A 142748-nucleotide genomic window follows, 5' to 3' on the forward strand; every position below is an offset into this window, starting at 1 on the left:
ACATCTGACCTCTGTGATTGCTAACAATGGTTTTTCCACCAAGTCATGTTTTGCAGAGGGGTCAAATACTTATTTCACTCATTAAAATGCAAATCAATTCATAACATTTTTGACATTTTTTTTTGTGTTATTCTGTCTCTCACTGTTCAAATAAACCTACCACTAAAAATATAGATTGATAATTTCATTGTCAGTGGGTAAACATACAAAATCAGCAGGGGATCAAATAATCACCCCCCCCCCCCCCCCACTGTAGATAATTGACAGGCATCTCAACGTATAGACTATTACAACAAGCAGCCTACTTTATGTTTTCATCAAGTGTGCCTTTCTTACCCTTTTTTAAAAAACACAGACCAGCCAGTGACAAATTTGGGATCTCTTGTGAAGAGAAGAACAGCAAACAGTACAAAAAAGAAAGAGACCGCTCCCTCTGCAAAGCTGAAATTAAGCATGTAAAGCGAAAGTCAGTAATGAGCTCAGTGATAAAAATGTACATATTCACCTGTATTGCACGAGATTTGAAGACATACACAAGTCCTCACTTTATGGGGCCTAGTTTTCTGTAATCTTCCTCTATTAGAGCCTTTGCTTTGACCTCTGCCTGGGCTCTTTGGTCATATTTCTTGAAGCACAATCTGCATAAAATAAAAACACAGCATGTGACAAATAAGAACATTACTCCACAAAGAGAAACAAAAATGGTAATTCTGATGGACAATTAACGGCGTTTTCCATCATGTGAAAATAAAACCACCATGACATTTGGCCTAGAAATTAAGATATCAGTACATCATATATCATATGATGCAGGAGCAACTGCCTGACACCACATTACCGTGTATTCAATCCCCCGTAGAGAAACGCAATCCAAATCCATCCCAAAAACAGGAAGAGAAGCATGAGCGGGAAAGCGAACGCAAACCAAGAGCCAAAATTGATAAGGTCGCAGTCTGGAAAGTAGCTGTATAAAGCAAAGAAATCGTTGTAAAATTGCTGCACAAGGATTGTTTTTGTGATGCAAAGTTTTCACTTTTGCACAAAATACAAAAATAACCTTTTCAGCTGTCCAATCAGGATGAGGTTGGGTGCGGTGCCTGTCAGCGTGGCAGTCCCTCCGATGCTGGCTGCATAAGGAATACAGATCAAGAATCCTTTCCACACCTTCATCTGATACTGCGACTCCAATCGTATCTCCTCAGATGTCCTCATGTCACTCTGCTCCATCCCTTCCGTCCTTTTGAAGTTTTAAGAGACATTACTACCTTAAATAAACAGTGGATAAGTACATGAACCTCACCAGGAGATTGTTTACATCAAAAGAGTTTAGCACGAGATTGTGTTAACCAGAAAAACATTTTGGACAAATATGCTTCTTCACTTTCATGCTGAGCGTTAGATGAGAAGATTGACACCCATCTCATGTCTGTACAATAAATATGGAAGTTAGCTTAGCTTAGCGCAAAGATAAAACAGGGGCAAACTGCTCTGACCAAAGCTCACGAAATGGTGAAGGAGTGTGTCAAATTATCTCATTGTTTTTCTTACCCATCTATTGACAGCATTTGTTTTTCCGAGGGCATTGAGGGCAGTGAATGCAGGTTTACAGTAGACCGATCTAAAAGAAAGTGAAGCAAAGAGTTTTCTCCGTGTATTATGAATAGAGTCACGATGAGTTTCAGCTCTCTTGGGGGGGGGGGGCTGTACTTCTGATATATTTAATATATGACAATAGGTCCATCCAGCATCATCAATCAATTACCACTTGAATATTGACTAACTAGTATCTGCGGACTCCGTGTATTGGGAAAACAGTACAAAGTTCACATCATAGATTACACATTAAAGTCTCATGAGGACGAGGTTAAAACAATCCAACAACCATCTTCGTTGTCTGTGAACACATTTTTGTAAGGTGTGTCTGAAAAATTATTTTTAAATAGCTTTTTGTCATTTTGGGTCACCAGAAAAAGCTCTGACATATAACAGTTATATTATAACAGTTGCTTATTTGAACAAATACAGCAAATATGGAGCAACATTATCATTAATTTGAAGTCGTGTTTCTGGTCACCTCACTTATGTAAGTTCAAACTTCACTGTCTTTTAGCTCAGATTTTGGGTGCCGCCAACTCTTGTGAAAAATATCTGGCTCCTAGCAGCTAATTGCTCCACTATGTTTTCAGTGAGAATAAACCATAACAGTAAAATTGCGGGCTGTAAAACTGAAACGATGAGCTGAAAGACCCTAAAAGTTGTTGATAGTTTTCTGTCGGTTTATCACAACGCCTTTCTCACATAATAGTTATTTCATTCATTGTTAAAACAAGATCAGGTATACAATGTACCATTTATTATATCAACCTCAGGATCATCTGAGGACTTGCACTTCTCTTTCAAGGTCTCCAGGTCTCCAAACAGACTCTCCAGGATGGCATTAGCAATAGGGAGCATCATGGCTGTTGTGGCAGTGTTGCTGAGCCACATAGACAGGAAGGACGAGGTCATCATCATTCCCAGTATGAGCCTAGGAAAAAAATTAAAGCCACAAGCTCAAATCAGTAACATCGTTATCAATGCTGCTGGCTTGGAAGATGCTCTTTTTGGAATAAGGATCACTCTCAATTACAGGATACAGTTATATTTATTTACTATAAAAATATATTCTATATTTTTATTATTGCCAGTAAATCCAAAACCCACAATCTATTTCTTAACACTTTCTGACTTCCCCTTGCTGTGTGTGGCTCTCAGCCACAAGAGTGAAGATGTAACTCTTTAAAATGGGTCACAAATATATTGTTTTCTTTTTTATATACATATCCTAGAACAGCAGTACACTACAGTTTTTAGCAAATCTTAGTGAAACAAGAGTAAATTGTGTATTTTTTGGGGATGTTCTAGTGTGTATTATCGGCAGCAGGAAGGTGTATGTGGGATAATAAAAGAACTTATCACCCAGTGTGATTTTTTATAATAGTTTTTGGGACAACAGTGGAGCTCAGTGGCACAGAGGACTAAGATGTGTCAGGCATCAGCTACACAGACAATACCTGCTAGTAGGCTCAAGTTTTTGAGTTTTCAGATTAGTTGAAAATTATAAAAATATAGAATATCACCAGACCTATCTTTAAATCGGCTTTCCTGTAAAGTTTTCTCACCAAGCTGGCTTTACTCCGACAATAGTAAGGACCTTCAGGGCTATCCTGCGATGCAGGCCCCACTCCTCGATGGATGAGGCCATCACAAGACCGCTGAGGAAGAGAAAAATGGTTTCGAGGAAGTACTGAGGGCAGACTTTCTTGGCTGGAAGAATTCCCAGTGTTGGGAAGAGGCAGACTGGAAGCATTGCAGTGACGGCCAGAGGAAGGGCCTCTGTGCACCAAAACATTGCCATCAGCACTACCACGTAAAGACATTTTCCCTCCTAAAAGATAAGCAACATGTGGTCGTTAACATTCAACCAAGTTCTTTCACAGATAATGAACAATACGGTATGTTCCTGGGAATGTCAGTGATTACAGCATTACCATAAAAAATAAAATTATAATGTAAGGTACGAGGATAGGTGTATTGTGTGACATAAATGTAATTGCAAATTAATACTTGACTGATGAGACAAGGGCTGCAACTAATGATTATTTATATTATTGTTTGATCCGCCAATTATGTAGTTATTTAATTGATTAATCGTTTAGCTTGTCAAATGTCAATCACAACTTCCCAGACCCCAAGGTGCCTTTTTCTATGTATCTTGTTTTGTTCAACCAAAAGTCCAAAACTCAATGTTATTCAGCTTATGATGATAAATGAAAAACAGAAAATTAATTGACTAATTGTTTGAGCTCTAACTAAGACATTTCTTAATGTTCCTTTTCAAATGGTACAGTGTAATCAAACAATGAACATTTGAATTTTATGTGTTTAGTCAATCTCGGACAAAAGACTGAATATTTTGACCAATGCTAATTAGTGGATATAGCTCATGAATAATAAAAACAAATACTGACATGATGGAAAATGGAGAATTAATCTTCTTTTAGACATATAGAGATCATGCTTGTACTCTTTTCATGTATTCATAACAGGCAGGACAGTTGTGTTTAACCTCCATGTGATGAATTTCACAATTCATTATTCATTCAAAATGCTGGAAATGACTGCACATGTGAAAAGTGAGCATGAGTCTAAAATCGCTTACCTTTTCCGGTAGAGTAAAAAGTAAAGGCAGAAACAGAAGTGGAGTAAGCAGTAGAACCAGCTGTTTGTGGACGCTCCACAGCTTCTTGGACACAACAGATATTTTCATCTCCAGAATGAAGTTTGCTCTGTTCAGGGAAAAGGAGCTCCAGACTGGCTGAGAGGAAGTTGGGCAGCAGGTTGAAGCCACTGGCTGAGCACAGAGAAGATTAACTACAGACCCTGACACAGTTTAACTCCTCGTAGGGTGTTGACAAATAGTTAAGAGGGATAGTCAGTATTCCGGCCACTGGGCCTCTCCCACATAGACAAGAGAAATGAAATGGGGGGGGGAGGGGCATGTCTATTGCGTCACTGTATTGGCCTTATTGGGTCTGCAGTTGTCCAAACTTTTTTGCACCATTGTTTTCTCAGTGGAGGTAAACAAAAGTGTAGCCAAACCCTTTAATGGTTCTGTCTTACTAAACAGTAACTAAACAGATGTCCATTTACAACAAGTGCACTTTCAAAAATCTGCTTTTTGTGCAAAGCAGTGAAATGAAAGTTTTAACTAAGTTAAGTTTAATCTAAAAATCTTTTCTGATCTGATCTGTGTGTTAAACCTGAGAAATTAAACATGTTGCATAACATAAACATGTAAACTGTTTTATAAGATAAATAAATAAAATCAAATATTTACTATGGTCATATAACAGACTAGTCTACAGCTATGCAAGTAGCTACAGTATGTGAGGCTGGCACACTGGTGCTTTGAGCAAAATTCTAACATCAGCATGCTAAAATGCTCACAATGTAAAAATATCTGGTAATGTTCACCATGTTCACCATATTAAGTGAGCTTGATGCTCGTTTATATGCTAACATTTGCTAATTAGCACTAAAGTCCATCTTAGGTTGATGGGAATGTTATTAGTTATAGGTATTTGGGTCGTAAACCAAATTATTGGACAAATCAAAATTCTGACCTGATTGAAGTTATTAAAGTTCATCCTCTGGGGACCATGAATGTCAATATCAAATTTGGTGCTAATACATCAGTTAAATCATGAGATACTTCACACGATAAGTTAAAACTTTGACCTGCTGGTGGAACTAGAGGAAAGGTCAGGGGATCACAGGGGATGATTCTTCCACTGGGCAGCATAAATTCAGAATTTCATGACAATCCATCCATCCATGCCGAATTGCATTTAAAAACAAGAAAATATTGCCTCTACACAAGTGCTTAAATGTGGCTTTGCTAAATAATCTAAAAATGTCAGAAAAATCACACTGCTATAAATTAAACACATTTACATTGGAATAACATTAGATTTATCACATTTTCATTTATCACAGAAAATGGAAATTAAAATTAAAATGTCAACAGAGCTTTTTAATCATACAGTTAAATTACAAATTGAATGTATAACAAGAAAGTCACTTGTAAGGTATGCAGTGCTTGAATAAGAAAACGATTGCAAAAGACAGATACAGATACAGATTTGAACAGTATGTGCTACATTTAGTTAAAACATGCAGATCAGATAAAGACTTCTTGCAGTGGTGAGGTGTGAAATATCTACTTGTCAATATTTTGTCCAATGTGTGGTAACTTCTTCACAACCCTGTCATCCAAAGTCCCAAAACCAAAATAATTGTCTCTTTCAGGAATCCATGAAAGCTACAGATGCTTTCTACTAGTGGAAAGACATTACACTAAAGGTCCAGCCTTTGAAGATCTTTGTACATTAAAGCCCTAATGACAATGAGAATCTGTAAAGGTCAGGACGAGCTGAAAACAGCAGTGCTTGTAAAAGCTAAATGATTGTCAAAGGCTCTGAAGTGGTTGAGACATTATAAACTGCCCAGCCTTTCCTTCTTATCTTTGAGGTCACAACACCAATGGTTTAAATAATCCCGCATACATTGGGATTTAATATTTTAGCTGCACAAAAGATGGGTCTGATATCTCACAATGCATATACAAGAAGATACAAGATTTAGGTCAGTTAATGTTTGCTCTTTGGTATATAAAAAGTATTATGAGCTTTAAATAAATCATCACTTTAACCAGGAAAAGAAACACGGAAAGGAAGAGTGCTTTGGAGAATGTGTTTAAAAAGTGTTTAAACAGATTCTTAAAGATGTCCATTACCAGGTCATGGACAGTTTGGACATAGTCACAGAGATGCATAGATGCTTGCTGACTTTTTAAAATTTTAAAATAAATACAGATATTCACTGTAGACATTCTCTGGGTTTTTACAGTCCAACTGTTAAAGAATAAAACATGTTATTTATAAAACATCTCTAGAATGTCAATCAGATGTATAAATCTGCACAAAAAAATTTAAACTGTTGTTTTCATACAGTATTATTTGGTAACTTCATAGGGTTATCCAATCCAATTGCAAAAACTCAAACAGATATCTGGATGTAAAACACACATAAACATTCAAATACTCTCCTTTAAAGCCCAATAGTATATTGAAAGCTTAAGGCTTTTATTTTATATGACTATCCAATCTATTTAAAGTAAATTCCTGTTAAACATTGGTACATCTCCTGCTTTGATGTGGCGAGGATCAGGATTCTCACTCCTCTCTCCCTGAGCGGCGCTAACGCTGCTTCCACAAACTTAAAAAGGAGCATCCAAACGTGAGTCAACAGTACTTGTAACACTGACCATCTACCACATACTTTCTGTGGCGTGACAAGATGGGGATGTATAAGGCAGGGCCTGTTTATGCTGAGATTTCTGTCTGTAGTGGTTCCGTTAGTGGTTATACATGCAACATGCAGTCCCAAACTGTGTCGGTCAAGCAGTCTAAAGGGGATAATTCTTCCAGCGAAGCAGTAAGTAGGCTAATGCACAGCAGAGTATAGGATTGGTTCTAATTAAATGATGACGTCCTTCACGTAATATTCTGCCTTTTTTCTCGACATGTCAGAGGACAGGATACAGATATGTGGGACATATTCTGAATGTGCAGTAAGTGAAAACACAGGAGAAAACAAATTAAAATTAACTTGAGTTAAAAAGATGCCACATGAAAAAGACACAAAAGAGGGGAGACTGAATCATGTCTGCGTGTGTGCTGACTCAGCAGGGATTTCATTAAATTACAAAAGTTGATCTACAGGAGAAACATAGGCTATTTAAAAGCAATAGCTACAGAATGCCCGAAAGCCTTACTGCATCATGTTCTGTACATTTTTTATATTTTGAATTGTAACCTCATGCCTGAATTTTGTGCTTTCTTGAGAAATTGAGACTTTTCCACTATAAATTGACGCAGAAAAGACAGAAATTGGTGCAGAAACTTTCACCAGAATGCAGGAAATGAAGTCAATGCTTGAAATTTCCTGGGGGAAGGACCCCCAGACCCTCCTCTTCATTTGAGTCCCCTCCACCATTGAAACAAAACCAGTTTATGGAGGGACTCATATAGGTTTGGTCTCCCAATTTAGGCTATGATGTTGAAGTTGACAAGTATGCTGATCACACTTCATTGTTGACCATGACTACTGACTTGGCTGTTCATCTATACATGCTAAAATTGGGAGTTTGCCTGCAGAATGTTTAAAACAATTCCTGAGTATAGAGGAGCGATGAAACCAACCCCTGAGGTGGACTTTTTAGGGTTGGGCATGGGGGGGGAACCAATTTAAAATCTCACCGAGGGCTCCAACATTGTCAGAGCTGGCCCTGATGGAAGGTCATGGATGGTCAGGTCCATAGGTCATCCAGTTGTCTGGCTGGATGCACTTCAGCAGCTGCTTTACTGTCAACATGTAAAAGGGTCTCTGCACAATTTCCTGAGTCCTGTTCTGTCCAGCCAGTCATGGAGAGGACTACAGAACTACTCCCACATCGGGTCACTGTCTGTGGCAGGGCAAAGAGTTTGGCTGGGAGAGGAAGAATGGGCCCACCTGTCACCAAGGGCGTAGAATTTAGTAGGGACATGTCTGTACCGATATCCAGCGACTACCGAATTGTCTCTAGTAGCCTATGATTTATTATATGCAAGGCTGCAGGGCAGCAACTTATCGATTAATCAATCATTTCTTTCAATTAATTGATTACTCATTTGGGCTTTGGCAAATTCTTTTGAATACTTTCTGACATTTTATACACAAAAGTGCAACCTAAAGTGTCTTATTCTGTCTTGACTGACAGTCCACAACCCAAAGATATCTAGTTTACTGTCTTAGAGGACAAAAGAAACCAGAAAATATTCACACTGGAAACTGGAACCAGAAAATTTTAGCATATTTTCTTCTTTACAGTACGTGAGCAAATGCTGTATAGCTGCCTAGTACACAGTTTCATACTATCAGTTCCAGTGGAGGAATTGAAAGTGGCATGCTTTCTCCAGTATCATTTCTGATTTCCACCAAATATATTTTACATGAAGCCTGGACTGTGTCAAAGGAATAATTGTAGACTTTGCTAGTTTTTAATAATCAGTTAAAACATTTAGACAATTTAAAAACCTAAAAATTTTCCAACCACAGACCAGCTAATTGCTACGCTAATTGGCTAGTGTATGTGTAGTCAGGCCAATTAGACCTTTAGATATGTGAAAGCCCTGGACAAATGAATTGCGAATTTTCAAACAATGAAAAGACTGTTCAATTGACATGTGCTATTTTTTAATGGAAATATATATATATATATAGTAAATGGAATTTTTATAAAAGCAATTAAATAATTTCCAAATATAATTTTGTGATTCCATTTTGAAAATCTGTAATTATTTTACTATACAAAGACAGAATAATTTAATGATTTGACTTTTAAAAATGTGTTTTACTTTTCATAATTGAAAATTACACTTGATTAATCAATTTGAATTTGTCTGACTGAGGTGGTGTTGTCTGAGAATGTGCCAGTAGGTGGTGATCTGTGCACATTTATTCCAAATTCTGCACCTGCTGAGCTCCTCTCAGTGAGATGCTTCACCTCTTGTATGATCTAAAATCAACATTTTTATAAAAGGAGTTGATCCATGTGATGCATTTCCTGTATTATTCTGAGCAGGAGAACTGGGCGGTAGATATTCACTCCTCTGTGAAGATTAGTGGGTTTTATCCTAGGTATCTGCAGGATAAAGCCGGTGGCTTTCTCCACCAATGGGGAAAGTCAATATAGACCGGAGAGCATGAATACAGCATTTTGAAATAAACATAACATAAAACAGAAACAAAAAGTCTGAATGAGTCATGATAAGTTTTAATGATAACATATCTACAATATAAATCTGATAAAGGTGGTGTCTGTGGTGTCTGTGGTGTCAGTGTTTTCTTTGGTTTAGGACAGGAGGTAAAAAGGAACAGGCAGTGGGTAAAAACCACAAGCTAATAGAGTTGCTGAATGTTATCAGCAACTCTACTATAGAAGATATTGCTTTACATTTATCAACAGCACAATTAAAATATAAATAATTTGCTGAAATTGTTCATTTTAACTCTAAGTGGAAATGCCATTAACAAATCAGAAGTTCGTTTGAATCCCCGTTCAGTGTCAACATTTGATGTTACAATATATCAGTTATCACAATTCACCTATTATACTCTACAATAGATGCTGTTTACACCTGTTTCAGTGTGTGCATGGTGTTTTTGTTCCTCTATAAAAGGCTTACATCCTCTCATGTCTGTTCCTGTTTAGTTATTAACGTTTTTGGTTGAGTTAACCTCATAGTGGTTCACTAAAGTGACTATCTTTGAATACAAGTTAAATACAATAAATAAAAAAAGTAAAAAACCAATATCATTTTCAATTGCTGATTTATGGAATATACTGTAAAGGGCTGTCTGTTTACGTGCTCTGATCTCACTGAAGTCTCCAAACAGGTCGGATAGTCAGCTTTACCACAAATGCTGCCGCCGTCTTGAAGACCTGACACGAAGAGCTCGAATAACCTGAACAACCACAGAAAGAGACAGAGACAGTGCAGAATGAATTTGTTTCGTGAATTTTTCCATTTGAAAGAAGCCCACCCAGTAAGAAAAACAAAAAACCCTAAAGAGGTAGAGAGGCTGTTAGAGGAAATGGTATGTCAGAGCAGGAGTTAGCTCGCCCACAGTTGAGGTTGGGGGGTGGAGGGAGGGGAACCACTTTATATGTGTTTAAATGATGAATTAATTAATTCTTTCATTTATAAACTGAATCGCCTGTGTTTCAGCAGGTTTTCTGCTCATTTTGAAAACTTTCTGCTCATTCAAACTCTATCCCACATATCTGTGTTCTCTGACGTTTCAAGAACATAGTTGTAATAAAACAAAAATAACACTGTAATTTAATGAGAATAAAGCCATAATACTAATTATGTATATATTATAATAATAATTAACAATTTAACCGACCTATACTCTCGCCTCCCCTCAAGAGGCTAATCCCCTCTCGCCAGGCCATCCTTGTGAGTAAGAAGTTGTTCTTAAGTGTCCTGCCTGCTTAAATTAAAATAATAATATTTTATTGAAGTTATTGCTTTACTGATGTGTTCCCGTTTGGGACAGCATCGGATGAGGAAGTCCACATTCTTCACTTGGGCACAAATCAAATTCTGCTCTTACAAAACCTGCACACTCTCAAATGCTGACTTGAACAGTGCACACATTTGTTTCATGCACACTTACTCTTTTCACATTGATTTGCATCCATATCTCTGCTACCTTTCTTTTGACATTCTCACAACATATGCCTGATAAATAAAGAAATTAAGAGTTGATTGCTTGTCATAGGAATGATAGATGAGTCTTGATTGAGAACGTTTTGCTTCCTCTGCACTTGTCTCTTGTGGTGTTCCTCAAGTATCACTTTTAGGCCCTATTTAATTTTAATTATAAATGCTTCTACAGTCTGTTTCTAGAAAATGCAGCTATGCTTCCCCTTCATACCAGGTGAGGTGTGGGGGTTTCCAGTGTCTGGATGGTAACAGCTTTTTATTGATATATACAGAGGTTTTGTAACTCCTTAAATCAGTGGTTTAACTGTAACGTTTGTGTCACTTTTGAAAGATCACTCTGAAGTTAGATTTTTTCAAAATCAAATATTTTCTCTTTTTTTGAGACTGCCCTCCAAAGACAAACGACAGCATCAGTTGTTTCAGCAAGTGTCCCAAAATGATATGCTTATGTTCAAGTATCAAAACATCTAACTCTAGCTGACGTAGTAATTACCACGGCAACAAAGGAAGAATTAAGGTGATGTTATTATATACAGACGATGACTACTGTTCGTTTCCTGTTTCCAACCGTCAAAGTTGCTTTTAAAAGCATGACCAGGATTATTTTCCAAACCATTACATTATGTTGTTAATGTCACCATGATGACAAACCTCCCCTAACCCTGAAAAAGTCTTTTATCCCAAGCCATGATGTTTCCATAACCACTTATTTTAAGTCAAAACATGAATGTAACCAAGTCGTTTTTTTTGTGAACAGTGATTTGTAACTGTTTTGAAAGGGACAGAGAAGTTATGTTGTCCTGTTGTAATTTCATTTGAATCTATTTGTAAAGCACTATGGTCACATGCTTGGAAAATAAATTTCCTTGACTTGACCATGTTTGATTCATAACCTCCAACAAATCCATACAGTGTGTGCAGATAAACAGAGTTTATTTACCCAAATGCTGATTAGAGATAAAATTATTTTGGTGAGGCCCACTGCCACATAGCCTATAATGCTCCACATGAATGGCAGGTCCTCAACTTGTTTGTGGCAGGGCAGGTCAGAGTGAGTTGTGTTCAACACATTGGTCATTGTTGTCAGCTCAGCCTGGGTCGTACACTCTGTATTCAGACAAATTAAAACACAAAATTATCAGTCCAGACTGGTAGAAATCTATCACAGCAATAACTGTCGTTTGACACTGATTAAACATTATTTCTTTCTTTTTTTAAGTCAAACAGAGGTAGCATTTGTCTATTGGGAGACTTTGAAAAAGGAATAGTAGAATATCTATGTGTACAAAAAGGCATAGATGCCACAGTAGAAAAGGAAATATGCTGCCTTTTGATGTGGAAAATAACCAGTTTCACTAGCAGCTGCCATTAACATCTTGTCACTGCGTTAGAAATCAAAAGTTTAGAGATGATAAACGTGTCAACATGCAATCCAGATGTGTGAAGAAGAAGTGTGTACAGTCATATATTGTATAATATATATATAATTATGGTGGAAATGAAAGTCAGAGCTTACCATTAACCGTTAGAGCGACTTTGAGATACTTATTTTGACCTCCTACATTTGCACTGATGAAACATTCGTAGGTGCCCGAATCTTCAGGTGTCACACTGCGGAGGAACAGACTGTGTTTCTCTCCAAACCTGGCAGGACGACTGAAGTTGTAGTTCTGTGTGGTCTCCTCACCTTTAGCTCTCCTGATAATGCCACTTTTACCCTTGTTGGTCATCTGTTCAAATTAACAACCAAAAAGTCATTTTAGACCATGTAATGAAATCAAAGTCACTGATTTACAAAACTTTTTACTGTACCTTAAATTTAGCAACATTTATGTCTGAAAGCCTGAAATGGGTGACTGACCTTGTACCACGTCACTGAGAGGAAATCCATGCTGTCAATATCAACATCTGGACACTTAAGTGGGACATCTTCTTTGCAGCTTGCATGAATTTCTGGCAGACTCTGGGTTGCGTAATGCACCAGCAGCATCTGTGATAATCATACCACAGTGTTAAGAGCACAAGTATTTTAAATTAGTGCACACTGCATCAATTCACTGAACTACTTATCTAGTGGATGAAACAATTAATAAAATATTGAAAAAAATATTACATATTTTAATTATACTATAAAGTCAGACTTCACTCACCTTAATGAACAACACCTTTTGAGACATCTTCCACACTTAAACTGTCACTTGAGTTAGCTGTAAGTGGTGTTGCTTTCCCTCACTTCACTTGAAATGGAGTCAGTTTCCTGTCAAGGGGCACATTTCAACTATTAAGAGGCATTTACTGTACAATACACCACCATGTGGCAAAACTGTATTATTACTGTATTAATTCTTTGAGTTTTGGGTCACTTCCTCAGCACAGTTCAGATCTTTTAATGCCCCACGAGGACTTTTTTCAGCAAGACAGCTTAAAGTAATTACAAATAGTTTTATCTGGTTATGAAACAGTCTCAGTTTAATACTGATGCCTATATGAGTCGTATACAGGCATCAGTATTAAACTGATAGTCTTCCAGTCCCTGGAGCCGATTCCCCACAAAATCAGATGAAATTATGTAAAGTTTCACAGAGAGTAGTATGTTAAAAGGACACAAGAGGAGATTTTCCATTAGATAATTCTAATTTTGACGTTATATTTTATGGTTATGGCTGATACTGGGGCAAGATCAGCAAATAGAGACTAAAAGTTAGGATACCTCGGCCTTTGCTGCTTCAATTTTGACTGTTCTTTATAAGCAGACGGGGCACAGGCTGTCTAATTACATGTCAAATGCATTTTTCCCAAAACTGGTTTCTGTCATTTTAGGTATCTGTTATCACTCTGATGTTTGTTAAAGTGCAAATTTTCCTGTTACGATTGGTTTTAATTTATTAGTCGATGCTATTAAAAGTGGGTTTCACATCATTATTGATGTGTTGAGTCGGCAGTGTTTGGGCGGGACTTTGATACTAACCCCTTATCCCTGCGCAGACTCCATGGCTCTAAATGACATCACTAGAGCAACATGGCAGCGCCCATATCTAGGATATTTTGTTTTCATTTTTGTACAGTAGGAGGAAGTGGAGACGAGTCGTCCATCTTTATATAAAGTCTATGGTTTTGGCTGACCTCCAATGGTGCAGGGTCCGGTCCGGGGCCGTCATAGAGATGGATGTGATGCAATATTGTTTAAATGTGGGGATAATGGCACATATTTTCAGACAATCTCTCCAAAAAGACATTCATACTGTTTAAAACATGGAAAATTACAGAAAAGTCGGGTCAAAATAAAAAAAGATGAGAAAGATGAGAAAGAGGTTCAAACCCTTGAACCAGTCTCACCTCCACACAGCTGCATCATGATGGAAGAAGTGGGTGTTAATGTCAATATGTCGATATTACTGAAATGGTAGGACACAGCTCTCCCCAATGCACTGCTGGAATGGTGTGGAGGGATGAGGTCCGAATGTTTTCCGCATTAAAATGTCTAAAAATGCTTAGACCTACATTTTGTTGAGTTGTGTACTCACATTATCCCGAATGTTTTCAAACCCAGACAAATCCGTAATTTTAATAAAGCTAAGGTGCGTTTCATTTGGTCGCCTGTCAATGGTGTCTCCTTTGGATGATATAAAATCTTAGGCTCTCTGTGGGTATCTGGGCAGATTTTGGTGTATACAGGCTCGGAAACATTTTAGCTGGTCAGTGAGATGTATCTCTAGGAGACCGACTGTCTTACATACTGTAGGCTCACACCATTGACACACACAAACACACACTGTTATGAGGCTGGCTCATCCTGTTGTTTTCATCTCAGGGAACTCCCCATTGTCTGCCTTCAAGCATATTATTTGTATGTGTCGCTCTTGTTGACAAAGGAGGTCGATATATGGTTATTAATAGCAGACTGGCTTTATGGAAAAGGGAAGAGTGAGGTCTTTAGATTCCACCATCTGCATTCAACAATGCCTCATTCAGCAGCAGCTGGCACAGCGAGAGCAGGGACGTAGAAATTTACTGAGGTTACCACCAGATCATCAGTGGAAATGATTTTTTTTGTTTGCTTCCTATTGGACACCGGTAACTGCAGCTGTGAGCGGTTTTAGATTTATGACAGTGGGGTTAATCTCAGCATGAGAAATAAACAGCAAATACAAAAGCATGATACTTCACAGTTTTTAAATATCTCTCACTTGTTGGTCAGTGCAGATGTTCAGATATTCCAGTGCTCTATTTAGTTAAACAGCTTAATCAAGCACAAGGGAATTTTACAGTTATATAAATGATGTGTTATAAGGAAATAGCGTGTTTATTAACTTCAGTGACCAAAACTGCTGAAGCTTTAAGACTCATCAAAGTTGTGATTCTCTGAAGGTTTAATTGGTGTAAATGTGATTGAGTGCATGTGTGATATGTGCATGTATGTGTTTGATTCTGGCTCTCTGTGCTGTAGTTACAGGGTGTTGCACGCCAAAGTAAATCCCAGAGGTTGTTAGCACGCCCAGCTGCTGGTGGAGGTCTCCATGTTTCTGTCAGCGAGGTTGTTCACTGCACACTCTTTAGCCTCTGATTGAGGAAATCCTGACTGTTTGCTCTGTTTGCTGAAATGAAATGTCCCAATGGTTCCGCCATCTCTCCCACAGGTCCTGTATATAGAGACTTTCCCATGAAGACTCTGCATGTTTACAGGGGTTTGACAGATATATAGCTCTTTGATGGACCGTAACAGCGTCAATGTTTAAGTACTAGAGAGGCTGATATATTATATTTTATAGATAATTCAAGCAATTTTTTAATTAAACCCGGAATTGTACTGTTGTATTGTCAGGAGGAAAAATATCTAAAATGGTAATTAGAAAATACAGTTTTTTGGAGCAAGGAAGCATAACATAAAAAACTAAGTAAATACAAAAACACAACTGATGACATTAAAGGTGCTAGTACTATACACACACTGCAACAATATGAACAGGGACAAGCTCGAGGGGAACCAAGAGGTAGTTTATGGTACTACATTAGAATTAAGAGTATATATGACATGTGGGGAAAATGAACTTTTTAACCTGTTACACTTCACTTTTAGCGACCTCTATCTCTGACTAGGAGATGTTGTCAAATTTCTTAAAGAGAGGACGGTTCAGATTTATTATGACTGCGTTCCTAGTGATTTGTTAACTTAAAATGTCTGATAGTGAAGGCTGCTGCTCACCAATGACTTTAATCGCCACAGTGACAATGTTGTCCAGTTGTTTCATGTTTCACACATTCAAATTCCTGCACCATCAAATTGGTGAGAAGGTTGGGACTGATTTGGGGCTTTAAAATAACACAATTAGCTCTCTGTAAACATTTAACACATCTAACCTCCCCAGGAAATGCTGTCTTTGTTGCAATTTCTTGCAACCATATGACCATAACAAAATGCTTATAGCTTATTAGTAGGCTCGTTAGTTGCTCTTTAAGGCAGGATGAGGTTTGTAGAATAAACTCTGGACTACCTTAAAATTTAAAATCACTTAACAAAAGAATGCTATGTTGCAAGTACATCAATTAATGAAATAAAGACATAAAAAACACAGACATGAGAACTGTCACTACAATCTGAAGCACCAGCTGAAGCTCACTAACAAGACCCAACCTATGCCCACACTAAGGGTTCTTTGAGGTTTTACCTAGGCACAGTGGTGATTTGAGCCAAATGCTAATGGTAGCATGCTAACATGCTGATGTTCAGTGCATTCGGTGTAATGCATAACATTGTCACCATCTTAGTTTGCCATGTTAGCATGCTAACATTTGCTAATTAGCAATGAACACAAAGTACAGCTGTGGCTGATTGGAATGTAATTAGTTTTGTGTGCAGTATTGGACACATTAATTTTTTGACTTGATCATGACACTACATGAAAAGTCAAGGGGTCATCAAAGTCAGCCTCTGGGGACCATGAAGTATATAAAAATGTTCAACATTGCCATTCCTAAATTCATGTTGTTAAATATAATAATAACAATAATAATAAGTTTAATTGTAGATCACTTATCAAACAAAGTACAAAGTGCTTCACAGAGTGATAAAATTCAAGAGATCAATAAAAGATGTAAAATCATAGCAGTTGATAAGAAACAATAAAATATAACAAAGTGCACAGAACAAAAGGTTAAGCAGGAAATAAGACAATAAACATGCTTCTTTCTGTAACACTAAGAGCATCAAGTGAAAATAGACATAGACATACAAGGTGATAATTTGTCAGTGTAATGTTTACAGCTTGGTTCTATTACCCCAAGGTTTAACTGGCTAATATCTGATATTCAATAAATTGCAATATAAATTTCTTTTATTTAAACTACCACACACACACACAAACATGTCAGACACTATGATAAATATACTGTATGCAGTATATATTATTGAGAGGATGAGTACTTTTCTATTCACTAAGAATATGATATTTTTCTGATGTTTGATCTGGACAAAACATTTGCTTTTACACTATTGAATACGTCTGTAAGTGGCTATAATTATTCCAACTTTGTGAGGGAACTGAGGCTGCAGAGCTGCATCACATTGCCTGTTCAACTGTTTGTTTAAGGAAGCAAAAAACCCCTTTCAGTCTGCATTGCAGGATCACCTCCGCCTCTGGGCTTTGGCAGGCTGCTGAGTGCTGGGGGTTGATTGTCCGAGCCTGCACTAGAACAGAGCTGTGTTACGACGATCTGTATTGTTCCCTAATTTCTTCTCAGGGATTTCCTTTTGCCAGCTCCCCACACCCAACCATCCTTTTCAATGTACAGTCCTCCATCATCCTCCCTCTGTCTGAAGACCTTGCCAAAGTTTCTGGCACATGAAAGCAATTGTTCTTGTACGTTTGAGGAGACGCAACCGGCTCCTCAGACGGGCTTTTCTCCCTCACAGAAGCTCAGCTGATGGCTGGGAAGACTTCCTCCTCCTCCTCCTCCTCCTCCTCCTTTTGGAAAAGTGGTCATGTTCAGTAAAATCGGAAGCGAGGTATCTGAGTCCTGAGCCACAAAGTGACTCAGAACCATTAATATCTTTGACATGCAGGTGGAGCGAGGGGCCACATCCCCAGCCAATGAGTGTTTGAAACACGCTGAAACAGACTGTGAGAGCAAAAAGCTATTAAAATATTACCATGTGTAGGTTTGTGTCTAACAAGAGCTCTCTGGCAAGACTACAAAATGCCGAAGGTAAGCACCCATCTGGGAATCAGGACTGCGCTCCCAGATGATGCTGAAAAAACACTTTACATCCTTCTAGTTTCTGGATCATCTATTTTAGCTTTTTTTTCTTCCTTTAGTGAGGCAAGAACAGGAACACATTTGAGCTGTCGGAGCAGTGATTTGTGTTTGATCTGTAAAGATTTTTTCATGGAGCCATTGCCCAACAGGACTCATTAAATTGTGCTTCTTAAATGTGACTATTTCCTCTTCTGTTTGTTTAGTCCATTAACTGTTCAACATAAACAGGCTGAGATGTTACATTATGTCAGTTTCTTTCACATTTATGCACAAATAAATCACACTAAACTGCAATCTGTAATGTACAATAAAGCAATGCACTTCTCAATGAGCAACATAAAGCAGACAAATTTTATACACTACATACAGTGGTGTTTTTGGTTTAATCTAAAGTGAACTTTATTGTACAATTAAATGTTATTGCTGTAGTGTAGCATGTGAAACCTGTACACTTATCTTCAGAAAATCATCATAAAATTTTTTACTGCTATTTTGTTTGGTTTATTTTAAGCGATAAATCCCACACACTAAAATTCAATTCAGCACCCATGGGTAGAAAATGAAAATGGGTTGTTTTGAACCTGAGTTATTTTTATATATTATTGTTGGATTATTTACCCAGGTTGAAGCATGGTATGGTTGGAAACTGTTAAAGTCTACTCTAGCTATTTTTAAACTGGTATGTCATTATTTGTTACAGATTGTTACTGTGTATCCTTACCAGTTTTGAATGTCTCACATACATCATTTCGTAACACTAACAGTAAGTTTGAGACAGTTTTAAGGTAAAACTTGTTGTGTTTAACATGGGGTCAAAATAGCAATATGTTAGTTTGAGTAAACAACTCAACAGTAAAGTAAAACGTTACCCTAACACTGGGCCAAAACAACCAATTGATATGGGGTAAAATTAACCGAGTATTGCCTCTGTGTTATATTAATCCATTTCTTTTTTGTGTGCAGGACAGCAGAAAGGATGGAAGTAAAACTCCTCACTCTGTGCTACTTGGCTTTATATGTTTATTTATATAAAGTTACACTGGTGAGTTCAGGCTTCATCCAAAGAGATGACATAATATGGCAGAAAAAGATCATGTGTTATGTTAAGTGTTATGTTCTTGTTGTTTTCTTTTTCATTCACAAAACAACACAGACTATCAAGGTCATTTTCCATCACAAGTCACAAAACTGACAGGAGGAGGCGGAACTGCTGTCTATCTGCATTTCATATCCCCTGAAATTCTTCCTGCACAAAATGTCTTTTGGGATTAAGAGATGTGAGCGTCTGAGGAAGAGGAAAAACTCACCAAAGTGAAGCAGTAAACCTCTGCAGTGGTCCCCAGGTGGATGCTTGCCTGTCAGACATGTTAAACAGGTCCACACTGGCATTATTTCCTGCCTTTGCTTTCCTCCCCCATCTCTTCTGATGGCCTCTGACATTAATTCATCTCATCTGTCATCTTGAAAGAAAAAAAGAAAAAGTCTCCTTCTGAATATGTTGGTTTGCTCGTGCTCAAAAAGAACCACCAGAGAGCTGTACAACTGGGTCCCAGTACCGGATGATGTCAAGATTGGCGCTGACCCAAAGCCCGTCGCACTGAGAGTTCCTCGGAGAGGTCGGCTGCGCGTTGTTTTCCCTTCCTGTGCCTCCATGACATCTTCCTGCCGGCAGGAGCCTCGGGGAGCCATTTGATGAGGCCCGGGGCTCAGAGCATGGAGGACTTAGCACAGCAAATTCCAGTTAGCCTGACAAGGCTGGGGGGCGGGGGGCTGAGGGGAGCTCGGACCCCCAGCATGCACCTTTAACTGCCTCAGAATTCACTTTCCATACAGCCTCCTGTGTCACCGGAGAGCCTCCCTCTGTGATTTTGAGGACTAAGTTTGCAGTCTGATTCAGACAGGAACTTAGAGCTCAGCTGTCTGTGTGTCTGAGCTGCAATCTGCCTGTTAGAATGATCACACAGTGTCTTTTTAAGATTGGAGAAGACAGAGAGAGGCCCACAGAGACTGGGCTGCTTTTGCTTAGCAGCCTGATTTCTCAGCACTTATGAAATGTTTCCAAGTGTAAAGCAGCCTGAATTGGTTCAGAGCTATGAAGACCATGTTGAAAGAGAATGTAAAAGTAGAAAATTAACAAACATTTGCAGCTGATTGTAAGAAAACAAGTAAAATGACAATGATGATAGTAGAGTAACAAACCCAACCTCTGCTGCCACGTGAACTAATCCACTGATAAGAAATAAAGTCACAGAAAGACAAGTTATCTTCAGGATCCATGGCAGCATTGTATTTGCGTCATTTGCCACGATTGCACGTCAGCGGGGTTTCACTTCTGTGCTCCACCATGACCTCTGACCTCTTACCCCATCTCTCCCTGTCCACTGGGCCCACAGCAGTGATTTATCCCTCTGACATACCAACAGCTGTGTTGGGGGCTCCGAGCAGAGTGTGGGCTACTATTTGCCGTGACTAATCGATAGCAGACTTCAAAAAAACACCAATCGTGAGAGTTGGAAAAAAATACACACCAGTTATCGACACCAGAAACCCTGAACCTTTGCTGTGGCTCTGCAAGCTTCATAAACAAGGCCTTGGCAACATCACTGGAAACAATGGAAATGTCTGCATGTGTGTGTGAGACATCTTTCCATAAAGACATTTTTTACCAGTAAGTTGGAAAATATATATTTGCAAATGGAGATAAATGTTAATTGAGTGAAGATGTCAGAATGTAGGAGGAGTAGGATTAGGGTTAGCTGAGAACAACCAATTTACAAACTTCACCTTCTCATTATATAACAAGACCCCCCCCCAAGCTTCCAACAGACAAGGTCTGAAAAGATCATTTTCATAATTTTCTATTTTTTCATTTCATCAATATATTCTAGCTGTACATCAATGTTCGAGTCATTACTACCATCGGAAGCATAGTTTGACAGGACTAATATTCATCTTGTTTGACAGCTTTTGTGTGTTTATTGTTGTCATAAGACACTGTGATCAAAATAAGGAATCAGATTAAAAAAAGTTGCTTTTTTTTTGATAAAATATATTTTATTTAAAACTTTTGGGGGGAAAAGGGACCAAAAACTCATAAGTTTCAAAAAATGCACTGCATCTTTGAAAGGCTTATGCTTACATTTCTCAGTCAAGTATAAATAGTCTCTTCTTTGGTTCCATCTTCTGATTCATCATTTGATCCAGCATGTGTATGTGTGTGTGTGTGCTATGTAACACCAGCTTTGACTCTTCCCTGAGAAAGTCTTTGAGGATTTCAGGTTGCTGATCACTCACTGGACTTCAATCAGCGTCTCATTCGTAGAGGGCCCAGCCCTCGCATTTTAAGACAGTCTTTGCCATCCTTTATCTGGAAAAAAAAAGATGAACGTTTCAGTCATATAAACATTCAACACTATTTAATTTAACTGCACTAAAACTCATTGCATTTGTTTTCCTAAGGAAATTAAGATTATTCATTTTTATTTTCAACAAATCTACAATAATTATTATCAACTTCAACTATTTGAAGGCAAAGGCAAGAGGAAGGTATTAATTGTGATGTATATCACATTATGTTTTGCACCGCAATATAGTTAAGTAGAAGTAGAAGCAGAAGTAAAAACAAATAAAAAAAAATTACATCTGTGTGTGAATGTGTGAGGAATTTACAAAGAGCGCCAAAATATATTCAGTGCGTAAAAGTGCTTTTTTACGCTATTCAGTAAGACAAAATAATGGAGTTACCCTAAAGTGTTCACTATTGGAGAATTAACAGATGCTGCATTAGACGCAATTTTCTCAAAAAGCATGATAAAGACAAAAAACCCAACATGTATCAGGCTCACAGCCACTTTTTATATTTTGCGCATTTAACATATCAGTAGTAGCTTATTAAAGCTGCACTGGATTTTATGCCGGTACAGTAAAACAGCATTTACCCCTTTTCTCTGGTTGCTCAAACAGAAGGTGCAGATGGTCCGCGGCTGCTGCGCCCCGCTCTCTCCTTGCGCATGAACCGGGCCTAGGCAGGGCTGTCCATCACCGCCGCCGTCCCCGAGAAGAAGCACATTGGCCAGGTGGGAAATGTAGCTGGATGCCAGTCGAAGAGTTTCAATTTTGGAGAGCTTTCTGTCCACCGGCTCGGTGGGTATGAGAGTCCTGAGAGCTGTGAACGCCGTGTTGACACTCTGGGTCCTGCCTCTCTCCCTGGCGTTAGCTGCACTCCTCTGTTTCACGACCACCGCGGAGTCTCCTACCAGTTTGCGAGAAATCCTTCTTCGTTTTTCGCTGGAGCCACAGTAACTTTGCTCCGAGCTGCCGTCGCTTTCGCTGCGGTTTTCGTCATCCTCGGACGTGACAGTGAAGTCTGAATAGATCAAGTGTGTCGCCACAGGCCGCAGCATGGCGTAAGTCATCATTAAAAGTTACAAGTCCCGGTGTGGCTCTAAATCCTCTTTTAGATCAGACAGAAAACCAACTCAGGGGCTAACCCTACATCTCAGTATGGCACAAAGACTGCATATAACTACTTGTGAAAAAAAGACGTTTTTAATAAAGCTGAACGACTTTTCATGAGTGAGTCTGCAGTGGCCTATTTTAAGGATGGACGCAGACTACCTGGTCAGCTGGGCTCTTATAGCTGCATGGGAGGAGCTGCCAGCAGCACACTGTAACCTCTCAAGTGAAAAGACTCTGTATACACAAATAATAATTCATCATAAATATACCACATTGTTATAAATCATAATAACTGTACATGAATATTAAAGTGAAACATTGAAATGTAAAGTGATAGTTTAATGATAGTAATTTTTTATCACTGGAACTCACATATACAGGGTGACTGCAGAGAAACATTGGCAGTGTTTGGCTATTCTCTTCATTTACCACAAGTTAAAAGTGATTGTGGATTCTATTTCTGTTTTTAAAAAGACAGATATTGTAACTATTGCAGGCTATTGCATGACACAGTATAGCAGAATGTATTTAGTGGTGGAACATATATTCAGATGCTTTATCTATGAGTAAAGGAAGCAATATGGCATTGTAAAAATATTCCATTAAAAGTCCTGTATTCAAAATATTACTAAGTAGAAGAACATATGTTTTAACATCAAAATCTAGAAAAAGTAAAACTACTTATCATAAAGATGATGCCAACTGAGTGGAATATTGTTGAATATTATATCATTACTCATGCATTTATGTGTAAGTAGAATCGTAAAAAAAAAAATCGAAAAGTAGAAGTATAATAGTGTTATTGCTGGTCAAGGTGGAGCAAGTTTCTAACTACGGTGCTAGGTTGTTTAGTCGATAAAAATACATCTTTTATTATAAACTGATCAAATGTTTTTATGTAAAAGTTTAATCAGAAAAGTAACTGGTAACTATAGCTGTCAAATAAACGCAGTGGAGTAAAAAATACAATATATACTAAGATATAGATATAAAGTAGAGAAGTATAAAGTTACATTAAATTAAAAAGCTCAAGTAAGTACATGTACTTAAGTACAGTACAGAGCAAATGCAGTTACTTGCCACCACTGGCTGTATAGGTTTATGGCCCAGGAGCATGATTACAAAATTTAAATGTTTAAGCTATAAAGTATTTTAATGGCCTTGAGGGACTGAAGTTTGCTTTTCAGTTATTTTACAGCTTACAGTCTGACATGTTTATAGTGCTGCCACCCACTGAGGCTTGTTTTTGTTGGCTGGTAAAACACACCAATACAGTCGAGACCAAAAGGAATTTAATTTCTCCACAAAATTTCAGCAACTTGAGCAATTATAATTGTGCAAGTGTTTGGAGAACTTGTGCAGTGTGGTGTGTATGCAAATTATTTTGTTGGTCTTTCCAACTCTGAAATTTCCAATGGAAATTGTCAAGCCAAATGTAAGAAGTTCTTTCATTTGAATTTCATTTTCAGGAAGCCCGACTTAATGTTTGGCTTTGAATCACTATTGCACCGCAACAAAGTGGCTCAGACTAATTAGAGTAAATAATTCCACTGTTACATCACCATATTAAAAGCTGGCATTGGACTACACACTGAGGAGCACAGGTCAGGCAGCAGGAGAAAGTTAAATGTGAGTAAATAAACACTGAGCAGATGATCCTGGAATGGCAAGCATTTATTTGCTTGCTGCCCTGAGTTTAAAAAAACAAACTAGCGGCAAATGGATGATTTTGTCCCTCCAAGCCCCATCGGCAGACACAAGTCCCTTCCAGCCACAGCTGGCAGCACATTCAGCCTCTTCAATGTGCCTCAGCTGCATCAACAGTAAGACATCAGACACCAAAACTGTCTGCTGAAGGAGTACTGAGGTCTTACAAAGGACAGGAACCTGCAGTGGCAAAGGCTGTGTGAATATTTTAATTAGCATAATAAGTTAGTCTCTTCAGAGATTTAACTCTATGCAAAGTAATTTAAAAAATCATGTGCTTCACAAATCTTCAATAATTTGTTGTGATATCTGATGATCCAGTAATAACACATTAAAATGTCAACAAATCCCATCAACTATCATCAAATAAATTATGTTGCGAGTCTCAGATACTCTCTGCTGCTGCTGTATGGTTGACTACATTTACAAGGACCCGATCAAAACCCGGTAAATTTAGTTTGTCTTTGTGAGACGTGAACCTGTGTGTGTGTGTGTGTGTGTGTGTGTGTGTGTGTGTGTGTGTATTGACTTGGATCTAACGATAGAAGCTGAAGCGTTCTTAGAACAACTATCTTATTTCTTGGAAGTGTGAAACGCTCCTTTGGTTGTCCGGAAGAAGTAGATCCATTTATCCATACTGATGAGACGACAGCATGTTGAGTTTGCCACCCACTGAGTCCTGTGTTGTTGTCCTTCAGAGATCCAAGAACAGCAGCTCTGTCTGAGCCATCAAGCACATACAAGGAAGGTTTTCTGTGTGTGTGTTGCTGCATGTTTTACGATTCTATCGATGGCAATGTCGGCCCATCACTTTACAAGATAGATTGCCATGAAATTTTGTACAGACATTCATGGTCCCCAGAGGATGAATTCCAGTGACTTTGGTTACCGCCTCACTTTTCCTTTAGCACAACAATGAGCTTGATATTTTAGGCTTTTAGTCAAATGTCTAGACAACTAATGGATTGATGGCAACGCAATTTGGTGCAGATACTAATTTATCCAAGAGGATTATCTTTTGGTGATCATCTGAGCTTTTCTGTAGTGCCACCAGCATGTCGAAGTCTTCACTTATCTTGTGAAATATCTCAACATCCACTGGATTGATTGGCACAAAATTTGGTATAGACATTCATGGTCTCCAGAGGATCAATGCTGATAACTTTGGTGACGCTCTTACTTTTAAGCGAAATGTCTCACCAGCTGTCGGATGAATTGCCATGAAATTTGGTGCACACATTCAGTTTTCATCTAACGCCATCATCAGATCAAAATGTTAATCTTACCAATGTTACTTGCAAAACAACATTCCCATTAGTCTCAACTGTACTTTGTGTTAAGTGCACAGGTACAGTATCATATAGTTTCATTGGCACATTCAAATGTGCACAGGCAATCTGAATGAGCCTAGTTAATCTTGTTGGGCAGCAGTCACTCTGCACCTCATCCACTTTTCTTCAGCACAGCTGGTGGTGGTGGACCAGCCACTGTTTCACTCACAATTCTCCAGGTTTCCCTCTGCTGCTGACACATTTGCATACATGTACATGTCAAAGCCAAGACAGCTGGTTAATGCCTTTTCCTTCCATCCAAGCCTGGCGATATTCTCCATTTTTCAACAATCCTATTAAAAGCTAAAAAATAAAAAAAAATATTAGTGAAGCTAAAGCCAGAAATAATTTATTCTTCTGTGTCATAGATCTCTATTGTAATGGTTAAAAACATCAATGAGCAACATTGTTGTACTGGGTGATATGTTCCTTCATTACGATGAACACTGCTGACACCACTTACACAGCCCTGCTTCAGTAAATACTCACTAGAGAATTAAATCTGTGGCTGAAAATGGTTCCCAAGAAATACACAATTTAACCGTTTGCCCAAAACACAGTACAGTGCCCAGGTGTTTTAGATATCATCTGGATGCTTTTTATAAACATTGAAAAAATCAGGACCCTGTTTTTAAGATTTATGTTTTCAGTACAAAGAAAATCGTCTGAGAGCAACAGACAGGCTGGGGAAGCCAGGAGGTATTGATAGACAGGATTAATGCACTGTTGGTTTTTATCTTTTCATGGGATTTGGGAGGTCTGTTTTTTCTGTCTCACAGTGTATGGTCAGGTGAAAAATGGTTGGGGTTAAGGCGAGGCTGTACTGAGGTAAAGCTAAGGAGAAAAATATCGAAATCTTAAACACAACAACAGCATATCATGTTTTTCCTCATCCTTGTTCAGCAAAGCATTTATAGAGGGGATCTGTACTGTGGCATCATGTTTTGTTGTGTTTTCTCCAGATCTGTGTTGGAACACTGGGACACACAGTACCCGTTTTCTTAAGGTACTAAGGCCCTATTGAAAAACATAGTAGACACATGTTAATGTGTAGGTGCAACACAAACTTCCTCTGCAGAGCAGGTTTGTCTAACAGTTTTGTTGCAGGTGGGCTCAGATGTTGCTCAGAAGTCAACAGCCCGTGTGAAATACAGCCTATTGCTATCATACCACATGTATTCTTTCACAAAGCTACACAAAGATGAAGGTTTACGCGCAAGTGGTGAGGTCAGAGGGAGGATAAAGCACTGCAAATCTGGCACAAATTACACGCCTGCAGCCACCAGTAGTCTGATCGAATTCCGGATAGGAAGCTGTGAGAAGTCATCAGCGAATCAAACACCTAAACTCTTTCAAGAGGATTTGGTTGTAATACCTCCCCAAGTGGAACAAATGGGTGAGCTGGCTAACCAGAGACCTTTTTTTAAGCTTAAATGTAGACGCACTATAATGAAGAACCACAATCAGATTTGTGAAGGTTTGTATGGCATTTTTAATCTGCCACATAGATTCAGCAGTGAGAAGACAGCTGGAAAAGCTCTATTTATTAATGCTTATCACTGTTAAAACAATTGTCCATACATGAGAAAAATCTGCCATGATAAAAATAGAAAAATGCAAAAGCAGGCTTTTAAAATTTAAAACAGTGTTGAACAACCCATTTATTTTAACCTGGTTACAGTAAAAACAAACAGAGCAATTCATGTTTTTTAGTTTATGGTACTATATGGTACAGACGTGCACAAGCCAATTATGTAGGTAACCGAGTTTGATGGGGTGCCAGAAATAGAGAAATCTGTCTGTGTTCTAATAAACAATGTCACTGCAGACACTATAGCGAGTGTTTGTAGATGAATGACTAATCCTCTTTGTATCACCAAAACATAATAAAGTGAAATTTTCACCCTTGTTTTTCTCAGAAACAGACAAAAAGAAATTAATTGTTTGGCGTTTATGGAATATTTTATTGGACTTTAATATTTGTAACCCACAGAAAACAATCCACAAATGTGAACTATGAAATATTACGCAAATATTTCACTATCTACAAATATGTATTTTTACATTTGTGATGTGTAAAATCCTTTCCACAAGCGATTTCTACACACAAAACAGTTTTAGCGCATTTGCAGATTGCTTTCAATCAATTTGTGGGTCAGGTTACATTTGTAACTTCCATTTCACGCATTTGTGGAATTTTGTCCAATGTGTACTGCGGAGATCTGTAAAAAAAAAACAACCTCCCATGAGTTGTAAAAATATCCACTGCCCAGGGTCATCTGTATGAGACAACCACTTCTGCTTCTGTTGGACCACTAGACTCTACTCTGTTCAAACTTTTCTGTACAAGTGTATATACTATTGGATACTTTATCACTTTATACTTTATCTGGGGGTGGTGAAGGCACAATGGATAAGGCACATACCTTTGGTGTGAGAGACCCGGGTTCAATCCCCCACTGTGGCCCATCCCCCATTGTCCCCTGATTGCTCCAGAGGTGTGCAACCTCTGACATGTATAGCAATTGTAAGTCCTTTTGGATAAAAGCGTCAGCTAAATGAATAAGTGTAAATCTGCTGGTGTAGCTAATAAACTGCTCACACACTTACAGATCTGTGGTACAGAAAAACTTTCGTCCACAAATGCGTAAAAAGGAAGTCACAGATGTAACATGACCTGCAAATTGACAGGTAATGATCCGCAAATATGCAAAAACCAATATTATATAGCTGCAGTACCGGAGACTGCAGTTTCGGGACTGTAGTTCTTTTGCGACAAGTTTCTCGCTTTCTTTTTTCCAAGTAATGTCCAGCTTTGTCCGGTTTTTATATAAATATGAAGTAGTAGTCCGACAGAACTCCGGTGCCATCTGACCCTAACAACAACAGTGGAACCGGATGTGCACGGAAGCTAGCTGCAGAGAAGCGCAAGTGAAGATAAATCAAGTTGTAATCCCAAAAACTAAAGTAAAAAGCTAATTTAATAAAAGCAGTTAACTCTGATCTCCTCCCGCAGGCAAATGGCATAGTTGTCAGAGCAGAATCCAGACCGACTATGGGTGTTTATTTCTCTGAAAGCTGCAGCACTGCTCCCCGCACACTTCCTCGTTCTTTAACAGCTCCCTGTTGGATTGTCATTAAACCGCTCGGCAGGTCCTCTCCAAACAATGCTCCAAAGCTGCCGGTGACGTTTGAACTATCTCACCGCTGACAGGCTTTCGCAACAGCGCCTCAAGCAAATTTTTCGGCCAAGTTGAAAAATTTGAACGCCTCATTCGTGCCGCTCGGAGCTAATTCGCGTCTTTGCGTTGACTTTGTACGTAATCAAGCCGCCCAAAACGCTGGATTCGCTTTCGCACCTTAACCCTGTCTGCTAGTACGGCCGATGTGCACAGCTGTAGGGTTAACTAGTCAACATGCATATAATCAATAACTAAGTTTTAGGCACACACTCGGTGATGGTTGTGTAATCACAGTAAGGGTCCTAGAAATGCAGTTCTGGTCCAAGGATTGCGGTCCTGAAACTGCAGCCTCTGTGAAAAACAGATCCATAAATGCATAAACACTTTGTTTGTGAAATTAAAATGTGTATACGCAGTAAATTGTACACATCTGCAAATTTTATACTACTACAGTATACTGTCAGACCCATTTAAACTCTTTGCACACTAAAAAAAAAGTCTATATCATATCTTTGTTTTATATTCTACCATCATTAGTCATTGTTTTTGGTTAGAGATATTGAAAAAAATAGTCTCCTTAGATTCATGTGTCAAATTTTAAGTTTTTGTAGGGATGTGGCGGGAGAAAAACTATACTTAGCGAAAATCAAAGTCTGCTTAGGGCTTCATCAAATCTCATGAACTTTCTCATGAAAGTTAATTTGTTAAGTCATCACTGAGCAATACAACATCAAACGGTAAAAACTTCTATGAGAATTGACATGGCCCCAATCCATTTGTGAAAAACACTTCCGCTTCGTACCCCCCTAAATCCCCTTGATCTGTTTAAATCCTCAAAGATAAAGCGTACAGAACCACCCATGGAAAACGCTCCCCAAAGCAACAGGTGCAATATATTTTTTCATACCGGTGTTGCGTGTCAAAAACCCTTTGAGGATATGGTTACTTCCAGACAGTGAGAGAGCCACAGGAAGTCTTCTCACACGCGACGTTTCAGATGAGAAATTTAGAGTCCTTTAGGGCCGGTCGGTAAAAGCTGCCCCAGGTCTCCCTTCATTTCCTCAATGGCCACAAAGGGAGACTATCAAGCAACTCAAACAACTGAGCTTGCATTGTGAAGGCGCTGATGTCGGAAAGTCCTCCTCTATGTGCACTGACCTGTGATGTATACCTGTTTACCTACATTATTCTATAAACCTACCTTCCATCCTCTAAAACAGAGTTGCAGGGGAACTGACTTGATATAATAAGCAGGGAAAGTCAGTACCAAAAACAAACAGGGCATTATGAAATACATTTACACAAGATTATTCAGTACAGCAGAACCAACCATTAATATTAATGTGCATGTTTAAGAGGCAAAAAACTGCTATCTATGTTATTTACTGGAAGTGGAATACATTTTTACTCTTCGCATCAGGGACTTCAGCTTGGAGACTCAGCCATCAATCAGGTTGTTTTTACATGCATTTGTAAAATGAGTTTATCTGAGAGCACTACAAGGAAGTGAGAAAGAGCTTTGGCTTTAATATGAAATGACCTGGATTGTTTTTCCTCATTCCTCCTCTTTCTTTGGCAAAACACAGTCTGGAAGGTTACAACAGAGATCTTTTACAGAGATGATGAGTAAGAAAGCCTGATGACTGGGAAAAGGGGCAGACTTAACAACATCTTGCAATTTGACACGAGACGTTGTCAGCCTGATGTTCTCATAACGACTGGCTCCTAGAAACCATCTGGTCTATAAGCGCCATTTCCATGTACACTGTTTTTGGTCATTATATGGTGCATGCATTTACACACTCAGAATTCAGACCTATTAAAATAAAATGGAGAGAGATGTCGGACAATGCTGCGTTCACATCATGTCAATCAGGATTGTAATCATGAGCAGCCGAGTTGGAAAAACTCCTCACGTCAGCAACTCAGCACTGTTTTTAATCAGGAAATCCTGATAGCAAGGATATCTCCCACTTAGTGAAAAGATCTACAAAGTTTCAACAAACACTACAAAAGACGTGGTTACATCTAAAGTCGGAACAATGGCACTTTTCCTGTTCTTCCAATTCAGCAGACATGGCCTGAACGCAACAATATATTGTGCAAGCTGGCTCCCTGACATGGCTTACTGGGACAGTTGAATATAACAGAAACTTTGTTAATGTTATTAGTGACATCCATTATTGCGGTGTAGTGTTGCTCAGCTATATCCCCATCACATTTTCTAATGTACAAGTAAGACAACCATCATTTAAATTACTTTTTATGTGAAAGCACAACTGGAGTTTGAACAGAGAATATCTTGGTAAAAATGTATAACTTACAAAAACACACATTTACAAACACACACATCCTTTAAATTACATATATGTGGTTTCAAAAGAAAAATATCATGTATTTAACTAAAGAGTTACATTTCCCCCTGCTGGTACATCCTTTTCTCTGCAGTCCCCAGCAGTGAAAACTCTGTGTGAGAGTATGAGAGTAACCTGAGGGAAGTCTCTCCCAGGCTGTCCAGCATCACCGCAGATCAGGCGTCGACGCCCCCAAGTAAGTGCTAAGGTCTGAGATGTTTGATTTGATGAGCTTGGCTGGGATGGTCGGCATGTTCAACCTCTGATACGCAGCAAACCTGTGACAGCCTCCAAAAGAATAGTAGTAATTTCCCCCCTCTCTGCCTTTGATCCAGAGCACATCAATGGGAGGAATAACACTGATGTCTGCTGTCTCCTGGAAGGAAAGACAAACTGACAATTTATTCATGCAGCAAGCGCGGAGCAGAAATTATGAAAGTATTGCAACAAATAGTAAAAGGGCAACTACAGTATGAGTGAGTAGCTAGATGTTATTACAAACATGCTCCTGTAGGAATATTATAAGAACATCATAGGCAGAGGTGGATGTTGTACTCAGCACGTTTACCACAGTGAGAAAATACTCCATCAACAAGTTAAAGTCCTGCACTGGGTTGCACCAACTATGTGTAAGTTCAAACTTTGCCTAGTTTGAACGTAATGTCTAACTTAAGTCGGAGTTTACGTGCTACTAACGTTTTAAGGGTTGCACCAGCTGAAATACATCCAACGTAGACATAAGTTACGATTTAAATCTTACACCTAGTCCTTAATAGGTGGAAAGTCCTCCATAAAATAGTCGAGTGGTTGTCATGGCGCATCGTTTTCAAGGGGGGTTGACTGGGATCAGGAGGAGCAAATTATACCGGGCTCTTCTGCGTAACCAAACGCACACAGCCTGGATGGTTCATTGCGGTTAATGAAGCAAAATGCAGATCACAGACTGGTTAAGTTATGAAGGTATGAATTGAAAATGTAGCGAAATTAAGAGTAGATTACTGGCCAAAGAAAACACTGGATTAAATAGTAAAAATATAAATAATAAAGGAATGTGAAAAGGCAATGACTTATTTTTATTTATTTTGCTAATGTGCGTTACTTGTAACAAGTTACTAACCACCCTGCTGCAGGCGCCCTCACTACTGTCTTCAGGTAGGCTGTTAATAACTGCAGCCCAGAAGAAAAGTCTGTAATATTGAGGCACTTAGCTGAGTCTGCCTCCAGCAAACTCATATTTTTTCTCCCTTAACTTTTTAGCACCTCCTTTGCGTTGTGTGGGATGTTTTCTATAGGACTACACTAGCCACTCATAGAAGCCTAAACCTTCTCGCCTAGCCGAACTCCGAAATCGCAGAAGAAAAGTAGCAGGGAAAAAACAGATTTTGAAATATGAGGGGGACATGTCCCCCCAATGTATAATGGCTCCTTCGCGTATAGAAGCTATAATGTTACAATTTCAGCTGCCCCTTATAATTTACCGTTCATTACGGGCACCGTTAAATTACGTCTATGTTGTAGTTAACGGTTTTACCACTCAATGTCACTGTTGGACTAGCTGTAGATTAAGGTTTCATAGTTATCACCTAATCATAATTATTTGTCCTTGTTTACGTACCTTTTTGTTGGTGTTTTGTTGCTATATTTACCCATTAGCCTCTTCAGTATTGCAAAATGTTGAAAGAGAGAGAGACAAACAGATGACAAAACTGTAATAAACTCTCTGTTAAGAATAGTGCTGTTCACTGATTGGCCATGGGATGTGGAAACGGCATTTTCTGCGACGCTGTTTTGATTAGTATGGACTTTACGCCAGAGTAGCTAAGATGGACCTTAAGTCTCGGTGGTGCAACCAAACATCAACACAGCTTAAGTCTCTAACTAGTTTCAACGTATTGTTTAGTGTGGACTTTGCACCCTAACTTAAAGTAGAACTTACGTATCGCTGGTGCAACAGGCTGCTGCATTAAAAGTAAAAATACATAATTATTAAAAGTAAACTGTCAAAAATCAAAGCACGTATTATGCAGAATGGTTCGTTTCGGGGGTTTATATTATATGGATTATAGCTAATAGAGGTGGAGGAAATTTCGGGTGGTCGAATGTACACTGAACAAAATTATAAACACAACACTTTTGTTTTTGCCCCCATTCATCATGAGCTGAACTCAAAGATCTAAGACTTTCTCTATGTACACAAAAGGCTTATTTCTCTCAAATATTGTTCACAAATCTGTCAAAATCTGTGTTAGTGAGCACTTCTTTGCCAAGATACCCATCCACCTCACAGGTGTGGCATATCAAGATGCTGATCAGACAGCATGGGTATTTTCAGCTATATCCCCATCACATTTTCTAATGTACAAGTAAGACAACCATCATTTAAATTACTTTTTATGTGAAAGCACAACTGGAGTTTGAACAGAGAATATCTTGGTAAAAATGTATAACTTACAAAAACACAGGTGTGCCTTAGGCTGGCCACAATAAAAGGCCACTCAAAAATGATCACACAGCACAATGCCACAGATATCGCAAGTTTTGAGGGAGCAAGCAATTGGCATGCTGACTGCAGGACTGTCCGCCAGAGCTGTTGCCCATGAATTGAATGTTTATTTCTCTACCATAAGCAGTCTCCAAAGGCGTTTCAGAGAATTTGGCAGTACATCCAACTGGCCTCACAACCGCAGACCACGTGTAACCACACCAGCCCAGGACCTCCACATCCAGCATCTTCACCTCAAAGATCATCTGAGACCAGCCATCTCTGAACAGAGATGTGTTGCACTGCGTGATGCAAATGGTGGTCACACCAGATACTGACTGGTTTCCAGACTCCCCCCGGACCCTCCAATACAGTGAAACTGCATTTTTGAGTGGCTTTTTATTGCGGCCAGCCTAAGGTGCAATACCCATGCTGTCTGATCAGCATCTTGATATCCACGCCTGTGAGGTAGATGGATTTAGATGTTTGAGTTCAGCTCATGATGAATGGGGGCAAAAACAAAAGTGTTGCGTTTATAATTTTGTTCAGAGTAGAAAAATACATCCAGCGCTGTGATTTTAGAAATACGGAAGCTGAAACTAAAACCACCAACCAAACTCTGTCGAATGTATTTTAAATTTAATGTATAAATACATTTTCGGTATATCTGATCTCTTTACATTATGATCTGGTACCATGAATTTAATTATGGTGGGGGAAAAAATCATTTTAATTAATATATGTATGCTATTTATTGACTAAAACCTGTCAAATGTACTTTAATTTTATTATTTATTTGCTTAATCCCTCACCAGTAATCTACAATTTCTACGAAAAAAAGGAATCAACTTTTAATTTAAAAAAAAACCTGTAATATGTATGAAATCCTCTTTATGTCATTATAAAACCTCTATATTCCCAGGAATTGTTTGGCCCTGAATGTATCATATTTCATAAACTGGTCATGTGTTTAGCAGTTAAAATCATAACCTGCAAAGGGTACTTCTAATTGAGGCAAATCTTATCTAGTAAGTAAATTAAGCTGCAAATCTTCAGGTCTCTGAATGATGACCAGTTGTGACATTTTACTTTAAAAACTGTGTTAATTGTGTTTTGTTTTGTGTTATGCTTAAATGCATAGGTCTAATAATTAAATATTCAAGGTGTGATGCCATGCAAGGAAGTCTAATCTAAAACACAGAGTTCAAGTCCAAGTCTTCAGTCTCAAGTCTACAGCTCTGGTATCTTGTAACTATAACTGTCAGATACATGTAATGGCGTAAAAACAACAACACAGTTTCCTCTCTGAAATGCACTGCTGACGTATACGCAAGTACAACTATTTTGTACTTGTACTTAAGCCTAATAACGTGCCTCAACACACCACCGTACATCTTCCTGTGGTGATATAATAGGATTTAAGGAGATACTATTCAGATATGCACACATGAACCTGAAATTAATCTATTAGTGATTTTACACTGTACTGTAGGATGCATACATTTCCATGATAATACCCGTGTTACCTTTATTGAGTTCATCAGACTCTGAACTTTTAGCTCATCCAGTACCGGAGGAATCGGTCTGATGATGACGTCCATCGGGACGTTGTGGACTTCCTCGACGGTGTCCGAGTGAATCGACCTGTTAACGTGCTCCGTGCCGGACTGAGTGGACATTGTAGACGTGTTTCTACAAACCAACAGTTTCACCTGAGTTTTAGTGCCGTGCCACAAGCGAAACATTTATCTACTTTAGTCTATAGTAGACTATAGTAGATCTCTGTGTGGGTGTCTCTTCACTTCCTTGTTGCTGATTTGTATCTTCTTTACGATCTTTACGCAGGTTTGTATGCGTGGAGTCTTTAAGGTTTTCATTGGTCTACCGCGTTGTCAATCACAAATGTACGACGCCCTCCTTTGTCGGTTGGAGCTACGTTTGGCATTCAGAGAGCCAGTATTACTTTTATCTAATGTAAAAAGTTTTATTTGTTATGTCAGCATTTAGCATAAATGTTGTTAGACAGAAGGATAATTAGCATACATCAATTCCGGTTCACACATACTGTTAGCACCACTTAAACCTGCAGTAACTGATTTATTTTGTAACAACAACACAACATTGACATAACTTTTAAGTTGATATGGCGAACTTGTTAGCAGACGGTTTCTTATTTACACATCCAGCATTTAAGGAGCAACATTATCATCCATTTGGAGTCATGTTCATGTCCACCTGATGAATGTAAGTCCAATATTCACCCTCTTTTTGCTCTGTTTGTGGTTTCAAGCAACTCCTGAGGGAACTGTCTGGCTCTGTAGCTGCTAAATGAATCAGAATCAGCTTTATTGCCAGGTATGTGTACACATACCAGGAATTTGACTCTGGATTGTACATTGCTCAAGGTGTGCTTACTTATACAATAATACAAAATCACAATAATAAAAATAAAATAAAGACCAGCTAGTGTTCAGTGGGTTTTTAGAGCTTTTTAGCTGTTTGCTGCAGCAGAAAACAACCTAATGAGAGTGGTGAGAGCAAACTAAAACAGTTATGTTGTGGCTGAACGGCTAAAATAATAAATTGATACTATAAATCTCTGTAAAGCAGAGGGGAGCTGCAGATTTAGGTTATAATTATCCATAGGTTCATCATTTGTCATTTAATACATTGTTAAGATAAAAATATAGATTAGGTTATAGCTGCTGTAAATATCCTTTCCTCTACTTATTTTATATTCTCACTGTAATAGTAGAAGTTAGACCTGCAGTGTGGAATTTTAGTTTTCACCTTTTAACAGTGAGAATAATTACACAACACCGGTAAAACACTTTTTATGACAAATAGGGCATATCTGGACAATGACTCATATTGAGTTGCTGCTGTTGGCCCTACAGCTTTGGTCATTGCTGGTTGGCATAAAACTATACATTTCACTAATCACTACCGATGATCCAGCACAGAAACATCACCACAGACACTAGATTTTAAAACCTCTGTATACTGTGAGTACAGAGAGATTTACCTGGCAGGGATATTCTTAATCAGTCATTCATTTATATGTGAAAGTCCCACACTCTAGCTTTAACTCTAACTGTACATTGAGTCTTTTATGTCTACTGCAATCAGTGATGGAAAGTCACTAAGTACGTCAAGGACAGTACTTAACCTTTACCTGTTGCTGGCATTAGCTTCACTCCCTCATGGTTTGGGATCCCACAGACCCCACTGCTGCTGGTGTTAAAACAGTAAGCGTAATTGTTGTACATTTGACAAAGGTGAGAAAATAGGGACATAATTGTTATTACAACACAAAAATAAGTATAAAATATTCATTTTGTTTGCTAAAAACTAATTCACAGAAAATGAAACCTACTGAGAGAAATCCTAATAGACTTATTGGAATTTGGGAAGGATAGAGCTGCGTAAAACTTACTCCAATCACAGATAGAGAGCATGTGAAAATCCCCTGTTTTAACCGTGTTTTACAGCTGCAGTTTCTGAGACCCCAACAGAAGTACATCTTCTGAAATGTGTCATCACAATCATGTTAATAAGCGATTTTCTAGTCATGAAGTATCAAGCTGCTGAAACAATGTTAAGTGTGTTTTTGAACTGTCAAACAGAACATTAGGATACACAAGTCTGCTTCTTAGCATGTAAACAGGCCCGTATTGGAGGTAGCTGTTGAGTACTTCAAGGCATGTACATGTAACACAACACACAAACTTTACCCCTTTTGTAAGATAACTTATTCAATTCATGGCTAAAACTGTTTCTCATTAAAATTCACCCCAGCAATTAGTCAAGAAGTTGAAAAGAGCCGCTACAAGGCCAGAATCCTTTGGTGACAATAGTTTTTAATGAGGTCAGTGTTTTGTATTGTCGACTGTTGCATGATATAGGCTTCCTCCTTCAAAGTGCACTACTTGGTGATATTCTATTTTTGCAGGGATTTCAAAGAGCCAGCCAGGTTGCTGTGGTTACAAAAAAAGGACGTCTGGGCCCGCAGCACTGAACAGGTAAGTGGAAAGCTTCAAAGATATGTGGCAGTGGAGCGGAAACAGAACTATTGTTGTTTTCTCCAAACCACAGCTACAGCATCTTCTAATGAGACAATTAAAAATGATTTCTTGGACAGGAGAGGCCATTATATTGAATTATTACAAATTCTTTGAACTACAGTGGCAGTGCCTTTTATGTTGATTAATTGGTCACACGGGGATCAGTTACAACATGAAGGAGGCCTATATATAGTATGTAATCATTAACTGTGGTATCAGTACATTACATACATAAATCCGTGTAGAATAAAACAACAAAAAACACGGTAATTTAGGTGCTGCAGTGAATCTAATCAACTTTTTCGCCTCATTGTCTTGTGATTGTTTTGTACTAACAGCAACAATCTGTTTGTAATTCCCCCAACAACAACTTAGCTTTCAAAGCCACCTTACATTTCCTACTTTTTTTCTGTAAGAGCAATTTAGCTGACACCAGTATAGTGTGTATAGCTAAAAAACTCCAATTAGACTGTAATATGCTGACATTGATTGTGCAGCTGGCTACATGACTTGGTGTTTCTGTATGAATAACTACAGTATAGTAAATATGTATGGTGACATATCCCCCCCGGGCATTCACCACTTTATACAATGTCAGATTTAAGTCGCTTCTTTGCTGTCAATCAAAAGCCACATCATCACGCATCAAAAGAAATCAGCATCACACGCATATAGACATGTAAATCATTTCCAGTGCTGAGGTGTTTTTGGAGTCCCACTACACTCTGCGTGACCCTCTGCTGTCACAGCAGGACTGTATTATAGTTGCTAACATATCTCAATTACTTAGATTGAGTTAGTCACACAGGTACAGCGGCAGGTCACGGAAGAACAGTTCCCACATAATGATTTGCTGTTAATATTAGATTTCAGTCCCCGTGGGATTGTCACACTTAGAGCAGTTGAAGAAAATTACCTGCCAGCTTTCCGACAGAGAAGTGAGCTGTATTTATTTATACCTTCTCTCTTTTTTTCTTTTTACACGTTGACATGCTTTTAAAGTGATAATTATTCTGACTGCAATTTTCAGTCTTCAAACTATGGCTTTGTGATAGATGAATGTGTCTGAAATCGTGACACGGTTTAGCAACAGTAGATGTTGCTGTGTTTGCGGCTGTATGTGTGACTGATTTGTTCAGTTATGTTGATTATTCACTGGTGGCTCTCGTTGCTTAAACCTATGAAATAATTTTCTGCACTATTTCCTTCTAGTACCGCTGCCCAGAACAGGATTTCTGTTTAATGATCTTTCTTGCATTGAAATAAATTTGCTCTCTCAACCTCATCCAGAGGGAGAAAATAAGTGTTGCTTTAGAGTGAGATTATTTAGATGTGGTTTAAGTTGTAGTCTTTTTTCCATTTACATCAGTGAGTTTATTATCTTTACCCTAAAGACAGATGCAGATTTTTTTCAAACTGTTCAAGCTGAAATATCAACATGGGGAAGCAACAAAAGCATTTTTAAAATCTTATTTATCTCTAAAGCAAATGATAAAAATCTTACATCTGTAATTCCTTTGCAATACTTGTTTCTGCATGTATAGTATATGAAGGAAAAAGAGGAGCTATTTAAGGAGTGCCCTCCTTGACTTTTGCTTGAGTGCTGATGACAAGTTGGATATCTTAGATGCATAAAAATGCGATTTTGACATGACTTCAAAAAGAGAAGCATACGGATGAGGTGGACCCTCTGCCAACAGAGAGACGAGGAAACAGATGGGTTTTTACACAAACAGCACAAACATCAAGAACACTGAGTTAAAGAGCTTGGCAGTCTCACTTGATGAAACAGTGAGGAATGGAGGCACTTTTAATGAGCATCTCTCCTGTGATGCAGAATGTGAAAAGACAAACTGTTTGCTCTTAAAGGGGCAGTTACAGTTGGTTGGCCCTGACTGGTTGAACCGAATGGTTTTACCAACCTATTGTTGGTCAGTATGCATGCAGATTGGTTATAACATGAAAATTGTTTGAAAGGACATTCATGTTTTCATTTTGAAAATAAAATAATAGCCTAGAGGAGAATATCTCTACAGTTCAATTATCCAGTTGTTATCAACAACCAAAGCTTGCTGATGTTGTTGAATTGTTATTGCTGACAGTTGGTGATCAGCCAACAGATGGCGCCAGATGTATGGGTCGGGTCAGAGGGAGGGTGGGTGCCAGTTGAAGGAGTGTTGAATCAAGTACTGATAGTTTTTCTTATTACAAAGATGACATGTTGCTTTCTAAGTCACCTGTAAGCAAGTAAGAGACACCAGTTGCAACCAAAACACATTTTTCAATAGTGAACTGGAAAAGAAACGGCGAAACCCATTAAGAATATATGTTGTTTTTTAGGACTGCAACTAACTTTTTTTTATTAATCGACTCGTTTTCTACTCTGGGAAATGTACAAAAAATAAAAAATGCACAGCGCAAGTTGAGAGGCCAATGTGGTGTCTTCAGATGTCTAGTTTTGTCTGACCAACAGCCCAAAGCCAAATTAAATTATATAAAACTGAGAAGAAAATACTCACATTTGAGAAGCTAAAACCAGGAAATAATTTTTTTTATTAAGTATTATTGCTTGTTCAACAAATGAAATGATTAATCGATCATCAACATTTTTGCAGATTATTTCTAACTAATGGTTTCAGCTCTACTGCTTTTTGTCTGTCATCTTAGCAATAGAGATCATTTCTCTGTGCAGGGTAGCAGAATTTGAATAAACTCTGTGGGGCTGTAAATCACAAACATTTTCATCATCCACAATTAATCTGCAGGTTATTCTCTCGATTAATTAATTGATCTTTAAAATGTCAGAATATGGTGAAAAATGCCCATTACAGTTTCCCGGAGACAATATCTTCAAATCCTTCAGTCCAAGCCCCAAAGATATTCAGTTTACTATACCATAAATAAACAAACAGAGAATATTCACATATTAGAAGCTGGAACGAGAGAAATGTTGACATTTTTGCTTAACAAATTATCAAAATTGTTGCTGATTTTCTGTTGATCGACTGTGACCAACCAAAAGACACCAGTTGCAATAGAGATGATTTGTCTGTGCAGGGAAGCAGTTCTGTATTTGAATAAATAGAGTTTTCCTATAAATAGCATGATAATCCCCTGCGTGGTGTTTAATAGCCCTGGATTTGCTGCTAGGTAGATCTGTGCAGTAACCTTGTAATAACCCCTCACCCCATCAGGAGGCAGTCTCTCAGACAGTCGCTCAGAAGATGATGGCATTCTGGGGTCAATATCTTTGAAGTGTGAGTGTAGCACACTCAATTTTGCAGGATGTTTTCAATCATTTAGATATGAGTGTTTGGGGAGGAGGGAGGCAATGGCTGTCTGTAGAGTTTTTGCAGTGACATGCATGCAGGGCCACGTCCTCCCTACCTGCCGCCCTTTGCTGATCACTCATTTCCGCTGTTGTTACACACACAGCTCACCCACGGGTGCTGTAATTGGATTGCATAGGTCCCCATTTTGCAATCCATTGGCATGTAATGAAATCAGTTATTTACTTTCATCATAAAATCTGATAAGGGATAACATCTGCCAGGGTAAAGTTTGAGTGAGTACCGCACATGAATGTTGATGTGCATGCTGCAACATCCTGATCTGCAGCACTGTGAGCTGTTGCCATGTGAACAAGAATCAACACATGGTTGGAAATTTGCCATTTGACAATTTATTAAGTTATTTGTTTACCTTCAGCGGGATAACTAGCAGCATGTAAGAACTGAAGCATGTAACAACAGCAGTGACAATCACTGCTTTTCCTTGTTGAAGAGAGAAGAGTGCAGCAAAGTGTCCTGTTTCTAAGTCCCTGCTCTGCTCTGCCTGCTGTCTCATTATACTGCTGCTGTGCTGCTGGAGGACACTGAAGGACACAAGCGATTGAATTCAAGTGTTGTATATTCCCTGGAAACCAATCAAGAAAAGCCCCAGAATAATAATCCCTGTCCGCTGTCATGATTCATTTTTATTTTGTTCCATATTTTTCTCTGGCTTTCGAGTCACTCAGAAAGAGTAGTTCCAGCATAAAATCAATGTTCCATTAAAATTTAATGACCAGGAAGGGCTTAATAGTGGTGGAACAGATGCCTCTGCTTTTGATAATACCGACTTCCCAGGAACTCTTATTCAAAACTATATTGGTGTTGTCAGGTCTCTTGACCGTTCCTGTTCTCAGCCACCGTGCACAACTAAAGATATTGGCATTTTTGTGCCTTGTAGCGGTGAAATTAAAAGTTAGTGAATTGACAGTAGAGCTCATAAGATTCATCAAACATTGACAGCAGAGGCCACAGCTGATGGCACATTATACTCATAACTAGAATTACTCACTGTGTTAATGTTGACTAAGGACTATTCCAAACAGATTCCAGACTCACGATTTTTCTCAGTGCTTCACACAATACAGATATACATTATGAGGAAAAGGGCTAAGAAAGATATAAAAACTAAATTGAATGAACAGATTGGCCTGTCAGTGAACATCTGCAGTGTATGTGCGTGTGTTTTCTCAGTAATAAAAAGACACCCCGTTCTCCTTTAATAGAATCAAATGTTACAGTTTTAAAAGAAATAAGAGTGGACTCGTAGGGTTCTTGTGCTATTGTTTTTATTAACGTTATCACTGCTATTGTTGTCATCATTATTAATTGTAGCAGAACAAGATAAATCAAAACACCCCTCAGCAATCATGGCTTAAGTTTCTTCATACTCAGCTGTAACAGAGAGATAGAAAGAGAGAGAGTGAAGAAAGAAAGTGGAAAATCTTAATCAGTTTTTTTTTCTTTGAGGACCATATGGAAGGTTTCAAGCAGCCAACCATATGTTGAAGGCTTTTGTCATGGAAATCATACTTTTTGGCACTTTTTCATTGCGCAGCCAAGCCGGGCACATAAATAAAAGAAAAAAAGAACAGAAAAAAAATTATACAGAACATGATCAAATCTTTGAGAATACACAGAGTTGTTGTTGTTTGTAACTTACAACAGATAGCTTTTTAATCAACACACTCCCTGATTCACATGGCCACCCAGACTGCAATTGGTACCTGTATTTGTCTTTTCTTTTTGTTAATAAAAAAAAGACAACATGAATAGAAAAAGAGCAATTAAATGTCTACATGCATTGTCATATTATTGCTGTGATATATTTACAAATATATTTACAAAATCATCAAAGAGGAACAATGTTTCCCTACATCTAAATGTAGAAGTTTAGAATCAAACTGCACCTCCTTTTTTGTCATTAATATTTTCTCTGAGGACGATCTGTAATACTGCCAGTTTTAGATCCAAGAGTTCCTTTTTCAATTGATGTTTTTAATGGTCTCATTGCTTTTATCTGCCGTATTAAAACATGTTTTGGAAGTGCATTATTTTTATCCCAAAGTAAAATAGTAAACATATAAAAAAGGATCTATTGGAAGTAACGAGGTCTGCATTAGTTCAATAATACAGCGACGTGCCAAACTGGGTGTTCTGCAAGTTAATCAGGAGACAGGTGGTTTGGATGCTCTCATGCAGTGATTCAGCTGTAGCACTTAGACGACCATTGACAGGATGATGGTGAAACAGGGAGGAGAGGACGGATAAACAGAGCAGAAACGCCGTTTTTTCGCTTTGTGTTCTTTTGTGTGTGTGTGTGTGTTTTTAGGGCAGGCTCAGCATTACTGCTATCGTGTCATCCATTTGGAATATGCAAATAGCTGACAGTGCATTTGCCTGCTGGTGCTTGACCTTCCCCTTGGAGGTCGCTCACCGACTCAATTACGCTTCCTATCTGCAGTCTGTCTGCAAACACCTGTTATCCTCCTACACTCCGCCACCCTCCGCCAATCCCACTTCAGCACATCTCATCCTCGGTGCGTCTGTTTAGAGGCAGTTGGGATGGGATGAGGACGGCTGGTAGGGGGGGGACGCGAGGCAGGGACAAATGATGGGGGAGACGGAAGTGCATTATAGCGCTGTTTCATTACAGCAATCTTCAAAAAGTTTCTCTACCAAGACTGTTCACTTCGAGATCTTTTCCGTTAGTGCCGGTTAAGACGCATATACAGCACCTCCGTCCTTACGTTGTCTCAGGAGGATCTTCTCCTTTGGCACCTCATAGAATTGCTTAGCTGCTTTAAACTGCACAGAATAATTTGGCAGCAGTAGTGACTTTGAATTTAACTATATTCAAACGTTTTATTATGTCAGTGACCTAAAGGAGAATTATTGTAATCCTGTTGTGTAATATGTAACCTTCTAGCAATTGAGTCACATCAAAACTGCCCTTCAGCTGCCAGAAGAGATTTTATTTTACCTGGTTGATTTTTAAAACAAAAGAGACACAAATAATTATGATATTATAGGATAGCAGCCTTTTCCAGTCGAATTAACACCTGTAGCAGTTCTAGACTTGCTGTATAAAAGACTGAGTTTTGCTTACAGTTACTGCATCACATCATTATTGCATTTGCACCTTTGAAACCTCAGTGCAGCTAGATTATATCTACATTATTTGGCTCTCTGATTTCAACATATAGTGTTACATTTTCATGGCGATGTGTACATGCACATCAACGTTGGCCAAATTATTTATTGCCTGAGACAAAAATCTCCAGTCCCGAGGAGGCGGTGGACTTTTGGAAAACAGCAAGATGGAGAATATTTAGTGTTTAGTTTCATTGTTTCTTTTTATTGCCCTAAATCGACTGAAAACAGGACAGCTGTGATTGTTATACATGTCAATCGCTGTGTCAGTAAAGTTATTGCCACGAAAACAAAAGTAATTCTGCATTCCTTCGTTTGAAGTCTCCTAGCACTGGTACTGTACATTGTTCCTCTTTAAAAAACTAAGTCCCGAGGACTCTCTACAGTTTTCATGCATATAAACATTTTCTTTGAAGATCAGCAGCATCTTACAAGGTCGATGGATGTTCATTTTTTAAATGATAAACAATAAATAAATACATGATAATAAACAAATAAGCAAGTCTTCAATAAATACACAAAATTAGGTCAATAAATAAATAGATAAATAGGTAGATAAATAAAGTATTTACATGATAAATAGATGGGATGCATCTAAAACTTGGGCAGAGCTTTGAGAGACATATAAAACAGACAAACAGAATAATTTGACTGTCACTTTGTAACTGAGGGTGTGTGAGTCCATACCTTCACTCTGAGGTAACACTGGCGGAGGGGGAGCACCTCAGACACCGGGTGAAGATTGCTCTTTAAGACGGGACGATGCACCATAAAGGCAGCAGAGTTTATGCAAGCCACCGTGGTGGAGGAAGAACAACGCGAGTTTTCATTGCTATAGACAGGTCAACCGCACATGGCACTTACAATAGATCATTTGGTCTAGCTCCCAGTATTTTTGTCCAAGTCTGTACATCAGGGTGAGACTATGAATTTGATCAGACAGAGTGTGTGAAGACCTGTTCAACAGGCCTGCTAAACATTTTAAAATCACTGCTCTTACAGAATTGAATTGAATGACCCATGGTCTATGATCTTGTATAGCTTATTTAAAATTTGAATACCCACAGTTACAAAGATGCTTTCGATCAACAAGGGATAATAAGCACAAAAAAATAAATTTAGAAAAATCAAATAGAAAAATAACATCCGTTGAATTGAAACATTGGTGTGGAAAAAGGGGTTTGTCTTTTTAACTTTTAAAATGATCTCCCTTTTTTGCAAATACTGTCATAGTTCACATTTTCGTAAAAAGTTCATGTTGGCAGTTGCAAAAGAATTCAATTCTTAGCAAATAAAAAGCAGCATAAAAATACAAGAGGTCATTTTGTCTCTAAAAAACAAAAGAACACTGTTAGTCCTTTTTTTATGTTTTTTTTGTTCATTTTCTCATTACTATTTGCTATAAAATATCAGGAATCTAAATATTATTACTATTGATATCAATATCATTATAGTCATTGATAAAAATTCACATGCCAGGCCTCATATATAATTGTGTGTAAGTGTGTGTGATAGTGTGTGTGTGATAGTGTGTGCACACGTGCGTACATTAATGTGTGTGTGTGTGTGTGTGTCTTAGTTAATGTGTGTGTGTGTGTGTGTGTGTGTGTGTGTGTGTGCGTGTGTTTACATGCGCCCACATCCATGCGAGCACATGTTGCTTAATTGTGTACAACTATCATCTACAGTTTCTAGTTTGGGGAAGGTTGTTTGATTGTATGTTTCTGTGGACGATTAGCTACTGTGCAGGGAAAAAATCCAGCATCTTTTGAAATTGTCTTTGCCATAATCATTAGAGTTTCTTCACGTAATCTCAGTGAAAATATTGCTTTCTAAAAAAAGGGAAGAAAAAAGGCATGGAGGGCAGAGTGAACAGGGTTATTGGTTGTGAACCTACATAGGGGTTCAAAATTTAGCTTCTTCCTCGTGGTTAGTTTTCTGATCCAGAGTCGTCTTCGTCTGCAGAGCCCTTGAAGCAAGCTGACTCGTAGTGCTTGTTCAGGTAGGACTTGAGAGCGAAGGTCTTATTGCAGCGCTTGCATCTGTAGTGCTTGAAGGCAGAGTGTGTTTGCATGTGGGCGCGGAGGTTTGAACGGTCAGCAAAGGCTTTGCCACAGTGTGCGCAGGCAAAGGGCTTCTCACCGGTGTGTGAGCGCATGTGACCTTGAAGGAGCCACGGTCGGCTGAATGCCTTGCTGCACACGTCACACTTGTGCTTGAGGTCGTGGGTGAGGATGTGCATGGCCAATGCCGGCATGGACACGTACACTTTATTACAGGTGGGACATTTTCGGGCCATCTTGCTGTCCAGGCTGCGGTGCGTCTGCTTGTGTCTGCTGAGGTTGGAAGAGGTGGCGTACGTCTTGCCGCACTCGTTGCAGGAGTGGCGAGCCGTCCCGGCTCCCCTCTCCTGAGCCCCAGCGTTGGCACTGCTGCTTCTTGAGCCCCCTCCATGACTCTCGGTGTCTCCCTTCCGCCTTGAGCGCCCGTCAGAGATGAAGAAGGCATCCATGGTGTAACCCTCATCCAGCGCCTCCGATTCACCGCTGTAGAAGCCGCTGGCTGTCATGCCAGACTGGGGGCTGTCGGGGTGCTTCAGGTCGGGGTCACAGTACTCCCCTCCACTGCTCACCTGGGTGTAGAGGGGATCTGACACCGGCGAAGCCAGCTTGTGCTCCATCTTCTTCTCCTCCTGGTATACAGATGGCGTGATGTAATCCTGGATGTAGCCTGGGTAAGAGACACATGCAAACACAGTTGGCCAGAGGTTGTGATGGATAAGGACACAGTGGCATGCTGGTGATTACATGATTATCATGTTGGATGATTGCCCTTCGTAAAATGGTGAAAGAGTGAGTGGTAGCACTGAGCTAATTGCATTTTATTCCAGAACTCCCAATAGTGCTGTGATGCAGGGGAGCATGACTTGCTCAGCTGCGTTTAGGAAGGTTACAATTTTATAGTGAGAATGAGCACCAGATAGTAGATCATCAAAGAAGAAAGTCTCCTGTGTAAGAAAGTGGGTGCTAAAGCCTGTCTTAAATAAAGTAGTCTCATTGATTAGACCTCCCTTTCTTTATGGTTTGTCAGTCGTCTGTGGCTGGATATGCTTAATGACTGCTCTGTGACTCCTCCATTACAAGTCAAACAGAATCATGTTTCATCTCTAAACCTTAATACATTTCTTATTTCTCCAGACCTTTTATTATTGCAGGGGGTTAGTATTTTTTAATGTGAGTGTTTAAAATTCCACCTCACAACAGGTTGCATCTCTGATTTAATTACTGTTTGTGTTTTTGCTGCACAAAATTTTTTGCGTTTTAAAACAGATGAACTTGTTAGGCAGCTGCTTACATCCTGTAGGATTTCATGCTACATCAAGCAGGTTTAAGCATGGTACAACAAAGCACAATACACCACAAGTGATTTAAATGTACAGAGCATGATATCAGAGAGAAATAATTTTGTTGGAATGGTTCATGTCTTTACTTTCCCTCCGAAGCAGCCCAGTGCCAGAGGAGCTAAAAGGCTTGCTGGCAGCTAAATGCATCCAAACAGAACTCAATACATTCTTATGCCATGAATCTCAAGAGCTTAATAAATACTAAATGCATTTTACCTTCAGAGTTGATATTATATAGGGTGAACATACGAGTGCAAATATAAAATGTGGTGAAATTCGTTCCCTGAGAGAAATACTGCAGAAAAAAATTCCTAAACAGTGTGTGCAGCAAACGGTGGAAATTAGTTATTGACTGCTTTTTAATGAAATTCAAAGTTTAGAACTGATCAATAGGCTATCATATGTTAAATAGTGCAGCCGTGAGAACAGTCAAGTGCTGGAGAAAATAGAAATAGTGTGAGGAAAAGATAAAGCATCTGCGACACACAATAATAGTTTATTGAGCACCGTGTGCTTGAGGCCCGATAATGTGAGACGTGGCATCACACACATTGTTTGTAAGGAGGGTCACCTGTCTACAGCAGCCAGCACGCTAAAGTGCCTTCAAGAAACAGGCCATTAAGAAATCAGTTGAAGTGGTCTCTTACTACAGCGTCTCCATTCCCAAGGGTTTCTGTTCACACACCCACTTTGTCAAAGACATGACCATGACACCAGGGGACAGGGAAACACCAGGCCTGTGCACACATTATTATGCTGCACTGCATGGGTTCACTGTTTGAAACTACGCAGATGGTGTTTGTCCGAGATAGAGCACTAAAATAAACAGCAATAACACTTTAGAAATAATTCTATAATATCTATTTATCTTTTTAAACACAAAATTCTTACAACTGCAGCTTCAACAACTATTTATAGCTGCCACCACCTGTTTTACAGTCACACTGTAGACTGTTATGAATATAGCAGAAGGGCCCTCTGCACTACATGCAACAACATGGCTTTTATTTTGCTGATATTTTTTTTTAGCAAATCCAGCAGCATCAGTGTAAGCAGACTTGTTTACTATGTTTCAATTAACCAAGGTCAGACATGAAGCTCATCATTTAGGACTCGCGCTGTATCAGCCTTTACAGCTCATAGACTCATTTCTCTAATGCAAAGTAAGCATGTAATTAATGGACCCTCTCAGCCACCCCTCTTTGTTGTTCGACAGACACTCAAGTTAAATGTCTCCACAATGGGGGGAAAGAAAATCTGCTGGCGCGACAGAAGTGCTGATGTTAGGTATTTCAGCCTCGCTCAGAATTCTTTTATTTTGCTGCTCTCTTTATTTTTGACTCAGCATGAAAAGGATGATTCTTTTGTTCAAATTAAACGCCTTTTCTCAACACAAATGTAGTGCCTTATCGTTCATTTCTTCTTTTTGAGGTAATGCTTATTTTTCGTGGTGTTGAACAATGGATTCAGGAACAATAGAGAGTGACAACTATTATACAAAAGGATTCTTTAAAGATCATATGATAAAATCATGCAGCAGGAAATCTAAATAGCATTACAAGCAACAAAATATGCATGGTAAATATATAGAAAATGCATGTTTTTATTTCTTGCCATAATTCTTTAGTCTTTACCCAGTTAGTTGTTTTTAATTTAGCAAACTATTAGAGTTAACAAGCCCATCCAGACATTTTTGTTTATTCCACCAATCCTGATCCATTTAAAATTCACTGAGCCTTGTTATTGACACGGTTGAATAACAGGTGGGCATTGTCACAACATTAAGCTGTGGTCACTGTGAAAATATCATAACAAATCATAACAAAGAGACGCATATGGCCCTTTAAACGTGGCCACAAAATGGAAGCGGCGAGCTTAAAGCGGCCCGTGAAAGTGAAGGTCGTGTCTCCGCTCTGAGCTTACTGTGGCCGGGCCGTGTGTTGACCACAGTGCAGCTATGTGCCTTTCTTCATGTTTACTGTACAACCTCTGTCACGTGATCAGCCTCATTGCTGCCCCAAGCATTTTTGTCTCCTTTTTTCCTTCCCTTTGCAATCCCTTCAGCCCAACTCCCCACCTCCCTCCTGGCTGTAATGTACAGTGTGTTGATGTCTCTTGTGGCGACGATAGGCCTGCATGGCTGAAACTCTAACCCCTGCTAGTTTTCAAATGCCCGGAAGGAAGAGAAAGATGTAGTGGAGCGATGGGGGTGGGGAGACTGTGCATGCTCCATTTGGATGGGAAGAGGGGGGCAAGGGAGGATTGGACCGTGATGGGAACTCAAGGACAATAACAGCTAAGGACAAATGTATCATCCGATACTCATCTCTCATATTCATGAATTTTTTAGTCCACATGATGACCAGATATAGTCAGCCTATGTGGGAGCAGCCAGTACAGGCTTGGTACAGTCATACAAATACGTAACAGGAGCTTCTCCTGATTATACACATGTTTTGTTCCCTATTTACATAAGCTAATCCGTGGCTTTGACCTGAATTGTGTCTGTCCTTCACTGGAGTCAAAAAACAAAAGTCTGAGGGCAGGGAGATGGGGGTGGGGTGCCTCTGAAGAGGATTATTTAGGATATTGATGCAAAAATCAGCTGGTTGCTTGTAACATCTCACACTAATTTACACACTACAGCATGTGATCAGCTAAAGCAAAAGAAAATCTTACCCAACACAAAAACAAAAGAGGATGCCATCTGTGCTAAGTGTGGAAATGTCAGACATGCTGAAATCAGCACTGGGGCTTTCTACAGGCAGGAGTGCTAGCACATCTTTAACTGGACCGGGGCAAACCGGAGGCATGTTAACTCACCATTCTCGCTGAGACGAACGCCAAGGCTGGTCACCGAGTCTGTGATGGAGCGTGCAAAAGTGAACGAGTCGTCCAGGTGGTGATGATGATTGGAGGTGGCATTGGACGAAGAGAAATCATCAAGCTTGATCTTCTTCACCAAAAATGAGCGGGGCATGTTTCAATGGATAAAAACACAGAGCTGAGAAAAACGCATGAGCGAAAATAAAAGACCCTCTGAGGAAGCACACGAGCAGAGCTGGCTTGACAGTAATCCTTGTGGTTAATGTGAAGACAATTGCCAAAAACATAAGATAAGAAAGAAAATGGAAACCAGTGGAGAACAAGGCTGACGGCAATGCTGTGTGATACTCTCTGGCTCCCCAAGCTTCCCCCAGAAAAATAAAAAAATAAAAAATAAAAGCGATCCTGTTCAGCACTGGATAGCTCCTGTGATGCAGCAGGCTTAAGGGACCAGTGAGGAAGAGAAGAGATGGAGACAGACAGAGAGAGGAGGGAGAGAGAGACTGTCAGACTAGCTGAGATCAGCAATCACGCCAGCCTTTATATGGGGCACAGGCAGTGGAAGATCAGGTGGTGCTGCGAAATGGAGCTGCTTAGCTTTAATCCATCAAATGTCCCCGGGGACAAACATCAAATTACTACTGAACCGTCTGTGCATTCGCACACAGACTGAGGAGAAAGAACACAGCCAGACCCCCACTGCCCCCACTGCTGCTCCCCCTTCTCCTCCCCTCCCCTCTTTCACCCCGCTTATGCTCCATGCTCGGAGGAGGAGTAAAAGAGGAGGGCAGACAATGGAGATGTGGATGAGAGCACACTCAGTGTCCTGTCCCCCATTGTTTTCAGATGAAGTGGCACAGTTTATGTTTGCCTTGTACAGGCACTGCCTCCCTCATGTCATCTCTGTTACCTCAAACAGCCTCAGATCTTTCTGTCCCTTCGACACACTGCACTGTACTCGCATGTTGTGAGCACACATATAGTACAAGAGAGGTTATCTGAGCGTCTGGGAGTGCTGGACCCTTTTTTTAAAAGCTGCACTGGATTCCAGCACTGTTGACGAGCAGGCTATGGGACGTACTAGTGCTGCACAGCTCAGCTGGTCTCTCTGCCTCCCCATTACCGCTGCACAGATGTGTGTCCTGCCATGCGTGGCAGTGAATTATCTGATTAATTAATTACATTTTTTTTGATTAGGGTGAAATCTAGAATTAGATCTGTGCTTGCTAAATTGGCCAGATATCTATGGGTTGGTTTGTATTTGTGTGGACTCATTACCTAATGTTATGAATTTTTATGCTAGATTATACATTGTGTTTTTTTTTTATTGAAGTCTTTTCTTGTTCGAATAATGAAAGTGAAATATTTATACAGAAAATTTTTATCTGGTGGTAGTTTCTAAAAGCAACAGTGGAACAGACATGATGCACCTGTTTGATTCCCCACCAACAGGAAACACTTGTTTGATTAATTAATGTCTTACAATATTAAATAAACAAATTTAACAACTATTAAAGGAAAAAGCGCTTTTATTTCTGTTATATTGCACAGAATTTCAGTGGAGGAATGGCAGGCACCGGAAAATAGTGCAGATCTATGTGTTTATTCTATTCTGTTCTATTTTGTGGCTATTCTGTTTATGTGGCTGAGCAATAATAGTGGTGGTAAGGTAATTGTGATAGGAAAAAAGCACTGGAGGAGGGAATTCTCCATTCTAGTATTTTTTTTCATTTTTGTAATGCATTGCTAATTCCTAATTTGCCAATTATACGTTTTTTTTGTTTTGTCTGTAAAATGTAAAGAAAATAGCAAAATGCCCATTACAATTTTCCAGAAACCCAAGGCAAGGCCTTCAAAATTGCTTGCTTTGTGCGTCCAACAGTTAAAAAACACAGATATTTAATTTTTACAGTCAAATAAAACAGACAAAAACAGCAAGTCTAGTTTCAGCACTAGTTCTATTAGCTGGATTAATTTTACCATTTTTTTTGTAAAATGTCAACTGTTAATATACCTTTCTGTTCTGTACAATAAGTAAGTAGCACTGTTAGATAGATGCATCTTGGATACAGTGTTGAAAGAATATGTTTCTAATCCTTCCAAAAGACCACAGTTTTGTTTTGTTGTTTGTTGTATTGTTTTTGAATGTAATTAAATCTATAATAATCTATAAAGGTGCTATAGATTTACCAAGACGTTTAGGGGTGCCCCCATCGCCCGGGACGCTCTAAATCATCCCCTCCCCTAACGGTGCCCCTGCTGCTCGGACGCGGCACGTTTCAGGAGGGGAAGGTGTTAAATCAGGGAGGTTAGGATTTATCACACGTATGTGAATGTACATTACAGCACAAGTTCACGTCGCTGTCACCAAGCCAAGCTCATAGTGCAGAGGCAAGGACAAGAAAGGTCAGGGGAAGAATCATTGTCTAAAATGATGAGCTGTGGAGAGGTTTTTTTGTGGTGAAATGTTTTTTTAATAAACACTTCATTTCTCATATATACAGTATATATAACATATACACGCCGTATCGTAGTATGTATTGATAAATGATCTTAAATTGAGGAAGCCACCTGTAACTGGTAAAGACATCAACAAGCATGATTACAGTATAGTGTTAGATTACATTTTCTGTGCTCAGGCTTTTTTCTGCTGAACATAATCTGCAAAAATAATTATTGCACAGTTCCATCACACATGAGTTTTACTGAAAAATTAACAAAAATTAACTAAAAATTAAGTAGCAGCAAGTTAGCTACAGGTTAGAGGTGAATTGTGACAAACAAAAGGAAACGTGCTGTGATTGAAACATCTCAGATTACTTATTTCCAGCAGCAGGCTTCCTCCTCCTCCTCCTCCTCCTCCTCCTCCTCATCATCATGCCGGAGCGCTGGTCCACTTATGGCCCCCAGACTCTCTCTGACATGTGGTCACTGCCTCGGGATGTTACCATAGTGACAGACCCCCTCGGGCTGGAGGAATGGTTTTTACTTTGTGGAGCTGGTGTGGTGGCTTCACTCTCAGATTGGTGGGGGGGGACAATCAGCCTCATTGACATCTTGTATGGCCCTCCAGGGTTATGGAGATTACCTGGCCAGCCAAATGAATGAAGTCAATCTAGTTTATTTGTTCCTTCACACTGTTCCACAAGAGACATCACCGACAATTACCCCATCTCCAGGAACATTTATTAACATACAACATTATTTACAGACATGTATGTTTAATCATTTAACTTCCGCTAATTGAGACACCTGACATAAAAAAGAGTTACTAAACAGAGAATATGATTTTCACTTGGATTGTGATGCATTAAACCTGAAACTTAAGTGTCTTATACTTGGCACTGCTTATATAACATCACTCTGAGCTTGTTGGGCTAGGTGAAGAGAAGCTAAGAGTCCATTAAGCAGAACCATCTATAATTCACCTCTCTCTTGCTTACTGGGTCACTTGAATGAGGCTTCTTTTTTTTTTTGCTGCTACAGCAGGAGACTGTTGTGCTCTTTGGAAAGGCAAGAGCTGCTGATGGTTAAAAAGTTGAAAATAGAACATAAGCAGGCATTTGGTGCAACAAGTATTTATTTTAAAAAGAAATTTGTGTTTTTGTTTCATTTAGAGACATTTTGTGGCAGCCATCATTCAAGCATTTGGTACAAAAATCCTTTTTAAAACATTTTTACACAGACACTGATCAGACATGGCTCAGGGAAGAAGGTCATGAAACCAATATTTACATTTTACTGTAGATTCCCAGTTCAACAAGAAGTCTTAATGGACCATAACTGCCTCCCCAGCCGTACTGTATCTAATGCTGTTTGGCAGATAGTTCAGTGTATCACTCATGCCCTATTTGGCTTGTGTCTGCCTGTTGTCCTGTATGCATCTCGGAGCGTGTGTGCATTTGTTGTCCATGGGCAACTGTTCAGTAAATAGGGCAATTAAGTGTGAAAAGCAGAAAGTAGCTAGCATGTTCCTATCTCTTTGGTGGGGGAGATAATTTATGCTAATAACATCTCTACCGCTCAAGCTGCCCAAAAATGATAGCAGACCCTTTTGGCTTCAGAAGAATCTTTTCATCCTCTTGGAGGAAAAAAGTGGTTTCTCAACACCTTGCAAATAAGACAGCTGTGTGGCAGTGAATGAATCCCTCTCCCTCTTTCTCTGCCTTTCATCTCCAGATGATAATCTTTTCTCCTTCACTGTCTTGTATGGTGCATGTTTGTTCTTCATTTAGACTGTGGAATACTTGAAACCTAGTTTCCCCTCCGTCTCCCCCTTGCTCTCTCTTATAGCCTCACACCCTGCACACAATATATCATATTTTTCCTTCAAGAGCCGTCATAGGAAGTCGCAGCATGTGTGAATGTATTACTGTAAATAGTATCCTATGCATGAGTGATGCTTCTTAATAACACTTAAACTCAAGCGCGGTATGCTGTTCATGTGGCATAAATTCCTCTATCATACTGAGGGGCACAGAGGCATTGGGTGGCTGTGGAGAGCAGGGGCCATGATGGCAGTTCAATAAATAACCTCAGTGAAAGTGGGAGCAATAAACCATATGAAATCTCTACCAGCTACCCACTATCATGCTCTAGTGTCAGCCACTAAGAACAAATGTGTCAGCCTACAAGGCTAAGAACATTTCTTTTATGCAACAGCAAAAAGAAAGCCAGATGAAAATGTGGGTTAAACATTTGGTCCTTAAGGAAGAGTTTGACATTTTGGGAAAATCACTTTTTTTCTTTCTTTCCAAGTTTGTTGAGAAGATTGATACCACTCTCTTGTCTTTATGGTAAATATAACGCTACCAACCGGCAGCCGTTAGCCACTTAGCTTAGCACAAACACTGGTAACTGGCTGAAACAGACAGACCTGCTATTTTGAAACAAAATCCGTTTACCAACACCTGTAAAGATCACTGAGTAAGACATGTATCATGTTTGTTTAATCCATACGAAAGCCAAAGTGTAAAAATTACAATTAGCTGTTTTATAGCAATCAAAAGAATTTGATTTAAATCACTCTCGTAACTAAACCCTGCCCATATGCTTTGTGACTTTAAACCTGCAATAACAGATTTTATGGCCACTAGGGGACAGCAGAAACAAGCTGTGAACACAACATCGACATATCATCACCTGCCTGCTGCCGCCAAAAACAACACTATGAGATTGGTGAAAGTGAACGAAAACAGTAAAGTTGTGGCTGGACAGGTAAATGATGAACTGAAACTCACTGAACTAAAGCCGAGGGGAGATGCACATTCAAATGATAAGTCTGTCACTATGAGCGACCCCTTTCACATTATTGTTTGATGCATTGTTATACAAATACCATTTATAGCCCACACCTGACATGGACCAACAATGCATTTTGTTTTTAAATTTGAAAAATAGACCAGAACGTAACAAAAAATTAACAGAGCCAAGTTAGCAGTTATCCCATTTCCTTTCTTTATGCTAAGCTAATTTAGCCGGCTGCTGGCGGTAGAGTTATACTTACCGTGCAGACATTTGAGTGGTATCAATCTTCTTATCTCACTCTCGACAAGAAAGCATATAAGAAATATCATATAAGCATATTTCCCACTTCGCACTTTTCCTTTAACTTGGAATAAGTTTTCTGTGAAACAGGATTTCTTAGTCATGGTTCTATTGTCTCCCAAATGTTATTTTCTTTTTAAAGAGGGAGCTATAATAATTTAATTCACAGAGATATTCCTAAGCGTTCCAGTGCGTTCCTAGTAATGCGCTTTCATTTTCTAATGCTGTAATTAAAACTATAATAGTCATCATCACACCTTGCTTTGATTTATCGAGAAATAATTGTTCAGATAATCTTAGTCTAAATTAATTGGGTTAATGAATCACCACTGTGTCCTCGCCCTCCCTCTCTCAAATAAAGGCATCGTAGGTCTTTTCACATTATGTTGTATCACGAAGGTCAGAGCAGTGGGTAATAGACTGTCGTTTCCAATTTGTACTTCCACGCAAAGGAAGAGCAAATGCATTAGTGAGATGGTATCAGCCCGCTTAAAATTGGACAACAAACGGACAGATTTGCATGCATGCAGCATGGATGGAGCAGCCCAGCAGAAAGATAACTCACTGTGGAATGCAGCAGCAAGTCTGGAAAACAATTACACAACAGCTACTAATTTTCTTTTTGAGGATTCATTACACCTGTTTGCCGCCAAGGGGACAAACAAAGAGGCCGGTTCCTGACAACACAGGACAGTTTATTTTTTGGGAAAAAAGAAATCTGCAACCCAACAAATTTTCCATCAGGCAACATTGAAACAGGCATTTTCCTCTTATGTGCTTTTCCTACCAATGCATGTCAGGGAGAGAGGTGAGATCAATTTCCACAGGATTAGTCTGCTTGGGGAAAATGATTGCTTTTTCTAATACTTAGTAACAATTTTTCAATTTCCTGTGGTCTTTGTTACTCTCAACATTTTTGCAAATGAGCAAAACAGAGGCAAGCAGCGTTGCTGCTCTGCGAACTTCACCTTGGGACCAAGCATAATTTGCATATATATTGAGAGCATACGTTTTTGGTTTATAATAGTCACCATTCTGAGGTGGGGGCGGGGAACTGGAGGCGGCTGGCAGGCATTCTGTCACCTGTTATGAGGCCCTTGTCCAGGAACATCCCTGGGAGAAGAAAGCAGGGGATAATTACAGTGCTGGGACTAAACTGGTGTTGCGCTCTCCCTTCACACATTGTTTTAAATCTGAAGAGAAAAAGTAAAACAAAGACGGCTGCAGGGCACGTCTTTGTTTCCAAGCTCCTAGAGATTTTCAGGAGGCTACAGAATTCACAGAAAATGAAATTAATCTATTGGCACAGCACTGATTCTGTGGTGATTACAGTTTGAGCCTGACACTAATAAATCCATGTTCCACTCTTTGCACTTTCACAGTGTGCAGGGGCTAACTACATTCAGGCAGAATCAGTGGAGATGTGCTGCAGATGGTCACATGACAAATGGCTTTATTTCCCCGTTATGGAGATTTGAATCATAATTGAGTGTCTCTACAGTGATGCGTGCACTTGGTATGACTCACAGTGAGTCTCTTGCCAGAGGACGGATGAGCTCTGTTGCTTCTACTTCAATCTGCCGCCGCGTATTTAGATTTCACCACAAATCTTTTTAAGCCAGCCTCAGTATTTCCTTTCTTTTTTGAATATTTGTGCAAGGTTTACGTCTAAATAAAGAAAAGATTTACCAGAAGAAAAATATTTAAACATAGAATGGTAAATCCCACTCAGCAGAAACCAAATTAAATTTGAAATGATAGGTTATCATTTTTATTGGCTGTTTAAAGTTGGATATAGAGTAATGTGAACATGCACATTTACACACTGATGCATGTGCAACACGCATCACTGCTTTTGTGTGTGTTGAGCGCGTTTCAAAGGGCATGCTTTTGTGCAGGCACAGATGATGCAGCTGGCAGAAGCATGACTATTGCTGGAAGCACGTCCATGTTGGCACACTTACAGAAAGCCCTGGCTCCAGGGTCACACTATATAGGCTACATAAAGGCAGCCTGCCCGTCTGCTGTCTGGCCGATCGATAACGGCTGTGATGCACATACTGTAAAGTGCGGGGCAATCATTTTTCTTAAGTCTAGAGCTGAAATAATTAGTTGATTAACTGATAAGTCAATGGGCAGAGAAGTAATCCACCTCACTTGTGAACATTTTATTTTTTTTATATATATCTTATGTAATCGTAAACTGAATATATCATTAGATTTTGGACTGTTGGTCAGAAAAATCAAGACATTGTAAGCGTCAACTTGCCAGTTAGGAAATTGTTGTTATGAACAATTATCTTCTTTTCTTTTTGATTAACTGAGAAGATATTTGTCAGATTAATTGATAATGAAAAATAATTGTTAAATTCTTTCTTATGTTGTGTATTGTATAATTTCTCCTGTGCAGCTAATCTCCTGTGTGAGGTGTGAAAGTGTTTTTGTTTAGTGTTACACTAAAAGTTACAAGATGCAGTTTAAGAAAAGCAGTCTCAGAAATTAACAAAACATATTCTACAAGATAAAGTGATCATGCAATGTAAACAATAAGTTTACATACCTCAAAACTTATGTGAAGTTGCCTTATTTTGTTAGTCTGAGCTTTTGAATACTCAACTCAATACTCAAAATTAAACACTGTAATACTGTAATACTGTAACAAGATCAATCATGTTTCCCATGTAACGATAGCTCCATTTATTCTGTAATTGCCTGATAAATTAACCAGCACAGACACCTGTCAAAACAGCAGACAATCTCTGTGAATCCACCTCCCAACAGGCTCATCTTGGTGGGCTAAGTTGGTAATGACAACTCCCCAAGTCTGTCCCCTCAGGCTGAAGGATGAGAGCACCATAGAGTTCTCTTTTCCTATCCGTCCCTATTAGGATAATGCATCAAATAGACATTTTAATTTGAAGTTCATTTTCTCCTCAAGGCTCTGTAAATGTCTGCAAGCACGCATGCTGGAAGAGATAACCTTTCTTTGCAGCATGTGATCTTTTTATTTTTGTATCCTAATGAAATGTTCACTTATCATTTACTGCAATTTGGCACTGTGGACAAGTGTAAATTCTGGATATTCCAGTGGCTCTTTTGAAACTAGGTGGCTTCCCAAGACCAAAACGAAAAATAAATCCTGATTCATTCATAGAGCTCCTCCTCCAGCTTGACTAAAAACAAAACCGCAGATGACTCATTGATTTCCACAAACAAACCAAATTGCCAGGAGTGGTACACTCCAGTGTGACTCTGAGGAAACCTCATCACTCAGCAGTTATATTGTTGTGCACCTGACAACCCCCTTTTTCAACATAGATAGTGTGACGATAACGTGCGTGAAATGAGCACTGAGGCCTGCCAGCGGTGCCTCAGCCCTCGCAGGGCTCGACACCTGCCTACGCTCAGCTGTTCCTGCCACGCTTGACCGCATGTGGCTAATAAACAGACCTGTCCTTATCACTGGAACTCCATTAACGGGGGTCGCAGTCACCTGAATCCCTTGCTGGGGCGACAGCAAATTACAAGGCAAATGTAATGGGTTTTGCTATATTGCCACACACTGAGATAGTGAATTACACCATGGGCCTGATGTTATTACATGTCCCCAGGACGCTGGCTCTGTGTTTTATGATGACTACAGTGAAAACCAGGTCAGTGCTCAAATTGTCATGGTCTTCGCCTCCATTGCTCCAGTTCTATCTATCATGTCCATTCAAAGAGGGAACAAAGGCATGCAGCAGGTCGTGCACTTTAGATATCAGCCAGTGCTGAGCACTTCAGTCAAGTCGCTCACTTACAAACACACATGAAAATGCTCTCTTGGTTATTGTTTGTATGAGGTGACAACAAGTCACCTCATACAGTGATTAATCAGGCCGGGCGTGCGGTGAGATCCAGCGGTGAGATTAAGGCGCTCTGGAACATGAGGAAAACCTCAGACAACAGAACCTGTTTTGACCTTAATGCTCAATCACAACAGCATTCAAAAAGGCAACATTTTATGGTGAAATATATTAACTTCAGTGAAATCACGACCAGTCAATTCAGAGTAAATCTGTTTTGTTTGTTCTGTTGACCAATAGCTTTTATGTACCAGCTTTCTATGGAAATCCTTTACCAAACCACAAGCACATGAGACCTAGCCATATACAGTGTTTTTAATTGAAGAGGTTGAAATACAGTTTTAAATTTAACAAACAAATAAAAAGAATGAAACTTGTATCCATTTCTTCTTTGACACAGTATTTCTTTGTACTGATTCCTGCAGCCAGTAGTTATTAAATGCAGCCTCTCTGTATTACACAGGAGAAAGGGGGAACTGGAAACTGTCAAAGACAACGGGTTTGTTTTTGATTATTGAACCCTGTATCTTTTCTCTGGCCATACATCTTCCTCTGCCAAGCCTCCCAGGGGCTTTAGGCCATCCAACACCACAGGCCAGCTCTGAGAAGGAGACAGGGACAATGGTACCTTCAGGTCCCTATCCAAGCTCAGGAGATACTACTGGGGCCTCATTGACAAATTGTCCTTGTCTGGCTGGATGAAAGAGTGGGGATTGCGGTAATTGCATATTTCCCTCTAATTGCATTTGTCACATGTGGGGTCTGCTGCTGTGGAGGCAGGTCTGAGGCCCTTCTCAGTGATGTGTTAAACCAAACAGCTGAACTCTCACCTGCACCACGAGTAGGGGATGTGCAAGAAGAGGCCTGCAAAGAGGGCAATAAATTATGCAGTGGCACAAAACATCAGCAGAGCAGCAGTGGAGTCGGGCACAGAGGCTACTGCCAGACGGAGACATGCTGCAGGTCCATTAAAGCCACGGATGTGGTCATGCAGGACTCGACTCAGGGATGCTTAGGGACATTCAAGAGCTTCTACCTGCTTGATCACTAGACTCATAATGCAGTTACAGACAAAAGTCTCTGGAGAATTTTGCATGATTACATTTTCTTTCTTTTACTGTAACACAAGCACAAATATTGTCAGATAAAATAGTTTGATATCTAGCCTTGTGATAAATACAAAGCCTTTATTATGCTTAATGCCAAAATATAAAAGAATGTGCACATGTTGTCCAAATTCTGTAAAGAAAATGTGGTGTATAACATATGCGCATTTGATGCATAACAGTTTTAACATAGCACTGTAGCAGCTGGATAGAGGATTAGTGACCTTTTAAGGGGAGAGCAGAGGTCAGTGGTTAGGTGGAGACTCAGACCCTAATATGGTGTCTAACAGATGCCTACACATATCCTATAGAACTGTGCCCTTATATGGATTGGTGCCTTAGTTTGCAGACTCAGACCCTTATATGGTGTCTAACAGATGCCTAAACATGTCCTATATAAGCTGTGTTTTATGTGTTTTATGTACAGAGAGACAGAGTGGCCATCGGGCTGGGTCACTCTCCAAGCTGCTGCAGAGCTTGTAATTGATGCTGAAATCCTTGATGTAATAAACTTTTATGATCAAGAACAGTGTCAAGCGGATTTGTTCTCAACACATCATCGCAGCATTATTGTTCGGACACCACAAAAACAGTCAGAAAATAATTATCTGGGTTTCTCAATGTATTTTCAGCTAGAGCTGCAACTGACAGTTATTTTCATTATCAATTAATCTGCAGATTATTTTCTCATTTAAGTGCTTTTGTGTCAGATAATTGTAAAATATGCCCCATTATAACTTCTCAGACAAGGTTACATCTTCAAATGTCCAATCAACAGTCCAAAACCTGAAGATATTCAGTTTATTAAATATAAAAAAGATAAAGGCCATAAAATACTCACATTTGTGAGGCTGGAACAAGTGAGTGTTGCCTTGTAAAATGATCAGTGATCAAAATAGTCAGATTCATTTTCCACTAATCGTTCAGCTCTATTTTCAGCCCTGTTTCACATGTTTCAGCCCTGCTTTCCTGCTTCAGCAAAGTTTCATCTGGTGGGTTGAGGAGGGGGCAATAATAACAAGCAGCTCTCATTTTGGCTTCTGGTGCCTCATGATATGCGGCCAGGCTGCTGCATTATACAGAGGGCTTGTACAACTACATTTTAATCCACTCGTGTTTCTGGCCTGATAAAAGGATTCTCTCCATCTCTTTCTGTTTAATTCACACCATCATCAATCAAATGTGTCCCTGCCCCAACCCCCCCTCCCCACCTTCCCCTCCTCTTGGGTTTTGGGGTCTGCAGCAGATAGGTTGGGGGTCCCCCGAGGGGGTTAGGGACATGACGGACCGGTCACAGATGCCACAGAAATTAAAATGCAAGAGTCTGTGCAAGGTGTTACATTTCTCAGACATGCTCATTTGCAGTAATATCTAAGCAACATAAGGAGGCTTATCTGTGATTCCACATACGACTCTCACAAGATTATGTGAATACGATTAAAAAAACACGCTATTTGGGCGTGCTCTCTCCATAGTGTGGCTACAAGTGTGGAAGATTCCCTGTGTGGTATATACACTGTTTTTGTCTTCCACCATTGTCTGCACATGACAGTCGCCACAGGCTACTTAGTAATGAATATGTGCCTGTAGCATGTGTGCTGTGTGGAACCTATGAATAGAGTAAATATGCACATCTCTGCACAACAGGTCAGCTTCTGAACAGGCAGAAGTGAATATGATCAACTGCAGAATGAGCTCCTGAAACTACAAAGGAATTAGGTATAAACAACAGCTCAGTCTGTGACTAAAGTGTCACGCGATGATGTTTGATATACCAGCAAGCCCTTTTTGTCTAAATAAGGCTACAGTTCTGTGTTCTTCATTGCCTTTCATAGATATCCATGAACCTCTGATGGTAGCTCTCTTTATGTGACACATGGATATACACTCCTCTGACAGGTAATACAGGCTGTTACAAAAATAGCACTTTTGTAAAAAGTTGAACTATTTCATGACATTTTAGTAAATGTAAAGCATTTTTAGCAGATCTACTAATGTAACATGGTTGCCATTGAGTTGTAATATTATTTAATCTCACAGAAGAGCACAGAATAACAGCTTAATTTGTTTAAATGCGAGCAACAATAAAAATAAAGTTATTTGTGTAGCAACCAGAGATTACAAAGTGCTATACGTGGGTAAAAAAAAATCACATATAAAGTCATATGTAAGAAAGGTAAACCATAAAAACCACAATTCATATTTACATACATACATATACCCACCTGCATACGCACATAAATACCCACGTGGAAACAAATTACCCAAATTAAATAGGTTTTGATTATGAAAGAAATAGAAATATGTTTTCAGAAACTATTTAAACAAGGACAATGATTTTGCAAATCTAAGTTTGTCAGACCCGGTCTTACTCGAGCCAGGGTCGAGTCTCGATTCCTCAGAACTGAGTGGACAGCAAAAACTGGGTCCCCTTTACTCTTGACATGGTAACAGCCAACAGGTTTCTCTCTGACAACCTCTCTGACTTGTGCTGGTTGAGAAGGGCACAGAGATACTGTGTATTCAGAGATGTAGTCTGGGGCCGGGCCATAAAGTGCTTTAAAGGTAATGAGTAAAATGTTTTAATTGATTCTGTAATAAACTGGTAGCCATTTTGAAGACGTTAAAAGGGGAGTATGATCTCTATACTTGGCTTGTGTTAGTAGTATAAATTTAGCAGTATTATTTAGATTATAAAGACAAGATTGGATGACCTTGCATTCCATTGATATGATCAAGTGGGATCATATGAAAATAAAAGTGGCCCTACAATGGATCCCTGGGGCACTCCAAAGTGTACCAGGGAGGTGGTGACACATGGTCACCAAAAGAAACAAAACATTTTCAGTTTGAAACCCAATCCAAAAACAGATTCTTCATGGAGCAGAGCGGAGTGCGTTCTGGAACGCTTCTAAAACGCTCTGCTCCATGTCTAGAATGGCCTCGATCAGCTCCAGAGGCAAGACGCAGCCGTGCCCAGTGGAATTCAGCAGTTATAAAATGCAAAAACTACACAGCGGTTCATAACTTGCTGAGACTTTACAACTCTGGAGAACCAAAGTTGGTCCAGGTTCAACTCTTTTGTCAGACAGCCCAATGTTGTTTTGCCAGAGTCCCCTGCGTTGGCACCCCCACTGTGTTGCTGGACTTGCTCCATACAAATTTTTCATGCAGGGCTTCTGTCTGTCTGAATGCTGCCCATGTATTTCCTGACAACCAATCTTGTCTTTCTTCCTGTGGTTCAACACCGAAGACTTTGCACTTTGGCTACAGGAGCTTACTTGATTTTCATATCACATAAAGGTCCCTGACAGACATGAATGCTGTCAACACAATATGGTTATTTAGTTTTACATGCTGTTTTTCTGCACAGTTGTCCTGTACTTAGACAGCACGTTGCAGATGTTGGAAGAGGAGAAAGTGAACTTCTCATCTTCTTCGCTACAGTTCTTTTTGAACAGTCCAGTTTGAACAAAGGATTAAGTGTCCATCATTAATCATAGGCTAATCTTGTAGATTTAGGCAAGTGCTTCCCAAAAGTCAATATAGCTATAATTTAATCAGAGAATGTCATCACAGTTTATGGAGCAAAATGGAGAGCTTACAGACAAGGTCTTGAATAATTTGCTTTCAGCTGATCACCTCTGTGCACAACAGGCTTCAGGTTTAAAGACACACAGTGGGATTACAATGTTTATAGTGAAATAAAGCTGTTTAGAATAAAAGAGAAGATGGAAATGTTGCAGTCAAAGAACTGAGGCTTACAGTTAAAACTGCAGCTAATTTAGTAAAATAACACAAATTAAAGTCAGAGACTGCCTGAACTATATGCTGCAATAGATTTAGAATAACGAGTAATAGCAATTTGGTTTTATTCTTTATATTATTATATTATATTCTTCAGATTATTTTTTATCATTTAAATTGGTTTAAAAGAGTTGTGGCTTTATAATGAAATCTGAAATGTATTATTAATAAATGTCAGTGAAGCATACGTTACATTCACTCTATACCCTCACTGAAACACAAATTAAAGCTCTGTTTCATTTGTATTACAAGCTTCAGTAATTCAGTTTTAATGATCTCAAACAGCGACTTTATATTGTATTAGTAAAACACATGTAACATAAAGTTAGAATGATTCACTAATGTGGCTCCTGCTATATCTTGGTGTAACTGCAGCCCTACTTCCCAGTTGTAGTTAGTAGTTTGTGGGACAAAAGTATAAATATTTTATTGAGAGTAAATAATTCAACACCTGTGTATTCCTCTGCGGTTCACTACCAGCTCTGATCCAGTCACTTCAAGACATCTTTTGTGGATGGAGAGCCCTTCAGCCTAAATGACACTTGGCCAAATAGCACTTAAGTACCTGCTCAATATTTTAACAGGGCCATGCAAGGAAGCTGTGGAGTGGTTGAGCTGTTCCTGTAAAGTAGAACAGGTGGATTTGTTTTATGATGTAGAGGCACAAGCATAAAGCTCCTATTAGTGACAGTAAAGCGTCTCTGCTCAGGTGTAATTAATAACTTAGAAATACCCTATTCTGAGTGCTGAGGTATAGATACACAAGGAGAAGATTAATATTATTGTAGAATTTGAATCTGTAAGTCGTGGCATTATAAAAAATAAAGCTTTTGTATTTTTCTGATTGTCAACAAATCTCACATTTATATCCCAAATATAAGAACTTGATTTGTTTTAAAGTATGGAATAATGACTTAAGTAAGGTTGGACAAACGGTACACCATCATTAGTTTTCTTTTATCTGTTTGTTTAATTATTTATGTATTTAGTATATTTTGTTGCCTTTGCTTTTCTGTAATGTCATTTTAATGTATTTATATGTGTATATATATTATGTCGAGTTTTTTTTTTTGTATGTCTGAGAGATTCAAAACAGAATAAATACAATGTGTTAGTCCGTCTCTCAGTACTTCTCGACTTCCTCAGCCTGTCTGTTCATCCTCAAGCCCACTGGTTCCTACTGAGGATGTAATTCTTCAAAAAAGGGTCACAAATATGTGCTTTCATCTTTATAAAGTGTTAAATAGTTTCCGAAAACGGCTAGGCATGGCCATTTTTGAGTAGTGTATGTATTGGGGACTGTCAGCAGCAGCAGGTGTATGTTTGTCTGAACAATCAATACTTGTTAATGGGATCAATTTATTGTTTTTTGGGCTTGGACATTGTTTGTTTTTGGCTTTTCAAGGGACTTGTTGACAATAAGAAAAATATTGAATATCTTCAGACATATACTTTACAGTTACAGTAGAATTGTGACTGGTGAACTTGTTAAAAGATTTGTTGTACTAAAAGAAACTCTTTGGAGTCGGCTGTAAATTTTTTGAGGTATATGAATTTAGTTTTAAACCCCTAAACCTAACCCTAACCCTAACCAAGCTAGTAAGCTCCACCCTCTTGTCCAAATGTGGTCACTAGTGGTTTGTAAAAGAACAAGATGGCGATGACCAAAATGTCAAACTCAAGTATTCAAACAGGTAGTCCACAAACCAGTGAGTGACTTCATGTTTCATACATTCTATGGTATTAATGTGTTTTCACTGACGTATAATGTTGTGATTCTTTCCATGCTTAACGTGAGGTTATTGTGTAACATAGCCCTCAGCTAAACCGCTAAGTTGATGTGCATTGTATGCTAACTAACTACTTTTAATTTGCCACTGTTATCCTACACGGATCAAACCCATACACCTTGATTTGACCAGCCACGCAGAGAGGAAGTTTAAAGCTCCCACTTCACATGCTTTCTTTTTTCTGACCATGTGTGTTCGTGCTCAGACCAAAGAAACATACACTCATTCAAATGTGCACACCCTCATACAGAGACACACACATGTTCCCACTTTTGCATGCACACACATTCATACACTCCAGTTGTTATTTAGCGTAGTGCGTTTAGAGTTTGATTTCAGGTTCTATGTATTTGCTTTTATTATCTTTTAATGAATGCTTGTGAATAATTGCTGGTTTCTTTAATGTTGCATGAGAATGAATTACGCCGACCCCTTCAACATTGGAAACCATTGATTGTAATTTTGGCTGTAATATATATAAGGGTAATGCCTCCAGAGGAACTTAAATATTCATTAAGTTATATATACTGTATATATTTTCTTATTTTAATTATCTTTCAAAATTCTGATAGCCAAAATTAATTGATTGCACCTACACAATATGGTGCCCCTTTAAACCAGTGTAATCCCCAACATCAGCAGTTATTTTTCTGCTGCATTAGCAAGTAATCAAATTTACCAAACTGTTTTCTAAAATATCCCCAGATAAGCGTTGAAATGGCCATTGAAGAAGTTCTGATTAACGCTCTGTTGATGAGAAAATTAACTTATATACACTTCATTATAAACCCGGCAGACCTCAAGGACCCACACATTTATGAAGCCGGGACCAGATGTCATGCAGCCACAGCCCCAATTAATCTCCGGGCCTTGTAACACGCCCCTAGAAACAAAAAAAAAAAAAAACTGATTGGGTGTGGAGGGCAGAGACAGTGTGTAGAAAGCGAGGGTGAGAGATGCTATCCAGGGAGCAGCCGGCCCTGGCGAGTCTGCAGAGGGTAAGATAAGAGGGGGGGCGGCTGCGGCGAAGCCTGGGTCTCAGAGAGGAGGCTAAGGTTATTCATTGCTCTGCCGTGAAAGCTTGAGAAGATTACCCAGAGCCTGGTTGGCAGTGATACAAGGGGGACAGGCAGAGGGGGCCCCCCTCTCACCCCTTTGTTCCCCATCCATCTGCTTGAATCTCACAATGGCTCATCAGGACCAAGTAGGGTGGAGGGGTGGAGCAGCAGAGGCTTGCAGAATGGGAGGAAGTGAGCGGGTGGGGTGGGGCTGAAAGTGGGGGGAGGCAACCTGCAAGAAATTGGGAGGTAATGCGAGGCAGCGTAGGGAGAGTAAAGCTAAAAGCAGGGAGAGATAGTGCAAGACAGCGAATGAATCCTGGAGCACTGTGCTTGTTGAGATTGAATGAATGCTGTAGCAGCTGACAAGCTCTGACAGACTACATTGGAAAGGCCAGGGAGGCGGGTGTTCACATTGTTATTTTCTGGAAGGTAATGGGCTGGCAGCTCCTCTTCATTCTGAATAATCAGTACTTTGGTTAGACTCAGACACCACTTCAAACCATGATAAATACACCACTCCAAACCCTTGCAACCAAGAGGATAGCATTTGTCTCTAAATGCCTTGACCACCATATTTATCTTGTTGAGGAATGATGATGATGAAGGGTGCTTTCTTCCATTACACAGATAATTATAGGTGTTTTTACACGGGAAAAACACCTTACCTTTACAGCTGGGGGGCTTTACAGTAGTCCCACTCCACTGGTGGTGGGGAGGAATGTCTGTAAGGGTTCAGTTTGTTCTTGGCTGCCAAAGAAATGTTTATGCACATATGTTATTGTGCATGTTATTATCATTGCACTCACAATGCTCTGGTGCTTTAACATAATTATTTATTCAGCATGATAGTAATTTTCCATAAGCTGCCACTGTAATTGATGAATCACTGCATATATACATTTCAGAGAGCAGGACTGCTGTAGGCCTCTCTCAGGGAAAGGAGGACATCTTTTTTTATTCAAAGTGCAGCAGGTTCTATTAATGGCAGATCATCTTAATGCAAGATTCACCTTCATAGTCCCAAGAACTAGCACAATCTAACAGTGTTTCTGCATCACAAAATCTGTAAATCTCTCACTAAATGCAGCAGACTGGAAGCCTGTGGATAATGTTCGACAGATTCAATCAGAAAAGGATTTGTCTTCTTATGCATCCCATCAAAACCAGGTTAGATTTTCCCACCATGTTGCTTCAGTAACCCCTCCTGAAAAACTGACACTTCAACCCATCTTTTGATTGTTCTCAGTGTAACTAGTTCATGTGTGACTGTATGCTAGAGGCTATTACACTGCTGAATATGAATAGCAGACCAATTACTTCAGCCCAAATGGAGGTGCATGCTCCTCGGAGAACGCCCTCTCCTTGCCATGCTCGCACACACACGCAAAAGTAGTGAATGTAGAGGACATGGAGAGGGCTAATGAGGCACACAATTGCAAATTAATATCATGCTTTGACAACATTTTGGATCAGCTGATGCTTTCTTGGTGTATTTGACATTTGTGTTCCACCAACATTTTGATTTTGATTGTCAGCTAATTGCTTAGCGGTGACAGATGACACTTAGTAAAATCGTCATTTAATACATCCAAACCTCTGAGGAGACAAGTGCACAGTTTAAGCATTTTCAGCTAACCAAAATTGAGTGAGTGGATGTTGTGGTTGAATCCCTCTCCGTCCCAGAGGAGCTTTTACTGGGACGTTCCCAAAAGAATCCTATCTCAAACCAAGCCAGTGTAGCTGGCGCTCACACACACAGTGGACATATGGCCAATCTCCCATCGTCTGCTGTGCTATTTACGGCTCAGTAGCCTGTCATTTGTTTTGCCTCTCAGAAACCAGTATGACACCTGTTTGAATTCTCAATAAAAGGCTCTTTTTATGTCTGGGAGAAGGCTGTTGTCACTTAATCTTTCTCTCTACATCATTAATGATTGGTCCTGTGCTTTTCTCATGAGATTGACAGTAATGTTTCTGTTTTTGTTCATGGAAATGTGTGCACACAATGATTGTCAAGTCAGCTATCAGAAGTCAAAGAATCAAAGAATTGTTGAGGCATCTACGAGCATCTGGACATTAATTAAAGCTCTGTTCAATTTCCTTTTTACACACTGACAGCATACTGTAGCTAAAATAAAAATCTTATTGGCACTATTGAGAACTGCTAACTAGGTGGAGGCATCACCAATAATATTGATATGTACATGGTGTAATTGTGAAAATGTGTACCCTTTTAAATAACAAAAAATATTGTTAGATTAGAACTACTGTTCATTTAATGTGTCATATTTATCCTGGCTGTGATAGGCTGAGCTTTGTCCAGCCTCTCACACAGTGTGAGCTGGGAAACGATCCAGCCCCCACTGACTCTGCATATGATAAGCAGTTATACATAATGGATGGCTGGATAGATGGAAATTTAACGTGGTCTGATTAACACAGGCAGTGATGGCTTTCTCATGGAATATGATTGTAATGTTATTGATATAAAAAAAAATTATGCCAATTTCAAGGTCGTAGCTTAGGTAGGAGTAATCACTAATACTTGAAGTCACAGTGAAACAGCAGTTAGAGCGTCTTTACCTTCTGTAATGTGACTAATCTGAATAACAATAGTTATACAAGAGGGATTTGATCACCTCCTTCACCTGCTTTGTTAGGTCGGGTGTTGGATGGGGGATAAGTTAATAAATTATAGCATAACCATGCTCTTTGGGAAATGTAAACAATGTTTTTGCCCACACCTGCCCAATGCAAACCTCTGACCTAAAATACTGTTCTGCTAGTTAATGGTCAAGTGCAATTTTATACATGAGGAGGTTTCACATTTTATTGCAAAAATGTATATATATATGCCCCAATTGCAGGCTGAGTCATCAAAATAGTTTAACAGGAAGAGAAAAGAGAGGTGTTTTGATAAATATAAATACTCAACAGGATTCTTATTTGGCATAAGTGAAAAGATAACTGAATGATTAACACAGAGACACAGGTTAAACATGAATATGTATTTTATTTCACTTACTTGTTCCAGAAGTTCATGTTGTGCTAAATACAAGCAAATACAGCAGGAAAGCATTGTCATTCCTGCAGATTTGAGCTTTACTCAACAAAGGCTGACACTGTAAAAGAGATTCAAATCAGTAGATCATCAATATCAGTATGCACATTTTCTGATTTTTAATCTAAAGTAATTACAGTATAAATTTGTTGTACTTGCAACCAGAGGACCTTGAGGTCACATCTTCTGTATTTTTTATGGGATTTTGAGGGTTTTAGCACTTTAAGTTCTTAAACTTATCATATTTAAATTTCCTGACACCGTGGAGCATTTAAAGCTTTTTCATAAAATTTACTTTGAAAGAATACATTTTGGTACTACTTAACAAGGAGAATTGATAATTTTATGAGCAGTGGTGGATATCCTTGAAAAACTGCTTCATTTGAATAAAACTTAAAATATAACTTAACAGCAAGGGCCGGGGCAACCGGGGTTTGAACCCACGACCTTCTTTCTGTGAGGCAATAGTACTAACCACCACACCACCGTGCCATCCAGAAAATACATTTAATATGAAAAATTTAAAACATTTTAGAGACTTTGTTTTTACTGTCATGGCACAGGTTTTTCATGTTAGGGTCAATTGCTGAACTAAACTAAGCCAAAAGTGACAGCCATTGACTCTCTGCCTGCTTGGTCGACTGACGGACGCAGCTGTTTTGATAAGGAAGCACTGCTCTCCATTTGTTAGGTAACCCAAGGTTGAGATTATCTTTATTTTGTTTTATTACAGATGTTCCATGTCGCTTGAATGACACACAACTTGACTTAGCTTAACGTAGGTAAGTATAGTGTCTTGTTTTGAACCAATATCCAATAGAAACTTTACAGTTTAGAGGGGTGAATAATAAGCTTATATGGAGACTTAGTGAATCTCTGTAGGACTAGGAAGGATAACTATCCCCAAACAGGAGGTACCCTTCAGGTTTGGTGTTGGCATTGCTTGTGTTCACACATTGCACGCTGGCACTGTATCTCCCCAGCCGGGCTCAATAAACAATGCAGTATAAGTTTTCATCAGTCGCTGGAACTTATTCATCACAGCTGAAGCTTGCTCACTTTATTTTCATGACAAAAACCTTGTGACTAAAGCCCTGCATGCACTTGTTTACATGTGAACAGTTCACTGTGACAGTATGCACAGGTCTAATGGACTCTCACTGGGTTCGTACAATACAATATTTCTCTGTGACACTCTGTGGGTTTCTCCCTAACCTGAAATACATGTGATAAGCTCATGAGAAGCTGAAGAAATTAATCATCCTTAACATCACACTTACACGCCTGATCAATAACAGGGAAACAGACTTTACTTTCTGCTTTTGTAATGATCCCTTTTCTTCATTTATGTGACAGCAAGTCTCCATTCTGAGATCAAAGGTTGTTGCCGGAGCAAAACAGATGTTTGCTTAGAGCTCTGTGGACCATTGGAGGCAAATACACAGGGCCCAGGGGGCTTGTGTGCCCTGGATGTGGAATCATCTTTTTTAACAGTGTTGAAATGCTTCCCTCAGGCATGATGCACCCAACAGAAACTCTGGAATAAAGACTGGTGTTAGAAATGAGGTGTGTGGACAGTAGCATACTGTGACTATAATTTGCTATTTCCTGTTAGTATGCTAACATTTTCTAGTTAACACAAAGTACAGTTGAGGCTGATGGGACAGTCCATGCTCTCGACAATGACACATAAGCACATTTTCTGATCTGATGCCACTATAAGCAGGATGACATAATCTGACTGTGCCTTTCAAAACAGTTAAATAAATGTGGTTTGTGACACTGTAATTAAGGTTTGGTTAGGTTTTATCATAAGAAATGTTTTGGATAGGTATAAGGAAACATCATGACTTGGTGACTTGGTGATGATTAGGGAACCTTCATCATCATGGTTACAATAATAATTGGTCCAGTGGTGTTGTAGTACTTGAGACCGGTCTTGGTCTCGAGACCGGTCTTAAGACCACTTTTTGATAGTCTTGGTCTCGTCTTGGACTCGACCGCATTTGTACTTGGTCTTGTCTCGGTCTCGGACATTGAGGACTCGGGATTTTATTTCAAGACCAGTCAAGACCATAACTTTGGGAATATCAATAAATTGCTTTTGCATAGTCTGTTTTATTTGTTAACATCCTAACTTTGATTGGGTGTAAAACTTGTAAAAGTTTGGATGTAAAAATGCAACAAATAACCCTAATTAAAAATGTGTTGTTACTGTTAATTTCTGTCCCCCCTCCCCGCGATGGTAAGCGTGGAAAAGTAGTGTTGAATAAAGATGCTTATGTTGATTTCACCTCCAGTGTTTGTATGTGGGTGTTTTAATAGGAATGTGGATCTTTCAGTTCAATTTGTGAAGTACCTATGATCTCGTTCCAAATTTTATTGTATGTCATGTAATGTGGGGAACTGGTCTTGGCCTCAAATTGGTCTCAGCCCCTAAAAGTCTTGGTCTTGTCTTCGTCTCGATAAACTCTGGTCTGGGTCTATACTTGGTCTTGGTTTGGGTGGTCTTGACTACAAAATTATGGTCTAGGTCAGGGAAAAATCATAGTCATGTTAAAAGAAACCAAGGTTGACTATTGTCTAACGTTTTGTTGACCCATCCATCCAGCCCTCTACCTCTGATGACTTGGTCACTCATTAACATCACACAACTTCCTCCTTTGCTCCCGACGGACAAGAAGTCTTTGTGTTTGAACTGGTTGTTTTGGGGGACAGATGCTGTTGCTCTTTCTGGGAGGACAGTCTCCCAAACCAAAGTATTGGGCAAATTAACCTGATGATGTTGCTAGATGAAATGTCAAGGGATCGCCACTGTTTTTACAATTGATACAGAGGGGAACATGAATGTCTATGTCAAATGTTCTGCCAATCCAGCCAATAGTTGTTGAGGTATTTCAGTCAATCCACAAACGTCCGCTTTGTGGGGGCGCCAATCCAAAGTAGATCAAGTACTTCACAGGTGTCTGTAAAGATTCTCAGTCATCCAGGTCATACTTCTTCAAGGAAGGTTAAAAATCCAGGTTCTGCTTGACTTAGTTGAAAATACCTGAAGACGTTTAACCTCTCATCAGAGGGGATTCCCTACCAGTCAGTTAGAACTGAAGAAGCCCCTTCAGATGAGAGGCAAAACGTCTTCGAGTATCTTCAGCCAAGACCAGGTCCAAGCCTTGGATTTTTAACCTTCCTTGGATAGTACTTCACAGGATAATTTAAAACTTTGACCTGCTGGTGGCGTTAGAGTAAATGTTGTGGGATAACTAAGTCAGTAGGATTAATCCTCGGGGGACCATGAATGTCTGTAATAGATGTTATGGTTGTCCATTTAATAGTTGAGATATTTCTGGATCAAAGTGGTGGTATGACAGACCGAAAGTGCCACCCAGAAAGCCAAGGTGCTAGTGTGGCTAAAACATGTTTTGACAACCAACAAATGATCTTAATCTGCTGAACCTTTATGAGACTGATGATAAGTAGATCCATTCTGAGCAAACGCTTCCTCTCCACCTCTATTTCCTATGCACTCCAACACAGGAGACATACTGTAGCACCGCTACCTGTTATGGAGGGAACAGGATGCAATGCTCAGGTTTAATGTGTCACCCTCAGGCCACAGAGTGCTGAGTCAGTCGCCACTGACAAGGTCTCCTCGCCCTGCTTTCACCCTGAAAGCTGAATTATTCATTAAAGGAGAGGAAAGCACAGGAGACCCTGCTAATTTCTCAATGGGATTGTTGGCTGTCCTCACAGTAGTTGTCCAATGAAAAGACAAGCTCAAATGGTTGGTTTAAAATGATCTGTGAATATTTTACTCAATATATTTATGAAATGGACATCACCCGCCCTCCGCACAGTTAAAAGTGCACTCAGTGACTCATTGACTTGTGGCAGAGAGGACAGATCTTGTGTTTCCTGAACTGATATGGCATTAGCTGCTTTCAAGGACACTGAACGGCGATGTGTGGGAGTCTGAATCAGACCCTCGCAGATTTATTGAGTGCACTCACGCCATTGGATACATCCAGCAGCGGCTCGAGTTGTTTTAAAGGTTGGGGACTTTGCCAGTAGTCATCATCAAAGAGAGTGTGTCTGTGTTCGTGTCCTTTTCGTAACTGGCAACAAGCCAGAGAGGCATGCAGAGGTTAACTTAGCATATGACATTCTCTCCAGCACCGAATCCCCATAATAAACTAAATCATGTTAAAGTGAGAGCGCACAGGGACGGAGTGCACCGATTTAAACATGGCTATTGAATATTCATCTCCAGCTATTCAATGGCATGAGAAACATTAATAATGTGCATGAGATAATTGTTACATGTTTACTGCCAAACAACTAGCGAGTTAGTTGATAGCAATTAAAAAGAAAAACTAAATTCAAATGTCACACAGATTTAACACAAGTATACCTTAAATATTTTTGATCACATCAGAGAATAGAGGAAACAATACACAACAGTGCAACAATAGATCACGTTTATTTTCCATTATCAATTAATTATTTATCAGTTGTTCATATATTTTGTACATCAAATATGACCAGACTCAACATAGAACAGGCATGATCGAGTTACTTATTGTACATCCATCAGAGAGGTTCAATATTTACAAGGTCAGCGGTATCAAAAATCATATTCCCATGAGCTCTTTGGAGACAGATATTCTTCACTGTAATGCACAGCCCAGATACATAATGGCCCGTCAAACTCACCCAGTACAGGAAAATTTTCCGCTTTTACCCTTGAGATAAAAGCTTAAAACCCTTGAATAAAACGTACATAAAAGTATGTGCCTTGTGCTGTAAATTTGTTGTCCATTAGTCTCCCGCCTTTATGTCTTTGGCTTGTTTTTTTTTTATTTGTTCTTACATCTTACAAGTATTTATTTTATGCCTTTAGGGGCTGTACACAAATGATCGGGTGGGGAGGGGGATGGAACATTATGTTTCACTTTGTAAAAAATAAAGACCCTCTCCAGCGTTATTAATAATATCCTTGGAACCTCCTTTTAAGACCCTCCCCCAAATATTTCAAAATAATATTACAGCACTGAATTGGTACAATTTGAGGTAATACTTTATAATACAGCCTATATTTTACAGGGTAAATGTGTTTGAAGCAGGTACCAATAAAATACTTATCGGTTCCTACTGGTATTTAAATTCAGGTACTCAGACAAAGGAGTTATTGAAGCACACAGTATAATTTATTCCTTTAAAATCCCCCATTGTGACTCCCTTGTTCCCCATAGTCTTGTTTTCTTCCTCTGAACCTACATTTAAATACCAGTAGGAGCTGGTAAGTATTTTCTAGGTACCTGATTCATTCAACAGAATTACACTGTAAATTAGGGGCTGTATTATTAAGTGTATGTCAATTTCTTTCAACATATATACTTATGGTGTACAAAGAAAAGCATGGTGCACTCCTATTTAAACCTTAATATGTTTATGGAGCAATAATGTTAAAATATCCACCAAATGACATGTCAGTCATTGAACCAGGAGCTATTTAATGAACAGTTATTACTACTGTCGCTGAATGAGCAAAATAGGCACAGGCATCATCTCCAGGCCTGCTGAGGAGCATAAAGCTTGGGTAATGTATTTCCTATATCTGTAGAAATTTATCTGCCTACCTGTGGGCACTCTGCCCGTGCACTCGTGACACTTGGTGGAGGGGCTTTGGAGGAAAGCCTGAAGGGGGTGGGATTTTTCTGTTGGATACTTTCAAAATGTAGCAATCTCTTGCTAGTTTCTCCAACATTGCCTACCCCACCTTTAAGGACTGGGCTATGCTAGAAAATAACTGTCTAATAACAGCACATGTTTTCAGGCCGTCTCTCCTGGAAGACATTCATAGTGTTGCACTCTGTTGAAAACATGAAAAAATGTAGTCAAAAAGTAGTCAAACTCTGCTTACTTTCTGAAGCCTCCCTAATCTGACATCAGAAAAGTGTGTGTGTGTGTGTGTGTGTGTGTGTGTGTGTGTGTGTGTGTGTGTGTGTGTGTGTGTGTGTGTGTTTGGTGTGGGGCTGAAAATGGTTGCTTTTTTACCTCCTTGCCTCTTCTTACTCACCATGTTTCACGCTGAGCGATGGACAGGCAGAATGCTTTGTGGACGAGACAAAATACCCTTTAAAATCTTGTGTGTACAAGGACATTAAGTTTTTCTGTCACGATCGTAGACATTGTTCTTCTGCACCGCTTTTCTCATTGAATTTCACTGAAATAAGACACATTGGGTAAAAAAAATTTCTGCATTTTCACTCACAAACACACACACACACAGGAGTATTTAACGCTAAAGGCATTCAATACCACCATCAAAAGCCTTTTCTAATGTTCCTAGAGAAGATAAGGTGTTCATTAACAGCTATATAATGCAGACTCAGCAGGAAATACAATCTGATGTTACACTTCGTTAGAAAGCATGCATCTTTTTGTCCTTTTTACCTCAGATTTCATGACTTCATGTGTATCTTTACGCATGGTTATAGAAAGATAAAAGGTGTAATGTGCTATAGATCTCCCAGTTCTCTAATGCTACCTCTGCTTGTAGTAATTACACACTGAGCCTCTTGCCACATTTGTTTGTCACAGCTTTGCGCTTTAAATATCTGTTTCATGACTACAGTGAGCGCTACGCCTCTGGGAAAAGAGGTGTCAAAGGGGACAAAACCACAAATCACATATTTTCTGCAACTTTCCACTCCCGACACACCTGCACACAGATAGATGCCGACCTGTACGCAGGCACATTCACCCATAGCCACTCATCCTTGCAGCAACAGATGGACGGCCTTGAGGCAGAGCCTGAGACACTTGTGTGAGGGGTAGAGCTGCCAGCTGATTGCTAAGATCAGGTGTGCGTCTACACAAAGGCACCTCCTGCTCTTTTCAAGTGTCTTGGTTTAACTAGCCTCAGGACAAATGCAGACACAAAACAACAGTGGCATCTGTGGCAGGTAATGATCCCTCGACACAAAAATCTGGATAATGACATACCTCGACCATTTGTTGCAGTTAAAATCACTGTTGCTCATTCTGAGCTCCACGTGTGTCCTCCAGCAACATGTGCTGGAACTGTGAGAGCGGCTTGGTCGAGTTACAGCCATAGATCAGCAGTCAGTCAGTGTTGGAGTCGAGCCAGCGGAAGCAGGGCGGATGAAACTGTGTATATGCTGCTGATCCAACCTCCATAAATTGGGCTGCACACATTGCATAAGGTCAGTGGTGGATTAGAGTGCACTGCATCAGCTAATGAGCTTATTACTGTTTTTTTATTTTTATTTTATCAATTGGTTAGGTACATTTTCTAAACCATGTTTCAGTTTTCAAAACACTAAGCGTAAACACCATATAATTTTATCTGATTCTACCTAGTCCTTGTCTTGCAAAAGGCCGTCACTCCCTCAAACATTTAACTCAAGCCAAAAGTAAATAAACCAACAAGTTAAACGCTGCCACCAAAATATCATCTTTATCATTACTTAATGCACCTATAATTTATGTTTTGTATAATTGTTTAGCTGTTCAGCCCACTGCTGTTTTGGTTAACTCATAACGTTGTTTGTGAACACAGCAATCAGCTGTTTTCAACTAAAAAACTTTAAAAACCTGCTGTACACTACCTTCTCAACAGCAAACGGCAGAAAGATACAGTTAGCAACTGAACTACTGGTGAACATAATGGAGCATTTAGCAGCTAAAGAGCCAGATATTTCCCTCAAGAGTTATTATTGCAGGTTTAAAGTCAAGACTGTCAATATTTATGGAACTTTGTGAGTGAGACAAAATGACACTAAAACTGTCTCTTTTTGTCATTTCTCATTGAGACTACATACAGTGACCCAGTAATAAAGTTAAATATCCTCTACAGGTGACTAAAACACTCCTGTGATACAAACACCAGTTTGTGTAAAGCAAGCTAATAGTAAGACAACATGAAATAGAAAAATGTAGGTCCCAAAATAAGAAAATTCATGTAAACAAGGAACCATTTAGAAATGAACATGATTCCCTACCAACACATTGTCTACTCATTACCCAAACACTTCTGTTGTTGGTGATATGATCTCATCAGATCCTCTACAGGTGACTGAATAAACTCCTGTGTATCGTAAACACTGCCTTAAGATACACACATCTTTTTGCACACAAAATCTTTTGGATCATTTGAGACATTTCGCTACTGTGTGAAAGCAACAGGAAATGCATAAATAGTGGTGAGAAAATCGAGAAAAAATGTAAGAGCAGGAGTTGTGTTGCCTAAAACATCTGACTGAAACAGGTGAATTTTTGAATAGTAACCACAAGATAAAGAAGCATGAGACAAACACATCACACCGACACACACTCAATGACCTGTTCACTAAAAGCCGGACTGATGTGTTGCAATACAGTCTACACCTGCCCGTCTCATGTTTCCCCACAATACCACTGTGGCGTGGCTCAGACGAGTACCCCGCCACCCCTGGATTCAAACATCCACCAACAGGGTGTCCCCTTGATCCCCTCTTCGCTCCTCTTGCTTTAGTAAACACGATAATAGCAGTGCTGTGTTCGTGTGGGCTCCATGTTAACACTGTGGCTGTCAAAGGCCATCATGCCCCTTCAAAGGATGATGGCTCTCTAAAGTGGGCTCTCTCGGTAGCAGCCATTTTCCACTTGACTGGCCCCACACACACGAGGGGGACTGGTAGCCCCTAGCAGCTGGGCTAGACTGGTCACTGGGGGTGGGGAGAAGGAGATGAATGGGCTGGATATAAGAAGAGGGGGCTAATAACAAGATGGGAAGGGCATCTATATGCATCAAGAGGTGTGTTTTTGTATTTTGTCCTAAAATATGCCCTTTATTTTACCCTCCAAAACACTTTTGCACCACTATGCAGCTACAGCTCAGGTGTGTTTATACATTTAAGTTGATCTGCTCATTGTTAATATACCTGACTTACATCTCCTCTCGCTGGCATTAGCATAACACATCATTCTGCACGTCAGCTGAAACATTTTGCTGCTCGCCGAAAACCTGGCAAATCTCTTGCACTCCTTGATGAGAAACAGACTGCCAATATCTCATCAGGAACCGGGAACAAAAGCCAATTGAGATGTTATGATATGAATGATAATTCAGCAAGTGTCTGCTTGCTCGGCCGTATGGGCTTTGTGTCAACACTCCGGGTCCAGCCAGGTCTCACTCGGGACAGGGAGAGGAGGATGCATTTTCATAAATCATTTCTTGACACCACATCAAGGTTATGTGGTTGGCTGTCTGTAGCCTGTAAATTGCCTTTGCATTGACAATGCAAAGGAGCTCCGCTGGGATATAAGTAGTTCAGTAGCTATTTATGACTGGAAAATTAGGATGACCTTTTCCCAAACTGTGATAATGATGCCTTCAATATAAACCAATTCACCAAAGCGAAATGTCTTATCATATTCCTGAAATATAAAACATTTATGTAGCAGCTACATGCATACAGACAGGCTAGCTTTTGTCACCCATCCATGATGCACTGGCTTTATACTACCCACAGAGTGGAGGTAATAATTAGCTCACTACAGCAGGGTAACAAGTTAGCACCCCCGTCCTGCTGTGTGGCTCTGTAATTGGTCCCCTCATGTGGCACAGTCGGGCCCCAGAACAAAGGGTTCCCAGAGGGGGAATCTATGCTGACCCATGCTGAACCCTCCACAACAATGACAGGCAGGAAGCATTTACATATGCTGACAGACTTGTCTCTTCCTAGGGTGGAGTGCTAGGCACTTCATTAAAGCAACATCAATACCTGCTGATAGAAAACGAGGAGTGGGCCTGTGCGCATCACTGTCTGCTCCGAGACACTGTAGTGAAATGACATAGGGCTGTCACATCCAATTTTAAATAAATGAACAGCATTTATTAAATGGAGTGTGTGTGGAAATTGATGGGAGAGGTGCTGTCTGAGCTGTGTCTGTCTGTGAATTATCTGCATGCATCAGCAATTGGTTTACCCACAAGCTGTTCACCTGAACAGCAGCTGCCAAAATCTGACGCCATGCGGCATCACCCAAACAAATTCTCACACTTTCTGAGCATTGTTTTGTTATTTTTGTCAAAGGGAAAAAAACGTAGTTATGTGTGGGCGTGCTTTTACAATAAGTCAAATGTTAACATGCTACCCATTGAACCCTGCATTTGTGCCTCAGAACGAGAAGATCATGAAACGTCAGACACAGGTGACATATCTGTCGATTCTGCAGCAGTGCAGGTGGGTTCATTCATTCATTGCATCATGCCGCTGTGAATTCATTCTCTTATCCAGTTAAAGGAAGGGTAAGTCCTCCTTCCATTTGACACGTTGCTCATTTAGCTGAGAGAAACAGTGGCTGGCTGGAAAGGGGGGGCGGGGGGTTGGTGATGGTGGTGGGGGGTGGGAGGCTGCTCTATGGGAGGTGTCGTCCTGAGCAGATGGACCTCTCATTGGCGTAGTAAGTGGAGTCTTCACATGGCAGAGGAGACTACAGGATCTCACAGGACCGGGACATCCAGGTGGCCACAGCCCCTCCTGACCAGCTGGAGGAGCGATGGGACCATCTGACACTCGCAGGAAAATGATACACTTTTCTTTGCTGCTTTGTTTTGTCTTGACACAAAAGCTCTGAGCCAATCAAGGAATTTAGCTAATGAAGCTTAGAGAAAATCCTTTTGATTACACTCAAGGTCATGTTAACAACAGGAGAGCAGCATTTTAATGCAAAATTAAGGTGAACGTTCCTAGTTTATGATCATAAACATAATAAATCAGATCCATTGTTTGATAAAGATTTTATTGAAATCTGCATCAACAACCGACTGCAGTGATTTCCGTACAGCTTGCACAATACTGCAATGTGGATTCAACAAATCCAAGTGAGAAAGTCCCATCTGTGCTTCTCCTCCACTGATCCGGGACCCTGGAGGCTACATAGGGCTAATTGTGGCCCCATTTTCACTTCTTCATCTTTTTGTTTTTACTCAGTGTCGGGGTCATGGAAGCTCCCAAGTGACCAGCGGCAGGAGCAACAGCCATCGGCCCCCGCTGAGCATCAGTAATTAGAGCCCTCCTCCCCCTCCTCCGAGCCGGGGAAGCTCTCGCCCTCCTCCTGAAGGGCAAGCGGGCAGAGAGGAGGAACAGCTGCTGATGGGAAACCACTCTCCGGTTCCCATGAATGACCAGCGTCCCTCCGTCCTCCTCAGAGGATGTGCAGCAGCATCTTTGATGGCGATGATGGAGGCTTGGACCAGACATATTATAGGACCATAGGCTGTCTGGTTTCTCATGGCTGTTTATCCTGCCTCTTTCTTTTTGTTTGTTATCACCATTCCTATGACTCATTGGTGATTTATTCATCTGTTGATGGTTTATTATTATTACTGAGAGAATGTCTGAATTTGAAAAGCAGTATTGCAAGACTCACACATGCATAAGATGAACAATAAATTACAATAAGTGGACTATAACATTAGCATGGTCTGTAATAAATACAACCTTTATGAAGCATATAATGGCCACTTTAATTAAAAATGAAAGTATCTACTGGCCAATATAATGGTCAGCTCAGGGATGGTGACAAAATATTAGGTACACCCAGTGGTGGAAGAAGTATTTAGATCCTTTACTCAAGTCAAAGTACCAATACACAATGCAATTTAATACTCCATCACAAGTATTCAAGACCTGCATTCAAAGTCAGTATCATCAGCATCATCAAATTATAGTTTAAGGATCAAAAGTAAAAGTGCTTGCTCTTCAGAAAAATATCACCTGTGTCTGATTAATTAATATGTTGCTTTTAAAATAGATGGAACAATTTCTAGGGTGATCAATCTTTATTTCTTTTTCTTTTTTTTTCTTCTTTTTCCCAATTGAATAATTTTTCCTCTTAAGCTCTCAAAAAAGAAATTAAACCTTGTGAGAGGTTTAGAGGGTAAATGTCTCCTGGATGGAACTGATAACAACACTTAAAACATCTGATATGTGGCAAAGGGCCCAAACCAGTCTCCCTTTGTAAACCAAATGGTTGGGAATCTGGTTTAAAACAGTGATGACATCTGTGAAATAAATGTAGTGGAGTTACAAGCTCAATATTTCCCTCTGAAATGCAGTAGAGTAGAAGTATAAGGAAGTAACATAAAATGGAAAAACTGTAACACATATACTAAAGTGTAAGAACCTCAAAAATTGTACTGTTCTTTTACAGTAAATATGCTTTCCACCTCTGGGTACACCTAACAATACAAAAATGAATTCCAAAATAACAATTCAACATGAACTGATCTTTATATTGGAGGACTGATGTTGTGCTGTCCCATGTTGTCCACTCCCTGAATATTACATGCAGCTATATTTCATAAGAACTAGAACTCAACATTACATCTTACTGATTGTTTCTGGGCTAGAGCTGCTAGTATAATACTATATGTGGCTGTCCATGTCCTGACTTTAATATTCACAGCAATAAAATGCATCAACAACCTGTTTTTATTAGCTTTTCATTTTATACATGCATGTTTAAATTGCAAAGGAAACATCCCATATAATAGGTGTATAAATGTCAGGATTAAATCTATAGCTAACATTGTATAATTATTTTTTTTTTTTTTTCATTTACACAGTGTAAATGTATTTCCAGGCCTTGTGGTCACTGGGTGCCTGCAGGGTGTGGAGTGACAGGTTTGTGATATACAGAAGGGTGCTTGCGCCATCTAGTGGGCAAACAAGCTGACAGTCTCAAGATTGGTGTAATAATTGCAATATTACTGGCTGATTCTAATTTCCAATATTTTTAAAGGTCTGACCTGCCAATTCCAAGTTTCTTTCTAAGAACTATAATTGACAGCGTACACAAAAAGTGTTTAAACTTTTCTTTAATGGAAAATAATTTCTTTTTTTGGATTCCCATTCGCACCAGCGTAAGCGTTCAATTGTACATTCATAATAAAACACTGACTGTTACAGAAAGGTAAGTCCTCCTTCCATTTGACATGCTGCCACAGTTACAGGACCTTCTCTCACCCAAACACATCTCAATATAAATCAGTCCTGCAGGTTAGGCTGCTGGACAGAGCTTTTCTTTACAAATAACATCCAACTGAAAATAAATTGCAGTATAACACGGCTCAGTGTTTCCTACAGAATGACTGTGTGGTGGGGATGGTCTGCTAACCATGCTTTTCCCTTCAGACACACCTACACCTGTCTATCTCTGTTCCTCACTCACGGAATGTGTCTGCTCTGTTGACTTTCTTCATCAGCATTATGTTTTATAAACGTTTTGGATTTTTCCAGCTGCAATTCCCTTTTCACAGCAGCAGGTGAGCCACGTGTGGAGGAGGCTTGTTGTTAATGACATCTGCACTAATTGGTGTGTTCACTATTGCTTTATCTGGTCCATGCTTGTAAAATATCCACCTATCTGCATCTTCTAACATAATACCAGATAATCAGCCTACCTTATAATAATCAGCATCACAAAGAAAACCTGACATGGTCATCTCACATCTTCATGCTGGTGTAGAAAGTTCATAAATTGCTGTATATCTTAAGAAAACCTAAGAAGCTAAAATTCCCATGCCAAATTCTTGTCAACTGTTACCGAGGAGCAATAGAAAGCTTCCTGACTGGAAACATCACCAACTGACATGGGATATGCACGGCCCAGGACCAGAGGGCTCTGCAGCGGGTGATTAAAACAGTTCAGAAGGTCATTGGTAGCCATCTCCCGAGCATCAGTGATATTGAGGGGAGGTGCCTACGCAGAGCCCAAAGGATACTAAAGGACAGTACCCACCCCAGCCACAGCCTGTTCATCCTGTTGCCATCTGGATAGAGATACAGAAGTATCTGCTGTCGAACCACCAGACTGCAGAGCAGCTTTCCCCCCCAGGCTATGAGACTCTTAAATTCACATTCATCCTCAGCACTGCTTTATGCAAAGTAGATTTTGTATATATCGTCTGCTTTGTAGCAGAGGAGAACTACTAACTGCATTTCATTTTACAACCCTGTTGTAAAATTATTTAAAAAATTTAAATTAAATTTACCTTATACCTTGTTATACCAGATAACACCTCTCTCTCTGTGCAAAATAACAATTAACGTTGACGTCAGTTAATATACCTGGGCAGTCCACCCAAGTAAAGTCTGTGTGTGGGGAAACATGGCTTATTTTGGACTTACCATGTTATTATGTTTTAGCATGTGCTTGTGTGTGTGGCTGTGACAATAGTAAGTTACTATCTGTGCCGCTATGCATACATGTAAATGTAGCTGACACAAGATCGGACATGTGAGCCTGACCGTCACCGGTCATGCCAATTAAGCTGAAAGCCGATTTGGTCATAAGCTAATGGAACGGTGCACCTCTTGAGTATTTGTATATTTTAAGAAATGCACTTGCTATGAGTTAGATGAGAAGATTGATGCCACTCTCATTTTTATAGGCTAAATATGAAACTACAGCCAGCAACCAGTTAGCTTAGCTTAGCATTAAGACAGGAAGCAGAGGGAAACAGCTGCCTGACCCTGTCCAATGTAAACATCTGCTACTAGCACCACTAAAGCTCACTAATTAACATGTTTTATCTTCTTTGTTTAATCTGTACCCCTGCTTCCAGTCTTTATCCTAAATCAAGCTAATTCACAACCACCTCTTGCACCATAATTAACAAGAAACTAAAGTGTGTCTAGCCTCTTTAGTACTGTGGTTTTCATATTAACTGTCATAAAGGACATTTAGTGCTGCAGTAGTCTCCTGACTGAAACAGTCGGTAGATGTTAACCAGCGGGAACATGGTGACCGAGCCAACTAGTGAGCCCATCTGTGCTGCAGCTCCACACCAGACCAGGGCGATGTGGCTCCGGTCTCTCAGGATTACACCCACCATTACTTTGACATAAGTCAGCGTCCCAGTGAAGAAGAGCCATGAGAGCACCTGAAAGTAGACATGTTCATATGAAAATCTGGGAAATGTTTAACATCAGTTTCAAATGTTGATACCTCAGCTTCATACAAATGTGTTGCCTGGTCATCAGTTATGTACTCAGTCTTTCTATGCAACACCATACAGTCTATTAGCCAAACACATCTTTTACACATTTCTTTTTGTCTTTTCAGTTTTTTTTTTTACACAACATGTTTCACTTACAATGATTATCTTTCACTTACAATGATTATCTCTCCCACCACAGACCCTCGAAGCAAAGGACATGGACTCAGAGCTGCCATAGCCATGTTATAGCTGCCAAATCCTGTCCCCAACGCTGTCAGCACGCCAAGAACGACAAGTGACCTGAAAACAAAGGAGGTTTGTTATCAGCAGCAGTGTCCATACTTCTAAGAATCCATTTAGAGATAAAGAATAGTTGGATTGACAGAAACTATGTGCCCAAGTCATTTATTAAGCAAGTGAATGGATGGATTCAAAATTTTCACCAGCAACCAGATGCCCATATGAATAATGAAACAGGTTTTGCTAGCTGTAATCATTCCTCCATTCTGGCCAATAAGAGATGCTTTTCTTAATATCTGCCAATGTAAGTGATAGGGGACAAAACCAGTCTGTTGTTCAGTGCAAAAATATGATGCCATGTCCAGGCTGGCCTCTGTTCCACTAGCTTCTGTAACTTAATGCAATCTTTCATTCAGCATTTCTATCATTCACTTTTCTGAAAAAGTGAAACATGCTCTTGAAGTTTAATTTCTGACAAATCAGCTCAGCTACAACACTTACTATTACAAATTGTTAATGATTTTAACAAACTTAAACAATGATTACTTTTGAGCACAGTAAAAAAGAGTTTTATAGATATGGAGAAACTTGGTTTCGTCCATTCGTCTACATTTAGCTGGAGTCACTGCTGTCTTAAAACTTTTACAGCATTCAGTCTCCTGTTGTTACAGCCTTGTCTGAATAAACCGCAGCGCCATGACTCGCTCATGGACTCATCTCTTTAGTCAAACTGTGACATTTTATCCGTGAGGGTATAGGGCTTATGGGAAATGGTATTCGTTAAATACAGCTAAAACCCAGAAATATTAAAGGAGCTATATAGTTTTCAGCGACCTCTAGCGGCGGGGTTTTAGCTTGCAACCACTACCTTCCCAAGCTCATGCACACGCTTGAACTTATGAATGAGTCAAAACAAAGTCCAACACACTGGAGACAGCGTCACATAACACACTAGAAACTCAGGAAAACACCCACTGAAACATTATAGTAATATTTTATCAGCCAGAGGTTGAACTAATCCATGCTCGTTGCATGATAACTTTACATTGGTTGCATTTAGCCGACGGGATATATCGGCGTTAGCTTGCTTGCCACTAACTATTTGTGCATCTTTCACCGGAGGCTCAACGGATTTATTGGATAATAACAAAAACGGTTAGTGAGCTAGAAACAAACCGCTGGTGCTTTGTACCATTACATAATTTCTTGCAGGGTAAAATGAACACGTTGACATAATACCGGTGGTACACAAGATAGTTATATGGATTGCGTCTGCTGGTGAAGTAATAGGGAAAGCCATACAACTAGTATTTTGCAATGGATAATGTTAGCAACTGGTCTTGTTAGCTGAAAAGCTAACATAATCGAACTTGAGCCAACTAAAGTATATATTTTAAATAAATATATTTTACATGCTTTGCAGTTATAGAATAGGATGAAAGCCAACTTTAGGACAGTTATCAAAACAAAGCGCAGGTGACTCGAGCCTTTTCCGACACTAACCGTGTTTTCGCCCAACATCTATCTTATTCTTGTTTGGCCTGACAGGCTGCAGCACATAAAACTTTATTGGTGTTTTTATCCTTAAGTGGAGTTTGTGTTGGAGTCTGTGTTGTGCTGGGAGCCCACCATTAGCAGACTCCTTTATTTTAGCTGTTCAGAATCAGTAAGCAAGAGGCTCGGGAGCGCGCATGCAGAAAATCCGATCCGATTCCTTCACACTTAATGCAGAATAGTGGCTGTTTCAAGGGACCAAGAAAGGAGGACGTAAAAAACGACATATAACCCCTTTAAAAAACAACACTATCCCTATCTTAGCGTTGTTACAAATGTCAATGTGCTTTTGAATGAGATTTTCTTACTTCTGGAACAGAACCCTGAAGTTCCCGTTTCACTTCATCACTGACTTTGGAAAAACATTAGAAAAGGTTTTCTTAATGGCCAGTATGAACAGGAAGACTGATTAAAGCCAAACCTGTTTCAGTGTTCATATGGGCACCTGACTTGTTTTAAGACAGACTAGACAAATTGTGAACATATCCTTTAATAAAAAAAAATCACAATCTATACAACGATAATATGTACCTGTTTTGGAAGAACATTGCAATGGTGGCAGCCAGTGGGTTGGCCACTGACGACAGAGCAGCAGAGAGGTGATAGGCCAGGTTCCCGTAGGGCATACAGGAGTACGTCTGCACAGAGGGCAGCAAGCCGTTGGTTGCAGCATTAACCCACACCACCAGAAAATAGATGACGGTCAGCTGGTACACAGAGTGTTTTGGGCTGGGCAGCAGAAGTCTGCTCTGTGCTGCTCCCTCTCCCTGCCATTTCACACCCTCTCCATCAGTCTCTACTCCAGGGTTCTCCAGGCCGGAGCTGACAGATACTGCAATGTCTGGTGTGAGGTTTTCGGTGGACAGCTCATATGTCCCAGGAAGCCTGTTCAGTGCAACAAAAGAAGCCAGGCTTATGCACATCATGGCTGCAAGGAAGAAGAAAAACACCTCTGTGGAAAAGTTGGGAGGAAGATACTCTGTATGTAATGACCACATGCCTGTGTGGTTTCCTGGAGTGTGAGAGGAGTTGACACATTTGGCGATGCCCACACCTTGTGCCAGAGCGACTACGCCAGGAATGAAACCACTTAGCCCTTCTCCAATAAAGAACGTTGTGACGTATTTCGCTGGAAGCTGTGTCATGAAAGGCAGGAAGGTGACTGAGGAGGTGCAGTCCACCAGAGAGAGGAAGATTGTGATGATGAAGAAGGCAGTGCTATGTAATGCCCCAGCCACTATCGTGGTCTTGTCCCAAAAGAAGGCGAGCAGAATGCAGGAGAGGACACCGATGCAGAGAATGGAGTAAATGACAACATGCTCTTTAAGACAACCCGGACACAGCTTGTGCATGAGGGTGACCAGCAGAGGCCCCAGGTTGGCTAGCTGGATGATGACTGTCAGGTAGGATGGGAGCTCCCAGCCCTCCGGGAGAGTGTTGACGATGAGCGGCAGTTCCACCCACAGACCGTTCACCGCCACCCAAGAGCCCAGACCAAAGGCACAGGCCAGCATGTGGATGAGCAGAGCCATACTGCTGCCAGACCAGTCTGAAGAAAGTTTGAAGAAGATGAAGCTGTCGTTCCACCTCTGCTGTGTGTCATACCTTGAACAAAAAAGTAAGGCACATTAAAATTTTGCCATTACATATACCAAAATAATTAGTTTTTAAATGTTACACTTTAAGTCAACCAAAACATTATTGAGAGCTCCATCTCAGACCAAAACTATCAGCATGATTACCATAAAACCACACACACATTGTGTCTCGTAGGAAAAGGAGGTCCTCTTTACCTGACAGAAGGGAGTTGTACTGTACATTATTCATCTATAGAGCTCTACTACAAAACTGCTAAACTGTCTCTGCTCTCTGATCATATCTACATAAATAGATTCATTGTAATGTGAGGCCACAGGACATGTAAAGTACACAACATGTTGAAACTGGTTTTAAATACTATTTCCTGACAAATTAAATGAGTAGTTTTGAAATAAAGATCTCTCTTTGTTTTTAAAGATTTTAAAATGTTATAGTATAATTGAATGCTACTAGTAACTGTTTTTCTAAATGTTCTTGTCTTAAAAACCACTGTTATGTGTGCGTGTGTGTGCGTGTGTGTGTGTGTGTGTGTGTGTGTGTGTGTGTGTGTGTGTGTGTGTGTCGGTGTGTAAACTGTGGGGTTGTCAAGCTTTTGAGAGGATATAGGATGATGTTATGTAGTATGAATATGTCAATAATATGCCATTACTCTTATGCTGCAGTGTAACTATATCCGTCAAATAAATGTAGTGGCATAAAACGTATATTTCTCTCTGAAATGGAGTGAGGTAGAAGTATAACGTGGCATAAAATGGAAACATTGAAGTGTCTCAAAATTGAATTTAAAAACTGTGCTGGAGCAAAAACATGTTCCATTGCTGCTTAGAGTTGATTCCTTTATACAACATAGACAAAGGAACACCCCTGTTGTTAGCGGCAGTAAATATCTCTAATCCCTGATAATTCATGAGAGCAAATGTCAGTTGAGTCATTATCAGTAAACCCTTACAACAATAATGTAACAAACTCAAGGACAAGTGTCTTTCTTCACAGTTAAAGCCGGTGGGAAATCAAATCTCTTCTGACAGAAACTCACACCACCAAAACCAATGTCGTTTTAGTTCACACACACAGTGCACTACTCGTGTTTCAAGCAGCTGATCACACATGTTGTGTGGAGGCGTCTGACAATCCATATGGTCCTTCGTGCCTCTTGGTATGCTTGTGGCTTCCACACTTACCTCATGATAATGGACACAGCAAGTTTGACTTTGTGTAAATAATCACATGACACACCCACGTTTGCTCAACAAATTCTTCTGAGATAAACAGTATCATGCCTTTAAATAATGTCATCACTTGAGATAATAATAAAATAGTGTGGTCTTAGTTTTGATTCTCATGTTTTAGAGGAACAGAAAATACACTGTCAGCTGATCTGACACACAAACACAGCTGCCTTTTAAACATGTACTTACAAGTTTCTTCAGTCCCTGGAGGTGCTGAATATGACTTGCTGTCATTCTACATAGAAGTAAGTGACAGACCTCCTTTGGCTATTGGTGCGTACACACAGAGATGGGAATCACATGGCTTCTAGGTAGGTCAGAGTCCAATCCAGCAGTTGATCAGCTCCACTGGATAACAAGAGGGCAGTGTCTATATCCACTAAGCTTTCTTTACGGCACCTCTTAATTAGGTCAAGTCAGTACTGAAGCGCCTCAATGTGCCCTTGACATTTTTGCTCGCAAAGTTTGCCAGCTCCAGCAGAAAAACAAAATGTTCTGCACCAGTTATTTTTGACTGTCTATGCCTGCACCACTCCCTACTGCCCTCAAGTCTGATCTGGCACTGAGATCTCAAGAAGTTCACTTGTACAAATTTGACATTAAGCAGGAGGGCTGGAGTCTTGTGCAACAAACAGTTGCACAATTCGAGGGAAGTAGCCACTTCTTCATTCCTATTCAGGAATAAGACACCACTGTGCTTGTATTTAAAAAAAAACCCTCAAAAGCCCTCATCACCTCTAGTTAAGTGTAAGATGACAGTTTTACCACATTTTTGACTTGTCATAGCAGGAGGTTATTAAAATTAACATCGGTTCTTTTTCCCAGTGTAGCAGTAAACCAGCATGAACAGGGGTCCACAACTGGCTCACATAAATGGCAGTAAAAATTTAATTTAGTATACTTGTGCTTCTCCAACTGTAATGTGTGGAAATGGAATTCAATCTAACATTTACTGCTTAACTTATTATTACTATTAGTATGATCTAGTGTTCTTTGTGCCCATTATCCAGACAGACAGTTATCCTTTTGACTTTAATTTAGCTTAAGGCTTTAGAGCATTTTAGTCAAACATTAGCTATTGCTATTTGCTATGCCTACACTGCCTAACTAGTTTTCTTGGCTGTGGTGTATCTACAGGAAGGTACTCTTGCTGTGATGTCAGCACACTTCAGTGACATTTAGCACTGCAATAATATATAATCAATTCAAAATCAAAATCATCTATTACAAAGTGATTAGAAAAGGGCAGGCATAAGGCAATAAAATTATTAAAAAGGAAATTATAAAATACTAAGGGAGATAAACCTCTTCAGTCTGACTGATATTACTGGAGAGGGTGAACCAGAAGTAAAATTAAAATAAAACCATCAGAATAAAAGTCAAATGTGTGAGAACCTTACACTCAGGAGAACGAGGCACTTTGCAAATGAATTGTTAGCTAGTTAAAAAAGTTTGCAATTAAGTGATATTATTTTAGCTGAATGTCACTAATTAATATTTTGAAACTGCCACATTCTGAAGGGCATCTTTATTTCCCTATATTTCATTCAGTCACCAGCAGAGGTCCTCATCACCCACTGTAAAAGTAACATTGACATTTTAAATACTGTAATAATATCCATCCATCCATCCATCGTCAACCGCTTATCCTGCGTACAGGGTCGCAGGGACTGTAATAATAATTACCAAAAAAATTACATTTTAAATTCAATATACATTCCTCTTTACATGTGGCGTTATCGACAAATCTTACTCTTATACCAGCCAGTAAACATTTTTAGTTTTTGTAAGTCTCCAAAATATTTATGTATACACCTTAGCTACCATTGCAGAGTCTGTGACCCAACGTACAAAAACACATAGGCCTTTTCAACTTGGGAATGCAGCCCAGCAAAAAGATTATCTACCAGGGGGCAACAAAACATAGATTAGACAACACCCTGACATGAACAGGGGCCATGTCAGACCTTACTTTTTTGCCAGTTTGAAATGGGCTAAAGGGTTTCTGGTTTATGGACAAAGTTGACCAATATTAGGATAATATAGTTTTGCAATTCTGAACTTCAACAAATACCCGCTTCATGAAAATTGGGATTAATACAGTGGGTACGGAAAGTATTCAGACCCCTTTAAATTTTTCACTCTTTGTTTCATTGCAGCCATTTTCCAAAAATCAAAAAAGTTCATTTTATTTCTCAGTAATGTACACTCAGCACCCCATCTTGACAGAAAAAAACAGAAATGTAGAAATTTTTGCAAATTTATTAAAAAAGAAAAACTGAAATATCACATGGTCATAAGTATTCAGGCCCTTTGCCGTGACACTCATATTTAACTCAGGTGCTGTCTATTTCTTCTGATCATCCTTGAGATGGTTCTACACCTTCATTTGAGTCCAGCTGTGTTTTGATTGACAATATCAAATCAAGTGCGGTGAAATCTGGGACTTGATGAGAGTTTGAGGACGGTGTCTTTAAATTCATTGAGCGAGAACTCCCTAAACTGAGACAGAGGGACAAGATTAAGGGACACTGATAAAAGATGTGGGCACCATAATCTTAGATCTTCTCCCACTATTAAAAACATTTCAAACACTCCTCACTAGAGGCTTCACAATTAAAACTGAGGGTTTTAAAAAAAATGGCCGACAGCATTTAAGCCACAGTGAAATGAAAAATACATTCGCCAAGTGATTTGCTAATCCTGTGTCCGTTTCCTTGTTCATTTATCTATGTTATATAAATTCCTTTTAAGATTTTTCTTATTTATTTTGTGTATTTTTATAGCAAAATCCCTCTTTCCACTTCTTACAGCATACAAACATTCAGATGACTGATCTTGAACTTAGAGGTATTGTACAGTTAAGTTCATGTTAAATTTAGGTGGGAAAGTGTCTCTTACTGTGCTGTTGAACCAGTAAGCTTAATTGGCAGCAAAATCTTTAAGGAATAGTTCAACATTTTGGAAAATGCTTCCCAAAAGTTATAAGAAAAAACTATAAATTATTGGCCAGGCCAGTCTCTGTGTACAGACTAAATAAGACACAATGCCCTAATGATGTTAGAAGGATTTTGTTTAATGTTCAGTGTGGTTTCTCTTTATTTCCAGTCTTTATGCAAAGTTAAGCTAACCACGTGCTGGCTCTAGCTTCATATTTTATTTATAGAAACAAAGAGTAATATTCATATTTCTCATTTAACTTTAGGAAAGAAAGCAAGAAAACGTATTTTCCAAAATGTTGAACTATGCCTTTAAGTGAGTGCTTCCATGACACTTCTGCTTAATCTGTTAGGGGCATTCAAGAGTGGAAGTTATGTAAATAAACACTGTGCAGAAGACAAGCCATTATGTAGAAATGTTCTATATAAACCTTCAACCCATGAGCACTAACACGTAGTGATCTACGACGACACAAATGCATGAAAAGCATAAAGTAATATTTATGAAAGAAGTGGAGAAAGTAAAACAAATTGTCACATGGAGTATCAAAGACAGTTTCACAAGTCAGATAACTCCCCTGACGTTACACAGGACCAAAAGAGGTAGCTGATTTCACTTCTATTTTCAAGCATGGTTTAACTGGGACTTCTGCAGACCTACAGTAGATTTGCATACTAGGCTACAATGCATACTAAGATCAGATATAGTGGTATAGGTACTGTACACAATGTTCACTTTGGACAATTCTTACATAGAAGGAATAACAAAAGCCATGCGTGACTAAGGTGACCACTTCCAGGCACCTTGCTGAGCTGCAGACAGCTGTTTACTACTGGACTGCTTGAAAACACAATGGTTCTGTGCAGTCAAAACACACAGAAGAAAATATTTCACTAGACATCTGGCCACATGACAAGACAGTATTTTCCAATCTAAATGTGGTTTGGGTACGGGGTTTGATGTGTATACTTTGAAAGAAGACTAACAGCAAACACACATTCAGTCAACTACGTGCACTTATGTTAAGTGGTTGTTTTCAATGTTACAAAAAGGCAACACACAAGAGGTACACTCAATAAGATTATTTATGTTATTGTACAATCTGCATTTTTTAACAAATAATAATAAAAAAAGATTAGTAACATGTACAGTATTCGAATGATCACATCTGGTGTAGACTGAGGACTCCGCCTGCCTCGTCACATCGAGTCCACCCAGAGCTCCAGTGATGGGAGAGGGAGGGGCCAGTGCGTAAAATGACTTTCATGAACGCTCAGTAAGTGTGTGTATACAGATATATATGTGTGTTTGCGCATATGTGTTTGCATGTATCTGTTATTGTATACTATGTCTTCTGCTGTATGTGTTTATACAGATATATGTGTATGTTTGTTTCTCATGTATCTGTTATTGTATATTTATGTCATCAGCTTTGTGTGTGTGCGTGCTCAGCCAAGGTGTCGAAAGGAGGTGGAATGTCACATGGCGCAGAATGGGGATAAAGGGGTGAAAGCAAAACAGAAGAATTGGGGGAGGAAAAGGAGAAAAAGATGGAGGCAAAAGTAGCAGGGGCTCAGTTGGTGTAGATCTGGCCCTCAGGTGGCTGAGGAAGCTTCATGTTTTCCTTGCATGTCATGAGCCTTCGCAGCTCCAGCAGCACCATCTGGATACTGTAGGAGTTCTGCCACTTGGCCAGTGCAGTCACCGCATGCATGTCAACCTGCAGGACAGAGAACAAGTGAGAATGGATGTGATGTTATACCTTGAATCCTGCCTTGTAGGTTGTTTTTGACAGGTTGCACACTACATTACAAAAAAACAGAAAGTGTCTCCTACATTAGCTTTCACCTGTCAAAATTTTAAGAATGTTAAGAAATAGGAGTAGTGATAAAAAAACAACAACACACCTTTCATTGTGTGCACCTTTAACTTTTGGATACATGTCACTCTAATGTGTTAAAATGCATGGACATACTCCCAAATAATGTAAATAATTGCTAAATATACACTAGCCAAATTCTTTTTCCATTTCCTTTTTTCATTATCTATGTCAAAAGGCTGCTGACAGCTGAGGCATACAAATTTGGGTAATCAAGCTAGAATGAGAGCAACTGGTTTAGAAGATTTACATACCACACCGTTGGAGGTGTGCACGCCATTCAAGTTTATCTTTGTCACAAATCTGACAAACGGTGGTAACTCTGGATATTCTGGCCCACATTCAACTTTCAGATTGTACATCCTGTTTTCATAGCTTGTCTGTGGATAGAAACAGGTAGGGAGATGTGAGGGGACAGCACACTAAATAACAAACAGCACACAATGAGTTATGACCATTAAAAATATAACTGCATTTTACCCAGTTTCATAGGAACATTATACACTCTTGGTTTAAAATCTGGGAGAGCACAAATCGGCTGAGCCAGCTGTACTCTGACATACATTAATGACCACAGTCCTCTGTAAAGGTGGTTGAGGCACTGAGGTGTCTTATAGTTATATACACACACATTACAGTTGCATATTGAGCTGCACTTGTACTAATTTAGCCTCCTAAGGCAGTCAAGCAAACTAAAACCAAAAAAAATCCTATTCTTTATGATTTGCTACCTGTTGCCTTCTGTCATTCTGTGATATAAGCCTATAGTATGCAATATTTTATTGCATTGCTGCCTCAAATTCCCTTTCACTCCTAATGTAGCATCATCCATTACACATTACACGCCTTTGCATCTGCCTTTAGATTGACTTTACTTAGCTGGTGCGTTCATTCCCAGCAGTGCACAACTAGTGCAAAAAACAGCGCTTCTGTCTTCCTTTTCATAACACATAGGTCCTAACTGGTTCACTGACAGAAAATTTTGCGCAGATTACATCTAAGGGCTTGGGCACTTTAATGCTTAATGCACAGTCCTCATTTAAGTGTTTAAAAAAATGGCACGCTCACCCTTGGAGGGCCAAGGATCACCCCTCTCCATCGTGTTAAGGTCATGTCCTCGTCATCCTCCAGACCCCAGCTCACTGTTCCATCTCCCACACCTTTCTGACCTTCCTCCAGCTCTTCCAGGAGCCGGAAATTGCGGGGAACCTTAACTGTTTGTGGAAAAACAGACCAAAGTAAGGCGGTTATGCTCACACAAGCACACTTCCAACATGACAGGGGGACTTAGGTACCACCAAGCTCATCTGTTTCCATGAGCTTCTGCCAGAGCGATGACTTGCAGTTAAAAAAAGGTGCGCGCTGGTAGTGGCATGACTCAGATACACTCAGGCAGGAAAATAAGAAACGCCTTAGCTGACCAGATTCACCAGCCTTTTGATAATGATATTCTTGTCCTCTAACTCAGCATCGTCTTTCGACAATGCTGCATCATTTGTCCTCTGCAGTGAGATATGATGGTGCTGCACTGTTAACTGAGCCATGCAAACAAACACAGTCACGCTGCCAGCTGGTGCAGCAATTTTAGCTCAGTTCACCGGCATCTCGAGAGCCCTTCACGGAAACTCAGCACTGATCTTGTTTTCTCGATTAGCTGGAAGTCAGTGTCTCAGAAAACGTATCGTCATTGTTGACGGTGAACAGTCTAAGATTAACCATGCACAAATGATCACTGTTGATGCACCAACATCTATTGATGACTTAAAACGCTAATGACCCGGTATGATAAACATCCGCGTTCAGAGTCTGTAAACAATTTTATGTCGAAAATAAGCTAATACACCACCCGGACGTTAAGGTGGCGATGCGGGTGCTTGGGTTCACTAGCGTCGGCGTAAGACACCATTGCTAAATTACGTTATTAAATGAAAGCGAACAATTTACACAGTGTTAGATTATGCAGATTACTGCCACGGCTATTAGATGACAAAGACTTTAATCATCGGCAGTCATGCTGAACCTCGCTGCTCTACTATCTAACTTCACTTAACGTTACGGTAGCTTAGCTAATAGCATCGCTTCCTATTCATTCTCTACAAAAGCTCCGCCTTTGCGTTAGCTTGTATCTTTTCACACAGCAGCTGCGACAGCACATATTCAACCTCCTTATGGAGCTTGACAGCGACATAATGAAAATTCATTTATCCGATAATTCAACAACAGCTTCTCATGGTGATTTATTTTTCTCGTACATTTACCTGATCCGGCGGCGACCGCCATCTTGTCGCTACACAGCGGGAGCGCGCACGTAGTTTTGCCATTGTGTCCAACCGTACGTGCGTAGGGAAGAAACGCAAAGCATCGCTTCCTTTGTTGTTCCCTGCTGGCTCATAGTCTGAGCTACTGACGTTGTGTGGCTAAGCTGAATTGAAAGAAATGTTGCACGAGGATTCAGCAAACCATCTCAAAGTGTGTGAAGAAACCAGTACAAGCATACGCAACCTTTCAGTTAAATAAGCACAGGCTGTAAGAAGTGGATCATTAGTGGTAAATGTGTGACAAGGCTGCAAAAATGCAAAACCAAACCAAGCTGGAAAGCTTGTTTAAAGAGACTGGCCTTCCAACACGTAAATTAATTACTAATAGGTATTTTTCACAGCAGACATAGTAGGAAAACATTTTTATTAATAACATTTAAATGAGACATGCAAACAAACAAACCGTTTAAGCTCAGTTACCATGAATCATAGTTTTCTTTATTATCTGGAAGTCAGTGTCTCAGAAAATGTACTGTTATTGACAATGGTTGTTGATGTTGAACAGTCTATGGTTAACCATGCACAAAGGATGAATGTTGTTGCACCAACATTCGGGCTATTGATGACTTTAAATGCTAATGACCTTTGTTAAACATCTACTTTCAGAATCAGTAAACAATTTTATGTGACAAATAATTTAACACATTTATGACAAGTGTTACCAGTTGATGATGGCCCTTTTAATCAATTTTATTATTTACACCTGTTCTTTTCTTACTGCAACATGACTGAATGTCTTCCTTGAAACCTATGACCCTGTGCTCTGACTGAAGACTCCTAAAAGAGAGAATAAGTTATATTATGCAGGAAGAGCAAGAGGAAAGTAACAATTTAAAGAACATAGCCTAATTATATAGCTACACCCATGCACCACTTTTATTTTATGCAATAAGGAGCTACTCTTTATAGGTCTTTATCTTAATAGACTATGTTTTCATATAATAGGAGCTTTACAAACAACCTTATCAGACCTAATTATAATGACCTGTAATGTTATACATTTCATGTAGTCTTGATTTGGGTGTGTACAGTGGTCTAGTTCAAGTAAATTTTAAACACATCATACTAAACTTTTATCATATAAAACATAATTTCCCAACAACAAAAATGTGGCTAGTGAAAATGCTGTGTTGATAATAACTGGAAAACCACTAGCCACAGTGGGTGGTGAGCAAAAAAGTTAATGTCAGGCCCTGGCTACAACATCTTTAAACTAAAGCCAAGCAAAAAAGAAATGTATCACAAGCAATAATTATCAACCGTTTATTTAGTTTATTTATAAATACAGTTTAATATATACATTGTATGTCTCCGAAATGGAAGACAACAAAAAGGCATCAAGGCATTATTCTGATATCTAGAACTCCATCACCACCAGCATACATAACCAACTACAACATCCATATGGGTCTTACCTCAGAGGCAAGTGAAGGGCAATTTAAAGTCAGTCAATAAACTGTTTTCCTATATCGCAGGCAAGATTTACAGAAAATCAATCAGGGAGAGGATAAGGCAATTCAATTCATAAGTCCAAGGTTCATTACAAAAGCGAATTCAACACAGCATGTCAAACATATCAAGGACAAGTGCCCACACCACATACCAACATGTTTGTTAGCCTTCATAAAATTGTTTCCGGTGGTAAAATATTAAGCTTACCACACATTGTCACAAAATACCCTTCAAATCCACTCAAATTCTACCTCAATAAAAAGACGCCAGGTTCACTGTACTGATATATAGCTACAGTAGAACCTATAATGTATTAAAATTCATTCTGCTACTTTGGCCAACAGAATCTGATGGAAATGAGTGACAAATGTCATGTCAAACTACTTTAATCACTCTAACCACAATCCTGAGATCATCTGGAGTATAACAATGATGAATAAGTTAATGTATGTTAGATCTATACTCTCAACCAGACTATGACAGCCATAAATAGCAAGTCTGTCTTCAAGCAAATCTTATTGTCTCCAAGCAAAGAATATTATAGTATGGATTCCTTCTGAGCTCACCAGATATTTTTATTGCAAAGCAGTCGGTTTTGTTAATCTCCAAACTAATTATGGCATGTCATGTCTAGTATTTATATCCATTATCCTTAGCAGTAATACAAAAACACAAAGCGTCCTTAAAATTGACACAACTTCTATATCATCACAAAAAGCAATTTACTGAAGCGCCGAAACATTCAGAAGAGCAAACGCCAAGAATCCTATTCAGAAAATAACCTCTCTGTCAAAGTTCAAATGGGTCTACTGAAGTGTCCCAGCAATATTAGCCTAATGTTGAACTATAGGACTAGAACTTCAATGCAAGCCTCTAATTGTGATGCAAGTGACATAAAGGCCTCCATTTACCAGCGTATATAAAACTACCTACTACCTACAAAACTGCTTCTCACAATACACCACAAGCACTATGCAATCTGCAGTGTACTTCTGCTGTTGGCCTATGGTGAATCATTTTATATAATCAAGTAAGAGGGATTCAAAAACTGGAATATTACATAATATAAAACAGAATTTTGGCTTCAAAATGAACTATCACTAAATTGCCTACTTTGACTTTAACACCAGAAGCTTAATAATTCAGCCTTTAACCCAACTGAACAGCATGGTTAGCTTCTCCCATTTAAACCTGAAAGTATTTGCCAGGATTTCCTTGGAATGAAGATAACATTTTGGTAGTTCAAACCCAGGACCATCTGGTCAGTTTGGGGTCATCTTTTGAAAGCAGTACAATTAATTTCATCTGAAGCGAGCACAATCCTCCCTAGTCAGAGTCTGCTTTACACAAACTCAAAGGAAAGCTGATGACCCAGTAAATTATATGCACAAGCCGCCATGCTGTATGCATGCATGCATTCTTACGTCAGTGTATGTGACATCTTAATAAGTAACTTTGTCATGCAGTTTATTAGGTAGCTAAATTTTTGAGCTCCAGTTTTTCAACTTAGCAAATATGTATAAATAATTAGAAATAGAAAGGCATTTAACCTACTCGGATGACTTAAGACATATAGTTAAGGGCCTCATATTACACTGCATAGTTATTCGCTGTACAACACATTTACAAATGACTGACTAAAGTGTTAAAAACAATGTCCAACCAATTGATTAAATTCCATGATCTCATCTATAGGAGTGAAGAAATTCCTGGATCGTCAGCCTTCACCAAAGTCCCTGTAATATCACCAAGTCTGCTTGTCACAGTTACCAAGACAGTACACGGTGGCAACATTCCTTCCCAAAATACAAAAGATGATGCGAGTGGTGAAAACAATGTTACCAGTGCAACAAGAAGTGCTGCAAAAGAAACAAAAGAGACACCAGTACTGCATCTGTGGAGTGTAAGGCAGATTGACAAAAACTGCATGGAACTCTTTCTTGCAAAACTGTTAACAGGAGTGAAATAAAAACTAAAAATGTTTTTCACAGAAGACACGTGATCATCTGAAAAGACTACACAGTAGGGCCAGGCTGCCTCAGCAGAACAACAGCACAATACATGTGTATTCGCCCAGATGTTTTAATGGCCTAGCATCAACCCTGACTACAGTTACAAAACACAGATCAAATTACTGAAAATTACCCATCTCCTAAAAAAATGACAACTGTTTCAACTGTTTCATCATCCAGAAAAAAAAACTAATTCCAATCAAAATGACAGCTTAGGATCTGACAGCAATTTGAGCAATTTATTTTTATATTCTTTTTGGTTTGTTTACTTTAAAACTAGTTTCTCTGAGCTGACAGACCTGCCATTTTGCATCCTGGAGGGATGACTTGGGTATCAACTCTTCCACTGCAACTGTAGTCATTGTCCCACATTAACAAATCCATGACTAAACTATTAAAAATATGGTTGCATGTTGATTTGTGATAAGTTACTAGACACAACAATGGGCAATGGTTAGTATTAAAAAATAAAAAAGAAGTGTGCAGCTAAACCCAAGCGTGCAAGTCAACAAATGTAACAGTAATTACCCAATTTGGCTATCATCAAATCTTTAGCTATCAACATTGGTAAAGCATCTCAAAATCTTGTATCACCCCACCCTACCTCTTACCATGGCTTAAATCCAACGTTATTACTTGCACATCAAGAAGACCCTTAAAATGGGGGGGGGGGTCCAAAAACTGATATAAATATAATTTAATCGATGTGAGGGAAATGTTTTAATCTCCTTGGAACGCAATTTCAAATCATGTATCTGACCAAACCTTTTTAGCAGAAGCGTTTGTAAATCACATTAAAAAAATGATGAGCTCTGTTTGACATACGAAGAGTTTAGGATATATTGCAATTTGAATGATGATCTCCATGAGTGAGTGAAAAAATCCATCAACAGAGCCCTGCTTTTGAAAAACAGACTTAAAGCTATGGCATCAGAAAGTGTTTGTTAGTTTTTACAGTTTAAGTGAGGCAAAAAGGGCGTGAGAAGCCTGGACGGAGCCAGCATCTTCTGAGGTAGGATGCAGTAAGCCTGCGGAGTTACTTGACTTTGTGAGCCCATTTCAGGTCGTCAGCCCTGGGCTTCTCTCCCGTCACACCCTGGATAATATCCTCCAGGTACCTCCAAAAACCCAGCTTCTCCAGAGGGTAGTTCAGCCATCCTGGAGAGAAAGAACTCAATGACCTGCCTGACTCTCATTCCATAAACCGTAAGATGTCATTGACAAAACACTACATTCAGACTGATTTATGATCCCCCTTGAGGAAATAAAGACAAACCTGTAGTGATGCAGAAGTACGTCTCATGAGGGGAGACGTGATGGATGCGGTGGTGCTTGCGGGGCAGGATGATGTGGCAGTCCTGTAGGAGCACCACCCAGCGAGGCAGGCCGAAGTATGTGTGCGACCACTTGTGAATCTGGTTGGTAAGAGTCACAAAGATGGCTAGTGCATACAAGTAGCAGTACCAGGGGTAGCTATGGTAAACCTCCGCTGCAAAAAAAGGTGACATAAACAAGGTGAGACGGGAAACCCTGCATGGTTATTCAGAAGTAACAGCTTAAACCAGATTAAAGCATATTCATATAGAAGAAAATGTCAGGCTTGGTTTGTTAATACAAAACTCACCAGGGGAGAGTATGAGGAAGTTGAAGGCCATGTTCGCCAAAGGGACTATGGTCAGCATGCAGTTGTCACCATTGGTCTCAATGAAATCGTGACGGGTAATGGCTGTGGGGTCAATGTGGTGCTCTCTAAAAGGTCGTATAAAGGCCTGCAGGACAGATCAGACAGTCCAACAGAGTGGAAAACAAGAAATTGTAAATGCAGGAAAACTTTTTATTGAGATTATTTAGAGTACAAACAATGGATTCTTGTTGGGGAGATAGGTTTGAAAATGACTCATGGATACGTTACCTTTCCAAAGATGGGTAGATCCACTGACCCCCACGTATCAGCCCCCCAGTGAACAAATCCAGACGCAAAGTCTGCGGTGAGTATTCCTGCCACTGAAAATGAGTTTGAGCAGAAGAGCAGCACAGAAAATTGATGAGAGAACAGCCAACACTTGTTCAACATCAGAACATCATATCATTTTTCAGTCAACTCTTACCGATGCTCAACAGGATGTACCACATGTGTCCCAGATGGAAGTTGGCAAGTAGGTGAATGAAATTGAAGGCCATGAGAGAGAAGCAGAGGATAACACTTATCCATTCTTGACATCTTTTGCCTTAAAAGAAAAACACAAGCATACACATTAGTTTGATTGGATTAAACACATAAACAGCACAGACTGCCTCCAGTCTATAAGACTTAATGTGATGTCATCTGATCCAAACAAAACCTTATTACCAGAATTAATATTGTGCTTCTTCACAACAGAGACACTCAGTGAGGCAACATTTCTGTTGCACTTTTCTTGTTACAGTGCTGAGCATACTGAGTAGTGAGCAAGGGCCTGTCCCATATACCTGTCCATGTCATACAACTCAAAGAAGAGTACAATCCAACCAATGCAGTCAAAGCTGTCAGATTCAGATCCTTGTAAGGTCCTCAACTGATATGAGGACCTCAAAAGGCATCAAGTATTTGTACAATGGGCGTGAAGGCCTTAAACTTTTTGCATTCAACTTCAAATGGAATGAATGACGGTGGAGAAACTGGCACAGGGGAGTTGCCAAGATCTCAAAACAATTTAGACCTTTGTTTTTTGATTATGCATTGCTCTCTTGAGTTACAGATGGGCAGACTTAGCATCGACACGGTTATGAAAGGTCACAGCAGCTCCGTGGCCAAATGTGGCTTCTGAGCCTAAAGCAGAAGCAGTGGATTCTCCTCTAACATCTAACATCTGCCTGATGCTCGAAATGTCAAATGACAACAGCGACTCGAGCACAAATTCATCTCACATGACTCCCATTGTATAACAACAAAAGTGTGACTGTCGCTGATTGTTGCTGTCATTTAATTGTAGCAGTTAGATAAGATAAACTGGTGCTCTTGTTTAGTGTTTTTAGCAGAGGTTTCCTCCAGTTTCTTACTCGGTAACTACGTAAAAAGCCTGTCGTTAAGTAACACCACTCAGGGACACTTGAACCGGGTGAACAAGCCGATAAGACGGCGCTGCTGAGGGGATCGACTCACCTGGTGAGTATAAATTGGCGAGTTCTTGGGCACCGGCGTGTTGTGGACCCCATCTGGCCGCACCCCGGCCCGGTCCCTGCGGCTCTGGGTTCTGTGTTTCCACTCCACAGCCGTTCTCGGTAACCATTCTCGCCATTTCTCCGCTGTGGGCCCAGCCCCTTCAACCTCTCTACTCACAGCTAGGAACCAATTGCATCATCAACTTCTCAGCCCACAGACAGCGTAACGTTTTTAACCAATCATGTGAAAGTCGGTGAGCGCAGCAGCCAATCAACGGACGAGAAAATGTTCCACACGCAGCCGAGTGACCAATGCAGGTTACGAGGGGAAAGACCGAATTTCCTGACACCACCCGTCCTCTAGTCCCCGCTCTGCTCTCAGCTGGATGAAGTCTACAGTAGATGGAGCTCTCTCTGTGTATACGTGATATGAACCTCATAAAAACTGGCGACATGGGTCACATGTCAAACTTTGTGACGCTACAGCTTCAACTATGGACAACATATAGTCAGGTGAGGTGTGTAAACAGTGCAGTAACTTTTGTTCAAGCAGTATTGACTTTTACGTAAAGTGACACTTTTTACATATAAGATATAAATAAGACACATTCTTCCCCCCTACAATTCAAAGTTGATAAACATTTAAACGCATCCTTGCTCAATTCATTACAGTCAGGGGCTTTGCTGCTACCGCCTCACTTGGTCTGGTATGATCAGTTGTTTATTGTGGCTAATGTTAGCTAATGTTTGCTAACTTTAAGTTAGCTGTTTGATAATTAGCTATTAGCTTAACTGACATTACTGAGTCAATTAACTGACCTTTTGATGAATCTCCTCCTCTTATGTTACTGTTACACTACATTATAGAATTCATCATTATCCTGTAAATGCCACTTGTTGCCACAGTTTAAAAAAGTCACTAAGTAAAATTAGCAATAGTCTACAGTGATGTAAAACTACTCCGATACAAGTAGGCTAAATGTCCTACATTCATAATAAGTATTATCAGCAAGATGTACAGCAAAGTATCAGAAGTGAAAGTTCACATTAGGAAAAATCTCCCTTGTCAAATAGCCTACTGGATCAATGGTTCCTACATTAGCATTACTCTGTGAGCTGTTAAATGTGCCCTAGTGGAGTAAATACATAATATTTCCCTTTGAAAGTTAAAGTGGAGTAGATGTTTTCACTCTGTTGTTAATTGTTAGCATTTTACACACATGGAGAGATGTCAGAGTGAGCAGTTGGGGGTTCAGGGGCTTGCTCAAGGCCACCTTCGGCAGTGCCCAAGAGGTGGCACCTCTCCAGCTACCAGTCCACATCTGTGGTCAGAGCTGGACTCGAACCAGCGACCAGTGTCCAGCCAGCCTGAGCTACTGCCACCCAAGGGAGGGGGAAGGGGATATTTGTTCTCTGCCCATCCTATGTAGGAGCAGTCGGCTGCCATCGGGGAGCCAAGTCCTAACAGACCGAGCTAATGCCGCCCCTAGTACAAGCACATAAATGTACATGAGTACAGTACTTGCGTGCGTTACATACCATCACAGGTTGATACTGAAAGATGTCTCTTTTTCATTCTCCTGGCTTTTAACAATGCATTGTATTGTATAAGCTTGTGTTTTTTGTAAACGATATGAATCTAAGTATCCAGTAACTATAGCTGTTGAAATGTAAATGAGTGAAAAATGTAATATTTCCCTCTTAAATGGAGTGGAGTAGAAGTATAAAGTAGCATAAATTTGACATACTCAAATAAAGCACACCAAATTGTAGTAGGCTTACAGTACTCGACTTAAGGTTATTTTACACCACTGCTCAACAGACACTTTAGCAGGCAACAGATTGTGCAACAACTAACAAAATGTGTGTCCCTATTGTATCTTAATACTATAAGTTCATTGTTTGCACTGGTGGATTCTGTAACCTAGTACATTTACCTACCTTGTGGTACGTGACTTGAGCATTTCCATTTCATCCTACTTTATACTTCTCCACAACATTTATCTTACTTTTAAATACAAATGAATTGATCAGCTTATAAAATGTTATGCACATTTTTAGTTTTAATCTGATGTCGGCTGGGGGAGAGGGGACTTGGAAGCTATTCAGCAATCCAACAAGCACTCCTGATGAGTATATTGGCTCATTATTAAGTAAGTATTAAGTATTAATATAATAATAAATTATAAATAATACTCTGACAGTGTGGAAGGGGGCATTCTGCATAATCACTTATTCTTTACTGACCTGGTTACTTTCTGAGTCTCTGGGCATAATAAAGCTAACATGTTGTCTGGTGTGCCACTGTACGTGCAACAGGACACATATACCACAGACTGGGGGTGGGTGGTCAGTTGGGGCCCAATGGTACATATTTGCACCAAGGCCTCAAAACATGTTAATCCAGCACTGTGTGTGTTCTGTTCATGGAGTCAACAGTTGTGCATTCAACAACTGACTTTTAATCCAAGCACATGGGGGAAAAAATACAGCCCTAAAGTCACAGATAGTCAGAATAAACTGTAACACCTGTGCATGCGTATGAGGGGGAGCCAACTGGTAAAAGGGAAGAGTGTATATTTCTCAAGAAATGTTTTGAAGACGTACTCAAACAGAAAAGTGGTTTTGGCTGCACACCAGGAAACAGTTTGTGGGAAGACACATGTCCCAAACATTTATTTTAACCCTGTTACTGTAATGTCAGTTATCCTTGCACTTACCACATGATGGCAGTAAGACCACATAAAATCCACACTTGTCTCTGCTCACAAATTGTACTGTAGGTCTATATCTCAAAAGCTGTAATGAACAGACTGTGTGCATTAAGGGTCATTAGACCTGCTGACCATGTGTATAAAATACCAAGACCTGTTTTGTCAACTGACCAAAGTCACTGGGCCCGGTTATTATCACATGTTTGTGCCCTGTTTATTGTTTACATTAATGTTCTGACAGGAAAATCACGATGCTCCGTGAGACATCTCGAGAAAGGGTTATTAAAAACACACTGAACCGTTACAGACATAAACCAGGCTGACGAAATTTCTCATCACACCCACCCTGCAGTATTGGAGTGGATGCATCATCTTGTACAGTTTCACCACACAGCAAAATACACAGACCGGTTTCGACTAGTCTGTGAATGTTGTGGGGAAACATCTGTCTGGATATGTGCTTCCATTAGTATCTTGTTATGAAATGATTACGCATGAACTTAGAAAATGGTTACCACTGAGTGGGATTTTATTGTCGCGTCTGTGAGATGTGACTGTAGATGGCGTGAATGGACGTGCTGTCATCAAATGCTGTTTAAAAGTATTCACCGCATTTTCTTATGGCAGACGTCGCCCCGCACTCTGGATGAAGTGACTGTTGTTGGGTTGTATTTTCACTTTTTATTTCTGTTTTAGTTGTCTCTGTGTCGTTAATGAGGAATTAATGAAAGCCACTAAAGTTGCATTTCCCCTCTTTATTCTTGGGTGGCAAACCAAAGTCTATGCCACAACTAATTGTCCCAAATGCCACACACACACAAAAAAACAGATTTTTATTATGTCCAAACACAAATAGCTGAAAAGTCCTCTGAAAGCAGGACAGGTTGTCCTGTTGGCCCATCGCTGCGCGTCACACACCTGCCCAGCTAAACCCCGCCCCTCGCTTGTACTAAAACCCCCCAAGACAGGAAGATCTGTCAATTCCTTCCCCGATCCATGCGCGCTGTCTCTCCAAAGTAGTTTCACTGCATGCTGTCACAGGCAGTGACACAGGGGATTTAAACTCACAACATTCCGACAGTTGAGCCATTTCACAAGTGAGGCAGTTGAACCAAAACCACTCTGGGCGTCTCATCTCAGCCCTCCATGCTCCTGCAATCCGGCGGGTGTTAAGATCCATGGAAGTGGCCGGCTTCTACGACGAGGGCAGCTTTGCTATCCACAGTAGAGACAGCATTATCAGTCCCATCGGCAGCGGCTCGTACTGGAGGGTCGGCGACCCGATGACGGAGGTGGGCATTGAAGAGCGGGAGAGAGCGATAGACTTCAGCGTTTACCTGGATTCAGCTTTGCACTGTCCGCAGCAGCAGCAACAGGGAGACGTTTTCTCAGATTTCCTGGCGGAGAGCAACAAGATCAAGAGAGTTGCAGCTTTACAGAACTACAAGAACTACTCGCTGTTGAACGAGCTGGAGGCGAGTCAGTGCGACAACTTGAGGGACCCCAGGGAGCCCTACGCGCTGGGTTACGCTGAGCTGCAGGAGACCCGTGTGGATAGTGTGCTCAGCCCTGAACTCGTCGGGAGCCGCTACAGAGCTGCGGCTGCTGCTGCTGAGAGAGACGACAGCCAGGAAGACGCAAAGATGGAGAACGGGTCGTCTGGTTTTGACATGAGGTATCTTCATTACCAGTCCACCAGCGGCAGTCTTGGAAACATCTCCACCGCGTCCTCGACTTGCTCCAGCCCGCCCGGCACACCTGCCCCGTCAGGTAAAAGCAGGTCACCGTCGCACGGTGGCAAAATGTCCAGCGGGAAAGCAAAGAAACGCCTGGACAAGGACAGTGAAGAGTACAGGGTGAGGCGGGAGAGGAACAACCTCGCCGTGAGGAAGAGCAGGGACAAAGCCAAAATGCGCAACATGGAGACTCAACATAAAGTGCTGGAACTGGCTGCAGAAAATGATCGTTTACAAAAGCGTGTAGAGCAGCTGTCCAGAGAGCTGGCCACCCTGCGCAACCTGCTCTCTGCCACCGGACCATAGAAACCTCCAGGATCTCTGAGCTGCTTGTCATCATTGATGGACTTTAGAGGCGGAGGTGATCCACTGAACAAGTGTTGAAAACGGTACGCTTCACAGGTGAAGACAGTGACCACCAGTTTACAAGGGCACTTTGAATGGGACTGAAGAAGTGGGCGCATGGATTGCGCAATCATTCACGATTCTTCACATGTCACAGTAGCTTGATTCTCAGATGTAATTTTGTGTATGCAGTATTCCTGTGCAGGTTTTACATACATGCGAGTGAATTTCTACATTTTGTCCTATATGGATCACTGGTTTTCAAGAAAAGATGTGTTGTACTGCAGTGAAATGATGCAACTCTTTGTAATAGTATTGGCAATGAATGAAATAAGTCTTTATTTAATATTAAAAGGGGAAATGCTTTAATTGTACTTGATATTATATTGAATTAAACAGATTTATACTTTGTCTAAAAGATTTCATTTGTAATTTCTTCTTTTCTGACCCTTTGAAGCATGGTGTAGGCTCAGAAAGACAGACATACAGGGGTGTTATGCTTGCCTTAAATATACACACATGATAGTCAGACTGCGTATTATGATGTAGGCCTATTTCAATTGCAACATATTGCAGAGGCAATTTTGCAATATTTTAAATTCAGATATGCCAAAATTGAAGGAGACATCAACCAAGTGCATGCAGGCCTGTGTAATTTAAATATTGCTTCGGATCACCATCATTACATTTCATTATCATTTTTTAGTTTCCACAGAGCAGAACATGGTATTCAGTGGTTTAATCAGCCATTAAATAATAAAAAGGTCAGGTTCAAAAAAGCAAGAAACAGACTCTCCACACTGTGTGGCTATGGTTAACTTTTAATGCCACCGTCATTTTCATTTTTCTGTTTACTCATTGAATTCACAAAAAGTCCTCAGATCCTAAAATACATCCAACCAATATAAACTGAAATGATACTGCTGAGAGCAGCAAAAAAAAAAAAAACTTGGTCACACTGCACGCCACAGAGAAATGTTAGCTTTATCTTTAGCACACGGCTCTGTCAATAGTCTGCTGGGTCCACTGGTCCAGAGAGGGGTTCAAGGTTGCATGGAAATTAATCAGCAACTAACCTCCTCACCCCACCTCAGGTCTCGCTTCAAACGCCAAGACCTGGCTGGGAGTGAAGGAGAGATACCAATAATCCTGAGTAAATCTCGAGTGGAAAACCCTCAGCAGAAAATGTAGAAGTTAGAAATGGGAGAGACAAAGTAGGTTACACCAGACATGTTAGATAAGTTGACAATTGGTTTGCAGTGGAATTTACCAAGCCCTCAGACTGCATTTCACTGTGTACACAATATGAAGCATATCTGTCACAAGCAAAGAAAACCCCAGACAGAGGAGGGAAAAAAAGAGGCATGGTGGGATTTGTATGTGCTGTTTGACAGTTCAGGGTGGGGAATGTTTTCCAACTCTCACGTCAAACAGGAGAAAAGAGGATAAACCACCTCTGCTAGTTTTTCAAGAGAGGACAAACTGACTATACTGGCACTGAAAACACAACATTAAAACTGTTACTGTTGCTGTTTTGTGCAGTGGGATTTTGAGTGCAGTGGATATTTCAACACTCACTGAATGATGGAACAGTTTAGCTTTTAACTGTTGTGCAATATCCTCCCTTTCCAACACACCATCACTTGAAGAATGCTACACCCACATTTAAAGAAGACATTGTTATCATGACAATAGCTGTGAGTTGTCTGGCTGGCTTTAGGCTTTTACTGGCAAAAAAACCCTTCCAAGTAAACATTTGTTTCAAGAAAAAGTCATTAACTCAACTGCAGACACAGTAATGTAATTTCAGATAATGTATTTATAATGAAATGTTTCCAGCACAGTCCCTGCTCTAGCTGCGCCGTCAGTCTTGGCTCAGAATCAGTCAAACATTCTAGGCATTCTTTCTTCGATGACCCCTTGTTTCCTAATGGAGCCCCACGCAGTCTTTCCCTGGTCCTGGCTATCATGCTGACAGGAGAGAGGGAAATTCCCACACAGGATGACCTCTTTTCTTGAAAGTTTAGCCCAGCCCTCTTTCCACATTTTACCGTCAATGGGCAGTGTCTGTCCGTAAACTCCTCATTGCATCACAGCCCCTCCGTACGCCAACTGGCCTCCTAAAAACTCCTCTGATAAAGCAATACAAACAAACACACACACACACACCTCTGTCACTTAAATGTCCACTCTGTACCAGTTGTTGAGAAATGGAAGGATTTTTCTACCAATAAGTCATCTTATTAGTTTGTTCCCTAAAACACTTTTCCACAATGTTGTATCAGATTGTGTGTCCCAAATTAATCTAGAAAGTTTGATGATGAAAACTCGATGTTCTATCAGTTAACACTTTTAATTATTTAATTTGGCTTTGGTCCAGATTTTCTGGCTGTCACTACCACATACCACAACCAACAGGAGTGGGCGTTTGAATTAAGTTTTACTATGAACATGGAGCAGAACAGCGGGACTAGTGGTTTGTTGCTCCACACGTAAGATCACAGCTGTGATGCATGTTTAAATTAATATATGTTATAGAGCTGTAACAATCATCTAATTGATAAGTTGATCAACAGAACATTTATTGGCATCTATTTTGATAATCAAATGGTCGTTTTAGTCATTTTTAAAGCAAAAAATGTCAAATATTTTTTGAGCTAAATTTGAGGATTTGATGCTTTTCTTTGTCACACCTGATAGTAAACTAGTAAACTGATTATGTTTGGTCATGTTTGGTTTTGGTCAAACAAAACAAGATTTAAAGATGTCAGCTTGGTCTGTGGGAAATTAAAACAGTTTTTATTTTCTGGCATTTTATAGACAAAATGATGAATCAATAGTGAAAAATAATAATTTGCAGCTCCAATATGATACTTTGTAATAACAAAAGTACTGAACCAACATTTAGCTGCTGTTTGTTTAACAAATACAAAGTTGCTCTGACATTCATATACATTTAAACAACTAACTAATTCATCACACCAATTATAAAATGCAAACGTGCACATAACTATAACACAGTTATACAGTTAATATCTTTTTCTGTTCAAATCTGCTTTTAAAAACTACTTTTTACATAGTTCCTCAATGCATCTAAAAGGGTAAGGCTGGCAATATTCAATATTTTTTATTTACAGTCAATGAAAAGACCAACAGTGTGTTAGTCCAGCTCAGTACATTTCTGACTTCCCTACCTTGTTTGTGGAGCTTTAAAAAGGGCACAAATACTTAAATTTTTCCTTGAACAGCTGGACAGCTAGTTTTTTGGGTTTTTTTTAAAGCAAACTTCACTAAAACAGGCATAAATAGTGCATGGCTCATGTCACCCAGTGCAACAGTGTGGCGTTTTGGTGTGCTTTTAGTAGATTTTGGACAACAATGGAGCTGTATGGCAGAGAGGAATAAGATTTATCAGACTTTGGCTACACAGACAACACTTACTAGGATCAGTTCTTTGTTGGTTTTGGTCTTTTTATGGGATTGATTGACAATAAGGAAAGTATAGAATATTAACGAAGTTATCCTTTAACTGATATTATGTGTCGGACAGAAACCACTCTGTTAGTTTCTATTTTTATATCCCAGATCTCATTTGCTATTTGCAGAATTACACAATTGAGCCATTTGTTTTGTTTACTATTTATATGTCACTGTTGCAAATTCTTTCCTAATGTGTTCTTAATGTCTTAAATTAGCTTAAGGTGAATGCATATAAAACTATATAGGTGGTTGTTTTTAACCCAGACATACTCGAAATATGCTTTCTAAAATGTTTTTGCAATTGATAACAGATTCAATTTTGATTGTGGTCTTTATTTTGACAAACAGGTATAAAGAAGTGCTCACTTGTGCTATTTCTTCCATTTTAGGATCAATCCTGTTTGCATTTGTAAAAGTTGTTCATACATTTTATAATTTTGTTTCATTTCACATATTATCCCCAATTTAGAGAACTTCCATTGACTAACAGTTGATTTTTAGAGTCATGTTAGAGTCACACTCGGATGTTGTATATAGAAATATTTGAGCATAATCTTTCAGAAGCCTTTTGTTGATATCTTTTTGGTTGTAGGGTCACATCATCCTGGACAAGATTTTAACTTTGTTGTTTAGACAGCGTTTGCGCAGAGTTTTAAAGCAAAAGATGATTTGCAAAAAATATTCTCGAGTCTAGACCAAAGACAGAAGATTTCTATGTTTGGTGATTTTAACACAGTGATTTTGCTTGTTTAATTACAGTTCCTCCTCTAAAGGGACACCGGATATCCGGACCATGGGTTGTAACGGGAAGCCAGAGCGCCTGAGCTACGGTAAATGGACCAGAACATGATCTGTCTTGAAGTGCACCAAGATTTCAACATCTTTGTTCACTTCTGCTATTTTTGCTGTAGATGACTGTGAAAATACAAAACTGACGTGCAGAAGTGACTTGCGGTCACTACACAGCAAGTATCACTGCCCATATCTTGTGTAACACCAGACCATCCTTGCAAAATGAGCGCTGGCTTAATTATTAGAGCAACGTTCATGTATGAGAAAATTTAGGAAAAAATGCAAAATTAAGCTGTATGAAAAATGTTTTTTTTTTTTACCCGATTCACCTGTAGTGGAGTGCCTTGCAGTTGGAAATCTCCACTTCACTAGACTAAACTCAGTTTTATTATTTTTACAGAGGGGTTTGTTCATCTGTCATTCATAGTCTGAATTATTTAATATTTTGTTCCTGAAAACATGTGAAAAGAATAATTTTTTTCTGATTTATGGAGATATCAAAAAATCCCTCTGTAAAAACTTTGACTCTAATAGCTCAAGAAAATGATCCTGGCTCTATACAATGTTTAGATTTCTGTTCTGGAAGTGTAAATTAGCGCATATTTAATTAGATAATGCATCATTTGCGTATTTAAACATAACATATCAGAAAACTTGTAATACAAAAAATTTGTCTTAATGTATCTATGTCAACTGGGGAAGTTTCATGGTGATATCCATTAGTTTTTGAAATTTTACCTTATTCACCTGTAGTGTCTGGCCTTAATATTAAAAATGCATTACTAAGTACATATCATTTTTATTAGTACATTGAACAAAATTATAAACACAACACTTTTGTTTTTGCCCCCATTCGTCATGAGCTGAACTCAAAGATCTAAGACTTTCTCTATGTACACAAAAGGCCTATTTCTCTCAAATATTGTTCACAAATCTTACAAAATCTGTGTTAGTGAGCACTTCTCCTTTGCTGAGATAATCCATCCACCTCACAGGTGTGGCATATCAAGATGCTGATCAGACAGCATGGGTACTGCACAGGTGTGCCTTAGGCTGGCCACAATAAAAGGCCACTCAAAAATGTGCAGTTTGGTGTGACCACCATTTTCCTCACGCATTGCAATACATCTCCTTTGCATAGAGTTGATCAGGTTGTTGATTGTGGCCTGTGGAATGTCGATCCACTCCTCTTCAATGGCTGTGCGAAGTTGCATTCAGGTCGAGGCCCCGATAAGGATGACAAGCATGCAGATGAGCTTCCCTGAGATGGTTCCTGACAGTTTGTGCAGAAATTCTTTGGTTATGAAAAACAATTGTTGGTCTGCCGTTGTGAGGCTGGTTGGATGTACTGCCAAATTCTCTGAAACGCCTTTGGAGACTGCTTATGGTAGAGAAATGAACATTTAGTTCATGGGCAACAGCTCTGGTGGACATTCCTGCAGTCAGCATGCCAATTGCACGCTCCCTCAAAACTTGCGACATCTGTGGCATTGTGCTGTGTGATGGAACTGCACATTTTCGAGTGGCCTTTTATTGTGGCCAGCCTAAGGCACACCTGTGCAGTACCCATGCTGTCTGATCAGCATCTTGATATGCCACACCTGTGAGGTGGATGAATTATCTCGGCCAAGGAGAAGTGCTCACTAACACAGATTTTGACAGATTTGTGAAAATTTTTTAAGAGAAATAGGCCTTTTGTGTACATAGAGAAAGTCTTAGATCTTTGAGTTCAGCTCATGATGAATGGGTGCAAAAACAATAGTGTTGCGTTTATAATTTTGTTCAGTGTATTTGATTGAGCAAAAACGTAGGTAGTTTAATCTATAATAATGCATCAACTTTTACAAGCTAATCATATGATTTATTTGTAAAATCTTAATTTGTATGTATATAAGTAACTCTTGCTGTGAAATAAATATAGCTGTGTACAAAAGTATAATATTTCCCTCTGAACTATAGTGGAGTAGAACTTGTAGTAGGGTAAAATGGTTAATTGGTTAAAAGAATCCAGAAAAACTCAAGTAAAATACACTACAAGTACCCAAAATAGTAAAGTTCAGATGTACGTGACTGAATAATTAATTAATTAATTGACTTATTCACTTTCCACCACTAAAACAAAAGATGGCATTTGATACTATATTTCAGAAATATTAAATAATGAACTGGTAAAATTTCCCCTTTATTGTGAATATGAGTTCCTTCAGTCAGGGTCACCTCACAATAAGAAAATCATCCATGATCAACAAATCACTTCTCACCAGATACGAGCCAACATTGATTTAACACACTATTATATGATTATATGATACACTACTACTACTAATATACTGGCTCCTCGACACAGACCGTTTCTTATATAGTTCATTATTGCAGGACTTTATGAAAAGGGAAGACATCCAACCAGCCTTTTGAGGTTCTGAAGTTTCAAGCAATATAGAAAGTTCAGCGCATTGCACAATTCCTCAAACCTCTCCTATAAAAAATTCCTAGATTACCAGACACTCTGAAACGCTCGTCAGTTAAGCTAACATCCTGTTTTATTTTGACATCCAGGCCTCAAAAACTATGGAAGTGAAAATGTATCCACTGAAGAAATGCTCCACCTAATTGTGCAAATACATGGTATGCAAAGGGGATTTATTGTAAATTTGACAAGTAATTAAATCAGGTGATGAAGATGAACATAGTTTAATCGAACAGCTCTGCCAGACATTGAAATTTTAACTTGTATAGCAGCTATTGACTGATTTGTCATTCTGTAGGATTGTGTGAAATTTCTATTTCTATAATTTATTATTGTTTATAAATTATTATGACAATGCTTTTCTATTTTTTGTTTTATGTTAACTTCTTTGTCTGTGTATATTAGTTTTGTTTCTCTCAATAGTGTAGCTGTAAAGTGACTATTCAGTGTTTTGTTTTTGCACCAATAATAACATAAACAAAATAAAAGAAGCAAAATAAAAATATGTTTTATGTATTAAGCAAGGGTAGGTGTGAATTTAGACCAATGATAGGAAGATAAAATTCTGGGATTGTTTTCCTCTGATCTTGTGACTGCATGTAAAACAGCCTGAAGGGGGATATTTTCAAAATGAAACAACACTGTTTTGTTGACGAGCTGCTGCAGACCAAATCAGTAAAATGTACAGTAAATTCTCAGCTATACACTCATAAAATAAAAGATATCCAGCTTTATTTAACAGTAGCAGTCATGTGTGGGCTTTGACATGTAGAAATTACTCAACAGGAAGTTGGAAGGGTGTGTTGATGATGGTGGCAGCCACGAAAAAACATTCGTCACCCACTAGTTTAACAATGTGACCATCCTCACGTTCACCACCACGTCTTACCTTTCACCTCATTCCCAAAAAGCTGTTGTTGCAAACACAGAATCATTGACAAGCGTGTGTGTGTGTGTGTGTGTGTGTGTGTGTGTGTGTGTGTGTGCGTGTGTGTGTGTGCGCGTGCGCATATGTCACGGAGTCAGTGTTGCATCAGCAAAAGACTCACAATCACACATCAGATGCAGCAATTTGTCGTATTTTTCCCAGTTGTTATCAAAAAACATCAACAACAACCCAAAAGAACACCATGGTGACATCTGTGGTTAGGCAGGCAGGTCAGCCAGCTTTGTTTACATGTGGACTGATGTTGCCGTCATCACGCTTTGCTGCGTGTAAGAGAAAGGATGTGGATTTCAAAGCACCAGGGGAAGCACCAGTTATTTATGCTATGACCTACATGCGCGAACTTAGCCTATGACAGTTCTGTATGTCACATTGTCTTAACCGTTGGTCCTCAACAGCAGCAGCTAGGGGGACAGGAACAGGAACAGGAACTGCTTATGGGTGAATGTCTCAACAGACGTAACCAAAGCCATCAACCTCTGACTGAGACACTGCAGTTTAATGAGAACAACAATAACACGTAGCTTTTACATTTGAGAAAAAACAATTGCTCAGTGTGGTTAGGAAAAACAGCTATATTCTTAAGATAGATCACCATGTTTATGCAAGGAATAAAGGGTGGGCTGTTGCCAGTGTAGTACCACAATGTAAAAATATTCCATTGCAAATTGAAGTCCTGCCTTCAAAATCACACTTGAGTGCAGAGGTATTATCAGCAAAATGTACACAAATGATCAAAAGTAAAAGTACTTGTTTTGCAGAAAAATGGCCTCTGTGACTGATTAGTGATTAGTATCACTGATCTAGCAGGTTGAGGTGGAGCTAGTTTTAAATATCTTATATACAGTTAGCTACAGGAAAAACCTGTGTCTCAGTATGGTAGGCGGCACCTTCAGAGCTTTGAGTTTGTGGAACTCTGGGATGAACACTATTCCTCCACCTGTTTTTCCATCATTTGGATATAACACCTTTATTTAATCAGGTAATTGCATTGAGATCAGGATTTTTTTTTTCAAGAGCGAGCTGAGTACAGCAGATAGAAAGAAAAACAAACATAGCCAGTCGTAAAACAAAAGGACAAATAGCATCAGAGACAGTCACAGACGTCACTAAATAGATTTGAAGATTAAAGTTCATATTTTATCATTTGGTGTTATGGAGAAAGTGGTGGAGAGCATTGTCTTACACAGGTCTTCTACAAGGTCTTAAACTAGGCTGAGATCTGGTGACTGTAAAGGCCGTAGTGTTTTATTCACATCATTTCTAAACTTAACAAACCATTTAGTGAGCCCTGGAGCACAGAAACATTTGTATTTGATATGTTTCTCTTTCTCTTTTATTCAGGTTTTTTCCGCCTATTTTGGTCCCCATCTGTAGTTTAGCCCAGTATTTCACAGCCTAGGGGTGAGGCCCCTCCAAAGGGTCACAAGATAAATCTGAGGGGTCGTGAGATCAAAAATGGGGTAGGAAAGAAGAAACAATAAAGTTCATCTGCACATAACTTTAACCTCTTTCGGCCCTTAACAGTTATTTGAATTAAACCATCTGAGTTTAAGTTTAGATTTAGAAAATCTCTCTCCACTGGAGCTAACTGCTGGAAAGGGGCCCCAACTAGACACTGCCTTTTTAGTGAGGAGGCAAAGACGTTGGGAATCACTGGTTTAATCTTTAAAGATGCTGGTAGGTGGATCTTGTTACCTCTGAACAGAGCCAGGCTAGCTGTTTCCCTGTTTCGAGTCTTTATGCTATGCAATGCTAACCGGTTGGCGGCTTCATATTTAAAGTACAGACAGGAGACATACTGATTGTCTTAACTAGACACATAAGTGCATTTCAGAAAATTTCAAACTATTCCTTTAACAATACATTGTATTTTATAAGCTTGTGTTTTTTAATGCAAAGTATGAATTTGAGAAGTAACTACTAACTAAAGCTGTCAGATAAATATAATGGAGTAAAAAGTACTTCATGCTTAAGTACAATTCTTGAGTAAATGTGCTGAGTTACTTTTCACCACAGGTCAATACTGAAAGCTGTCTAATACTGAGTCACTCCCCTGGATTTCATAGGTTTTGAAATGATAAGGGCATGAAGAAACATGGTACACCTGACAGTGTACTCACACTTCCTGGTATCAAGCTTCTATTGTACAGCCCTGGAGTGTTTCTCTTCGTGACTCAGACTTTGCAGAGTCACACTTGGAAAGATCTGACTCCCCTCACATTCAGGAATTTCCTGATCCCTGCTCGGCTCCCTGTGAAAAAGATCTGCAGGCTACAAAAGAGGCTTACAGTAAAAGATCGTCCCACCCACCCTCACAGCTGGCCAGCCATTGGGAAGTTCCAGGTTAATAACTAAACTGAGGACACATGCTGAAAGAGTCAGCAAGGCAGGGCAGATATCCTTTTGGGTCAACTGTGAATGTGGAGTCAGCAGTGTGCACAATATGGCTGAGTAAGTCGGCACTGTGGGACAACACATAGTGCACTTTTGACATCTGTTCATGTCACTTGTTTTTGGGGAGCTGTCATAGTCTGGTATTGAATTTCCTACCAAAATAAAGAACATTAAAATGTGTAGGCAGGATAGATGACGTAAATAGATATGACATACATTCAAAATGACATTTAACTTATTTACAATTAGTAAAGTTACGAAATGACAAAACTCAAAGAGCATGAGTCATGACAACACTGTCAGATCAGGCTGTGCGCACTTTCAAAAACAACTGTGGCTTTAAGAAGACTTCCGGCCCCTGGTCACACCTTGATTGTAGTTTTCCTACTGTAGGTGAGTCCAGCTTGTTCCGTCTTGCCTGTTCACTTTGACGTCAACACAGTGGTGGTGGTGGTGGTGGTGGTGGTGCTATTACTCACTCTGTTTAAGTTGCATTCCTGTACAGCACGTACCAGTGCCTGCCTCTTATTTCCCAAACAGGAAGTTCTAGCCAGGACTGTTGCCAAATCATCTGTACTACAACAGTGTGGTGGAATTTACTCAAGCAATTCCTGTGTCTCAAGACATGTTGTTCCTTCCTTTAGCATTCACCTCGATCTAAACCTAAACTTCAATCTTGGGCCTTGTTTAGTGGAGCAGTTTGGACATCAGCTTTATAATTTTGTGTGTTTGTGTATTAATAGGAACTTGTGTGTATTGAGAAACAAATTTTCATCAGTAATGCCTGTGGTTTAATAAAATGAGAGCAATATTTGTGGCGTGCAGCATCACTTTTCACCCTAAAAAACTGAAGCCAGTGGAAAAACATTCCTGACTCCAGTTCACTGGAACTAAAAACATAATTGATGAGCAAACCCAGGTTCAATACAGAAAACAGGAAAGAGTGGGTTGCAGCAAAAGCCAAAGCGCCATAGTCACTCAATCGATTTCACAATCCTACAGAGCCACCCTGTGGCGTTTTTACAGCACTTCACCCTGGAAGCAGAGAATTAACTAAAGCACTCAAACCTTTTTTCTGCAACACAATAAATAAAATGTATTGTAACAAATGGCTTTATTAATTCTTAATAAATAATTTACCCATGTCTTTATTACAGATGAGTTATAAACCATCAATAATGACTTTTTTGGGGTCGTGAAGACTCAAATTGACTGGGTCAACTGTTTGACCACATGGACCAAAATCTATTTATTACTAACTTATTAACACTGCTGAGTGAATTAATACAACCCTTTAGAAATGCCTTTATATCATATATAACTGTAAGTAAATAATTTTTTTATTGAGTAATTAAAAAACAAGCAAGTATTAATGAGTTAATCTGGGAACTCAAAATGTGTTCTAATTATGTTTTATAAGTGATCTATAAGCATTAGAAAATTATTATATAAAAGGCACCTTTTTATAAAGTAGTACCAATACTTCTGGGCCTTTTTTTGTTTGTTTTAGTGCAGCAGCATTTCACTGATTGACTAACTTGATACTGATTATAATTAAAATGACAAGAACCAGGAGAACTGATCACATTACTGCAGTTGTTATCACTCTCACTGTCAGGTAGTTAGAGAATAGATTTTACAGTAATAATAGTGCTGCTGCTATTTTGTAAAGCACTCAACAGCCTTCGGCCAAAATATATAATAAATATTAAAACCCAGTAGGTCTTGAAGATTGGCAGCACCTCAAGTCAGAACAAAAGACTGCAGAGATGGAACCAGCCTCCTGGTGATCTAAAAACTGCACTCAAATGCTAATCTAAATTTAAAACTCTGCTGTTCTCCTGTGCTTTTGATTGATTTCTCTACTGCACTTTTATTTGCATTATTGAATTTGGAGCAACAAATTAACTGCACTATAGCTTTATCTCATGTGTATTATTTTATGTATAACTGTATTTCATTTTATCTTATTTTATTTCCAACATTATATTCTTTTACTTGGATTTTATTTTCCTTTTCTTGTGTTTTTAAAGTTTTAATCCATTTCTCCATCTTCTGTAAAGCACTTTGATTTTTTTCAGTGTTCAGAAGGTCCTATATAAATACCCTTTCTTTGCTTACTTACTATACATTATGTAAGTAGCTGCAACAGGTCAGATTAAAATAATACAAAATATTATTGTTTTTTAAGGCATTCAGTTTGTGACACCTTCATTGTAATATCTGAAGTAACTCATGATGACTAACTGAAAAGTGGAAAAGCCATCTGCTCATTCAGGTCATAAACAAAGACATGTGGAAACACTGAAATGACTTCAATGATGGAAGATGCAAACTTCATGCAGCCGATTAGTGCTTTGGTACCCTCACAAGGTGTTGGACATGAGCTCTGCTGTAACAAGCAGCTTGTTCTCTGTATAAATTTAAATAAAGGTATGAGAAAAGTGTGTTTCTGTGACACATTCAGTTTTTCTAGTACGGTCTGATTCAAAACAAGTAGTCACCATCAGCCTCAACTACTTGCATTATCGATCCAACAATGAGATATAAACACAGTGATGTGTGACGTTTTATTACCATAGCCATCGTTTAGAAGTAAGACTGAGAATGAGGTTATAGACGTAAATCAACAGTAGACTTGTTTTTTTATTTAAAAAGGAAAACAAATGTAAATAAAAAAATACATGTTTTTGAGCTCAGCATTAGTATAGAAAAACAGGAAAAACTAATGCAGTGGCTCCACAGGTTGCTGAGACTTAATCCCTTGCTAAAGCAAAAAAAACAACAACACAAAAACAAAAAACACCTCAGCACACTGTAACCTGATTTGAAAAAAAATAAAAATTATATATATCTAATAAGATCGTCTCCTTGGAGAGGACATACATGTATACATTCTAAAGAAAGGTACAGCTGTCGGACTCACGAACTGAACTTTGTGGAGTCACGAAGGTAAACTGAATGCTAGCAGCTTAGCTAATCTCTTTAGGACAAACCTGTTGATTCACAAATTCAGCATGCTTAAAAAAAAAGTAAAATCATACAAATTAATATTGCCAGCTCAGGGCCACGCCATAGTACAACAGATCATCACTACAGTGTATTGTTTTCATCCCTGTGCTGGTGTTTGATTTTTGGTTTGTTCAAAATCCCTGGTTCCCTGTTCAAACTCAGAGTTTGATAAAATAAAAGGTGACACAATAATTTGTATTGCTGGCGAAAGGAGTTGGGTGTTAGCTACTTCATGTTTCATAAAGCTGGCATTCTCGTGCACAACTCCATTGACTGAACACAAATTACTTTACAACATATATTAGTTGCATTCAGGTTATGTTACACATTCTCTCGGCAGGAAAAGCCTCCACACATTTTTATCCCATGTGACTGATAAGATGTTCTTGCAAACAGTGACTAAGCAAAAGCCAGGTGCTCTAACCTTCCAAAAACAAAATAAAAAAATCAAGATATCAAGATTTTTTCCATTGTCAATATGGCGTTTGGAGAACGAGACATGTGACCCTGCCCCTGCACCATTTTGTTTTCAAAGAGACGTGTCACTGCTGAGCCAACGGGGACAGAAAACTCAAGAGGGAATCAGTTACTGGTAGGAAACCCAGTCTACATCTCACATTTGACGTAAATGTTAATATTTCTCACGGAGTAGATTTAACTCAAGCATCAGTAGAAAGCCCCACTAACTACCACTCGTGCAAATGTACATACACAAACACACAAAACCACACACTTACTGTATGTACTCAACTAGCATGCCTCCTGCAGCCCTACACAGGCCACTAGTGAGGACAGGTAACAATTCAATTACCACCCCAGCATGCATCTCTTATCTAGTGGGCACAGGATTGCTTCCCTCTTAGTTTCATATATTTCACCTTACTGTTGGGTTTAATATTAACCCACAACAAAAGAACAAACATTTGTCTCCCTTACTGGCATATTTTCAGACAGGCTGATAAAAAAATCTGGCTCTATGATTTCTTATCCATTCATGTCAGCAAACAAAAGTGAAATCTTAACGGACACCTCAGTAAAGGATGAAATGGAAGATCACATACACATTTGGTAAAGAGAGGAGACACAGGTAAAATGGGCTGATAGGCCATTCATCCTGATTCACAGAACAGGGGAGCTAAAACCAAACCCTTTGTTTCCTCTACAGACCGGGAAATGTATCATCTGTTGAGTCTACGTTTAAGTCGGCACACGTATTTGGGATGTGACACCTGAAAAACTGAGGCCCTGAGCATCCGAGATGACATATTGAAAGAACGTTTGGGTGTTATTCCCAACCAGCCAACCTCTCACACTGCATTTGTAAAATAGACGAGTGAACATGAATCTGCTGAAGTCCAAATAATCCACTCAATCGCAGAGTAAACCCAGAGTCAAATCAGGCTGATTGGCCAGCCTAGTCCACTTTGCAACATCAGTGGAGAGATAGAGGAACAAAAAGGAGGAGGAAAGACAGACATCAGTGGAAATAGGCTCGATAGCAGGCATAAGCACCGAGTGCCAGTGCAGTGCACAGGCACACGTTGGTTACTAGAGGGGACCAAGTCCCCGGCACAGGAGGGTTTTCCTTTGGCTGCTCCACTGCCTCGGGCAGCTCCTGCTCCTTGGTCTCATGCTGCTGCTGGGATTTGGTTGAAGCTTCGGAGGCATGATGTTGGATTTCCATGTGGCTACCAACATCGTCAGGAGGCGGCTGAGGGGCAGGAATGTTCCTCTTTCGCAGCTCAGACTCTTGTGAGGAACTGAGTGAGGAAAGAATTTAAGAGAGTAAAGTTAAGCTTTAATGCCCCCATGTGGCAATTTGGTGTAGTTTGGTTTGACTGGATGGATAACATTTGGAAGATGCAAGGATTTTTCCTTCCTGGAGCCAGTTGCACCAGCTCGAAGTTCAAAAGTAGCCTATTTGTAAAGTATTTACTAAATTTAAATGGGTTAAACCACACAAACTAGTTCTTGCTTAGTGGTATTATTATTTATATTATTATAAATATTTTAATTTACATTTCACTAACATAGCACACATCAAATAATGCCAGTGACATTAGACTTAATAACCAAATAATATCAGTTAGGTTAGCATAATGAGATATTTTCCACTCATTCTAAACTGCATGAATACTACTAACTCTCACATTTCTCCATGTATGCACATAGAAATAACAGAGTCATAACTACATTTACAACTTTTTGTCAGGTGTTCATTATATCACAATTAAGCTGCAGCATAACTTCCAAAACGCTACAGCTCGTGCTACTACAGTGACTTTCTGATTCCAAGGTTGTTTACTTTTGATTGGACAGTGCTACAAATGTTTCCTAGCAACCGATTTAAACATTTCTTCGAACAGGATGCACCGAAATGAAAATTCTTGGCTGAAGCCGAAACTGAATATAATGAAACAATTTGCTGAATATCGAACAAGTACATTCACATTTTTTCCATTTATTTTGCCTTTTTTAAAAATCATTCCAAATAATCCAAATAATCAAAATGTGCTTTTTACTCAGTGTTTCCCACAGGATTTGAAGAAACTATGGTGGATGGGTCCAAGGCCCAAGAGGGTTTGGTAAAGTAAATTACACTGCTCAAAAAAATAAAGGGAACACTTAAACAACACAATGTAATTCCAAGTCAATCACACTCCTGTGAAATCAAACTGTCCACTTAGGAAGCAACACTGATTGACAATCAATTTCACATGCTGTTGTGCAAATGGAATAGACAACAGTTCACTCTAGTGGTAGCATGAGACGGAGTCTACAACCCACACAAGTGGCTCAGGTAGTGCAGCTCATCCAGGATGGCACATCAATGCGAGCTGTGGCAAGAAGGTTTGCTGTGTCTGTCAGCGTAGTGTCCAGAGCATGGAGGCGCTACCAGGAGACAGGCCAGTACATCAGGAGACGTGGAGAAGGCCATAGGAGGGCAACAACCCAGCAGCAGGACCGCTACCTCCGCCACTGTGCAAGGAGGAGCAGGAGGAGCACTGCAAAATGACCTCCAGCAGGCCACAAATGTGCATGTGTCTGCTCAAACGGTCAGAAACAGACTCCATGAGGGTGGTATGAGGGCCCGACGTCCACAGGTGGGGGTTGTGCTTACAGCCCAACACCGTGCAGGACGTTTGGCATTTGCCAGAGAACACCAAGATTGGCAAATTTGCCACTGGCGCCCTGTGCTCTTCACAGATGAAAGCAGGTTCACAGTGAGCACATGTGACACATGTGACACATGTGACAGAGTCTGGAGACGCCGTGGCGAACATTCTGCTGCCTGCAACATCCTCCAGCATGACCGGTTTGGCGGTGGGTCAGTAATGGTGTCGGGTGGCATTTCTTGGGGGGGGGGGGGGGGCGCACAGCCCTCCATGTGAGATCCTCAGACCCCTTGTGAGACCATATGCTGGTGTGGTTGGCCCTGGGTTCCTCCTACTGCAAGACAATGCTAGACCTCATGTGGCTGGAGTGTGTCAGCAGTTCCTGCAAGAGGAAGGCATTGATGCTAAGGACCGGCCCGCCCGTTTCCCAGACCTGAATCCAATTGAGCACATGTGGGACATCATGTCTCGTTCCATCCACAAACGCCATGTTGCACCACAGACTGTCCAGGAGTTGGCGGATGCTTTAGTCCAGGTCTGGGAGGAGATCCCTCAGGAGACCATCCGCCACCTCATCGGGAGCATGCCCAGGCCTCATTTTGACTTGTTTTAAGGACATTACATCAAAGTTGGATCGGCCTGTAGTGTGGATTTCCAATTTGATTTTGAGTGTGACTCCAAATCCAGACCTCCATGGGTTGATAAATTTGATTTCCATTGATAATTTTTGTGTGATTTTGTTGTCAGCACATTCAACTATGTAAAGAAAGGAGTATTTAATGAGATTATTTCATTCATTCAGATCTAGGATGTGTTATTTTAGTGTTCCCTTTATTTTTTTGAGCAGTGTATATGTATTTACTTTTAATGTACGCATGTAAAATGTTTTATTCTTTCTGCGAATATAATCCAATTAATCTTATTGCCATACTGTATAGACACCTTATTTTGAAAACCGAACATTGTCACATGTGTATCCTTGCATTAAATTCATCAAGTCCGACCCAATTTGATTCCCATATCGCGTAACATGAAGACTTAACAGCCTCTCTTCAGGTAGGACTTTCATACTGCAACACTTGTCTTTGTAAAGACAGAAAATGACAGGATAACGTCGCTAACCTGCCTGTCAGCTCGCACTAGTCCGTTTCAGTGGATTTACCATAAAGGCTTCAATACGTGTGAACTCCAAATTTAGGTGCGGTTAACTTAATCACCTTCTCAGAAACGAGTGACTGAAACACTCAGCGGGTCAGACCGTTTGTTGCCTTTTCAAAGAAGTCAGCCACAGATGAAGTGGATGTGCTAGGAGACAATGCAGCAGAACAGTGTCTGCAAACGGCCATTTTTGCTTCTTTCTCAGACACTTTAAAATTGTTTCCACACTGCCGACATGTCAACGTAATTGTTCGGTAAAATTTCTTCGACCTTTTGACTTATTAGGCCGAACACCGAATGTGCTTTTTTGCTATTTTCAGCCGATTAATTTCGATGGACGAACATTCGGTTCGGTTCATCCCCATTTCTTAAGCCCTGACTAGCTATGACGTTTAAGTTTAAATGGCACAATCTGATTTAGTAAATCACTGGTTTCAAATGAGCTGAGTAGTTGTTGGGTGGACTCCTGGTTTCAATTAGGCACATAAAACGGCAACTTGTGCCAACTTTAACTGACAGCTCTGTGTCGCAAGTAAACAAACTACCACATGTACCAACAGCGCTGAGGAAAAAAACAAACTAAAAACACATTTTTCACACGGATTGTAGTGACTGAATCCAGAAGTTTAGCACAGCTTTTCTATCACCTGCTGCTGTTTGATTATCAGCTGATAGAAAGTCAATACTGCACCTGCCTGTTTATATGCCACCTGTACTCAGCTAGGGCTGAACGATTTTGAAAAAAAGAATCTTATTGCGATCATTTCCACTGATATTGCAATTGCCATGCAATTTACGATTTTAGAGGGAATGGTTGTTTTTACATAATTATTCCCATTTTCATTGAAAAACATATTTAAATGATTATGGTGTGATTTTTGCAAGGATCTGTACCAAACCAAGATGTAGAATATGATATGAAGGCCAGGAAATATAGCAACAACAATATTGCACCTCCTGTGATTTGAAGTTTGCAGTAGGCCATATTGTGATGTCGATGAGATTTTGATTAATTGTTCACTCTATTCCCAGCCGTTACGCAACAAGTAGCATAGTCAATTGGAGCGCAGTTACTACAAACTTAGGAAGGAAGAAAGTTAGTGATGGGTTTACAAATAGCTGGCACAACCTAATACTGTTCTGTTTGTTTTTTCAATAATTTAATCCAGTGATGACAGACAAACTGAAATAAAATCTTTTAAAAACATTATTAGGATGATTACCCCAGACTGCGGATCTCCATCTGTTGGATGATCTCAACATTTTCGGGGAAAAAGGATGGCTCAACTTTGCCGTTATGTGGGTCTCTAGGAGGAGGAAGAGGAGGAGGGGGGGTGAACTCTGGAGGATCATCTTCCTCATTTGAGAGCGCTTTCCATGACTCCTTGAAAAAGACAAACAAAACAATGTTTTTATCTCTTATAGCACATATAGCAAGTTGTGCATAGGCAGTTTCTTAATCGGAATTGAAATTTGTACCTGAAGAACAAAGAACATAATAGAGGAGGACTTGCCTGCAGAGATGTATCTCCCTTGATGTACTTGGCACCTTCAATCACGGCAAGGTAGGAGAAGCGAAGTTGATCTGCTGTCTGTATCAAGCCCATTCGATGGCGTCGCATCTCCAGCAGTACATCACGAATGCGCACTGAAGACGGGTCTTTACGAATTGACATCTACATATGAAAGCAACAACATCCAGTACATAAGAGTCTAGACTGAGTAATCAAACTTTAGCTTCTAAATATAATTGTTGAGTTTAATAGCATGATTGTCAGACCCGCTTAAACTCTTCCTGAATTGTTGTTTGTTACAACTATTAATGAATTTTGTGTTTTTCTACTATTGCACTTACACCAAAATAAAAACACTATTCATTCCAGTACAATGTCAACAAAAATGGTACAAAATATACAGTGTGTGCAAGTCATTATTTCTCAATAGCAGAAATCGTACAAACCAATAACAAGCAGGTGTCCACAAGACAAAAGGTCCCAGAGCGTCCGATGCCGGCACTGCAGTGCACCACCACTGGACCCTGGTCTGAATTCAGACAACCCGACTCTCGCACCTTGAACAGGAAGTTTAGGAAGGAGGCAGGAGACTCTGGTACCCCAAAGTCAGGCCAGGTGGTGTAGTGAAAATGTAAAATTTCACGAGTCTCCTGAGTCTGTAAAAGAAGATCAGAAGAATTCAAAGACCAAAGAAAAGACATGGACTCACATGCACCAAGTATTAAAAGGGTGTAGTTCTGATCTGGAGACGTGTTTCTTTTTCAAACACACACACAGGCACAAAACAGCAACTTACAGACAGATTTTCCAACTCCAGCTGACGGACTGTATAGTAAGATTTGATGTCTTCTGAGACAAGGGTGAGCTTGAAATTGGTATCTTCAAAGACAGCATCTTTCTCCTCTCTTTGTGGCCAATACTGGGCACATTTAACCTAAACCCAAATGAAGGTGCACATAACACGTAACATAACAGTAAGAGCACAGCAATGGGGTTACTGGGGCAAAGAAGACATAATGAATATATCACACATTAAGAAGAGTAAACAATGCTTACAGATCCTTTCTCTATGACTCGGTTCAGCATCACCACACCGCGGGTCCTCTGCTCCCAAACCATCTCCCAGAAGTTGCCACATGTATTTGGAAGGGGTCCCTGAAAGATAATGACTGTTGTGTTAAAACAGTGGGGGGGTGGGGGAGTTGTTAGTATAACTTAAAAAAAATGGTACAGATCTCAGCAAGGCACTTGATACTGCAGATCATACTATTCTTAAAAAAAGAAGACTGCTTTGGAAGAGCTCACTGTTTTTCCTCTCATGCTACACAAGTTGCCTTGGGCCTCAGGCAACTTCCAATGCTTTTAAAAGCACTTTCGCCTTTTGTGCGTGTTTTTTGGGGTTAAAATATTAATTGGATCTATGTTAATTCTGTTAAAATGTGTTATGATAATCTGATGATAAAATGATAAAAAAGATGTTGGAAATGCACATGAACCAAACATGAGACGGTAAAGCACAGTGGAATTTGTTGTAAATATTGAAATACAACATTTTATTTAATAAATGTTTTTTAACACACTATAACATAGTTATACACAGGTATGGAACTTTTTAAGTGCTTAATAAAGTACAGCAATTCCAAAGATGATATTTTATATTTTTATCATCTGTATTTTACTATATTGTCATTGATTAACTCTATATACACCAGCTTACACTTGTAGGTTCCCGCAGGAGAGAGGAGTTAGTGTTTGACAAATATATTAATAAAAACTTCAATCTGTTTACAACTACATTATCATTTGTTATAAACCATTCATTAAATATTTACACACTCAGTTGCCAGTTAATTATGTACACTTAGGTAAAACTAATGCAGCCTAATACAACAGTCCTCCGAAATATCCTCCCTTCGTGAAGGTTATGATGTTTTTATATTTACTGATGACTAAGATTACTGTAAGATTACCATCTGACTACAACATTTCCAGAGGAGTGTGCTGAATCTTCTCCATGCTTACCTGAGTAAGAATGTATTTCCTCTGTGCCTCTTCTACTGTTATTAGGCTGGCATTAATGTAGTCATTCGTACCCAGCTGCAGACATATTCTGCTGTGGTCAACTGAGGAGAAGAGAAAAAAAAACAATCATGAAAATATGCTTGTGTGTTTTTAATATGTCACAACCCCCCGGGGACAAGAAATGCAATTCTCACACTAACACAGCTGCTGAGAACATAGGACAAGTCTGTCTTCGGACAAAACACAGGTGTCAGCTTATGGTTTTAATACTGAGGTGGAAAACGTCATCTTTTTTGATAAGCAGTGGAAGAATATTTCAGTTAAAAAGTAAACAGCATGACTGGTTTCAGGTTACTGATTTTCACACCTTGTTAAAAGTAAATATCAAGACACACGCTTGATGGCATATACGGTAACTATTTGCAACCCGGTCGGCACAATTTGCATAGCTTATTTAGTGTGAAAAAGGGGAAACCACATATAGTTCAGCTGTTGCACTGTGACTTTCCAGAAATAAACATTTACTGAATAATTATTCAAACACTGAACTACAATGTTCACCGAATAGCTATGCTTACATAAAAAGACACATCGGTAGTCAAATGCACTGTATGACTGAAGTGATCATCAAAAAAAGATATACGGTACAATAACAATTAAATGAGGGGGTTTGAGAACCAATGTCTTAGACGGTGTTTACAAAGAGCTTTCCAGAATAAAATGCATGGTTAGAAGGAATACGCAGCAGTTTTAAATCAAACTTAAAATCTACTGAGACACGTACTCATGAATAATGTGATGTTTTATAGATCCACACTAACTTGTTTAGTGTTTTATACTTGTTTTAAAGCTTTTAATCTGTTGTCACTGTCTAGTTGTGTCGGGAATATGGGTGCAAATATGCACCGTCCCCTTTAAATAAACTAATAAACACAATAAAATGGACTTAAAAATATTAAAGATGCTAATGGGTGTGACTGAAGAGTACATAAAAGCCAGCCTACATAATATGGTTTAGAAGATGCCTGCGTTATGTAGCTTGACCTACATGCACTATTATCATACGAACACCTTTAATAAATACACAGTAAGACATTTGCTGCTCTTGAAAAGAGGCCAAAAGTTATGAATTGGAAAGCACATCCTTTATTACGTCCGCCCCTCCACAGTGAGCTCTCCGACTATTGCATAATACTGCCATTGTGTTATTTCAAATTATTATTACAGTGCTTGCACCTGAGGTCAAACAGCAGTACACTGGCATGTTTGTACAGCTTAGAAACAGTGTTGATGCTGCTGTAACTTTTAAGAATAAGTCGCCACTGTGTAACATTAAGTTGGTGATTACAGAGCTGCCATCAATTTAAATGACTATTTTAAATGTTAAAGACTGTTCTGTCCAGTGCATTCAGACGGGCAAAAAAAGAGCAACTTACATGGGCTAACATCTCTGTAACGATTCCGATTCTTGTTTTCAGGTAATTTGGCAACCTTGCAAGGGAGTTCACAGGACTGCTGACGAATCTCCTGTGACAGCATAAATAAAAAATAAGCGCATATAGCAATACATGAACAATACATTTATATCACATTAAAGGATGCAACCGGTGCAGACTGTCTCCCATGGCTGTTATATGCTTTAAAACAGATTATAAGAATGTATAAATGTTAATCCTATGTTTAATTATGTGTAAAAGTGCGTTCTCTCGCTGTAGATATTTATATATACTCCCTGAAAGTGTCCTTGTGTGTGTGTGTGTGTGTGTGTGTGTGTGTGTGTGTGTGTGTGTGTGTGAGTGTGTGAGTGAGGAGTCGGGTATTGAACATGTCTAAATAACCTGTAAAAATATAATAATACCAGCTGACTCAAGCTGAGCTGTAGTGAACTGATATTTTGTTTAAGAAACTGTGGACAAAGCCCTGAAGGTAACTGAACAATAAGTGACTGAAAGCTGAAATATTTATGTCAAAAACACGTGCAACAAAAAGTGACAACGGACACCAACATTTACAATTTGCCTGACAGATACAAAGTAACAGTTCAGCGACTGGACGTGCTTTTCTCGCTCGAGAACCAGGCAGACACATCAATCATCGTATTGGTCCGACTAAAACTAAAGACGGAACAAGGCTGATAACGACAGAAATGTTAACGTTTGCTGATGTTAGGCCGCTGCAGACTCGCTGTGCATAAGCTATCATTTGGCCTAAAAAAAAAAAAAAAAAAGTGGCAGCTTCACCAGCAGTCCATTTCCACCTTGATTTGCTGAGAGGGTCCTACCTGATAAACGGCGCCCCAACTCCCGGTTTCATCGATTTCCAGAAACTCGGCTTCCATTGCTGACAGTCCAGCTGCCACTCCTTCTTCTTCCCCAGATATGGACAACCGCAGCTCCCCAGTGATTAAACACGGTGTACTCTTAAAAGCGTCCCGCAGTATCTTGCGACTGTTCCGCCACTATTCTGTGTAATTCTCAGTACGGCGGCATAGATTACCGTATTACCTCTCTCGGCCTGGTTTTAGCGGAAACACGCCGCTGGCTCCTCCTACACGGTGTCGCTGCCGTCCTCTGGTGCCTAAAAAAAGAGGGTTTTTTTAAGAGATGATATTCCGCTCCGGGTTCTCGGGGTGTGAAGTTGGATTTGTAAATCCTTAACAAACCAGGATATGTCACTTTGTATGATACAGTCACTTTACCATTCCTACGGCAGCTGTAGAGACAAACTAGCGGGAACGCGCGGAAGGCATCTTGTATCTTGAACGTAGGCGCCTGGAGCGCGCACGTACAACTCACGTACAGTCACGTAACGGTCTGTTTACGTCCAATCTGTGGAGTCTCTGCTGCAGCTTTAGTCAACGAAATATTCTAGCTGGTTAAAACTCATACTGGGGATGCGATATGAAATTATTTTAAAATTCCAGATATATATGTCCGCATAGTGTGACCTAGCAGAGGGTCATCATGGATTAGCTGTTGGTTCAGTAGCTTTCTCCACACAGTGTGACTGACAGCAAGAACTGGGACAAGGGACTTTGGTGCTACTAGCTAGCAACGCAACTTAGCTAAACGTTTTGAATCAGCCTTACTGCAGCGACAGGTATTATGTAAATTCTTGACAAGTTCTTCTGTGTGTGTCGCTATATGTGTTGTCTTCCGCTGGGCTCCAGTTCACTTTATATGGCTGTGTTTTCTTTAGTTGTCTAGCGTTGGCGTTAGCCCTCAGCTGTCGTTAGCTGCTTGCTTGCTAATGTGTAGCTATAGTTATTGCCTCCCAGTGGTGGAAAAAGTATTCAAATCTTTTAACGGTAAGTTGCATTAGGAATGTGCACAATTACACATTTATAAAGTATAAGCCCTGTATTCTAAATGTCACAAATGAAACACTCAAGTATTAGCAACAAAACATATTTCTGGATCAAAGTTTAAAATCCTGTTCCTGAAGAAAGACAATTTTTTACTTTATGTTTACTAGCTGTTTTGCATGAACAATCTTAATCTGCTGACTATAACGTTAGCTATCAGACAATGAAATAAACTAACATAGCGTCTAATATTTGCCTCTAAAAAGCTGTGTAAATCTCACAAATTGGACATTACAGTTACACTTAAATTTACTTTCAATCTTTGTTTCTCGAGCTTTCTAACTCACACCAAAAATGCATGTCACTATGCTACAGTCTTCTGTCTGTTTAATGCACACACATATATACACAAACACTGACTCACCAAATGATAAAACACATGTAATAAGTGCTGTATGTACAAATGCTGTATTGAACACTGAGTTGTCTATCTATTTTAGATTCCTGGAGTAGTCTGAGATCTCAGAGAGATTATCAAGGCAGCATGGCTCCCAAGGACATCATGACCAATTCCCATGCCAAATCCATCCTCAATGCAATGAACTCGCTTCGAAAGAGCAACACACTCTGCGATATCACTCTGAGGGTGGAGAACACAGATTTTCCAGCTCACCGGATTGTCTTGGCTGCCTGCAGTGACTACTTTTGTGCAATGTTCACCAGTGAGGTAACACTAAAAAGTGCTCAGTGCTAACAAAGAAGCATATTACATATGGTTTGATAGAATTAAGAAAATAAGGGGAAATATGTCCAAGTTACCTATCTGAATATGATCTGTTTATTCACTCTGTTTTTTGGCTTGAGGCAGTGTTTTAATTTACCAAAGAAGACACAGTTGACAAAACAGAATAGTTTCAGCATGATAACAAATGCTTAGAACAAATCCCTTAATGAAATGTTTCTTGTCATTACACCTGATACTATGTGTTTTTGTGGACCTGCAGCTTGCAGAGAAGGGGAAATCTTTTGTCGACATCCAAGGGCTCACTGCAGCGACTATGGAGATCCTGTTGGACTTTGTCTACACAGAGACTGTGTTAGTCACAGTGGAGAATGTACAGGAACTGCTCCCTGCAGCGTGTTTGCTACAGCTCAAAGGTAAGTTTAGGAGTGCCTGCTGTACCTTGATTTGAAAAGTATGTTCTTAAGCCAGCTGATATCGTTGCATTACATTATGAATATTGGCAGATGGTATCTGCACGTCTTGAAAAGTCTTAAAAAGCATCAAATTCAGGATCCTCAAAAAATCACATTTAATTTACAGAAGTCTTAAAGGTTATCTCTTCCCTGCCATAGGCAGTAGTGGTAGCTATAAAATGTTTTCGTATCAGGTAGCAGGCTTATGAGAGACATTATAGCTTACGCCTATACTAAAAGAAGTGGAATTGCTGTGGTTGTGGGTTGTGGGTCCTGAGTTTCACTCAGCAGCATCAGATCTGTTGCAAGCACTGTCACTACTGCTAGCTACAGCAGCAAGTGATATCAATTTTAGCAAAAACTTAATTAATCCTATTAAATTGGTTAATCAATCCATCCATTTTATGCCACTTGCCTAAGTCTAGGTCACGTAAATTTTATTAATCATATAATCAGGAATATATCCTGCTGGGAAGTAATGAAAAATAATAATAAATTATTCTAGGCTATATCGTCCCTTGTGGTTTTCCATCATACTTTCATACATTGTACAGGTGAAACAGGTAATGCATTTTATTCTATGCGTATATATTAGAAAGGTCTTAAAGTCTTAAATTTAACTTGAACCCTGCTAGAATCCCTGAGGCACAGTGGAATGGCGCCACTTTTCAAATGAAATGGCTTCAGCGTTTCCAAATTCAGAGTTGTTGAGTGACATGAGAGTCTAGTCGATCAGGGTTTGACTGAATTTGAAAAAGACATGTGTGTTTATACGAATGTATCTTTGTTTTCCTCAGGGGTGAAAAGAGCATGTTGTGATTTTTTGGAGAGTCAGCTTGATCCCTCTAACTGTCTGGGTATTCGTGACTTTGCCGAAACTCACAATTGCCTTGACCTGATGCAGGCTGCCGAGCTCTTTTCACAGAAGCATTTCTCCGAGGTGGTTCAGCATGAGGAGTTCATGCTGCTCAGCCAGACAGAAGTTGAAAAGCTTATAAAATGTGATGAAATCCAGGTAGGAAAACTGGACGTCATTGTCATTTGTACTTTTTTGGTGTTGGTCAGTTGTTGTGTGGATGTTTTTAAATACCTGATACCATAACTGCATATCTGCTCTCCAATAATCTGTGTATATACCCGCTGTATCTGTAATGGTTAGTAATGGTGTTAAGTTGCCTGAAAAGCTTTAATAGTATGGTGTTAACTGAGTTTGACACTCACAGCTTTCTTATTGTCTTGCACCTGAGTGCAACAAAGAAAACCATGTACCAACCTGCTATAATCTCAGTTAGTGCCCCCCCTCTCCAGTTCCACTCACTTTTGCCGAGTGGGCTGACAATGAAATTGCAGAGAAGAAAACCTGATTTAAGTTTGCCTTTGTGCTCAGGAAATTCCTGTTCCCAACCACATGCCGTGATTTGTGAAAACACAGTTATTATCATACGAAGATTTATAGATCATCACTTCTCTCAAATGGTTCTTTCCTGGAAATTTTTGTTGTTTTTAGAATAAAACTAGACCATACATGTAAATCGCAGTCACGCATAATTTGCCCTCAGTAAAATCTTTCTCTTCGTGTCAACTTTATTTTAGGGTGAGAATTTCTGGCTTTTTTTACATTTACCATACTGCATTGTTGCACAATGTGTCTTTGCAATTAAAAAAACAATTGCAATGGCTGAATAATGAATGCTAATAGTTATGGATGGATGGTAGAATCGCTGATGAATATCATCTTTTACCGCAGTTGTCAGGTAATTGTTTGAATAATATGTGGATTTACTGGCTTTAAGGTAGCTGTAGTTCTTCTCACTCTCTATGCCGTTTGTATGAAGGTGGACTCGGAGGAGCCTGTATTTGAAGCCGTGTTAAACTGGGTCAAACACAACCGAAAAGAGCGAGAGCCCTATCTGCCAGACATGCTGGAGTTTGTTCGAATGCCGCTCCTGACCCCCCGCTACATTACCGATGTCATTGATGCTGAGGTGAGCCAGGCGACACCCCGCAGGTTTTTGTAATCATACGGCAAGCTTCCAATGAAGGATTATGTGTTGACGTGTTTATCACAGTTACCACCATAATTAAACAAGTTTTGACACGTTTTAGCCCCTCATTCGGTGTAGCCTGCCATGTCGAGACCTTGTTGATGAAGCCAAGAAATTCCACTTAAGACCGGAGCTGAGGAGTGAGATGCAGGGCCCACGCACACAAGCAAGATTAGGTAGGAATCCTGTTTTTAATAGCTATATGCGCATCTCCTACATACCTACTTTGTAATCTACACTGATAATAAAAGTGATTTTATTCTTCTTCTACCTTTCAGGTGCCAAAGAAGTCCTGTTGGTTATAGGTGGGTTTGGCAGCCAACAGTCACCAATAGACATAGTTGAGAAATATGATCCAAAAACACAAGAATGGAGCTTTCTTCCTGTAAGTATTGAACATTTGACAGATTTTTTTCATCTAAGTATATTTGGCTAATACAGACAGGTATGTCTTAAACAGAACATTGCACGGAAAAGGCGCTACGTCGCCACTGTGTCTCTGCATGATCGAGTTTATGTGATCGGAGGCTACGATGGCCGGTCGAGGCTCAGCTCCGTTGAGTGCCTAGACTACACCGCGGACGAGGACGGTGTTTGGTACACCGTCGCCACCATGAATGTGCGCCGTGGCCTTGCTGGAGCCACAACACTCGGAGGTGAGTGAGTTGCTGTGCCAAGTGACTTGCACCTTTGCCCGTGTGTTCTGTGAAATGCCCTTTCTTCTGTCTCAGAAAGGTACACAGTAACAATATAGTTGTTTGGCTCTCGACAGACATGATCTATGTTGCCGGTGGCTTCGACGGCAGCCGGCGCCATACCAGTATGGAGCGATACGACCCAAACATCGACCAGTGGAGCATGCTGGGAGACATGCAGACAGCTAGAGAAGGAGCTGGTCTAGTGGTGGCCAGTGGACTTATATACTGTCTAGGTATGGATAGATAATCTTAACGTCCCAATCCTTGAAAACTTCGAGACTTATTAGGACTACAACATATGATTACTTTCATCATCAATTAATTGCTGTTTGTTTTCTCAGCAAATTATTTTATCTATAAAATGTCAGAAATTATAGTTTACCAGAGCCTAAGGTGGTTTATTCAAACCCAAAGACTCATAGTTTACCATCTCATAGGGAAAAGAAAAGCAGCAAATCCAAACATTTGAGAAGCTGGAACCAGCAAATGATTGACATTGGCTAACCATATTGGCCTAAATAGAAGACAACCCTGATATAAGACGACAAACTTTTTCAAACACTTGTTTTTGAAAATAGACTTTTTGAAGATATGATACACTTTCATATTAGTCCTGTTGGAAAGGTTTCTCTGAGTTAACATTAATCCAAGAGATTCCTCGTCCTTGGAGCCTTTTCTATTGTAAAAGTCAAACATAAAACAATACCGTTAAAGCAAAAATAAATCTCACATTTGTGTATCTTTCCTATCAGTCACATACTCATAATCTCTCCTGTTAGGCTATTGGAAGAGGTAAAAACTCTCCAGAGTTAAGCGTATCTCAGACTTTCTGACTTTTTGTGACAGCAGTAGTTCTTGTCAGCTTGACAGATGATTCAGTCCGTGGTCCATTTCTGCAGTAAAGACATCAGGATACACTTCAGACTTGTTTTCACTCGTCATGAAGTTGTTTCCTCCATGGCACGTGAGCCCTCAGAAACTCCTGTAGGTTTAACTAGGCAGACAAAATACTTTGATGGTTGACTAACTCTAACCCACACTATTAATGGACTTGACACTCGCAACCAACTTTTAAAGGGGGAAAACTAGAAAATGGAGCATAACAAAAGAAATGTGGAATGAACTGTTTAACAAACCTAGAAACAGTAAGGCATCTAACAACTCATAATAAAACACTCTGTAAGACCTAATGTTACACCGATACACAACAATAATTTCTGATGTGAATACGGTAATAGTCTAGTTGTAGAATATAATACAATCCCACTTTCAAACGTAATTTACCAGAAAAAGATGCTGTTCGGGCCACATGTCTAAGTCTGAAATATTTACATTCTTGATTAATCACTTAATCATTTGGTTTATAAAATGTCTGAAAAAAAGTAAAAAATGCCCAACACAATTTTTTCCAGAGGATGAAGATGATGACATTAGGGGTGACCCCAAGTAGTCGAAGATTCATTGCTTTGATAGGAGGAGCCTAGGCGAAGAGGAAGAGAGACAGAGCAGACCGGTGTTGTTGCTTAATTGTCCGTGCACCTCGCGGGACGTTCAATTCATTGATCACCATTGACGAACCACACAAAGAATATTATATCGTTTTTAAACAGTACTTCGAATAGACCCGTGAGGTGCATACCCAGTGATTAATGAACAGAGAGTGTAGCTCTGCAGCTTCTCAAGATTAAAGGGGAGCTGCCGTGTGTAACGCCCCACCCACCCACCCCGACTAAATTCTTAGACAGGGACAGCCCTAAATCACATTATCAATATAGTTGCCAAGTATTTTTCTGTCAATAGACTAATTGATTAATCGCTGCAGCTCCACACTTGTCATTTCTCTGACAGGTGGATACGATGGACTGAATATCCTGAATTCAGTGGAGCGGTATGACCCACACACTGGCCACTGGACTAGTGTCACACCGATGGCCACCAAGCGGTCAGGTAGGTAAGAAAGCAGAATGAAGTAAAATATTACAGCTAACTATTCTGTTCTGTGTTACTGTTTGACTGAGTTTGCAACTGTTTTCAGGGGCTGGTGTGGCTTTACTCAATGACCACATCTATGTAGTGGGAGGCTTTGATGGTGTTTCACACCTTGACTCTGTTGAGGTCTACAACATCAGAACAGACTATTGGACCACCGTAGCCAGTATGACCACTCCTCGATGCTATGTAGGAGCAACTGTTCTCAGAGGACGTCTGTACGCCATCGCTGGGTAGGAAAGAATATCCTAATGACCTTTCTGTGACAGTGGGTTTGAAGGATAGGTTTGAATTTCTTCAAGTTTAACTTCAACACTTGCATGCCACATGTATGCTGAGGGACTTATGGGTTGCTGTTATCCTTCCTCCTCTCTATACTGGCTCAGAAGTGAGACCTTCGCAGCACGACTACACTGTAAGAAATCAGGAGCAAAATCCACAGTCCTTGTTTTGTGCAAAAAATGCATCCTGAAGTTTAGCCAAAGCTAACATACGGCTTCAGCAGTCTCAATTATCCAAATCAAGTGTCAGTTTATTGCTTTGTCCACACTTGATTTGTCTAACTCAGGCTGCATCAGATGAACTTTTGAATATATTATATTTTACACTGAAAGCGCTTCAGGAAGAGATCTCTTAATGGCAAGTATGAACAGGAGGAATTATTACAGCAAGCAAATATTTACCTATACCTAAGATATACCTATTTTAATGTTCTTATGGGTACCTGACTATTGTTTGATCATAGACTTTTTGATTGTGAACCTATCCTTTTAAGTGGTTTAAGAAATGTTCTTTTGTTATAAAGTTTATCTGAATAATGATAATTGTGTTACATCATTACCACAAGTGGCGACTGAACAGAAGTCACTTACACTGTTTCTGTTAATGTTTCCTTTGCGCTCTGCTGGTTTAGCTCTCACAGCTGTAGTGTGAGAGGTTACTAATTAACGTGTGAGTGAACTTGTGTTCAGGCTGCACAGCATTGCAGTGTAGAGAAGTGCTGAACGCTGTGGTTAAAACTCTCAGTTCCTCCTTGTTTGTCTCACATCTCCCTATAGATATGATGGAAACTCTCTTCTCAGCAGTATTGAATGTTACGACCCGGTTATCGACTCCTGGGAGGTTGTTACTTCGATGGCGACACAACGGTGCGATGCAGGTGTCTGCGTTCTACGAGAAAAGTGATCTTAGCCAAGATAAAGAGCCACAAGACGAAAAGCAGACAGGATGACAGGCAGCTAGACTTTGCTAAAATGCCACTAAAACGGAGCCACAAAGGGAGATGTTTGTTCGCCAGTATGCAAATAGTTAGGGCTGCCTCCTCTACTGGATGGTCAACCCTCCGGGACTTGGGCCGTGCAACAGAGATTCAGCTTCGCCGTGGTAGACTTCACCTCAAAAGAGGCCTCTAAGGAGCCCATCACCACTTGCATGTCTCTCTTCGGTGGTGCTTGTTGCTGTCGTTACCTGTGAGATTATTTTTTCAGTTTGTCTTCAAAGTGCAATATATTTCTACTCATCATAAGAAAACATAAAAAGAAGGAGCCGACGTAGACTCCAGTTGCTGCTATATGCCTTATGACTTTGGCCTACATCAAACAGTGAACATCCATGTTGCCTCCCATTTGACTTTGATGATAGTTACAGTACATTGGCTTATTATCAAGTGTACTCATTCTGCATTTGCAAGGTCATTAATGGGTCAGTAATTCAACCCTTTTTGTAATTCTTCCTGTAAACAGTGGTTTTAAATTCACTTTAATACAAATGGTTACTTACTACTTACTGTTGCTCTCAGAAGATATATTTAGAGATAAATATTGTTTTAGAAAATGACTGAATTGTACCAGTTGATTATGATTATTTTGTCCCTCCGTCTGGAACAATTGGGGGAAAAAAATCACAAAATACTAAGTATGAGTTGCATGTGATTTGTTTTTTTTCCCTCAGCTTTTAAATTCAGACGTGTACATGTAGGACACAAAGTCATAACATCACTGTTGCCTGGGAAGTGAATAAACAGAGAACTGACATGTTTTATCTGTGGTGCATCTTCTCAGTCTGTAAGCGCCTGTTGAGTGACAAAACACTGTGTATTTGCTTCACACGTCGCCCGCTGAGTCAGCGGCGTAAGAAAACTCATCTTTCACATCCACAGAGCAAATGTGGAGAATCAGTCACTAGAAGCAGTTTGAGCTCTCCGAATTCACCAGACTGTACAGAGTAGACGCATCTATTTTATCCCTGTACAACTTGTCCATTGGACCATATGGAGACAGAAAAAACTGAATGTCCACACCACCAATCTACTGGTTTCACTGTCCTGCCTCCCAATATCTTTTATTTTAATGAGAATAAGCATTTAGTGCGGTCCAGACTGAAGAATCTCAACAACTATTGGATAGATTGCTATGAAATTTGGTACAGACATTTGTCCCCCTCAAACTAAATTCTAATAACTTTGGTGATCCCTTAACATTTTATATATCGCCATCATCAGGGCAAAGTATTATCAACAAAATTACTTTAGAAAAAACTTAAAGTAATAAAACTAAAATTACTTGTTCTGCAGAAAAGGGGGCTCTATGACTCTTATTAAAATTGTTAATACTTTACTGTTGTACATACAGTTGGTAATTTAGTCCAGTGGTTCCCGACTTAGGAATAGGTCCCCTCCAAAGGGTCAGATAAAAAGAAAGATAAATGTGGATGCTTTTGAGATGATTAATATGGTAGGAAAGACGAAAAGAACAAACAACATTAGCAACATCACAAGAGAGCCCGACCAGACACTGCTTTCCTAAGTTAAATAATTGGGAACCACTGGTTTAATCTTTAGCAATGCATGTTATCGTTTGAACTAGTAACTAAATCTTTCAAATAAATGTAGTGGAGTAAAAGGTACAATTGTTCCTACTCAAATGTTGTGAAGTAAAAGTATAAAGTAACAGAAAATGGAAATATTCAAAATTATACTGAAGTAGAATTAAATTATGTGCTTTCCACCACTGCTAAACATCAGCATGTTAGCATGCTGGTGTTAGCATTCAGCTCAAAGCATCGCTGAGCCTACAGCACCATATTTTCCCCCTTTCTTTCTAACTTAAATTCACCAAATGTAACGCTGGTAAATGTTGTGTTTCCCTGTGTGTCACCCTCCATTCACCAAATGTATTTTCATCTGATGGCTGAATCAAGCTCTGTTGGACACTATGTTGTCCTGATGTTTCCTGAAAAAGAAAGATATCATGTTTACTGAACTGTTGAAGCTGGCAAAATACCTCACCATCGGGAAAGTTACCTCGATAAAATTAAAGGAACTTTCCTGTGGCGCTTTGTCTGATTTGCTGAATGAGCAATCAAATACTGTTAAAACTCTGTTTCCAAAGAAAAGCCTCCTTTCTAACCAATGAAAAATGATAAAGCATCTCACCACACAGGATCATTTCTGTATGTCTCTTGATAAAGGGAAACATTAAAGGTTTAATAGAAGGTAAGTTTGGTAAGATAACATCTCAGAAGAAATACATTTCACCATCAACTTTCCTTACTGTACAGTTTTAAATATTAAAGGCACAAATACACAACAGGATAATAAAGTACAGAGGGGTTTCAAGGAGTGCATAAGCTGTTTTACTGGTTGTTGACCTCAAACTTGCATGATGTCAGTGGTGGAAAGTAACTAATTACATTTACTGCTGTACTTTTTTTTTGAGGAACTTGTACTTGAGTATTTCCACTTTATGCTACTTTATACATTTACTCGACTACAACACAGAGGCAAATATTGTACAATTATTAC

General features: G+C 39.6%; 12 protein-coding genes and 2 long non-coding RNA genes across 20 annotated transcripts in view; 5 read left to right on the plus strand and 9 right to left on the minus strand.

Annotated features, from left to right (window-relative positions):
* Positions 1–4431, minus strand: part of slc13a3 (solute carrier family 13 member 3) — a 10345-nt gene extending 5914 nt beyond the window's left edge. The window contains exons 1-8 of the mRNA XM_038723228.1: positions 4202–4431; positions 3162–3427; positions 2349–2527; positions 1549–1618; positions 1058–1237; positions 839–964; positions 546–638; positions 337–441 (exon numbers count right to left, since the gene is read on the minus strand). Coding sequence (XP_038579156.1) covers positions 337–441; positions 546–638; positions 839–964; positions 1058–1237; positions 1549–1618; positions 2349–2527; positions 3162–3427; positions 4202–4309 — 1127 coding nt within the window. The 5' untranslated portion in view covers positions 4310–4431. The remainder of the gene's footprint in view (positions 1–336; positions 442–545; positions 639–838; positions 965–1057; positions 1238–1548; positions 1619–2348; positions 2528–3161; positions 3428–4201) is intronic.
* Positions 4432–9398: 4967 nt separating this feature from the next.
* On the minus strand, positions 9399–13116 carry LOC119906229. Its single transcript, XM_038723793.1, has 5 exons — positions 13028–13116; positions 12739–12867; positions 12394–12607; positions 11818–11984; positions 9399–10110 (listed from the first exon to the last, which is right to left on the minus strand). The coding sequence occupies exons 1-5, from the start codon at positions 13052–13054 to the stop codon at positions 10057–10059; spliced, it is 591 nt and encodes a 196-aa protein (XP_038579721.1). The 5' UTR covers positions 13055–13116; the 3' UTR covers positions 9399–10056.
* Positions 13117–21059: 7943 nt separating this feature from the next.
* tcf15 (transcription factor 15) lies at positions 21060–22959 on the minus strand. The gene is made up of 2 exons (XM_038721540.1): positions 22070–22959; positions 21060–21498 (listed from the first exon to the last, which is right to left on the minus strand). The coding sequence occupies exons 1-2, from the start codon at positions 22547–22549 to the stop codon at positions 21436–21438; spliced, it is 543 nt and encodes a 180-aa protein (XP_038577468.1). The 5' UTR covers positions 22550–22959; the 3' UTR covers positions 21060–21435.
* Positions 22960–30316: 7357 nt separating this feature from the next.
* Positions 30317–35479, minus strand: srxn1 (sulfiredoxin 1 homolog (S. cerevisiae)). 2 transcript variants are annotated; one of them, XM_038723663.1, is made up of 2 exons: positions 35172–35479; positions 30317–31536 (listed from the first exon to the last, which is right to left on the minus strand). In XM_038723663.1, exons 1-2 carry the CDS (start codon positions 35388–35390, stop codon positions 31330–31332), a joined length of 426 nt encoding a protein of 141 aa, XP_038579591.1. In that variant the 5' UTR covers positions 35391–35479; the 3' UTR covers positions 30317–31329. The 2 variants fall into 2 exon arrangements, with proteins under 2 accessions (XP_038579591.1, XP_038579590.1); XM_038723662.1 differs by having other exon boundaries at positions 30317–31539; positions 35172–35477.
* Positions 35480–35583: 104 nt separating this feature from the next.
* LOC119905944 lies at positions 35584–82461 on the plus strand. Its single transcript, XR_005444909.1, has 3 exons — positions 35584–35889; positions 37598–37667; positions 81638–82461. It is a non-coding gene; the product is annotated as an uncharacterized LOC119905944 (long non-coding RNA).
* Positions 42319–51061, minus strand: scrt2 (scratch family zinc finger 2). The gene is made up of 2 exons (XM_038723374.1): positions 50418–51061; positions 42319–46921 (listed from the first exon to the last, which is right to left on the minus strand). Exons 1-2 carry the CDS (start codon positions 50572–50574, stop codon positions 46122–46124), a joined length of 957 nt encoding a protein of 318 aa, XP_038579302.1. The 5' UTR covers positions 50575–51061; the 3' UTR covers positions 42319–46121.
* Positions 82462–83121: 660 nt separating the features above from the next.
* On the minus strand, positions 83122–90836 carry slc52a3 (solute carrier family 52 member 3). The gene is made up of 4 exons (XM_038723372.1): positions 90462–90836; positions 87976–89049; positions 85827–85950; positions 83122–85593 (listed from the first exon to the last, which is right to left on the minus strand). The coding sequence occupies exons 2-4, from the start codon at positions 88974–88976 to the stop codon at positions 85381–85383; spliced, it is 1338 nt and encodes a 445-aa protein (XP_038579300.1). The 5' UTR covers positions 88977–89049; positions 90462–90836; the 3' UTR covers positions 83122–85380.
* Positions 90837–93694: 2858 nt separating this feature from the next.
* Positions 93695–97487, minus strand: LOC119905215 (ubiquitin-conjugating enzyme E2 variant 1-like). 2 transcript variants are annotated; one of them, XM_038721999.1, is made up of 4 exons: positions 97350–97487; positions 96160–96305; positions 95346–95471; positions 93695–94932 (listed from the first exon to the last, which is right to left on the minus strand). In XM_038721999.1, the coding sequence occupies exons 1-4, from the start codon at positions 97369–97371 to the stop codon at positions 94786–94788; spliced, it is 441 nt and encodes a 146-aa protein (XP_038577927.1). In that variant the 5' UTR covers positions 97372–97487; the 3' UTR covers positions 93695–94785. The 2 variants fall into 2 exon arrangements, with proteins under 2 accessions (XP_038577927.1, XP_038577926.1); XM_038721998.1 differs by having other exon boundaries at positions 97344–97386.
* A 1171-nt stretch (positions 97488–98658) lies between these two features.
* peds1 (plasmanylethanolamine desaturase 1) lies at positions 98659–104188 on the minus strand. The gene is made up of 6 exons (XM_038721997.1): positions 104016–104188; positions 102982–103101; positions 102786–102877; positions 102498–102642; positions 102150–102362; positions 98659–102031 (listed from the first exon to the last, which is right to left on the minus strand). Exons 1-6 carry the CDS (start codon positions 104149–104151, stop codon positions 101910–101912), a joined length of 828 nt encoding a protein of 275 aa, XP_038577925.1. The 5' UTR covers positions 104152–104188; the 3' UTR covers positions 98659–101909.
* Positions 104189–104389: 201 nt separating this feature from the next.
* Positions 104390–119702, plus strand: LOC119905216. 2 transcript variants are annotated; one of them, XR_005444790.1, is made up of 4 exons: positions 104390–104527; positions 106076–106167; positions 113049–113119; positions 115638–119702. It is a non-coding gene; the product is annotated as an uncharacterized LOC119905216 (long non-coding RNA). The 2 variants fall into 2 exon arrangements; XR_005444791.1 differs by having other exon boundaries at positions 104398–104532.
* On the plus strand, positions 107698–109229 carry cebpb (CCAAT enhancer binding protein beta). The gene has a single exon (XM_038721996.1). The coding sequence runs from the start codon at positions 107907–107909 to the stop codon at positions 108768–108770; it is 864 nt and encodes a 287-aa protein (XP_038577924.1). The 5' UTR covers positions 107698–107906; the 3' UTR covers positions 108771–109229.
* A 1802-nt stretch (positions 119703–121504) lies between the features above and the next one.
* On the minus strand, positions 121505–132404 carry LOC119905212 (tyrosine-protein phosphatase non-receptor type 1-like). The gene is made up of 9 exons (XM_038721994.1): positions 131995–132404; positions 131150–131240; positions 129714–129814; positions 128748–128846; positions 128488–128625; positions 128138–128347; positions 127692–127853; positions 127401–127561; positions 121505–123663 (listed from the first exon to the last, which is right to left on the minus strand). The coding sequence occupies exons 1-9, from the start codon at positions 132049–132051 to the stop codon at positions 123381–123383; spliced, it is 1302 nt and encodes a 433-aa protein (XP_038577922.1). The 5' UTR covers positions 132052–132404; the 3' UTR covers positions 121505–123380.
* A 90-nt stretch (positions 132405–132494) lies between these two features.
* On the plus strand, positions 132495–140984 carry klhl12 (kelch-like family member 12). 4 transcript variants are annotated; one of them, XM_038721990.1, is made up of 13 exons: positions 132495–132812; positions 132912–133020; positions 133518–133744; positions 134022–134175; positions 135012–135229; positions 136050–136199; positions 136321–136435; positions 136538–136644; positions 136720–136915; positions 137032–137190; positions 138806–138904; positions 138993–139179; positions 140005–140984. In XM_038721990.1, exons 2-13 carry the CDS (start codon positions 132963–132965, stop codon positions 140129–140131), a joined length of 1797 nt encoding a protein of 598 aa, XP_038577918.1. In that variant the 5' UTR covers positions 132495–132812; positions 132912–132962; the 3' UTR covers positions 140132–140984. The 4 variants fall into 4 exon arrangements, with proteins under 4 accessions (XP_038577918.1, XP_038577917.1, XP_038577919.1 ...); XM_038721989.1 differs by having other exon boundaries at positions 132495–133020; XM_038721991.1 differs by lacking the exon at positions 132912–133020.
* Positions 140985–141138: 154 nt separating this feature from the next.
* Positions 141139–142748, plus strand: part of tuba5 (tubulin alpha 5) — an 8910-nt gene continuing 7300 nt past the window's right edge. The window contains exon 1 of the mRNA XM_038721993.1: positions 141139–142748. This exon is cut by the window's right edge and continues 647 nt beyond it. The gene's annotated coding sequence lies outside the window, so the exon portion shown is untranslated.

This window comes from Micropterus salmoides, unplaced genomic scaffold (assembly GCF_014851395.1).
Source record: "Micropterus salmoides isolate LMB-PRFRI ecotype aquatic unplaced genomic scaffold, ASM1485139v1 Ms_hic_scaffold_16, whole genome shotgun sequence".
In the NCBI taxonomy this organism is placed as follows: domain Eukaryota; kingdom Metazoa; phylum Chordata; class Actinopteri; order Centrarchiformes; family Centrarchidae; genus Micropterus; species Micropterus salmoides.

Bases quoted from the DNA above. Each gene is read 5' to 3' on its own strand.
- LOC119905212 (XM_038721994.1), bottom strand. From the start codon at position 132,051: ATGGAAGCCGAGTTTCTGGAAATCGATGAAACCGGGAGTTGGGGCGCC. The intron at 128,626-128,747 runs GTAAGCATTGTT...ATTTGGGTTTAG, and splicing joins GAGTCATAGAGAAAGGATCT to GTTAAATGTGCCCAGTATTG. The intron at 123,664-127,400 runs GTAATCATCCTA...TTCCTCACTCAG, and splicing joins ATGGAGATCCGCAGTCTGGG to TTCCTCACAAGAGTCTGAGC.
- LOC119906229 (XM_038723793.1), bottom strand. From the start codon at position 13,054: ATGTCTCAAAAGGTGTTGTTCATTAAG. The intron at 12,868-13,027 runs GTGAGTGAAGTC...TGATTATCACAG, and splicing joins AAAAGGTGTTGTTCATTAAG to ATGCTGCTGGTGCATTACGC. The intron at 11,985-12,393 runs GTAAGCTCTGAC...GTCTGAATACAG, and splicing joins AGTCGCTCTAACGGTTAATG to AGTGTACGACCCAGGCTGAG.
- LOC119905215 (XM_038721998.1), bottom strand. From the start codon at position 97,371: ATGGCGGTCGCCGCCGGATCAGGTAAAT. The intron at 96,306-97,343 runs GTACGAGAAAAA...TTCCACAAACAG, and splicing joins CGCCGCCGGATCAGGTAAAT to TTAAGGTTCCCCGCAATTTC. The intron at 94,933-95,345 runs GTATGTAAATCT...TCTGTCCTGCAG, and splicing joins TGCACACCTCCAACGGTGTG to GTTGACATGCATGCGGTGAC.
- tcf15 (XM_038721540.1), bottom strand. From the start codon at position 22,549: ATGATGACTTACGCCATGCTGCGGCCTGTGGCGACACACTTGATCTAT. The intron at 21,499-22,069 runs GTAAATGCTGTT...TTTTTTTTCCAG, and splicing joins TGAGCAACCAGAGAAAAGGG to ATAAAGGATGGCAAAGACTG.
- klhl12 (XM_038721989.1), top strand. From the start codon at position 132,963: ATGTGTAGCTATAGTTATTGCCTCCCAGTGGTGGAAAAAGTATTCAAA. The intron at 133,021-133,517 runs GTAAGTTGCATT...TATCTATTTTAG, and splicing joins AGTATTCAAATCTTTTAACG to ATTCCTGGAGTAGTCTGAGA. The intron at 136,200-136,320 runs GTGAGCCAGGCG...GACACGTTTTAG, and splicing joins CCGATGTCATTGATGCTGAG to CCCCTCATTCGGTGTAGCCT.
- cebpb (XM_038721996.1), top strand. From the start codon at position 107,907: ATGGAAGTGGCCGGCTTCTACGACGAGGGCAGCTTTGCTATCCACAGT.
- srxn1 (XM_038723662.1), bottom strand. From the start codon at position 35,390: ATGTTTCGCTTGTGGCACGGCACTAAAACTCAGGTGAAACTGTTGGTT. The intron at 31,540-35,171 runs GTAACACGGGTA...CTTTCCTTCCAG, and splicing joins GTCTGATGAACTCAATAAAG to GAGACAGCAGACATCAGTGT.
- peds1 (XM_038721997.1), bottom strand. From the start codon at position 104,151: ATGGCGAGAATGGTTACCGAGAACGGCTGTGGAGTGGAAACACAGAAC. The intron at 102,643-102,785 runs GTAACGTATCCA...TCTGTCCTGCAG, and splicing joins ATCTACCCATCTTTGGAAAG to GCCTTTATACGACCTTTTAG. The intron at 102,363-102,497 runs GTGAGTTTTGTA...CTTTTTTTGCAG, and splicing joins CTTCCTCATACTCTCCCCTG to CGGAGGTTTACCATAGCTAC.
- slc52a3 (XM_038723372.1), bottom strand. From the start codon at position 88,976: ATGGCTCTGCTCATCCACATGCTGGCCTGTGCCTTTGGTCTGGGCTCT. The intron at 85,951-87,975 runs GTACATATTATC...CTTTGTTTTCAG, and splicing joins GCAATGTTCTTCCAAAACAG to GTCACTTGTCGTTCTTGGCG. The intron at 85,594-85,826 runs GTAAGTGAAAGA...GTCTACTTTCAG, and splicing joins TGGTGGGAGAGATAATCATT to GTGCTCTCATGGCTCTTCTT.
- scrt2 (XM_038723374.1), bottom strand. From the start codon at position 50,574: ATGCCCCGCTCATTTTTGGTGAAGAAGATCAAGCTTGATGATTTCTCT. The intron at 46,922-50,417 runs GTGAGTTAACAT...TCTCTTACCCAG, and splicing joins CGTTCGTCTCAGCGAGAATG to GCTACATCCAGGATTACATC.